Source organism: Momordica charantia (assembly GCF_013281855.1).
Source record: "Momordica charantia cultivar OHB3-1 chromosome 11 unlocalized genomic scaffold, Mcharantia_2.0 BLBB01000011.1, whole genome shotgun sequence".
NCBI classification, from domain to species: Eukaryota; Viridiplantae; Streptophyta; class Magnoliopsida; order Cucurbitales; family Cucurbitaceae; genus Momordica; species Momordica charantia.
In genome coordinates this window covers 7,156,832-7,290,475 of record NW_028275159.1, presented here as the reverse complement: position 1 = coordinate 7,290,475, position 133,644 = coordinate 7,156,832, and the positions used below count along the sequence as shown (strand labels likewise).

Genomic DNA, 133,644 nt, shown 5'->3' with positions numbered 1-133,644 from the left:
TTAAACTAACTAAATTCATAATTTCTTATTATGTTTTATGGGGAAAACAAAACTACTAAAATATCAATCTAAGTATGTTTTGATTCAATCTAAACTAACCTTAGAAAAAACTCAATTCAATTCATATGATTATTTCAACTTATTAAAATTTTCAAACGGAAATATTTGCTCACTTCTCTTTAAAAATGTGAGGTAAAAGATTCAAATTTTCAAACTCAAAAAAGATTATTAATACTTAATTCGTTATTTGAGTGATACTATAAAGTTAATTAAAAGGATTAAGTCAAAGCGAGCATAGCTCAGTAATTGACATATATCTTCAACCAAGAGATTATGAGATTATGAGTACAATCTCAATTCCGACGTATAACTAAAAATAATAATTAAAATGATTAGGCAAAATTTATACCTTCACACCCTTTTGAATTTCAAAAGCTATATGCTTAGATGGCAATAGGTATCTTCACTAATTAAAAAAAAAACATTCAATATTGCCTATGACTTAAAATAGTGTAGAACATCAATCTCCATTTTGAACCAAAAAAATTAGGAAAAATATCAGAGTATAAATACAAAATTAAATACTCTAATCTATCAACTTAATTTATAGACACCCAAAGTTAAAGTTAAAGTTTTAAGTATTAATGGAGATTACTAACTTCTACCTAAAATTATTTTTCAAGCCAACATAAATATAGCTCAACGATTGGAGATATTTGCTCATTTTTTAAGGGTCGGAGGTCCAATAACTCATCCCCATTTATTGTACTAAAAAAATCATTTATTAAAATTACCTACTAAAAAATAAACTACATAACTATAAATTTCAATAAACCATTACTCCACACAATTCAATAACATATTAGGTAAACTTAAACCAAACACCCTCTTCACCAACTTTAACCTTATATCACACTTTTTTAAATCACCAAACCAAAAAATTTAAACATGGTAACACATACTTGTGTACTTGCATGCTTTCTCAAATGTTTTCCAAGACATTTTCTCCGACCACGTTTGTTAAAATCGTTTTCTTATAAAACATGTGTGAAGGTTGCAATATAATATAATCCTATTGTGGCATCAGCAGTACTCCCATTTTGAGTTTGCTGGCTTGCTCGTGGGAGGAAGCAAGTATCACACAATTGCTCCATGAGCTTCGTCGGAGTGCAATTGTGGCAGCGATGAAGTTGTTGGTGTCAATATTCATGGGTTCCAATTAGGTCCCTTTTCTTTTTTCAATGTGGGATTCTTAACATACCCCTCAAGATCGTAGCTCTTTTGACTCATTGATCTTAGCCGAATCCCATTTTTGGACCGGATACTCGTTTGAGTATTTTAGACTCTGATACCATATCAAGATTTATAAGGTTTCATCTCAAAACTAATTTGGAGTGACTGGAGTTGTCCATGTCTATTATAAACCTTTTTTAGGTCCCTTTTCTTTTCAACGTGTAATTCTTAACATGCCCCTTCAAGATCGTGGTTCTTTTGGCTCATCGATCTTGGCCAGGTCCCATTTCTAGACCAGATATTCGTTTGAGTGTTTTAGGCTCTAATATCATATAAATATTCATAAGGTTTCATCTCAAAATCAATTGGAAGTGAGAGGTGTAACCCACGTCTATTATAAATCTTTGTTAGATCCTTTTTATTTTCAACGTGTGATTCTTAACAGTTGGGATACGCACATTGGTTAGGAAAGAGAGTGATCCATAATATATAAATAAAGACAATTATCTCTCCAAACCTTTTGGCTCTAAAAGCAAAACCGTGAGGATTATGCTGAAAACAGATACTATTTGAGGTACCATTGTCCTTAAAAAATCTACGACTTTACATTCGAATTCTAACAACAACCAAAAAAACTCTCTCCAAGCTGCATTCCCAACCTCAAAAACATGCAAGAATGATAAAAAGAACAAAAAAACCCTAAAAGGGCTGGTGAATGAAAAAAGAAACATAGAAAGATTGCACATATATTATTAAAAACAAAAGGCAAAAGACAAATAATTGAGGGGTGCAGGAGGAGGGAGGAGGTAACTTCTGAAAATAGAGAACAATTAAGTTGGTGAAGATTTAATAAATGAGGAGAGGAAGAAGACAGCCACACAGACAAAACCGTAGACAGGTAGCTTTCTAATCTCAGAAAACTTTACAGCGCCCCATAAAAATGGATTTCCACTTACAACCCAAATCAAGTTATTTCACCAAAAAAATAAATAAAGTCACAAACAAAAAAAAAAAAAAAAAGGAAAACTTTTCTGAAAACAACAGCTACAAAACACACCACCACCATGAACAGTCGCCATCAAATTTTTGATTCATACAAGAACTTGGATTTTCCAGTACTGAAAAACATTCAAGCAAACACAAGGTGTTTTAAATGGTAGAGGACATGTCATTGAAGCCAGCAAAAGCCATAAGTTTTCTTACAAAAGGGAGCATGTTTTGGAGAACAATAGAAAGAAACAGTTTAAAATTAACTTTTATAACCATTTTATTCTTAAATTTTAGCTGAAAATTGATTAGGGTTGCCATTTTTTGGTCATGAATTGGGAGATTGCAAGATGGCGTTGAATTTTGATTGATCCATGTGATTTGTCTGGATATTACAATATCTAAGCTATTTGAAAACTAAAACAATTGTTTTCAAAAATATTTTTTTTAAAAAAATTTGAATCAAGATTCAATATTTCATTAAAAAAGGTGTCTGACGTTGAAATTGTGAAGTAAACCTAATTTTTAGACCAAGAAGTTAAAAATGAAATAGTTATCCAATAAAACCAAAATAATTATCAATTGGAGTCTAAACAAGTCGTAAATTTTCTTAATATAATATTTTTCCTTTAAGAACAAAATTTAACTTTAAACCATAATATTTTTTCGTTTTTAATTTTTTTTAAGAAATCTAGTGTTTTTTTGTTTCTTTTTTTTTTTGAACAATTTCAAAATGGTATAAAATTTACAAAAACAAACTAAGTATTTGATGCTTTTTTGTTTCTTTTTTTTTTTTTGGAACATTTTCAAAATGGTATAAAATTTATAAAAACAATTCAAACCCATTCTTTTTTTCTTGTTACAATTTTCAAAATTTTTCAAAAGCATAAATAAAAAGATGATTTATATCATTCTACAATTTATGGAGGTCAATTTATTTTTATTTATTAAAAATTATAAAATAGACACAAAAAATGACGACGTTATCAAACTTGTATCGTGTATTTACATTCATTTAGATTTCAACTCCCAATTTCATCAAACTTAACCACAAACAAAAAACGAGATCAAAGAAGTTCCCAACCCGAATTTCAAAAACACTCAAACTTAATTACACAATCAAGAAAACACTAGGACAGATATTAAAATCTCTAATTAAACCATAGATTAAAACATGACAATAAAATATATATATATATATAAAACTCACGAGAAATGTACGAAAAATTAGTACTTGAAAACATACAAACAAACAAACAAGCATGGGGAAGTGATGGATTCAACATCATGATGATAAAAGATCATGGCGGATTCTAAGTCCTAACAACATTAATTTCAAATACGAAATCATAACGAAACATAACACTGCACGAAAATTCTGACGATCTAAAATTCTAGAGACAGAAAAAAAAAAGAAAACGGGTTAGCAAATTCAAACTTCAGTAGGTCCACATGCAATCAAGTTCAGTGGAGTTCATCGATCTGGGTTCGTCGGAGACGGCCCAATTCCCGGTGGCGGCGTCGGTGGAGGAGCAGATGTTGCCGTGCGGCGGCGGCGGGGGAGAGGGGACGTTCACGGGGGAGTAGAAGAACGGAAGCTGGAGATTCTCCTGCAGGCTCCGGAGACTTGGGAACGCCGAGAGGCCGATGTTTCGGGGGAATCGGGCCGACGGGTCGCCGGCGAGGAGCGGCGGCGGAGTGGAAAAATCGTAGCTTGGGATGTTGAAGCTGCTGCTGCTGCTGCCGTTGGCGGTGGAGAAACAGGACACGTGCTCTCTTGTGGTTGGGCTGTTGTACGAGCAGCTGTCACGGTCGGTTACGTTACAAGAACCCGCCGTGGCAGTCGCCGGAGCGGAGTACAGCGACGAATCGAGAAGCGGCGGGAGCGATACCGACACCGACGACGGCGAACTTGGTTCCGGGTAAACGTTAATTGACCCGGCAAGAAAACGGGGTTTCTTTGACCCGCCGTTGCCCGACCCGCCGCCGCCGGAGCCACTCTTCTGAAACACCCGCGAAATCACCCACTCATCCTAAAAAAACAAATGTCTTCTTCTCAAAATCATAATAATTAATAATCTCTATTAAAAAAAGCAAAATTTTAACTTCTTTTAATTCATTTAATCTCATTCGAATAAAAGTCATAATTTTTTTTAATTATGAGTTCAATTACATTTAAATTTGATTCGTCTTACGTTGTTCATGTACATTCTAAACTTATTATTAAATTAAAAAAAAATTCGAACTTATTTTAATCTGTTACCATAAATGCCCATCTTTAAATCCAACCCTCATGAGTTTACCAAATAAATTAGAGTTTCTTAACAAAGTTGTTGGGTTTTGCCCCCACAATCACACCGTCCTATAACGGTTTAGTTTCAAATTCCTAACTTCTTCTCAATTATTAAATGTGTTGAAAAACAAAATCACATTACAATTCGTAACCCAAATCTTATGAAAATTAAAAATCAAAACTTTACGTTTGAAGGTTCTGCCCAAAGCACAAGAAACCCTAACCTCCAAAATTAGGGTTTGAGATGATTAAAATTAGTACCTTGGAGGATCTGGAGAGGTAATGGTAAGCAAATTTGCCTTCCAAGCGATATTCATGCATGACCCAGTTGCTCTTTTCGCCTTTTGGAGCTCTCCCTCTATAGAAAACCAATGTCTTCTTCATCCCCACAAGTGAACAAGTCTTGACACTGTAAATTTCCCTGTCTTTTCCGGTGGCTTTCCAGTATCCGGCTTCCGTCGCCCGGTTCGTCCGCAGACCGGTCGGGTACTTCCGGTCCCGGAGACTGAAGAAGTACCACTCCTTCTCCCCCATCTTCGCCTTCTCTGAGTAAATAAAAAAAAAAAAAGATTTAAGTATAATTGATTTTTCAAAATCTAATACTCGGGATTTTGAAAATGGCAAAAGTGATTTTATTTTACCGGGGAGCTCCCAGGGCTCGCACTTGTTGAGGTCAACCTCGGCAATGGCACGGCCGGTGAAGGTGCTGTCGAGGACTTTCTTGAGGAGGTAGTAAGTGATGAGCTCCTCGTCGGTGGGGTGGAAGCGGAAGCCCGGCGGGAGGTTGGTGTCGACGGCGGCGGCGGCGGAGAAGGAGGTGAGATTGTAGTCCATGGAGCAAAAAGGTGAGGAATTGAAGGGAAATGGAGAAATGTAAGGCAAACCCAGAAGAGAGAATTGAAAACCCAGATGAAAAATGTATAGAAAAAGAGAGGAGGGGGGAGTTATAAGAAAAAAATTTGGTCTTTTTTGTGTGTGTCGTGTTGTGGATAGAGAGAGAGAAATGGTGATGTGTATGCGTCAGGGGGGTTCTGATTTGAGTATGCGTGCGTGCGTGAGGAAGTGTGCAGGTATTCCTCTGTCAGTGAACGAAAATGAAATGAAGGCAACAGAAAGTAGTTTCTTTTCTACACACATACATAGATGCAGCAGCACCACCACCACCAAACCAAAGTTTCTTATGCTTCAATTAACCAGTTTTTGGCTTTGGTCTCTCTCTAGTACCTTGTTTCGATCGGATCTATTGTATACTTTTTAAAGTTCGGGTTTGAGTTTAACTTAACCAATGAATTTGTAACATGTTGTTCGAATTTTATGTTTGGTGTTGTATGTGTTCTGCCCACTGTTTACTTTTAAAAGATTGGTTAATCAGTTTTTTGTTTTGGTCTCTCTCTAGTAGCTTGTTTCGATCTACTTTTTAAAGTTCGGGTTTGAGTTTAACTTAAACGATGGATTTGTAACGTGTTGTTCGAATTTTATGTTTGGTGGTGTGTGTGTTTTGTCTACTGTTTACTCTCAAGAGATTGGTTAAAGAATATTTGCAGGATTGTATTTTGGTTAAGATATCGATTTAGTCTTTAATCTGTAACTATTTAGTTTATACACTTTTTAATTGGTAACAATTTAGTCGTTGAAATTTTGTAGGTAACAATTTAATTCATATAGTTTAGAATTTGTGACAATCTAGTTCAGGACCAATAAAAATGATTTAGTATTTGTAATTTATAAATACATTATTTGGTATTTCATTGGTTTATGGATCTACGTACAAAAACTTAACAAAAATGTTCGGGGTAGAGACTACTAAATCGTTACAAATTTGAACACAGATACTAAATTGTTGCATACTATGGTGAAGAGACTAAATTGTTATTAATTTTGAAGTATAGAAACTGAATATTTACAAAATAGAGTCTATGAGCTAAATGTTACCGCTAAAAGTTTATAGAGTAAATTGTTACTTCAAAGTTGCAATTCATGATTAAGGTAATCGTCTTTTTAACTGTATTAGCTTAATAGTTCGAATGTGACCTAATAATTATGCCGGAAATCAACCCACCACATTTTTCTTAAACTTTACAAATTTTTGTTTTACTCCCACAACTCAATCATGTGTAGTTACAAGTACTATTAAACGAATCCATATAAATTAAAAGACCTATTAAAACACGAACAGAAAGTCGTTCATTAAAAACTGTTTACAGGGTCTAAATAGTTCCCCGGAAGTTCATGAACCTAAAGGTAAAAGAATTTCAATACGGTGACACCAAAACGTGTGGCTAGCTACCTTATTTCCAATCATATAATATATAATCAAAACATAATTTTTCTTTCAGTACAACATATGAGGTGAGAATTATTCGAACTCCCAATTTTTTTGTCTGACCAGCTTAATTTGTGGAAGTATACTGATCAAAATAGAGTTATTAACTCAAATATGGCTAGATCAACAAATAAACTATCTATTATCACCTTAAAAGAAAACATAAAATTCTTTTTAATCTTTTTGAGAGAGAGAGAGAGAGGAGGGGTGTTTGTGTTTGATCTTCAGCAATGTATCAATAAAGCTGTTTCCAAATCTCTCTCTGTCAGCACAGTGAAAGCATTTAATAGAAAAAAGATTTTCCAAACTTTTTTTTTCCTTCTTCTCTCTCTCTCTCTCTCATATTCTCTGTTTTTGTTTGGTTCTTAGTTTTTTCTTCCACCAAGATTTATTATTATTATATTATGTAATGGGTTTACAATATTGGCCACACCCTTTTAAGGATTCTCTTGGCAATTAATAATTCCCATACTCCTTTTGCCAATGCCTTCTTTTCCTTCTTTTTTGGTTTAATGTCTTTTGACACTAAAAACTTCATCCAAAAATGTCTCCTTTTTTTCCCATATGCTTTCCACATTTCATCATTGTATTGCCACCACCCATAACTTTTTCTCTTTTTTTTCTCTCTCTCCTCTCTTCATTAATCACCAAAATATATTTTTCAAAGAAAAAAAACCAAAATATACAATTTTTTTTATGTGATTGAAATTAGAAAAGAAATCTACCCATTAATTACAGGGTTTGACTTCTAAATCAATCTTGAGTTATACAAATTCGATTCGTGAGTCAAATATGGTTGTTTGTGATTTGTCAATGCTATGTACATTTGTGGTGAAAACGACTTTTTATTTATGATTTTAGGAATTGTGAGCCGTAAAAATTAACATATGGCTACATGTGATATTATGTTGTTTATATGATAATATGGAAAAATGAATTAAAATAAAAATGAAATGAGAGGCAGAGGCAGAGGCAGAGGGGCCATCATTTTCAATTGTCATAGCAAAAATAGGAACCTCTGTGGCCTTCACACAACTCCATCATTATCCAAAATATTCCATTTATTCCAACTCTTTCCCTTTCCTCTTTTTTTCTCTCTAAATTATATATTAAAATTATTGTTTTCTTTTATTCATAAATCCCAAACACGCATTTTTTAACTTTCAATTGTGTATCTATAAGTTCTTGAATTAAAAGAAATCTATTCGACATGAAATCAAGTTTAGAGACTTACGGATCACTTTTCAAAAAGTTAAAAAGCTTGTCAAATATTTGGAATTGATTAGATACTTTTAAAAATTCAGGTTCAAGAACATGCAAACATCTAACTAATCATAAAGTTCAATCTCAAAACTAATTAGTATCAAGATGAGTAATCGATGTATTTATAAATCTTGTTGAGTCCATCAACTCCAATTTCAAATAATAGAAAGAGGGATCAAAAGAACTTGAATATGAAAGTGAAATGAATTAATAATGTGTTGGGTAAGGTAAATTTGATATGGGATTCGGAAGAAAAACAAAGAGAATTAGGAGTGTGTGATTAGTAAAATGGGGAAAATTGTAGTCATCAATCCCATCCATCCATCCATCCAATCCATCACCATCATAAGAAGTTGGAGAGATTGATGCAATGGGATTTTGACACATCATGCTCGGATTTTGAGACCACACTACACCACAGGCTTTACATCAAATCATCCTCTTTTTTTTTTACTCTCTCTCTCTCTCATATTTATTACACAACATGCTGCCTCTCTACTCTACGCCCTCCCCACACTACAAAATTTTCTCATTTCTTCCCAATTTTTACCCAAATTGGGTCACAAAATCCCCCTCCCAATCTTCCCAAATTTCACCCCATCCCCTTCTTTTTCACTTTTTACCAAAGGGGTCCGGTCCGGTTCGGCGGTCTTGGCGGTTTTTAACTTTTACGGGTTTACCACTTCAGTTGACTTTTTTTTTTTTTTGGGTGTAAAAAAATGAAAACTATATATAACATAGGGAAACGAGAAATCCCGAGGTTTTTTATTTATTTAATTTGTTTTGTAGCGTGGAAATAATAATAATTAAGGAAAATAAAAGGAGAGGCGCGTGGATCGAGAGAGATTATCATGCATTGCGGATCGCGCGTGACGACAAGGTGAAGTCACCCGCGCCGCCCTCGGGTTACGGCTGGCAGCGTAGCAGTACGAGTCAGGAAATGGACACGGCCTTTTTCTCATTGGGCCTTCCCGAAGCCCAAGCCCAATCCACATCCACTGCTCATCGATCTCTCCATTTTGCCCCTCCCTTCTGCTCCCCGTTTTCCAACCAACTCATTAAAACTCAATGCATTTCTCATAAGTCATAATTTACTTTCTATGTCTTCAGGTTTCTTTGAAAAAAACAAATATACGTTTGTAATTCTTAGTCAAATTTTTAAAAATTATTTTCTCTTAATTTTGGCTTAGACTTTGGAGCTTAGTTTTCAAAAACATAAAACAAAAAATAAACATGGTTATCAATCATGTTTTAGAATCCAACGATGTCAAATGCAATGAAATCAAATATAGACAATTTTTGTTTTTTTTTCCCTACCTTGGAAGAACTGTACTGACTGACAAACGTAGTTGAAACAGATCAATTTCGTTGATTTTCTTTCATTTTGGCTTTTTTTTTTCAAATTTACTTGTTTACGGTGTATTAAATCAATGATATTTGTTTAACAAACATTCTACGTCATGCATTCATTTTATTAACAAAAAAAAATCATAATTTTAATTAGTATATATTAATATTCATGGAATTCAATTTCAAAACTAATTGACAATGAGAGAAGTAGTCATGTCGTCCCTTCTTTTATCAACGTGAGATCTTAACCGTATATAATATATATAATTTAGACAAAATATTTGTCAAAAGAAAAGTTATGTAATTTTTTAAATAATTAAAAGTTGATTCTAATTCCCTTATTTTACGTTAATGTATCTAACAAAATATATATATGTATATCTCTCTCTCGTTATCCTTATACAAGCTATTGGGACATTTGGAAGGGTCATGCAACTGGCCGTGTCCCTCTCGAAAGGTGTGCCCTCTCCACAACCAGAACACTGCCCGCACAACCAAAGCATGAGACCAACTCACACACTGCTGCCTTGGCAGCGCCACCCCGTACCACCACAGTCCCTTGTCCACTTTTGAGTGACAATGCATCATCGTCTCACATGCAAACTTTGTCCTCCAATTTTACTTGGAAGTGAAGTCAAAAGGACCCCTATAAATGCAAGGGGTCCTCAAAGCCAAGGGAGGTAGGAAAAATATCAAATCGAACATAACTCAATTGGTTAAGGTGCCTAACTCTAATCAAGAGGTTATGAGTTCGAACCCCCACCCCACATGTTCTGTATCAAAGCCAAAGGATGTAGGAAAAATGACACAATACCACTCCATTGCTATTAAATTGAGTTCTTTTCATTTCTCTTTCTCAATTTTCTCTTGATTTAAGCATTTGAAGTGTGCATATTTTCTATGTGCAAGTGAACTTTGATCCAGCCGTTCGAGTAAAAAATCCTCCTAGTCACAGTCAGTTAGGTCAATTTCAGACCACCGATTCAGTTGACGTCCCCAAATCACACATCACTACAAACCGCAGTAAAACATAAGGAGTATTGTTTCAAGGAATTAAAATAAGTTATTCATTACCCCTGAAAGAAAAAAATAATAAGTTATTTATTATGCAGGTCCTATAAAAAAAGAAATAACTATTGGGTCAATGGTCCCGATTTTGAATTCGAAGCACATTGTTAAATGAATTAGACACCACAAATGCTCCTCTTCTCTAAATTTAGAAAGAATTAGAGAGTCGGGGTAATAATAAAAATACAACTTTTATAAATTAAATAAATGTTAATTATTTTACTTTTTTTAAGATGAAAATGAAATTTTAGTTATAACCTAGAACACTAAAGACCATGTTAATTTACGTACTCAAAATCAAAAAAAAGAAAAGAATTGAGAATGAGGATGTTGGTTTTTTTTATTTTTTTATTGTTTACTATAAATTTTATGAAATATGAATACGAAAATGTTAGGTTACTGAAATTACCTGAAATATGGATATTAATCCGACATAGATCAATTGTTGTAGTGTTACTTTTTTTTTATTTACAGCTAATTATAAATGATTAACTAAATTGTGCACTAATATTATTTTTAATTAAAATAATAATAGATTTTAATTTGTTTTATTACCTATTTTACTGATAGTATATTTATTTTAATAATTTATTTAATATTGATAAATAATAAACAATTAAAATAAAATTAATTCAGCTAAAAATTATTAATATTATTTTTATTCAACCATCACTATTAATATAAGATATTTATTAATAAAAAAATTATATTTTAATAATTTTAATAATATTAACTAATAATTATGAAGTAAATGTAAATAATTGGTAAATTAAATAAAATTTGTAATTGTTCTTTTATAATAAGATCATGTCAACAGAAAAAAGTTAGTTGGATCTGTGAGTAGAATAAAAATTATTAGTTGTATAAATAAATAAAGAAATTGTAAATTTAATAAATAAAAAATTAGATATACGTCATTGAAGAAGTCAAAGTTGTAAAGTAATTACTAAAAACAAATGTGAGACCTGATATTTATGACATTTTTCTTTAAAAAAATTCTGGATTTTTAGAAAGTAAAACTTTTCATTTAGGTACCTTCATTGATTCTCAATCAAGGCGGTACCTTTTAGATACATATGTGTGTTCCTTGATAACACAGGTAGCTAAGGTACAAATGGCAAAACTTTAGCGATCTTTATCACAAAGTTGTTCAACCGAATTCAATTTATAAAAGATCGGTTTTAAGAATCAACATAACATTATCGAGATGAAGAATATTGTCATAACAAAATGATGAAGAAAGAGATATTATCAATATCTGAAATAAAGACGAGAGCGTGGTCATCAAGTAAGTGGGCATAAGATTAATTTCAACAATAAAATTGAAAGAAAAAAAATTGCATTTGTGTTGGATTTGTAAAAAGGTGACGACAAAGTCAGAGAGTATGATCCATGATATGTGAAAAATGACAATTATTTTTATTGGTACGAGATATTTTTAGTGAAACCAAAAGTAAGGATGTAAAAATTATGTCAAAAGCGGACAACATTTTATTATTGCGGAGATATTCGGAATGCGAGGGCCATCGTTGTCCAACAGTTTGGAAAGTAGACCACGATCCGAGTCAACACAGGAAAACCAAAGTTAGTGTTGGACGAACTTCCCACTATTGAGCTCAATAAATAATATTATAATAAAATAAAAACCTAGGAGTTTTACTAAATTGAGTCAATAACCACCGATTTCAACGAGTCGACGCGGTGTTGACTCGTGGAAATTGACTCACTATCGAAAAATGGCGGGTTAGGTAGACATGAAAAATGAAAATTTACCCCACCAATGGGACTTCCAAGATTACCGTCAAATGAAGGAGGCTCTCAAATTTCAAACTAATTTGAAAATTTTACCAAAAGTCTTAAAATATATGGTTAAATTATAAACTTGGTGGAGTGGAGTTGTTTTGGATAACTATGGAGTAGTTTGGACATTAGACTTCAATATTTAACCAAAGATCTATACATCACACGACAAAAGATGATAGTTTGAATTGAATAGTTAAATGTATAATTTTCACGACATATATATTGACATTGTGAATACAACTAAACTCTGATCTGAAAAATTTATACTTATTGGTCCAGTCCTAATTTTAGACTTTTACTTTTTAATTTGGAAAGCTAATATTCCATCATTTTAAATTGTCATTGTATTAAGCGTTAAATCATTAAAATTATTTTTTAAAATAAAATAAAATCATTTAAAGAAAACAAAATCAAAAGAAAATGCGAATGACTCGAGATTAGTGGAAAAGTTATAATATTAGAAATTCTCTTATAAATCAAATGTTTGAATCACCTCTACATTTTTAGCACTATATTCTTAAAAAGATAAAAGAAAAAGAAGTAAAGAAAGTTACATATTTTTTTTAATTGAGTTGAAATGATGAATAAATTTGGGCTTAAAATGGTTTGGAAGAAGTCTTTGTGGGGGTAAGTTTGGAAGCCTGGAAAGAAATTAATTCAAGTGACCAAGTCCTACATATATTATATAGCATGGATTGGGTCTATTTTTTGACCAATCTTGTTTCAACGTATTGATCCATTACTATATATATATATTTGACTTTCTTTTAAATATTATATAATTTTTTTATTTTAAAGAACGCGAAGCCTATTGTTGGTAATTTTATCTTGAAAAATAAAAATTTACCGCAGAGTGAAACAATTTTTACTCTAACTAAACTTAAAAAAAAGGTAGGAATGAAATAAATGGGCGTGACTCACTTCAGACTTGTCCCTAAAAAGTCTAATCTCAGACATTCTTATGCTTATTTTTTTGGACCAGCCCACATATTCTCAATAACTATTTTTTACAAATTTTTACCATTTCTGACCCATAATTTTTAATTATTTATTTTACAATTAATTAATTTATTTATTAATTTATACTATTAATAATTTTTATTAGTGATTTATTATAAACGGTTATAAATTTAAATTTAATTTAATTGTGTTATTCTTAATTAATATTAAATATAAAAAATTATACTACTTTATATTATTGGTAGTTGTTCTAATAAAAATGCACAAATTACCCGTAAACTATGATAGTTGTTACAATTGTATCTATAAACTCTCAATTGTAAAAATTAAACCCTAAAACCTTAATAAATGAAAAATTATAACTCTGAACCTTTTAAATAAATTTAACCTTTAAACTCCGGAAAGTTTATGGGCAATTTCTAACCCCTAAAAGTTTAAATGTTTAATTTTTACCATGGAAATTTTAGGATTCTAATATTTTCATTTTGTGAAAGTTTGATATTTTAATTTTTACCATTCAAAGTTTATAGCTGCTAATAACTACCATATTTTAGGGGTTTTTGGTAGTTGATGTAATTTTATTTAAATTATTTGTTATGGGTTATTATTAAATAAATTGTTAAAATAAAAATATTTACTAGCAATAAAATAAATTAAAGTTTATTATTATTTTTTAATTAAAAATAATAATATTAACACATGTTAACTTAACTGGTACTTAGCTAGAAATAAAAAATATATATACATGGATATTCTAGTAATGGTAGTATATTTGGTTCCTATTCGACAACATCGATAGATCATTTATGATTTCAATTCCAGTTAATTTATACTAAATTGATCAAATAAATAATATTCTCAAATCGATCAATTCATTCCGTTTAAATAAACGTAGGTTATCTAGATTTTAAAATAATACTTTTATCGTGGAAAAGGGGAGCAAATGGAAGAGTCCAAGTAAAAGTTATAGGTATATATTGAACTTTAATCTTATGTCTGGATATTTAACTTCATTCATTTGACTTTATACCACCAAATACAAAAATTTACTCCAAATCAATTTACAAGACAATCCCACATAATCAGGTTAAGCAACCCTTTAAAAGTACTGGAACGAGATAGATACAAAAACTTTAACAATCTATAAGAAAATTTTTAAACATATTAACTAAATGATGTATATAATCTTACAAATTTCAGACACAAACTTTTAATTTAAAGAAATAACAAGAAACAAAATACGAATATTTTTGTTTCTTTATAAAACACGAAAACGATGAAACGAGAATGTTACGAAACAAACCCGACAAATCAAATCGAGCCAAAGAGGTACCTAAGGTAGCTTCCATGAGTAAAATTCTAAATGCTTATCCAGTTAGTTTTGTTGTTATTGTGTTTTTTTTTTTTTTTTTGGTTGAATAATATATGGGAAGTCATGGGAGTTGGATAAACGTCTTGGACACTTGCTTGGGGCATACGTGACACTGAATAGGATATATTTATTTTATTACAGTTTCCCATTATTCATCAACCTTATCTATAAATAAAATTTTATTTTATCCAATGTTTTCTGATACACTATATATATGTATTTAACTTCCAAATTGTATCCATTTCACAAAGTTTGTATACCCTACACCATCATTTTGGAAAGCCCAGTTTCAGAACACAAATACAAATTTGAAGCAATTCCTCCCATTTAATTATCTATTCAACCAAATTTGGTACTGCTCTCTCTCTCTTTCTATATCTATATTTTTTATTAACCTTTTGATTATGATAAATCATATTTACATTTACAATTATTTGAAGTCATATGTAGTATCGTATCACATATGTATCGAATGTTGAAATTAATCTAAAATTTTTATTAGGTTCGGGATGAAATTTTGACCACAATTGTTAATATTTCTTTTCTCATAATTTTAAGGTTGGTAATTAATTGACAAGATTTAAATATGAAGTATTAAAATAGAATCGTTAAATTTTGAAGTACGAAAATGAATAAGTATAGATTTCATTCATAATTTGAGAATTTTATTATAATATTACTTATATATAGTTTAAAAAATTAATTTGTGCTGCATAAATTTAGTCCTTAATCAAATAAAAGTTCTTAATTTTTCCCAAAAAAAAAAAAATACAAAATATTTTGCTACAATTTAAAAAATAAGAATTAAATCGTTAGACAATTAGTTTTCAAAATTTTCATTTTTTATTCCAAAAATTTTTAATTTGTTACATTTTGGCCTCAAATTTTAGAGATTAAAAATGTATTTTGCCATTTTTTAAGAATTTAAAGACTAAAAACGAACCTTTCAAAAGTTTGGGGAACAAATTTGAAAGCTTAGGTTAAAAATGAAATTACTAATAAGAAAGGTTAAAAATGAAATTGAAACAAAATTTTTTTCTTTTTTGAAAAATAAGTCATTATTAAACGACCGTACGGCGAAACTTTGCATGGTCGCGGTCAGATGACGTGACTCACCATGTGGGCCCCATCGTTAAGATAATTTTTCCAACAGAACGACAGCGTATAGTACGGAGAGCTATGATTCCGTGCGGCAGTTAATAGCTGTACCCAAACTGTAAACCAATTAACAGCTGTCGTTCAGGATTCAATTATTGCATGCCCACCTCCGTGCATTCCGCTTGATGATCAGATATCAATGCGTGAGCTTCTGCCACGTGGCTTGCATCCCATTACTGATCGTATCCCAAAATTTGTTTTCTTTTGGTTTTTGTTTTTTTTAATTACACAAAATTGGTTTTTGTCCTTTTAATTTCTACTCACTTTATTATTTACAGGCTTTTTTTTAAGTACAGTTTGTTAAATACTTAATGTTGTGTTTTTTTTTTCAATTTTACTCTAGTTTTTAATTTTAATTTAACCATTGACATTATGATATATTTTTTTAAGTTGAATTAGTATTTTGACCTCTATATTTTAAAACTTGTTATATAATCATATACTTACACATATCTAAATTTGATCATTCTACTTTCAATAAAGCTTACCATTATTCTCTAGGTTATATTTATATAAAATTACATTTTACTACAACAAATTAGTCCCTTTTTTATTTTAAAAATTTGACCAATATATTCACATTGTGTCTTTAATAAATAAAAAGTTTTTCTTATTTTGTTTTGCTAAATAAAGAAAAAATCTTGCTTCAAATGGACTACTTTTAAGATTATTTTTAAAAATGTCATAGCGAAATTTTTAGACCTTTAAAAATACATAGAGTTTAGATATAATATAATATGATCACCAAAATGGTATTTAAAATTTTGTATTTATTAAAAATTTTCACTAAATCTAACTATTTATCAAAATAATCTATTTCTATTATATATATATATATTTAAGAATGTCAATTCTCAAATGAATGCATAAATATTAATTAATTAACAATATTCACTCTAACTATTTTCATCACCAACCTCATGAGTCTACACATTAACTTCAACATTTAATGTTTAATAATTCACTTTATTTTTCCTCCTCCAACCCAGTTCAATTAGTTTTCTTTTGTTTTTTTTTTAAAAGATCATCATGTATTCGAATTTTTGCCTCTACTACGGAAAAAAAAGAAAAAAACAAGAAAAAAAGAAATAATCACCTTTCTAAGAAAACAAAAAATGAGTGATCACATTTAAATATCCCCTTAAAAATCTATTTTTAATGATTATATCCTAATTAAATAATGAAATAATATTAACTTTTTTAAAGGACACCTCCTCATTAACTAATTTTAATTAATTAGACCTAACTCATAAATCATAATTAAGTAACCCACTTTCTATTAGTTAATAAATTTTTGTCACGTTTAAAATAAGTTCTTGGGGGAGGAGGAGATTTTTTTGCCTAAAAATGTTTAGGAATGTTTGGTACGTAATTTAGATTTAGAAGCGACAGTAAACAAACTGGGGTGAGGCTGCATGTTCAATTGATAGATTTGTTTTTTAAAAATAGCTTTTCAATACAATTCTGTTTTTCTTTTTTTTTAGTGCAATACGTAGAGGTGAGGATTGAACTTGCAACCTCTTGATTGGAGATAATACATCAATTATCGATGCTCGCTTTGGCCAACTTTGTTTTTCATTGAATCTATTGCTTTATTTTTAGATCATCAACCAAACGAACCCTCAGATATTTCTGGCTACTTATTACTTATTAGTGGATTAATTTTTTTTTCAAAAGTTATTTTAAAAACATATTTTATGAGAGAATTGAGATATATATAGAATTATGTTTCCATTGACATTAAGATTTTATTATTAATATTCTTTAAAAGGGTTGAAAATATTTTGAAAACCACTCTCAAAAGTTTCATTTAATACCAATTTTATATACGTATGGTTGTCCATATTCATCATCTTATTTTGGATTTTAGGTTTAAGGTGGAAAATAAAACAAAAAGGTATGAAAGTTGGTACAAGTAACTCATTATTTCCTTTTTGGCTGCCACCAATTTTTGACTTTTTCGATCTTAATGGATTTTACAGACAAATGACCTTGGCCAATTACCAAAAAGGGCATAATACATAAATATTCTCTCTCTTATTTTTCTTTTAATCTCTCCCTCCTTTTCCTCTGCACTTGAACAATAAAAGCTGGATTAGTAATATGAAAATGAAAACAATGGATTCAATAATAATAAAAAAAAATTATATCACAAGTCTTTACCTTTTTTTTTTTCATATCTATATCCTCCGCTGAAAAATCAAGACTAAGACAGGAGTTTCGTGGAAAATAGAGCACCTTTATCGGATTAGAACCGATGACTTACGCCTATTTTTTAGGACGTTTAAAGAGCGTGACTCTACCGCTTAGTTAAAAAAAGGACCCATTTGATTCAATTCATGAATTAGCCCACTATGAGTTTACTGCATTCATAATAAGAGATATATAAATATATCTCTTTCGAATATGTATTGATAGAAGATTTGGAAATTGTATCTTAATTTAAATATTTGTGAACGGAGGTAATTACCAACTAAATATTAATTTTAATATAAAATATTATTTATTGACTTATTAACCAGCTATATGTTATAAATTTAATATAATTATTATTTTAAAATATTATATTTTACCTGGTTTAGTTTTAACAACAAGTGTATAATATGAAATAGTATATTTAAAAAAAACATTAATATTATATATTTTAAGTACGAGACTTTTCAACTGATAGAGAAAAAATATCAATTTAACTCAAATGTTTGGTTCAACAGTAAATACATTTATTTCTTTTCTTTCAAGCCAGATGTCTAAATTTTCACATCTCACTTTTTTTTTCTTCCTTTTTTACTATAAAAAAATTATATTAAATCATGTCCATACGTTTTGTAGAAAAATAATTATTTATCTCTTTTTGACGTAATCATTCAACATTTTAGTTCATCGTGTCACGTTGTAAAAAAAGATTCTAATAAAACAAAAGAATATACTTTTTAATACTATAAATCACATGGACATGTCTTCTTTTTTTTTAACTCATACTCTTCTAATCTTTTGTACTGTCATTGTCATTCGATGTCAAGTAGATAACCTTTTTGTTATATAGTTAATTTGAAGGACAATTTACTTTCTTTTATGGAAATTTGAAAAAGAAAAAAGATATTCTCCTCCTTTTGAAACTAAACATAGATCATAAATGAGAGTGCCGTGATTTAAAAAATGCACATTTAGACCCACATTTATAACTATTTAGTTTTTTTTAATGTAATTTTTATAAATATTTTTAAAATCCTGACCAATTTTTATTTTTTTTAAGTAGTTTTAAAATTCAAAAGGGTGAAACTCCCATTTTTCGAAAATATTTTTTTAGGTCAACTTCTATATATATTATACAATAAATGTCGATATCAAAATTTGAATCTTTGACTTTAAAGAAAGTGATTAATATGTTACTTAATTTGTTGAACGTTCTAGTTTGTAATTTATTGCTAGCTATTTTTTTCATCATTTATCTATTATGTCATATTAAATCAACCGACATTTATTTAAAAGATATATATATATATATATATATAATTTAATTTAATTTAATTATAATAACAAATAATCATGCTTCGCTCAAAATAAAAAAAATTAAAATACTATAAGAAACCTAAAATTTGTTTTATTTATTTTTTGTTAGATAGATATATTTTTAAGGATATATAGATAAATTATATATTCTTTTTTTTAATAGGATGAATTATATATTCTAATGATTATGGTAGAAAACAAGTTAATTTTTTTTCCTAAGTAAATCTATTATTATTGTGACCAAACTATCCTTATTCCTCACCAACTATCTACTTCGATATGACTGGAAAAAAAAAAAGAAATCACTTGGAAAGTTCTCTCGAACAAACCAGAACAAAAATCAAAATAAATTTTATTTTACTAATAGACACACATTTTTAAATTAATAAAAAAAAGGTGAAGGAAAATGACTTTATTACCCTTCCATATGTGGTATAAATGTGTATTTAAAAAAAGTTATATTTTTCTTGTTTTTTTTCCCTTGTTCTTAATTCTTATTATCTCTTTATTCCTTTTCATATTTAGTTGTCTTTCATTATTTGAATAATTAACGTGTAATCTTCAAACTTTTAATACTTTCTAATTTTGTTAACTTATTTTTCTAATTATAGACATGTAATCTATTAACTTTTAAAACCTTAACCTATAACAACTGTATAATTATTCTTTGGTTAATTAAAAAGGTAAATTATTTAAACTTTAAAATAAAGTGCTTTGGTTAATTAAAAAAGTAAATTATTTAAATTTTAAAATAAAGTGCCGACCGGACATAACTAACATGTGGGGATGGAGATTCAAATCTTCGACCAAAAATTGAAAATATATATCTTAATTAGTTGAGTTATATTCCAGTTGACAAATACACGTTCACTTAAACATAGTTAATATAGAAAATATAGCTTAAAAAAATCATAGTTAAGTTACCACGTTGTTTTATTTTGTTAAAATTAAAATTGGACTACTCTTTTTTAATCGTTGAAACCACCCTAATAATTTAACCGACTGCATGTATAAATACATTTATTGAAGAACTTAATGGAAAAACAAGTGATGTTACAATATTTTTTCAAAATTTTAAGATAGGTCAAAATTACATCAAGAAATTTCCAAAAGAAAAAAAAGAAAAAAGGCTCAGTTAAATGCAATTGTCAATATGAACATAATAAAATATGTTACTGGATGTTTAATTAGCACACGTAGATTCGGCATCTTGAACTTACAAATGTTAAACTTGGATAGCAACATGTAGGTCGATTGTGTAACTTAAGTCTAGGTAAACTAAAGTTCGGGACAAGGTCCTGTAGTATGAGTTAAGAAAATTGTATTTAAGGTGATGAAATATTTAATCATGTTAAATCAATTGTTGTATTTTATATTTATTTTAAGTGAGTTGAATTTAGTCGTGGAACCCGCTCGACAAATATGACAACCCCCGACTCCAACTCCAAACGTGGGTTACGTTTATGATGCCGACCTCACAATCGGAGTATCATGATTCTTTTATGCGGTTTTATTTTTATTACCCAAAGATAGGGATACGAAATCTCCAACTTTTAGTGCTGCATTCAAGAGAAGGGATTATATTTATAGAATAGAATATAGTACTAGAAAATGTCCCCAACCAAAATACCCGTAAATGGAATGTCTAATTTATGATTTCATTTGAATTATGATATAGAATGGAAAAATTGAAATTTGAGTGTAACAGCACAATCCAACAATGCCCTCGATTTTGTTTCCATGCAGAAAGAAGAAGAAGAAGAAGAAGAAGAAGAGAGAACGGGCAGCTTCAAATCCAACGTGTGGTCTGTGTGCATGGAATTTCATTCCGTGAAATAATTCCAATTTTTCGCCTATAAAAGGACAACCCCAATTTCTCAATTCCTAATTCCTGTTCCAATCCAGGCCCCAAGCTAAATCCATGATGGAAATTGGAGCTGTGAACTCCGACATGGACACAGCTTCAACCATCACCATTAAAGGCATTCTCAGTCTCCTCCTGCAGAACGTTGATGAAAACGATGCCAAACGCCTCATTTCTCTCGGTATGGGCGACCCTTCTGCTTATTCTGCCTTCCACACTACCCATGTCGCGGAACAGGCCGTCGTTGATTCTCTTCAATCCGAGAAGTTTAATGGCTACGCCCCCACTGCTGGCCTCCCCCAAGCCCGAAGGTACTTCTGTTCTTTTTGCTCCCTAATTCAATTTCTGGGTTTCGTTTCTCGTCTCTATTGGGAACATTGTTGGGCTGGAGTTGAAAACGTTGATTACTGATTACTCGAGGAAATGCATGTGTGTTTTAGTTTGTAATTCTTTATTCCCTTGAATTTGGTTTTGTTCTTAATTGTTGTGAATTTGAATATTCTGGGTTTATCCGTATGATTCTGTTTTCTAATTCCGACCCTTTCTTTTGGCCATTTCCCCCATTTTTCCTCTTTTTGATTTGCCTCTCTTGGTTTGCTTTTAGTTTTAAGACTTCTCTTTCTTTTTTTCCCTTTTCTTCCACTCGAATCAGCTACAGGGTATTTCTAATTCTTTCGCAATTCAGATGTTCTACATGAATTAGTTGCTGGTTTAGGTTACTGATAAGGTGCTTCAGTACTGTTACTGTTCATCTGGGTGGTATTTTCTATGGTCAAGATGATCCATAATGAGTTTTGATATCATGATATGAGTTATGATAATGGTTATTGACCAGTACAATCACCTTTTTCTCTCCAAGTCAACACCTAACTTCTATTTTACAATCATTCCCCTTTTATAATTTACCTTTACATTTGGCAACCAAATGGGGAGTTCTTGAAGTAGTTCTTTGCCCTCTTTGTTCGAATAATTTTCTTTACTTCCTGAATTGGACGCATCCAAACTTCCCTGCAACTTTCCTATGGTTGTTCTTTGAAAGAAACAATGTAAAGCCAGAGAATGATCCGAATGCGCTATATCACATAATTTTCTTGGCTAATATGAATATATGAAGCTACTTTTGAATTCAGTTTCTTTTGTCTATATAACTTTAAAGCATTACTTTTACTTAACTGTGTTTACAGACATGTACTATCAAATTTGAATTTGCAGGTTTCGTAATTTTATTTGTTTAAATTTACCTCGAACAGATCAATTGCTGAATATTTATCTCGCGATCTTCCGTATAAGTTGACATCTGATGACGTTTTCATTACGTCTGGATGCACACAAGCAATTGATGTTGCTTTGGCGATGCTTGCTCGCCCTGGTGCAAATATACTGCTTCCAAGGCCTGGTTTCCCTATCTATGAACTTTGTTCTGCATTTCGTAATCTTGAAGTCCGGCACTTTGATCTGCTCCCTCAGAGAGCCTGGGAGGTTGATCTTGATGCTGTTGAAACCCTTGCAGATCAAAACACTGTTGCATTGGTTATTATCAACCCTGGGAATCCATGTGGAAATGTATACAGTTATCAGCATCTGAAGAAGGTTGGTGATCTAGATTATATAACCTCAAGCACCGAAATACAAATAGTATAATGTTTTCGGTTGACTGTCCTTCAGATTGCAGAAACTGCAGAAAAGCTTGGAATTCTGGTAATTGCTGATGAAGTTTATGGGCATCTTGCTTTTGGAAGTAAACCTTTCGTGCCGATGGGAGTTTTTGGGTCAACTGTTCCTGTTCTCACCCTTGGATCTCTATCAAAGAGATGGATAGTACCGGGATGGCGACTCGGGTGGTTCGTGACTAGTGATCCTTCTGGCACATTCAGAAAGCCCAAGGTTCCCCCACCCCCCTCACATACTACTTGATTGAACAATTGGAAATTTTATTACATTAGCCATTGGTCTTCATATCTTATGTTTTATAAATGAAAACAATGAGTTATAAGCCTGTTTGCCTCAGCTAATGCCTATTGAATTCTTCCTTCTTTCCATACAGGTTCTCGAGCGAATCAAGAAGTATTTCGATATATTAGGAGGCCCCGCAACATTCATCCAGGTTCAGATCTTAAGTTTTTGTGTCATTTGAGATCTCAAGTCGTATTCACTATTCAGATGAAACAACTTTCTCCCTTCATACTAGCTAGTTCATTTATAGATGTTACTCATATCAAACTGATATAAATACAAACACTAGATTCTGGTAGATGCTGATGATGCCAAGATTCTGGCTATAGTATCGACATATTAACTCACAAGACACATCCGAAACTCAAATCTAGCTTCCTATATATTACTGTTAGCAATGTTTCGAGCTGCAAGCTTCTTCTCATTCAACTTCTCCCATGGTGGTTTGATGTATCAGGCTGCAGTACCCCAGATCCTCGAGTCGACTGATGAGGTTTTCTTCAAGAAAACGATTAATCTTCTGAAGCAAACCTCTGAAATATGTTGCAGAAAGATCCAGGAAATCCCCTGTATTACATGCACGCACAAGCCAGAGGGGTCAATGGCCGTGATGGTAACAGATGAAATCTCTAAATTAAGTTAACAAATTTTAAAAAATGCCATGTCGCTTATCTGCTTACGGCACGATATTGTATAGGTGAGACTGAACATGGATCTTCTCGAAGACGTCAGTGATGATATTGATTTTTGCTTCAAGCTTGCCAAAGAGGAATCTCTCATCATTCTTCCAGGTCAGTAACGTGAAAACATAAACATAGAGATGCTTTTGATAGTGAGTTTCTCTTCTCAACTGAAATTAATGTTCAACAAATCGTGCTCCAATGTCAGGAACGGCGGTAGGGCTGAAGAACTGGCTCCGAATTACTTTTGCGGTCGACCCATCGTTTCTTGAAGAAGGTTTAGAGAGGCTTAAATGTTTCTGTCAAAGGCATACAGTTGAGCTGTGAAGAAGTTGGGATGATACTGATGCAAACGAAACAAACAGGTTGAGTTCCATAAGTTAGTGAAAAGGAATTCTTGTTCCAAGAATAACGTATAAATGGAAAAACTCATTCCATGTACTGATGTACCATATATAAATATACAAGGCACTTATTCAGATTCAAAACTGCTCTCTTCCTTGCTTTCTGTTAATCATATCAGCCAAATTCACAAAATTTAATAAAAAAAGGGGACACACTCAGCTCTTGGTCAGTCCATGAACCTAGCAGTCATAAGATTGGTATTTGCGGCACCTATTTTCGATCAAAACGTCGTAAGTTTGAATCAACACTTTGCATGTTGTACTTAACAAAAGAAAGATGGGTGCTTGCTAGTTACCTTAAATATTCTATTCTTGTGTCGAAATTGAGATAGAAGTGCTTATGCTTAAAATATGCTATCTTTTTTAGAGTAAAGTTGAATGTAGGACTTTGGAAAAGGTTATCAAATTATTAAGTCATTAACTAGATAGGTTATTGGCAACACAATACACCATCGAGGAGTGTAATGAACCGCATCAAGTCGATAAACGATTGGTGACTTTTGTGGATACCAAGACTTGGGAGAATAGAAAAAGTATGGAGATGCATGCACCGCATCGACTTAAATCGACTTATCATACCTAGATGGATAGATCAGGTCGAAATTGAAAACTAAATCATTCCAATTTTTCTTGCACCCCAACGGATTACAAAATAATAATAAATTTCTTTTAGTTCAATAATATGTGGTAGTGAGAAGCGTTTAAGAGACATTTCGATTGGTAAGAACTTGGAGTCTCTCGATTGATTGGTAAGGACTTGGAGTTTCTTGATTTTTACAAGTCTCACGTTTGAATCTTTCGGTGAACTTAATATAAAATTTTTTTTATTGTCTTTCCGTCCGAGTCTTACGTCAGACTCTCAGACTCTCAGACTCTCCATTATCAAGATAATAACAATAATAACAACATGCGGCGGTGAGATTCCAACCTCTAAGCTTGATGGATAATTCATGTGGCTTTTCTGCATAAGTTATGTATAATCATACAAATTTCAATACGAAAAGATGATTATAATAATATACAGCTGCCGGCTTCTACTGCCGGCTTCCTTGGCTCATCTGAAAGAAGCATGTATCAAAGTTCAGTCTCTGCTGCATCTGATGCGCCTTCTGATGGGCCTCATCTTCTTCATTGTTCTGCAGTTTTTACCCAAAAGACAAACAGAACATAGCAGGATTCCATCTCTCTCTACCCTCCAAAAACTTCTCGACAAATTTCAAACTGTTCAATCCCCAAAGGGGTTCTCTTCCCACAAATATCCATTCGAATACGACCCATAATCAATATATTGCAAATCGGAGTTGTTAGTTCTAACAATTCTTTATTGATTCCCACGCCCTTTATATTGGCCAATTGTCTGTGGTTTCTTTCAGTGTAGTACAGAATTTCTCTGCGTTCTGTTCGATGGAGGCCGCGAACCCTCGTTCTAATGAATCTCGAGGTGGGGTTTTTGGTTTCTTAAATGGGGTTTCTTGTCTGCCATTTTTTTTTTTTTTTTTTGTAGTTAATGTGATTTTTTCTGCTTGTTTGAAGGTGAATTGGCGATTGGAAATGAAAATGGAAGTGAAAGTGGAACTGATTTGAAGGTGCATGTGTTCTCATCATCATCCGAAGTAAGTTTTGTCCCTTGCATGTTTGAATGTTTTTAAATTGGTCTGGAAAAAGTTTTGGGATGTTTTCTGAGGCTGGAGGTTCTGAATCAATTTGCTAATAGAAAGTGTTGGATTATGGTTTGAACTTCGATGTGTCGAGGCTTAAACTAGTTACTGTAGAGGTGCAAGTTGAATTCATAAAAATCGATGAAACTGAATGAACTGAGTCAGTCTGGTTACTGATTGTTTGGTTTTCAGAGTATAAAACCAAAAATAATTTAGTGGGGCGGGTAGTTCGTATTTCAAAAGAACTGATTTCTTCAATTGATGTTGATTTATGGTCTTCAAAAGTTTCTGGATTGGTTGTTGAATGGAGGTGGTAGACTTTGTTCTATGTGATTATTTAGGAGAAATTGTTCGAGAGAGAGAGAGAGAGAGAGAGAGAGAGAGAGAGTAATTTGAGGTGGCTGAGTTTACAACTGGCTTTTATTAGGCAGCATTATTGTTGTAAATTATTTTCTCATGATCCCTAACATGCTCATCCATTCAATCAGTTGCTTGAAAAACTACATGAGAAATGGAGTTTGGTGAAGAAGAAACCATATCCAGCAATGTATTCCAGCATTTTTGGTGGAATCACAACAGACCCAGCTCTGATGGTGATTCCTATTGATGATCACATGGTTCATCGAGGCCACGGCGTGTTCGATACCGCCGTTCTTTTAAATGGGTAGGTACATGGGGATCTCTCGTCAACTTTAGTTCAGTTTCTCGAAAATTCTGAAGATGCTAAACAATTCTATTTTAACACAACTTTCCTTGGATAATGGTCGTTGTTTTGGCGTCTAACAGACATTTGTATGAATTGGATGGCCACCTCAACCGCTTCCTAAGATCAGCTTCAAAAGCAAAGATCTCCCCTCCCTTTCCTTGGTCGATTCTTCGGAGCATTCTTATCCAATTGGCAGTAGCATCACAGCTCAAGAAAGGGACTCTAAGATACTGGCTAAGTGCAGGACCTGGAAATTTTTTGCTCACTCCTGCTGGAAATGCCAATTCTACATTTTATGCGGTAGCCATCGACGAAGACTTCTCTCAATGCAAAGAAGGGGTTAAAGTGATAACATCTACCATCCCGATGAAGACGCCTCAGTTTGCAACGATGAAGAATGTGAACTACCTACCGAATGTACTAGCCAAAATGGAAGCTGAAGAGAAAGGGGCATTTGCTTCTATTTGGGTTGATGAAGAAGGCTATATTGCAGAAGGTCCAAATGTGAATGTTGCTTTCATAACCACTGAAAAGGAGCTTATCTTGCCTTCTTTTGATAAGATCCTCTCGGGCTGCACCGCCCTCCGGCTTCTAAAGCTAGCTCCAAAGTTGGTTGAGGAGGGGAAGCTGAAGAGTGTAGGAACTGCAAACGTTACGGTGAAGGAAGCCAAAGGTGCTGCTGAAATGATGTTCGTAGGAAGCACGCTTCCGATACTGCCAATCATCACCTGGGATGAAGAACCCATTGGAGATGGTAACAACTTTTTTCTGACATAAACTTTTGTTGTTAAAGTGATAGTGAATGAAATGTTCTTATAGGAGATTCCATTGATCCTCTGTAACAGGAAGGGCTGGAGAATTGACAATGGCGCTATCTGATCTGCTTTGGGATGACATGGTTTCGGGCCCCAAAACGGAGAGAGTACCGGTTCCATACATGTAGTGGAACCGAGCCCGGTAGAAAGGATGTCGAAGCCTGCTCAGGAATGTTATCAACTGAAAATAAACAGCCACCTTATTCTTATTGTTGCCTGTTTTGGCCATCTCTGCTTTCTCTGGACATGAATAGAAGAAAAATATCTATGGAACCTGTTCTAATGGCAATTGTTTTTTGGGTTTACTGTGAATAGTCACTGCGAGTGTGATTGTTTTTCCTTTCGAAACTCGATGCTTGCTTAAGTTTCGAAACTGATGTGTTCTTGCTTTCAATATGATGAAGGCGTCGAACAGTTGAAATTGTTTCCATCAAGTAGAAACTATCTCAGGCTGATAATTCATATAAACGTTATATTCAAAGAAATGAAGATGAGAGAATGGAGCCAAGTAACAGAGAAACTAAAAGCATTAAAAAGATGCGAGAATACACACGATTGAGAGAATACACACAACTAAGAGCTCATTTGATTGCATTTCTGTTTTCTCATTTCTAATAAACAAAAATTGAATTTTATGGCTCCCAACACACTTGGATTATAAAATGATAAAACAAGAGTTTCATTATGTTGGAACACATTGGAAATTAGAATAAGAAAATAATAAACTTGTTTTTGTCGTTTCTTAGCTTTCTATACCATTTTGAGAATATTTTTAGAGAAACAAAAAAGGTAAATAGCTGTCAAATAATCATGTCTTTTAATAAAATTAGAACAAACAAAAACGTTACTAAACACGTCTTAAAAAAACGAAGTCTACAAAATTTCAATTCAAAAATAAGAAAACAAAAAACAAACAATTATCAAAATACATTTATGTTTTTTTAAACATAAATTATTATTAAAAACATTGTTGTTTCTACTTCTAGAAAGGTTAGAAATAGAAACAAAAACAAAATGTTACAAAGAGGTCTTAATTTTTTATTTGATTTAAATATTATTTTGGTTATGCTGTTCATTTTGTTTTGTAATTTAGATACAAATTCTATACACATCCAAATGATAATATATTGAGTGTAATTTCATGCCGACATTTTGATTGAAAAAATGAGGCAAAAAAATCAATACACACTTTTCAATGGTACGTAACCAAAACGAAAGCTTAAATTATATAAGACAAAAATAGATAAGTAAATGGATTAAAATAAATAAAAAAAGAAAAACAAGACCAAAATAATATTTAAAACTTAATTGATGATTTGACGTGAAGTAGGAAAATTGAGCATTGGTTGCTAAGAATAAATACCCAAAATTGGTTCAAAATTAATTTGGGTTTCGAAAATGTCAGCAAAAACCAAAGAGGAAGCAAAATGAAGGAGGTATATAAACAGCCCAGCAGGAATCCCAAAGGGTTGGAGAGAGACGGGGAGAGAAGAGGAGAAGAGGAGAAGAGGAGAAGACAGATATTATCGATTAACGCGAATTGGGAATTAGGGTTTGGTGTGGGTGCTGGTGATCTTCCGCTTCGGGAACCATGGCGACGGGGAAATCACCTACGCCGGCATCGCCGGAGGTGCAGCAGAGCAATGCGGAGGCGCGGCCAGGCCTGAGGAAGCCAGTCTTCGTGAAGGTCGAGCAGCTCAAACCTGGCACAAATGGTCATACACTCACCGTCAAGGTTGTTACCTCCAATACCGTGTTGCAGAAGGGTCGATCGGTGTCCCAGCACCTCCGCCAGACTCGGATCGCTGAGTGCCTTGTTGGGGACGAAACTGGAACCATTTTGCTCACTGCGCGTAATGACCAAGGTATGGATTTTGGAATCTCTTCTTGCTGTTGGGTTTCATGAAAATTGGGGAAGACGGGAGGATGTTGATTTTTTTCTTATGTGAATTCGGAAGAGAAAATCAGTTATTGTTTGGATCGCAGCTGGGAAGGCGAAATGAGTGATTGATTATATAGCTCAGGATGTTTGAATTATTTACCCCATAGCGATTGAAATTTGACATTTTCGTGCCCTTATAAATCTGAGTTTGAATCAGTGAGATAACACGGATCGTGCGCCTGTTGCGATATGGGTTTTGGAGGATATCTTGGAAGGAGAAGTAAGAGAGTTGAAGGATTAGTGTTTCCTCACTGCTTAAATTCTTCTTCTTCTTTCGATATCTGCAGTCTGAACTGGATGGGGACATGAAAAGAAGAAAGTTTTCTCCTATATTTTAGTTGAAGACTACTCTACTTAATTTTCAGCGCTAGCTTCGGTGTTGGATTAAGAATCTGGAAAGAATTAAATCTCCGTGGTTTCTTGCTCTCGAATTATTATTTATTCATAAGCTGCAGCTTGTTTCAAGCTGACTTTGTTATAGAAGGTATGCCAATTAAAGATTTGAATTAGGACTCCAAGTTAGATTAGATGTTCATTCATTTCATTACTGATCTGTGGCCGATCAAGTCTTTTAAGCCTTGAAATGAAATTGCTGCAAACAATAACGATGATACACGTTCAACCAATTTTTTTATGGTTACCATACACAATATGTAATTTTGTTTTCTTGGTCACTGTAGCATATAAACTCCTCTATTGTTTTAACGGCATTGTCTTGTTTTCTCAGTTGATCTAGTAAAGCCCGAGACAACTATCATTATCCGGAACGCGAAGATTGACATGTTCAAAGGGTCTATGAGGCTAGCAGTTGATAAATGGGGCCGAATCGAGCTCACTGAGCCTGCAAACTTCGTCGTCAAGGAAGACAACAATCTATCTTTAGTCGAGTATGAACTTGTGAATGTTGCAGAGGAATGATAAGGGCCTATTAAAGGCCAACTTAAGCATACAATAGGTTGAGATGACTGGTCATCGAATTTCCTGGTAATCTGCTGATGTGAATATATAACAACACTACATTATAATTTTGTGTGGGTGAAGTATTTAAACGAAAGAATCCGTTTCATTTTGTCTAAACTTGTCGGTATGACTTATGTGAAGCCATGTTTTGTCGGGTATAGGTATGAATAGGTAGTAGTTTGGTTCTTCTTATGACTCTGGAAATGTAATCGGGCATCAATGATGACGAAAAATGCTTTTGGTATAGCTCTGATATTGTATATAACATGCAGAGTTGTCAATTTGCTGGGCATGTATTCTTATCGAGTTATTGCATATTCTCTCCTGGCAATTCATATATTATATGCAGGTTCTGGATAGGAAGTGTTATTATATTCAAGCTTAGAAGGTGGTTTAAGGCAACAGCAAAAATCCTGGTACCAAAATCAAAAGGTAAATTTGCATCAACTTTAAACAAGCATTAGCTAGTTGTGTAATGGATCCCTTTACTTACTGCTTGCATTCTCAAATTGTGAAACATTGGAATTTACCATTAAACCTCTCCATCACTCTGAAAGCAAGTTAAGAGTGATAATCGATCGAACTGCCCTTTAGATAGCGATGGCTCGGGCCGATCTCTCCTCTTCTTCATCTTCCGTTGTGTCGTTCCTTGCACGTCTCTACTTTTCTGCCGACTCCAACTCCATTTTTCTCTCCAGATGATGATGAGATCTTATTGTTAATGCCCAAATCTAGAGTCTTTTTGAACTTGAAGTCATTCTCAGAACAGGTAGAGCTACAATCAAATGATGTTTTGGCCAACAAAGCGAATCTGTGCTCCTTAATTTAATGTATTAAGGGAATCTGAAAAAAAAATTTCAGAAGTTCAAATGTTGTTTAACATTTAATGATTGATTTGTTATTTTTGTTTGATTTATAACTTCAATAATATTTAAGTGCCCTTCTATTATCCCTTTTACCCACTACATTTCGTTCCTCCTTCCATCTTAATTTTTGATAATTTTTAATAGGTTTATTTTTGTTTCTAAATTTTGAAAACATACCTGGGACCAAATAAAAACTATTTTCGTCACTATTATTTTAATAACATGTAATAGTGGGATCGAACTCACAACTTTAGAGATATTTGACAATTATCTTTGAGTTATGTTCATTTTGACTAACTTAGATAGTTTATTTATAATATGTGCAATTTTTTAAATTTAATTTCAACAATTGTGGAGATGGAGATCAGACCATCGATTTCTACAATGTTAATAAGTGTTTTATCTACTAAGTTGTGCTCAACACATCTACATTTGTTGGCAATTAACAACAAAATAATAAAAGGAAAAAAGGAAAAAATTAGCTTTATTTTTGTAAAAAGAATTAGAGTTAAATTGATATTTTAAAATTCACAAGATAAATATTGTTTTTAAGTATTAAAATGAATAGTAATAATAATACTTCATAGCTTATATCATAAAGATTGCTCTTACATGTTACATAACGAAAATTGAAAAATTGGATGATAAATTATATATAAAAAAAAGAATTATTATTTTTTTGTTTAGTAAAAAATGCAATATATAGGTTACGACCGAGTTCTCCAAAATTCGAACCATTTTCTTTCACCAAGTGGGTACTCTCTTTTCGCGCTTAAACTAACCATCGCCGGAGGAATTTCGGCGATTTCTTCTTCCGAGACTACTGATCCTCGTACGGCAATGGCGTCGACTTCTGATACCCGTTCAAGTGCCGTTTCGGGCAGAATCAAATCCGCTGCCACTATGATGCACTCCGAGAATCAGTCCCTGCTTGCTGTAAATTGCTTAATACTACTCGCTATTTATATGATTACTTCTAATTTGTTGCCGTTTCGGTTCTAGTTTTTTTTTTTTTTTGGGGGGGGGGGGGGGGGGGGGGGGGGGGGGTTTTTCTGATTGATAGAGAAATTTGGTTTGGGAAATGCGGCGCTGAGAAGAAAAGGAAGTTGTTGGTGCTAAATTAATGTTGTTTTCAGCTTTAAGATCTCGATTTTTTTGTATAGAGAGTCGGTTATAATGCTGTATTCCTTTAATTCTGGCGCTGTTTCTCTGGATTTCTGAAACGTCGGGGTCTTGGGCGCGAGCTGAGAAGCTACAGGAAGATATCGTATGTATTTTCTCATAGAAAATCCCACCCAATAACCTGTTTTGTTCAGTTCGTGGTCTGATAAGACAATTAAGAGATTCGTCAATTAAATTTAAAGGGAAGATAAGAGAACGTTCTTCTGATGTACTCCTCAGTCATCTCGCACTTGAGTGGGTTAATCTACTACAATCCTGTCTTGTTCAAAAGAACGATTTATTTGGATATTAGGCTAATGATGATGGGTTATCTGTTGATTTTTGTGATGTGATTCAACTTTTCTATTTTAATTTCAGGAAATACGCAAGTTGTTGATTATGATGAAGGAAATTGGGATGGATTTGGAGAGGGACAATCAGTCGACGATGGTATTATGGATAAAGAACCCTTGTTTCAATTTACTTTGGAAGAGTGTTTTCAGGATAAGATCTTGTAATAAAATGTTAGAAGCAAGAACACAAATTTCAAAGATTTTTTTTCTAGGACTCGCATCATAAGGCTTTATTTTAACATCTTTGTTGCCTTTAAAAAAAAAATTAATTGAAGAAACGACGTGGGTAAAGGAAAACAAGAAGCATGTGCAGTGTACTGTGTACAATCTGCTTTAGAACTTGCAATATAAACCAGCCACTTTGTCAAGCCGTCAAAATCAAATATTTGAAATGTTTATTTCTGTTCGGTCATTTTGCTTGTTTAGTAACCGACATATTGCTTTTTGATGGACTTTCTGTGGATGCCTCGATTTGAAGAAGATTTATTTCAACGGATACCTTGCTTAAAGATTATGGTCTTGGTTTCCCTAGGTGTACGGTTAATTAATTAGAATGCAGCACATACTTTTTGGTGGATTTTCTTCTTCTGGCTATTAAATCCGGTCTAAAGATTATTGAGAATCTTTGTTGTTTGGAAGTCTTAACCAATTATTTACTTGGTATTTGAAGGTCAAGAAGCTTGAAAATGCTGTTGTTGAGCTGTTGAGTACTTACGAAAACTGTGACAACTTTTCATCTGCGATTCAGTCGGTTGGAAATATATATGAACCAAGAGAAGAGGTATTTAAATCTCTTTCCATGTTGAATTTCCCACGATATATTCGACATTCAGTTTGTTAATTTTCATAGTGCTGGTTCCTTCGTTTCCATACCTAATGATAGTTTATGTTGATCCTGTAGTTAACAGATTTTGAGAAACTACTTGACGATGAAGTTGCAAAAGTCAGTGAAAATTCATCTTCAAATTTGCAGAACCATTCAATAATTCGGAAGTTTAGAGAAGCTATTTGGGTATGCATCTTCATCTTATTTTCTATGCTCCGGGACAGGCAATTGGCACCTTGAAAGACAGTAGATTAGAAAGCCAGTGGAAAGTATTTCCATTTTATTAACTGATTATAGGGATTGCGATACCTCTTTGGCACTGATTACGCATGGTAGCAACAAAAAAGTTGTCAAATCTGTGCAAATAATCATCCTAAAACTGTGAAAACGCAACAGAAAGTACATGATAAGTAAACAAGAGAAACTACTTTGTTTGTTTGCAATTAAAGTACATGAGAAACAATTTTATTATTCTTCCAATTGTGTAGATATTTATCTTTCCAGTGCTTTGGCTCATCTCCCGATATTCCTGCAGAATGTACATCATGCAGGGCAACCAATGCCAGGTGAAGAGCAGGAGGACATTGTGATGACCAGTACTCAGTGTAATTTATTGAATGTCACTTGCCCATTAAGTGGAAAGCCTGTCACTGAATTGGCACAACCTGTTCGCAGGTATATTGCAACGAAAGATTTTTTCATGAAGAACGAAGAATTAGATATATTTCTTTTACTGTTGAAAAATAAGTCTGCTCATCTATTCACTCTGTACTAACAGCATGGATGGTTACATGCTTGTGTTATTCTCTCTGGTTACATTTATCAAGTGGGTGCCTGAAAATGGAATGAGCTAGACTTTCACTTGTGATTTTTTTCCCTCGTAATAAATTGACAACCACCCTGAGTTAGACTTAGACTGGTGACATTGGGGATGTGAGAAAAAGTAAAGAGAATTTAGAGGAATAGTTTAAATCACATGCTGGCAAGATGACAAATTTCTTAACAACTAAATAATGTAGGATCAAACAGTTATCTTGCGAGCTTTATTAAGGTGCATGATAAATGGGTCTGGTACTCGCTATTTGAGTTGATCTAATAGATCTTGAACTTTAAAAGTGTCTAATAGAATCTGAACTTTTGATTCTATCTCTACCTTTTACAATTTGTAGTATGGAATGCAAGCATGTGTATGAAAAGGAGGCTGTGATGCAGTACCTAAGATCTAAGAATTCTCGAGCTCAATGCCCTGTAGCAGGTATCCAGGTCTTCTACATGTAATGTAGTACATACAAAATGTATAGATTGCTTTTCTAGTTTTCTCACTTGAACTCTTTGTCCTTGTAGCCTGTCCTAAGATGTTGCAGCCAGAAAAGGTCACGCCTGATCCGTTCTTACTGATTGAAATTGATGAACTGAGAAAAACGTCTAGGCACTCTGTGAGAATACAAGATTTTACAGAGCTTGATGCAGAATAGCAACTCTGAAGTAGTTTCTTTGCCTTTTTCTCTTGAAGTCATCGTCGTAGTCGTCGTTACCGTAGTCGTTAAATTGTCATCATTTCATCAAATGCTTTGTTTCGTAAGTTGAGCTGGTTGGATTTAAATGGTATCTTTTTGTCCATGTTATTGTGAACATCGTGTTGAATGGAGAAGTAGGACCTCAGCTACAAACTGTAATTGCCCTTTGTATTGGAGCTGTTCTTTTTCTCCTCTGGTATGTAAATATCATTTCTATTTACAAAAAATTTTACTCTAAAATGTTCATTTGGCAAATATTTTTGAAAATTGGTTTAAAAAATATTTAAATATTTTGTTCGTCTTTAAATTGTTGTATTCTGGTTGATAACTTTCTATGATCATAATTCCATCGAACTTTTTTTTTTCAAGGTTTAATTTACTATATCCCATATTTATAATACTTAAAAAACTAATAAAAACTTGACACAAGTAATTTTTTATATATTATATAAGATAAATTCCATATTGGTAAAAGGCTTGGACGTATCTCTATGCTACTATTTTTGGTGGTCCAAGCACCCAGTACCGTACTAGACTAGGGGGTTAGGGAGTCGGGCGATAATAGCTCCTCCACGTCCAAAAGCGTTGTCAAATTTATTCCTTTCCATTCAACGAGCATTCTCGTCTACTTTGGTTTTTGTTAAATAATTAATAAAAAAAAAATAGCAAGGACTCAAATAATTTTTACATAAAATTTAGAGACTAGCAGAATAAGTACTTAATTTTTAGATTATTATTTAAATATTGATTTAAATCTAGTGGCTAAATTTGAACCTTATTTTAATAATTTAACCCAAATGATTTTTGCCAAAATATAAATATATGCTGCTGAATTCGACCACGCCAGCGTCGGTCGTCTTCTCCGGCTCCGGTAGACCGTCGGCGTCACTTGCCACTCACGTCCAGTAGCCATTTCATTTCAATCCAATGTTTCTGAGAGCTCCGCTGCTTAAGGTTTCATCATTTTACTCGATCCCATGTTATCCTCTGGTTCCCTTATCTCTCTATTCCTCGGTTTTTTCTTCTTCTCGCACACCATTTCCTATCCGATGCCACGCATCTCTCCCCGCAGCCCACGAACCATCTTCTTCAGCTCCTCCGCCTCACTCCCCCGAGGCGGCTGATAATCGCTGGAGGCCCATGTGTTTGTATTACACGCAGGGCAAATGCACAATGGTATTTTCAATTCCGGCTTTAAGTTGCTGCTGTACTTGTGTTTCTGAATGCCATTTTGTTTTCTTTGCTTCCGTTTTCTGAATTGAGCGAGGATTCTACATGACTGTGAGTGTTAAGTACTTGGTTTTGTGTTGTACACCACGTGTTCGATGATATTCCTCATAGAACCGTTACTCGCTTATGCTGCGTGTTGAGTTGTTTACTACTTGCATTTTGATGAGGAACTCTATAATTTGAGAATTGGGTGTGTAAAATAATGATAAGGTCGTTTCAGTTCTAAAAGTGCAGGAAGAATTTGTAACCCATATGAACAAAATTATCGAACGTTAGAGTTCGAAGAAAGGGTATGAATGTACAACCTTCCTTCATTGTTAATCAGTCTGATTGTCTCATCTTATGTGGTCTTCAGATTCTGATTGGATTTCCCAGTTGACAATCGCTGAAAAATTTATATGTTCATAATTTATATTACCCGGTTGTGTAGATGGATGACCCACTCCACCTAAAGAAGTTCAATCATGATATCTCCAGGGTGCTTCAAGTAAATGCTAGGTCAAACCATACGCGAACTCAGAGTCAGGATATTGATTTTTTTCTGGTACTTGATTTGGAGGGTAAAGTTGAAATTATTGAGTTTCCAGTCATATTAGTCAGTGCCAAGACATTGGGTGTGACAGGTTTTTTCCACAGGTTCTACCTGCTTCTTTGTGATGTGTTCATTCTTGCTATTGGTTATGTATTAATTTTTCTTTCCGCTTGGCAGATTATATACTTTATGCATTGCTATATTTCCCTATTACCTGTTTTGTCTTCTTAATAGATCTCCAAAGATTTTAATCACAATGAGCATATAGAAGGCATTAGCCGAATAGATACACACAAGCATACTAATGCCTTAATTTATTGAATATAAATTAAGCATGTGGTAAAATGTTCACTTATTTTGGAACTAGTTTAGCATATATAACGTGTAGTTAGGAAAACTGACTTCTGTGTGATTGAGATATGACATTTTCCAGGATGGCTACGCTTGTAACCTAATCGTGTAAAATGGCTTAATTTACAAGTTCCAAGTTCTAATATTGTAAACGAATGTTCTTTGGGTCTTGTGAAACAATAAATTTATGGTTTTCCTTTTTTTGTTTTGTTTTTTGGTTGGTATGTTTGTTGACCACTGCCTTAAATCCTTCCACAGGTTTGTTAGGCCATCAAACATGAGTGAACGAAGGATCAATGAATACATTGAAGGAAAATATGGAAAATTTGGAGTTGATCGGTGTGCTTCTAATCTATTTATGGCAAAGGCTTGATAAATGTTTTTGGGCAGTATAGTGCCTTCCCGTTTAGAATCTAATTAATTTCTTTTTATTAGCTGATGGTATAGTTCCATATTATAATATACAGTGTCTGGCATGACACAGCCATATCATACAAGGAAGTTATTCAACAGTTCGAAGATTGGCTAGTTGAGCATCAGCTATGGAAGAAGGAACTGGGTGGGTGTCTTGATCGAGCAGCATTTGTGACATGGTAATCCTCCTTTTCTCGTTTTACATATCCTAGCTAAATAATTCATATTGTAAATGTGGTATGTGTATCCATGGTTTGCCCAACAACTACGAGGTCTTTATAATTTTCATCGAATGAAAATGTGGAGGACCATCATCGGATTCATTTTATTGCACGATGTTGAAGTATAAACTGTTGCTTAACAAGTGTGATTATCAGTATCTAACGTTGAATGTTTTTTGTCTTGTTCCAGTGGCAACTGGGATATAAAAACTCAGGTTCCACATCAATGCAGCGTGTCGAATATAGAACTTCCCAACTATTTTATGGAGTGGATCAACATTAAAGATGTCTATCTCAACTTTTACCAAAAGAAGGTATAATGTATCTTTCATCCAGTAGCATCACATATTTGCCAAAATAAGGGTTTGTAGTATCAAATATATTTACTTTTAGGAGTCGAGAGTTTCAAAACCAATCTTCTGCTCATGGTTTTGCTTCTCTTCAACTTCTGGGACAAAACACTATACATTGGCTTAAAAATTTCAAAACAAAGTTCAATGTTCATTTTCCCGCATAGGAAAAATCAATAACGGAGACGATAGAATTAGTGACTGTGATTAGTTATACGTCTCAGATACGTTGCTTTTACAGGCTCATTTGTACAAAAAAGAAAAGTACTTCAATCACGGTTCTTAAATAAATGGACCTAGATGACCAATTATCAATTATGTTCTTTACTTCTGATGGTAATTGGTAGGCGACAGGAATGACGACGATGATGAGACAACTCGAAATACCCTTGTTAGGAAGCCATCATCTTGGTATAGATGACACAAAGAACATTGTGAGAGTTCTACAGAGAATGGTTGCTGATGGTGCACGTTTGCAGATCACAGCACGTAGGAATCCTAATTCTCCTCAGCATGTTAAATTTCTTTTTGAGAACCGTATTTAATGGTTTTTTGATTAATATTTGTCTGGATGATCTATGGATTATAAACTATAGGAGATCTCATCTTTCTGTGAAATTATGAACTTGTTAAGATGTATTTTTTTAGTCAGTTATGTTTCATGTGTTAAAATTTTACCAATGTCCTCTATTTGTCTTTTATTTGAGAGTAGATTTTTTTTTATTTTTTATTTTTTTTTATATCTATTTGAGAGTAGATTTGATTCTGAAAGATCGTCTTAAATCCATAAGAAAAGAACCGTTATAAAATTGTTACGTAGTGATCATGTCTAGTATAATGTATATTGATATCTGGTAAAATTGACATGAATATAGTATTCGTATAAAAAAATGGTTATATATCAATATCATTTATGGTTTTTTTAGTACAACATGTGGGGACAGAGATTTGAACTTACGACCTCTACTACCAAACTAGTTAGGCAGATCTTATTTATTTGGGATATGCATTTGGTAAATAAATAAATTACATAGGGATAAAATTGAAATGGATGAAATTGATACAAATCTAAAATGCTAAGAATAGAAGTTACAATTTAACCAAAAATTTTCTCTGACATTGTATTTTACTCTAATCTTTGTTACTTTTTTTTTACAATAAATTAAAATATGATTCGGACTCTTCACTTATTTATCCAAATAGCAATTAAAATTAATAGGCATGTCATATTAACGAAATACAAGCACAAGTCTATAAACGAAATTATGATTTTTTAAATTTTAGAGACTATATGGATCTAATATTTTTGGATCTAATATTTAAAGCATAAGGACTAAAGCCAACATGAATATAATTACTCGTTAAGAGTTTTTTTTTCCATTTTTAGTACAACACGTGGGAGTGAGAGATCGAATTCACAAGTTGGAGATATATGTCAAATTCTTGTTTCGAGATTCACTAATAAAATAAATTCAACAAATATCTACTTGTTAGGATTATCCAACTAACCTATTATGACACTAATAATAAGAGATTAGTCAAATAATAATAATAATAATTAACATATTGTGCCCATTTAAATATAACTTAGGGAATAATTTATAAGTTAAAAGGTTGAAATTCTTACAAATATCTTTAAAATATATAATTCACAAGATAACATTTGCTTATTTATGTTTCTGTTCTTTTTCAATCTAGTCCTTTATGTTATTACATTTTTTCAATTTAATTCTTCACTGGGTAACTGTTAAAATAAGCTTGTGGTAAACTTGGGAAAATTTAGAGGAGAAAAAAGCTCATCTTCCTAATTCTTCAGTTTATCGCAATAAAATTTTAATATTAGAGACTAAATTGAAAATTGGATTAAAAATTAAAATATATATTTAGCCTTTGAAAAATTTATAAATAAATAAATTATGATTATTGATTATAAATTAGTAGTTGAAACCTCCGCCCTTCTGTTTTCCGGTTTAGGGCCGTCGCGTCGGGGAGAAGACGAAGACGGCCGAAATTCGATAGCCATTAGAATGCGACTGAAGGAGCGCTGAAATTGGAGCTTCAAGAACATGGAACCTCAGCCTCAGCTCAAGAACAGCCCTAAACCGAAGCAGATGAACCCCAATTGGGCGCTACTCCAACAAGTACTTCTACTTCCCTCCATTCCCCCTTTGCCCCTCTCTCGTTCTATCGCTTATTTTCATCTTTTGATCCTGCAGAAGCTGAAAAGCCATGCTTCGAAGCATCCCAGGTTCTCTAATGTTCCAAAATTCGATACTTCTAACTCTGTTTTGGGTAAACGCAAGGAAAGATCTGATGTGGACTCAATTCGTTCTGACAAGAATCTTCTCATTCCAGTGAACGATGACTTTAGGTACTTTTTAAGAATTAAGTATAGAAGTTGATGTTTACTTGTTTTAGGCGTGAATTTGAGGGAAACTGAAGGATTTTTAATTGTTAATCATCAACTACTGGCACTGGTGACGATCATTAGTAGCAAGTTCATATTCTTCTGTCGTTGATACCTGATGTAGTGTTTGTTTTTTACTGATTAACTGGAGAAGATAAAGTTTATACCATTCGAGTCGTGTGACTAAACTATGCAATCAAATTAAGAATGGACTTGAAACTAAACAGATCAAATTCTGTGTGTGGCTTCTAATCATGTTGTATTTGAAAATCTTAGAAATATATTACGGTACAGCTTCTTTTTATAATTCAAAGATTTAAGTTTTTCAGTTCTCCACATACAATTTTATTCAAAGCTTGAAATCACTTGATTCCCTGATTTTGCTAGCTTTGCTTTAAAAATAAAAATAAAAATAATCCACTTTTGTACTTGGAGTCACGTTTTATTAATTAAAAAAAAAAAATTCGTAATTCAACTCATTGGGGTTAAAATTTGAAGAAACATCTAGAAATAAAATATTTGGGTTCCTTTGGAAGTTTACCCTACCTTTATAAAAAGCACACGAAAATTACTATCTGGCCTAACTATCTTTGCAGTGTTACAGATGTAGTAGCCATGGATTGCGAAATGGTTGGTGTGGGTCAAGGTAACAGAAGTGCCCTTGGACGAGTTACACTGGTATTCATTGATTCATTTTCAATCACCTGTTATTCATATCCATGTAATTGGTTTCTTTCATTGTTATAAGTGGCAGCTTCTTGGAGCGCATAAGAGTTAGGTTTAACTTCTCTAGGTGATTAGTTGCTAACAGTACTGCCAATTAATGGCAGGTAAACAAATGGGGAAATGTTATATATGACGAGTTTGTGCGACCCATAGAGCGCGTTGTTGACTTTCGGACTCAAATTAGTGGCATAAGACCCTGCGACCTGAAGAAAGGTGACAATAGTTTTCTTTTTTTGAACATGAATATTTTATTGTTTACATGTATTACTACTTGAGTTTTAATGATGTTGGAGACTCTTGCTAAGTCGCTATGTACTATTATCACCGTGAGAAAAGCAATGCACTAATTTGATTTACTGAGAGGGAAGTGAAAAATTGAGTATGTAGATATTGATGAAAAGTAAATCTATTTATAGGGTATTGTGCTTTGTCTCTCTCATTGATTAAGAAGATAGTCTGGGATTTGGATTCTTTAGGTTCCTGGTATTTTACTCTTCATATTTCTGTTCTTTAGGTTACTTTAGGCTTCATAATTGCCATTGACATAGTTGATATAATGTTATCATTTTCAGCGAAGGATTTCCCAACAGTCCAGAAGAAGGTTGCAGACTTGATTAAAGGAAAGATTGTCGTTGGCCATGCCTTGTGTAATGACTTTAAGGTATCTGGATTAATGTAGTTTACACTGAAGCATAAACCTGAGAAACTAAAGCAAAATTCTCTTTTGACAGGCATTGCTCTTAAGCCATCCCAAGAAAGATTTGAGAGACACCTCCGAGTATCAATTCTTTCAGAAGTAATAATTTTGCTCCCCACTGTACTTTATAACCTCGACCTTTTTGCTTCTACTTTGAAATTTATCCATTCTCAATTGTTTGGTGGTACAGGGAAGGATGTAGAAGAGCTCTCCGCCATCTGGCAGCCGAGTTTCTTGGTGTCGAGATCCAAAATGGGGAGCATTGTCCTGTTAGTTCTCTAATCATTTGTCTTCTATATGTTTTCACTCATCTTGTTAAACTGCCAGAAAAAATTGGGTATTGATTATAATGGACAGCTTTTAAGTTCCCAAAGAGTTGGAAATGTTTACCCAAAGTAAAATAGAAGTTTTTTATGCTTCCACCAAGATTTTATGGTTGCTACAAGGGACCTACTCTACCACCATGTTACTTGATTTCATTATAAGATTCATGATCACAAAAAGCAAGGATCCCCATCTCAGTTCAAATTAACTTCTAAAGTCTGGCCCCATTTTGCATGTTTCGTGAACCATATATATCAATTCATTCTTCGTTATTGATATGCTGTCATGTGACGTTTTCGGGCTCATGAAATTTTGACTGAACTTCCATTTATAGATAGAAGATGCTCGATCTGCAATGCTGCTGTATCAGAAGAAAAGGAAAGAGTGGGAAAAGAGTCTCAAATCTGAAATGAAGCTCAAATTGAAGCAGAAGAAACGCAAGCCTAGGAAGAAATCCAAGGATGGAGGTGGTTTTTGAATGATTTGATCAAACCCCTAATGTCTTAATTTGATTCAGATCTTAAAATATGTGTAACTTGCTAGTATAGGAGTGACTAAATGAGTTCCATTCTTTTATTTTGTAAGTTAAGATAGGCCCAGAGGTTGGGAGGGAGACCGTTGGCCTGTGTTGTAGGCCAAATTTTGATTTTCAGACTCGAAAAGAATTACGGCTCACTAAATATAATCTTCAATCATGAAAACTATGTAATGGAGAAGTTGATGTAGGTTGTCTTTAAGAGCACTATTTTTAGTTAAAATTTCAAATCAAATCAAGCTTGGAAGAAATGTGTGATCCTCACGAGATAACTGTCTGATTTTAATATATCTTATTGTCAAGATAAATGATTTCGGTACTAGAAATGCATGTCATACCTCGATTACTTGAGCTCGAGTAAGTATTAGAGTTTTGTATGGATTGATTTTTCTCTCTAATTTTGGTAACTAGCTAAGCTACTATAATGGCAAAAGGGAAACATTTAGCAACACGGGAGTACCATTGCTTTTATTATTTTGTCTTCATAAATAATTCTTTAATATTGCAGGATCCCAATATTAAGATTTTTTTTAAATGTGATCATATTTTCGTAATACCAGAAATTTTCTCGATCTTCTCAATTGAACTTGTGTCACATCATATTTGGGATGAATTTTACACACTTATCTAGTTAGATGTGGACCATTCATCCTATCTACAATGCTTTTAAGAAATAAATGAGTATTTACTTTTATCCTTATGCTAATTCGATTGTATTCCTCCTACTTTATTACTTTAGATTACGGAATCTATTCAATCAAACATGGTATACTTACTCAAATTTCTCGTACTAGACATGTGAATGGACGAATGGTCTCCATTAGTCCACATGGACTCATCAATGGATGTCATTTAGACACGTAACTGTCCGAAAATTTCACCCACCATATAATTTATGCAGTTAATTTGACTCTAAGTTTGTATATGACAAAATAAGATGAAATTGTTAGCATGTGACAAAGACATCTATTAGTAACAGCCCATTTTATAAATTATAGTTGGTTTCACTCTACTCTTGTTAATTCAACCAAAAAAGAACTATCCTTACAAAAATGAACTGATAAAATTATGAATGTTAGGACATATTCTGAAGTAAATTACAATTTTTCTTTTTGGGGAAGAGAAAAAAAACGGTTGCTCGAGGCCAATCAGAAATTTAGCTCTGGAAGAGAAATGGGAAAAACGAGAGCGATGTTTTGATGTTATTCAATGAATTCTCAAACACGCCCGATCAACAAACACTCTCTCTCGCCGATCACTCACAGTTTGCAGTAAATTCCCTCTCCCATTGGATTATTTTCTCCGGTTTTAGCGATTTTTTCTTTGCTTTTTCGCTGTTGCTGCGCTTAGTTACTGATCTTCATTATCTTTGGGGTCGATCTCTAGCATATTGTTTGATTTCTGGAGACTGTCGGAGTTTGCTGCTGATTTCTTGCTAGTGGTGAAGAAGCCAAAGTTAGTGGATTTTTATTTTACACATGAACTGTATGATCGTGAGCATTGGGTATTTTTTCCCTTATTTTGTTTTTCTTTACTTTGATTTTCTAATGGGTTTTCATTGATGGGGTTAAGAAGCAAGATTGCATCCCTGAAAGAGTTATTCGTGGGATTATGAAGCTTTTGACGGTTATGGATGGAATATTATAGTTTGAGTTGCATTTTATGCCTTTTTAGTTTGCATTATATACATTTCTGAACTAAAACGTCCTTGATTTTAAGTTATTTGTGATTTTGGCGTAGACTTTTAGCGGAAGTTATATTTTTATTTCACTAACTTCATTTCTTTTAGAAGCATCTACAATACTCATAAAATTTAGGATTTGATGAAATCCCAACTTTTTTTATATTTATTGTGCTACTTACTCCTTGTATTGTAATTTGTTTGTCCTTAAAGGTACCTTTGCACTGAAGTTTAAAAAAAAAGAAAGATATATATATATATATATATATATATATATAGCCACTCCCTATTCACTACCCAATATTTCCCATAGTGATCTTAGGCGTTGACAATTAAGGATGATTTTATAGGAACATTTTGAGGGGAAAAGAAATGTACATTGTTGGTTGTTCATGGAGAAGTTGGATGAATGATACTGGATGTTGGAGTAAAAAACCAGCTGGTTGATTAGGATTACTCGCATGGATTTAGAAAATAGCTATAGATTTTGTGGTTGGAGTAATGAAAATATTCCCAAGGTGAAGTAAATTAATGATATCCTAAAGTGGTGGTGGAAACAACTTTGTCGCTTATATTTGGGTGAAAGAAAAAATCTGATAGAGTTTCATTTTTCTGTTCTGGTGATTGATAGATGCATTATAGTTTGCTTCGGGTGGTGCATTTACCTTTTATTTGTGATTTCTAAAGTAGAAGTGTTGTGCCAAATGTGCGACTTTTTCCATGATGTATAATTCATATTTCTTGGCATGTGTAGCGTCTGTGGCTTTTACCTATTCTCTCATATGAAAAGGTAAATTTAATTCATCTCAGTATTGTTCATCATGGGATGGTTCTCTTGTTTCATTAGTTTTAATAAAACATTCATCACGTCAGTTTTCTTATTTGAGATGTTTGTATTTTAAACTGCTATTTTTTGTTAATATCATTTAATAGAATGCCGATTTCCATTATAGTTTTGGTTTAAGAGCAGGGATAGTTGCACTTTCATGGACATAAGGAAAAGGACACTTGCCCCTAGCCATACGACTTCGGCAATTGATCTGGAATTAGATCAACAAGGCCAGGGAACCTTCTCACAGAGGAGTAATCATTCAATGGTTACAGGTTTTAGAAGCTCAACCAATCCTGAGGTTCAACATCAACCTGAGCATGCTAATGGTGCCATACTCTATGCAATGAGCCAATACAGTGGTTCTATGATTCAACGTGCTCAAGATATGTGGGTTGCAACTGCTGGCAATCCCTGTTCTTATCTGACCTCACCATACGGTAATGAGCAGTTCCCATCTCCAAGAAGTGGATTGATGGGAATTCCTTCAGATGCATATGCAAGGAATAGTCATTTTATTGAGGAGGTTGGATCTCCGTACAAGAGAAGATTTGCCGAACCAGTTCTTGTGAATTTCCAGGGTCCCAATAGCTCAGCAAGTTCCGAGTCTTTAAATGCACCTTTTGATCCAATGTTTTGTCATACTCGAAGCCATTTGGCTAGAGGAGAATACATGGTTCAGCACCTTCAGCCAGCTAGCAATGCTCTCTGGTTAGACCAACGTTTCAATTGTAACTTTGAAGATAGAGGTGCTTGGAACTGGAACCACGCCCCTGCAGGTTTCCCTGTTCATGGTATGTTATTCTTCGTCATTCCATTTAAAAACATTGGTTCGTCTTTAAATATTAAGCGTAACTATTTTCGTTTGTAGCAATTTCTCCAAAAAAAGAAGGGTAATCATGATATTAATTACTTTTGTTCAGAATATGCTATTTTTTCCATCTACGTTGCTAGACTTTATTGGCGAAATTTTTTTTTTTCAAACTACTTCCTTGTTATCAGTTTCTGTGCAAAAGCATACTGTTGAGTTCTGCACCCATTTTTTGCTTAACTTTGTTGAACTTTATAGCAATACACTATTTTACAGGGGACAATGCCATTAGAGGCGCTTCCGAAAATTCAAACTCGGGTCTTCATAGATATAGTGAAATTGGTGGGATGAATTGTTCGCCCAGTTTTCAGCATCCTCCTTCCACATTGATCCAGCATCCCAGTTATCGAATTCCATTACCTCAACCGCACTTGCAAGGACAAAGAGGCCAAAATATCTGTTTAAATCCTCCAGTAGCGGCAGTTACACAAAGGTTTCCTTTGAGTTCTGCTTATGGCATCATGCACCAACAGTTTTTGGAGTTAGAGCCTAGGCAGACGAGAGATCTTCCATTTAATGACCGCAGGGTGTATAACCCTCATGAGACAATGTTTCGACGCCACTTGACTTCTCGAATGAGAGTTCTGCAGGAGGGTGTAACTATTCTTTCTATATTTCTGCCACTTATTCTGAATTTTTTGGCTGTCTTATATTCTGCATTAGTCAAGAAACTTACTACATGTTATTAAGACTATATTCATGAACTAGATGAGATGATTTTGTTGTCTTATGCAGGAAGCTGGAGTGCCCGGGGCACAGGCTTCGGCTTCGGCTTCAGACTCCAATGATATAGGGGATGCATACAGAGATATGCGCCTGGATATCGAACACATGTCATATGAGGTGAAAGGAATTCTCATTTTCTAGCATGAGGAACTTCACTTTTATTAACATAACAATGTGACTAATGCCAATATAGGAGCTTCTCGCATTAGAGGAGCAAATTGGCTATGTCGGAACTGGGTTGTCCGAGGAAATAATTACAAGCCAACTGAAGACAAGGATTTCCATGCCATCTGCAAGGGATGCAAATTTGGAAGAAGCAGCATCAAGGAATGAGGAAACCAATTCCTGCACCATATGCCTGGTAACTTCATTAATATGTAATTTGAACTACATTTAATTGCTTCGTCGATATATTTATATCGATTCTGTTATCACGAAGAATGTAGTTCTTTAGCATTGTGAACTTAACCAATAGTAATATACTGTTTAACATGTGGGTGGCCACAGGACGTGATCGAGGACGGGAAGAAGATTGGAATCCTTGACTGTGGACATTATTATCATGCGGATTGCTTAAAACAATGGCTGCTTATAAAGAATGTATGCCCTGTCTGCAAATCTGAGGCATTGACTAGATGAATGAATAGTCGAGTTGGGATCGGCTTTAGCTGTTTGTTGTGATCTTACAACGATCGGTTTAAACTATGTTAGACGTTTGTAAATGTATTGCACATATGTAAGAGAGAAAGATCTAACTCTATTTTATTTTTGTGGTTTTCTTAAACTGTTGGATGTATCTTTGTATAGAGTTCTTGTTATGTTTATATTGTCAAACTGTACAGATGGAATGCTGGTTTTGGATGTGTTCAGAATGAACATTTTGTTCTGTTCCTTATATTTTTTTGTTCATTTTTTTTATTAATAATTGATAACCATTTCTTGGGTGTTTTTTCAAAAGAATTTAAGAAAGTACCCTTGCCTACAGGTCACTGTCACCATGTTTCAAAATCGTCCATTTTTTGTTCCTAAATTTTAAAAATAGGTTTAAATAGTCACTCAACTAAAGTCTTTCCTTAAGTATCTCACAAGAAATATGATTAGGTTGACGTATACCAGTTTGAAACAAAATAAAATAGGCATGCAATGATATCCTAATACGTCCATGTGGTATATAACATCTAAGCGATGCTTATATTTTAATGTGTGATGGTTATACTTATATTACTAAAATATAGCCAATTGGTAATTTGTCCAAAGATATTCATAGAAAAAAAACTTTTTTTTTTCAAAATCCATTTCAAAGTTCCAAACACACACTTGTATAACATTCTAACAATACGAATTGAACCTGGAACTTAATAATATATGAGAGAGTAAAGTTTCTAGAAATGAGTATAAAAAACTTTAGGGAGAGTGTAATTTAACCTTTGAACGCCTATATATACACAAAAATCCATACAGTTTCAGGCAGAAGCTTTTCTTTATAATAACTAGGGATAGTTTGGCTTTGGGGATAAAAGTGGATTCTGTGGAGAAACAAAACCTCCTCCTAAGCACAGCAAATTGAAGAAACTAAAAAAATTCTGCTCCCATTTAACAACTGAACATTTTACCTAAATACAACTTCAGTTTAACAGATCTCTCTATCTAGAACAATCTGATACATTTAAAACTATGGGGCATACAAAAATTAGAACAAAATAAGAGAGTGAGCTCGGATAAGAAAATACAAGGAATTGACAATAAGAAGAGGTGTCAATTTCAAAAGAACTCCAAACAGGAATCCAACCCTCCGAGAAGCTCCAGCACCATAAAAAATGACACCATAAACTAAATGTTTGTTTGTTGAGCAAATCCAGGAGTGGAAATTCAAGACATAGCATAATGAACTCATCCTTTTTTACTCCTTTGATGATTGATGATGTACCTCATATTCAAACGATGATGATCATGAAGAGCAGCAACCAACTTTCTTCACTGCTGAAACATCATCCTTGTTTCCAACGTTAATGGTTTGTCCTTTAGGCAATGCCGCGGGATCCTCCCCAATCTCGAGCGCTTTTCTGCAAACTACGCGATAGATTTGGGTTAGCACTTCGGTGAAAGCATTCTCTACATTGAGAGACTCAAGCGCAGATGTCTCCATGAAGAATGTGTTCTCCCTCTCTGCAAAGGCCTTGGCATCCTCAGTTGAAACAGCACGCAGATGTCGTAAGTCTGCCTTGTTACCGACTAGCATTATCACAATATTGGAATCAGTATGATCTCTAAGCTCTTTCAACCATCTCTCGACGTTTTCAAACGTGACATGTCGTGTGACATCATAGACAAGCAATGCACCAACCGCCCCTCGATAGTATGCACTTGTGATTGCTCGGTATCTGGCAAAAAGAAGCATATATAAGAGATGACTTCACAATAGTTTCATATATTACCCAGAAGGTAAACCAAGACAAATGGAACAAGTATCACCAAATAATAATAAAAGGCAGGTTTTTTCACTAGTCTCGTTTGAGGTTACATATCATGAAACCTCTGCAACACTTTCAAGTCTTCAGTATTACCTTTCAGGCTTTGCTACCAATGCCAAATCTACACAAAAAATAAGCCTTGCATACTAAATTTTGACACGAGCCTGATTAGTTATGGATTGCATTTCAAGTTCAACTTGTAAATGGGATCTTTCTACGACAGCAAGTAGATATAAAAATCACAACATAAATAGTCGGTGAATGCATGGCCTAAGCGAAACTCAGCATTCAACCAACCTATGATCCGTTTATTTGTTTCAACTGACTACCAATCAACCACATCTTAGATCCGTGCCTTAAATGAGCTTACACTATGCTACTAAGTTAAGTAAAGACAAAAAATAGATTCGAGACTATATCAGTTAGGTGGCTGGACTGGGGTTTTAGAAAACTCTCTACAAATTCGTTTTTGCAAGAGACACCCTAGGTGGTTTGGTGATGTCTCCGGCAGCCTTACTGAGATCAGACCTCCCGAACAAATAATTTGTATAAAAGGCTGGGATTGGTAATAAGAATCATTAGCAGTCATCACCTTGCAGAGAATAAGAAAACAAATCGACCATAGAGGCTGAATGGGAGTACAAATGCACGGAGCCAGAGCCACACTACACTGATGAAGGTAAAAAGAACCAATTGCATCATACAGAAACTGGGCCAAAATTCTAGAACTCCTTTTCTAAAGGCAAATTTCAATAACAATGGCAACAAAATTTTGTCTGGGCACGAGTATTCTTCTCTTGTCAAATCCAGATTACTATTTTAAAGAGAGGTTTCAGAGTCCACTTGAAAATGGGGGCCCACCACTTGAAGATCGATGGTGACGTCCCATTACCGATCAAAATTAACAACTCTAAAACTGGCACAAAAAATGGCGTGTGTAAAAATAAAAAAGCATTAAAATTTTTTCCTGAAACTGAAGGTACCTAAAAATGTAATTCCGAAAACTCCAATTGCATTAGATAAATAACGCAGTCACCATCTCAATTCTCAATAAGCAAGCAATTCCTTAATACCAATATCTGAAAGCCATTTAGTTCTTAGATCCTAAACAACAGAAGAACACATCTAAAAGCCCTATAAATCCAAATTCCGACGTCCCCGTCGCGGCTTCCCAACAACTCAGTTAAAAATCGAAATCTAAAGAATAGCAGGATCAGATCTCAATGAACACACAGAAAACAGAAAGATCAAGATCGAGACGAAGACAATGCGAGAATGGAACAGAATGAGGGAAGTGTAAGAACCTTTCTTGACCAGCGGTGTCCCAAATCTGAGCCTTGACGATCTTGTCATCGACCCGGATACTTCTAGTAGCGAATTCGACACCGATTGTGGATTTGGACTCGAGACTGAACTCATTGCGCGTAAACCTGGAGAGGAGATTGGATTTGCCCACACCAGAGTCCCCGATGAGAACCACTTTAAAGAGGTAATCGTAGTCGTCGTCCGCTCTATACGCAGCCATACTTAATCAGGTCGGATCCGATGCCTCTGGTTTTCCACGGAATTCGATGGGTCTGAAAACGGATCAGGAGGTGGAGCTCCAAGGCATGAGAGAGAGAAACGCAGAGAGAGAAAGGTTTTGAAATTTGTTGAAGACGATCACGCGTTACGTTTCATCGGAAACGGATTTCGCTATGCGCGTCTTGGACTGGGCTCCTTAATGGGCTTCGGCTTCCTAACAATGGGCTTAGGCTTGGGCTTGGGCTTGGGCTTTCGACTATTACCTTTATTATTAAAATTTTCGAAAATTTTAGGGTTAAATGATCTCGGTTGTTCCTGAATTTTGATATAATAACGAGTTGAGATGAGGGAATACTCGCCTCGCCCCATTCCGTTTTCTGTTTATCTATATAGTTTTAAACGAAGGCGAACTCAGCCAATTTTTAGGAATTGGTTTTTGCTTGCCTCTACTCTAATAAGATCCAATAAAGAGGAATAAGTCGGGTCGGAACCTGATAGAATCAATCAATTGCATAAGATATGCCAAAACCAGCTACTAGTAGGGTGAGTAGTTGGAAAAAATTTTCCCTCTAAGAATTTAAACATGTAAATGAAGATTTATCATGGGGATTAAGTATTTAACTAGAAATTTCTTTAGATAATTTATTCAATTGAAAAATTATTTTTTAAATATAATAATAAACGGAGAATAATTCCTTTAAGAAATCTTGCAATGATGAGGATTGAAATGGAGGGGAGACGAGGACATGAACACCCCTAACCTATATGACTCTAAGGTATACACATGATAGCAGATTAATAAACATCCTATCAAGTCATGTAATATATATATATATATATATATATATATATTTATTTATTTATTTACATTTTCATGCAATAAAAGGAAAATAACTATGAAAATTAAAATGGTATTTTAAAAAAACATTAAAATCAACATTTTGAAAATTTGGGATCGAAATGAAATGATTTTAGTACAATATTTTAATTTTTTTGGGTTTCTTAGAATATTAGATCATAAGTAAAGGGTGAGAATTCGAACTTAAACCTAGAGGTATAGGTGTCTAACCACAGTACTAAGTTGGTATGAATATGTTTTTTTCTTATGACATGAAAAAAAATTTTATAACTGAAAATATTTATAAAGAACGGGATGGTTTTGATAATGAGATTACTGTAAAATGGTATTACTGAAAATTTTTCTATGGACCATGTTAGGGTGTAGAGTTTGAAAAAACAATTTTAATGACAAGTCAACGGTTTGGACAAAATGAAGAAAAGAAAGTCATACAACTTTAGCACATGCATTCATGAATAATGAATAATGAATATCTTATGTGATTGTATCAATAATTAGTATATGCAGAATAAGAAGTATTTGTTTTAGTGGTCAAAGTAAACATCAGCGATAATTGACATATATTTCCAATCAAGAGGTGATGAGTTCGATCTACCACCTCCACATATTGTACTTTTGTTTTAATTAAGTTGAATTTCTTTTAACATAAGAATGACAATCGGATAATTTTTATCAAGGGGTTTTGTTTGTTTGTTTTTTATAATTATTTTAAATATATTGGGCTGGATTTAGGCTTTAAAGAGTTGGGCTGATTTTTCTATATTGGGCTAAACTTGGGCTTTAAAGAGTTGTGTTGATCTTTTCCAATAAAAATTTTAAAAAAACAATACACATAAAACCGAGTAGGGTTAGGGACGAGGGCTTAGGTTTTTACCCGTACCTAGAAAATTTCTAGTCCTACGATAGTAGAGAAGATTTTCATACTACTCTGATACCGATTAACTTTATCTCATGTGTAATCTCTTGTGAGATTATTTTAGAAATAAAATAAAGTGAGCCCACAAGATTTTAAAATGAAAAAAAACCCACATATCATTCTCTCTCCCCTATTCTTATTTATACTCTCATTTGATCTTACATTTTTATATGAATATTTTCATTTGTAGATTTTTCTCCTTCAAACAAATTTATATTTTTGTTAAATATCTTAAAATAACATGTCAAAAAATGGTTAACAAATAAAATAAAATTATAATATTGATTAGATGAGAAAAAATAATTATTTAATTATTTGAAAATAAATTTCTAAGTAAAAATAAAATATCAATAATGAATTTTGGATTGCAAATATTCTTTAAACGAAAAGAACAAACAAATTTTGTTCGAATGGAAAAAATTCTACAAATGAACTAGAAGTAGAGAGTAATGTGAAGTTGTAAAAATATTCAAATAAAAATGATGGAAGATGAAAAAATTAAAGAAAAAAAATAATAAGGTCATTTCTTGAAAGTATAAATAAGAAGATGGAAGAGAGAATGCAATTAGGAGGAGGAGAGAATAGTGGGTCTATTTTTTCATTGGATCCAATTTATTTTATTTCTAAAATTACCTCACGGTAGAGAGCACATAACATAAAGTTAATGGGACTAGTATGGAAATCTTTCCTAGAGGACTAGAAATTTCTTCTCGCTAACCATTTCCAATTTGATCTTCGTATCCAGTCAAACCAAAGTTGTAATTCAACCATGAACAACTTATTACACCATTCACATATGAAATTATAATTCAATCACGATATTATCCGCTTTGAGCATAGCCCTCACGACTTTGATTTTGGTTTCACCCAAAAGACCTCATACCAATGGAGATAATTGTCTTCTCTTATATACTCATATCCAAGATCATTGCCTTACAAACCCAACAATCCTCCCCTCGAACAAATTAGTACCATCGAGCCTCCCCTCAAATAGTCACTCATTCGTTTACTCTCGAAGCTGAACGAGAGCTTGCTCTTATCCGAGGCTTCTGGACGCAACTTGATAGAGCACACTTACGGATTATATCATGACCACACTTTCCGCGACTCACAACTTCTTTGTTCGGCACTTGAGGATTCACCGGCACAGCTAGGTTTAAACCATAGCTATGATACCACTTGTTAAGGACAACACCCCAAGTACCCCGAGTATCTGTATGATATTGTCCGCTTTGAACATAGCTTTCACAACTTTTATTTTGGTTTCGCTCCAAAGGCGAACGATTTTATTGAATAATGGTACTGAAGTACTTGTCTAAATTCAATGAACACCCAATTTTGTTAAGTTAATGTCTTAATGCTCTTGGTAAAAATATAACCTAAAGTTTTTTTTAGTTCTATTGTTTAAAATGAGTTTCAATTTGCTCTCTAATAATTTTAAAAGTTTTGATTGGGCCCTATAACTTTTTAATTGAAATCTCAATAAATCATCCTTAAACCATATTTTACCATCTCGAGAATCTACTAATTTTCCTCTATTTTTTTTCCTCAAATATATTTTAAACAAGTAGCAAACACAACTAGAAATTAAAATTTCCTTGCATGATTGTGTCCGCGTTATAAACTTTTCGAAATATTAAAAAACCCAATAAAATAATAAAGAAATTCTTTGTGGAAAAAAAAAGGTAGGTTTTGGGAGTTGCTTGGTTGGTGTTCCCACGTGCTAATAATGGCATCGTTCCTTTCCCGTACGGTACTTTTTATATTATTGGGATCCCCCAAATTAAATTAAACTCTAATTAATTAATTAATTAAACCAAAAACATTAATGAAAATATAAAATAAAACCAATATTTATTTGTTAGTGCCTATACTATATGGCTACTGGGTAATCTTATTTATTCTCCTGCTTTCTCATCTGCAAATGCTCTGCACATGTAACCAGCTAAAATAGAGTTGTTTTTTTTTTTAGGATAATTGCTGCTTTGGGATTAACAAAATCTTATTATTCCTAATTCTCTTCAAATAATATCACATTACCATTTCCTTTTTAGCCTTGAAATTATCATTCTCTAATGTTGGGATGTTCTTTCAATTTAATTCTTATTGTTTTAAAGTTTAAATTTAGTTTATTATGTTTTAACCTTTTTTTAATTATACTATTTCTATTGATAAGTTAGTGATAAACTTTGACAGATTTAAGAGAGGAAAAGTCTTCTTAAAAATTTAGAGGAATTGAAAAATATTTTATCTTAGGTGGTCTAATTTGTCATCTAAATTTTTATCTTCTCAATTTTGACGGAGTATAATTCAGAAACGTAAAGAAACTATGTTGAAATTTTTTTAACAATAAAGAATAAAAAGAAAAAGAAGCCTCACATTAGTGGAAAAAAACATGTATTTAACCTATAGCTTAGGAATCAATACGATTGTATTTTTCGTGGTTATTTTCTTTCTATTCATAGAACGTAAACAATAAATAGCTTTAGTTGGGTTGATTTAACACTCCTGTATAAGTTGACAATTTTTTAAATTCAATAATACGTGTGGGTAGAGATTTGAACATCCGATCATTTGGTCGAGGATATATATTTTAACCGGGTGAAGTATATACGGGTTGTCATAAATTAATTTTTTTTTATTTTCCATTGTTTCTGTTTGTATCCAACAATGGAGAAGCTATTCAAATTTACTTTTATAATTTTTTCTATATATAAAAAGTTTGGAATCTTACTTTTAAAAATATTCTTAAAATGCTCACTATTTTTTTTTTTGGTTGTTTGAAAATTTATTTAAAAAAAAATGGTTTTTGATTTTGTAATTGAATGACTTGTAAAAAGGTAATATTGTTTTTTTTAAACATAAAAAGGTAATTATGTTGTACATGGTTATATTACTATTCACATATATATAAGTAATTTTTAGAACAATAATTTCATTTTTCTTTTGTTACACAAAAGAAACTTCATTTTTTTTCTTAAAAGAGTAAGTTAAATGTAAAAGTATACTAAAAGATAACCGAAAGAAAAAACTTCTGAAAAAAATTATCTCCTTTTTTTTTTTTGAAATTTCTGTTCTTAAAAGCAAGAAAACAATTTTGAAAACCCTTTCCGAACTATCCTTTATTTTCAAATCCATTAATTTTTAAAGTGAAAAAAAAAAAAACTAATGCAAGAAATGTTGTTAATTAGTAATTAAACTTGGTCAATTTGTAAACGAAACCAAAAGAGGTTTTGTTTAATTTTTTTTAAATAACCTTTTTAATTACTTAAGCCAATTCGAATATTTTCTACTTTTTTTTAATTGCTTTAATTTATAGGGACAAATTTAGATTTTAGTTTTTATTTGCTGCATTTGAGCTTCACGTAATTTTCTTTACTTGGAATACAACAAATGAATTCTAAATAAAAATAGTAATTTTAACTAAAAATACGATGGTAGAAAAGGCAACATTTAATTCATTTAATATCTAAATGAAGTTTCGATATCAATTCAGTTTATGGATAAATATATTTCTTTAATTTTTTACATTTTTATCTTTTACTTTTAAGTAACCACATTTTTTAATTGATTTTGGATATGCTTTTCTTAAACTTATATCGAAAATTTATATTTCAATGTATATTATATATATGTTTGATTTCATATTCATTGATTCCATCCTTGTTTGATAGGTTACCTTATTAAAATAAAATATATCAATCTATTTAAATTTTAGTTTACCACCTAATCTATTCGCACTTAGTGAATGTATGAACATATTTTATAATATCTAAATTCATTGAAAAGTTAAATAGTGACATTGATGTATTAAATTTAGGAAAATATTGATTAGAAAATGAAGATAGATATTTTTAAAAAAATTATAAAATTTGTTTAAATTAATAAATAAGTTATAACTTTTTGTTTATTAGGGTTTGTATTTTTAATGTTTTTAGTACATGTGAGAGTGGAGCGACATTCAAATCCATGTCCTTTTATGATTGAGGACATATGTCTTAGTCAGTTGAAGTATGCTCAAGTTAATTTATCGGGATTTGTATTTGGAACCGTACTATTTTATTTGCATTTCTAATGTTTCTCAAGGTTTTTTTTTTATTGACACTTTTATATGGTCTCATTGGATAATAATTTTGTTTTTGGGTTTTCCGTTTTTGAAGATTAAACTTATAACCATACTTTCACCTATATTGTATTCTTTTATCTTGTTATCAAACTTTTTTTAAGTAGTTCCAAAAACTTGTCTTTCTTTTTAAAATTTGGCAAGAAATTTAAATGTGTTTTGAAAGAAGATGAAAAATATACTAAAGAAATAGTGAGAAAACAAGCATAATTTTAAAAAACAGAGAACGGAAGTGTAATTATCAAATGTGGATTACATTTTTTCATATGGTGTTGTTTACTCTCCCTTCATATCTTGTATTTTTTAGAGTACAACAACATGTGGGGATAAGATTCGAACACACGATCTTTTGTCGAAAACGCATCCTTAACCAGTTGAGTTAGACTTAAGTTGACTCCCTTTTAATCTATATTGAAATATCGTTCAATCTATGAAAATGTTGATAAAAATTTTACTTTATACATGAAATCTATATGCTTGAGATGTAGTATCAATTTGTTACCTACTTGAACAATCATTTTTATTGGTCCTGTATCAACGTAAACATAAATTCGGTGATGGTAGTAATTAATAACGTTCGTAGGCTGAATGTTGTAACTGTAAATGTCTTATCAGATTTTTGTCCAACCTACAACCTACCTATAACACCTCTTGAGAATAATATGTTTTAACCACTAAGCTATATTTTTATTTAATCTGGTTGAATTACGTTCAAGTTAACAAGATTTTAAGGCGTGTTTGAGCTGAGTGATACTAGAATGAATGATTTTGAAAAAAGAGATTTAAGTATAATTGATTTTCCAAAATCATCATCCAAGTGAAATCTTAAAAATCAATTTAAAGTGATTTTAAACTGTCCTAAAATTAATTTTTTTTAATTTGTCAAATATGGTCAATGGAAGAGAAGTGATTTTGACAATGACAAAAAAAAAATCACTTCCAATCACACCCTTATGACACGACCCAAATAAAATAAAAGTAAAATCGGAAGCCCTGAAATCATGGGAATGAACCAAACGTGGAACATGGCATGCATTATGCATATGATGATGATGATGTTCATTCTCCCTCTTCTTCTTTCTTCTTTCTTCTTTCTTCTTTCTTTCCTTTTTTTTTCTTTTTTTAATATTAGAAGTTAAGTTTGAATTAATAATGGGAATATGAAAATAAAAGACCTAGCTAGGGGCTTTTGCAGCATATATATTATATTATAATTAAAAATGTACTTAAGCATATGCCCTTTGAAACTTTTCAATAATCATGATTGGTGTCTCCTAAGTTTTCCCCCATAATTAAAAAAAAAAAAACCACCATTAATAATTAATTAATTGCCTTTCCCTTCACTCTTGTGATGTTCAAATATGGAGAGAGGCTCCCATGTGAGTGTGATTTGGGGACAAAGCAAAGGGGGGAAGGTGGGCTCTTTGAAACAGTTCACATGGGAGAAGGAGAGGACATGATTCTTACAACCTCCCCTCTCTTTAATTTCTTTTTCACAGCTCATCTCTCCCTCTTATTCTCCATTTGCAAAATATACTCCTTTCTAATAGGGAAAACAACACTATTCAATGTGACAAATACTTAATAGGATCTTTATTATTCTCGGGTTTGATGAGTTAGGTTGAATTGGACGTACGGAGAGGGTTGGTTCGAACTATTTGGTAATAGGTTCAAACTTTTGTTAAAGTTGGTTGAGAAATGTCATAGTCTTGTGTATATATTTGTCTAAATTAGTATTAGTAGCACAATGTCAAATTTCGAAAAGAACTATGGTTGGATTAAAAAACAATCTTAAGACAATTTTGTTCCTTCTATGGTATTCAAAGGGTATCACGAACAAAGTTGGTTGAGAGATGTCATAGTCTCGTGAAAAGTTGTGGTCATTAAAAAAAAATTATTCAATGAACTCCAATATATACTTTCTTCAAGGACTTTGATCAGGAATTGCTTTCTCTCGAAATAGATAGGAAATTAGTAAAAAAGAGAGATCATTTTTAATTGAGAATTCTTAGAGAACGCCTTGTGAACTAACATTAAACTTATTTGAACCAAGCCTAAAACCAAACAATTTGAGTCATTAAGTTTTTTAAACAGCCCTAACTAAAATAAGACATGTTTATGTTAGCAGCTTATTAAACAACAGTAGAATTAAGCTTCGAACTTTCAACCTTTTGAGCTATATTCAAGTTCACAGCTTATTCAAATAATTTGAGACTTTTTTAAATATAATACGTGGAGAAATCGAACTCACACCTTCTTGATTGGAGATATATGTCAATTACCACCTAGTTATGTTCGCTTTGACAATAATTTGAAACTTTCAATTCAGGAAGAATTGGCCGGAAATGAGTAGTTTATATATAGCTAGACAACATTATTTATTGTGTATAGTTTTGGGAGGAGTTGAAAGTGATATTTGGCATATGGATTGATTGATAAATCAACAGCATGATTAATGGGAGACGTACGTACCAAAGAATAATTTGGGTACCTAGTCAACATTAATTATATAAATCATCATCATTTAATTCTTATAATTATACTCTTTTTTATATCTCATATATCTTAATTATGAAACTTATATATCCATTTAATGCTGGCTAGGAATTTTAGCAACACCCTACCAGTACCCACTCTCTAAATCATACCTTACTTTCCTCATTTATTTTTATTTTTTGATTTAAATATTTTATTAATAAATATGTGGCTTAAATTAATATTTTCTATTCAATAAAACCCCAACCATTTAATTTAATTACGAAGAAAAGAAAATGTAACTTTTTTATTTTAATCCTAATTTGGTTTTCTATATCTAAACTTTAAAAAATCATGACATAATATCTTGGATGAATTATTTTGGAAACTTATTTTCACAAATGTCCAATTTTACCCTCTTGGATTCATGGATTTAAAATTTTCTAAATGTCAAATTTGTCCTTATTTATGATATTTATATTTATTATAATTAGTATTTTATTTAAATGCAAAAGATTGATGTTCCAAATTTGATTTTGTAAAACATTAAATTAAATTATTGTGGGACCTAAATCAATCATTTTCATAATCCCCTAATTTACTCCTTAATATATTCTACTAAGAAATGAAATTTATTACAAAATATTCAATTATTCTCATAGTCCCAAAATTTACTTCTTAATATATTATACTAAATAATGAAATTTATTACAAAATATTTTTCCATTTCATTCCAATTTTTTTATTATTTATATATGGCTATAAAGTATATACAACTGTATCATCCTACAATTAACAAACAAATCAAATAACCTACAAACCTTCCGGTCAGTGACTAGGCAATGGTTGGGATAAACAAAGGACTTGAATGGTCGACGGGCGGCCGACGACGAAAAAGAAACCTCGGGATAAAGAGACGAAAATAATGGACGGGCGGTCGAAGACGGAGGAGAAGCTAGACAGACTGTTCCAACGACGAAGAAGAACGGAGACAACGACTGGAGACGAAGGAACGAACGGAAACAGAACGACAGAGGATAAAAAAAAGTTGGAGGAAGGAGATTTTTGAATTTTTTCAATAATGGAGCATTTTGAATTTTAAAAATTAATTAATATTGAGATAAAGATACAAAACGATATAGTAGTAAATTGAGTGATGGATATCATCTTGAATGAGGTTGTTTCATGACAAAAGTGTATAATGTATCATCAATCCTTTTATGTAATTATAGTCTATGTAATTATAGTCCTGAATAGTCAAATCACAAAAATTATGTCTTAATTCCTAAATTTTACATTGAAAAAAAAAAACTTTGATTCTACTCTTTAATTAACCATTTAACTGTTCCAAAAAAAAAACCATTTAACAAAAACTCAATTTCATTTCGGTCAAGGAAAAAAAAAACTCAATTTCATTTAAAATCTACCACATCTCGCATCAATCTTTGAATAGTTAAGTGGGTAATGCACCTTTACCTCTTTAAAGAGAGACCCGTAAACTTGAATTTTTGCCTTATATTTATGATGTAGTATTCTTGTCAAGAAAAAAAAGTTGCAAAACACTTGTTGATATAAATTAATCAAATAAATCAACAACAGAAAATATACCTAAGTCAATCAAGATGAAACTAAAAGTTTTTGTAAGGAATGATATATAGAGAAAATTTTAAAACGTTAGTGCGTTGGATTAGTATTCCAAAAATATAAATTTAAAATAAAAGATTTAGTGAAAAACATGGTTGTATTTTGATGTTTTTAATGTTTTTGAAAACGTGCTTGATAGGAGATTAGGAAATTGAATCTTAATTTAAAAATTATTAAAAGTATGTTGAGTAATATATTTGTACTAAAATATTATCAATTAATTTATGAACATTTTTATATAATTATTATTTTACAAAATTATATAACTTATACAATATATTTTGTTTTGTATATTTTAATTTTAACAAAAGTGGAATTAATTTAGTATATATGTCAAAATTTTGATCTTTCTGTAATTCTACATTTTAAATAATATATACTATTTAGATCAAAGAATCTAAAAACAGTTTTGAAAAACAAAAGGGTCAAATAGGTGTCATTTAGAAACAAGAAACAAAATCTACATCACATACAAACACGTCTTTAACTATTTTATATAATTTTTTAAATTTAGAATGAACTGGAGAGCAATTGGCTCCTTCATTTTCGGTTCCATCCCTTCATGGAAATTTCTTATTTAATAATATACTAGATTAAATTTATTTCAGTCACTTTGGTTGGAAAAAAAATCAAAATAAATTTAATTGTAAAATTTAAAATAGAAAAAGTATAACAATTGAAATATTACTTTTTTTCAGCAAGAAGAAGAAGAAGAAATATTACTATAGTAGAATATAGATTTAAACAAGACCTTTTCTTTATAGTAAAAACTAAGGAGAGAGGGATGTGAAGGCCAAGGGGTCACATCGGGACGTGGTGTCTGATATCTTTTATATAAATATACATATATCTCTATCTCTTAATATATTTAATATAAAAGTGACAATGATTATATAAGAACGGATTAAAACTTATATTCTCGATTTAACTCAACATCTCAAATATTGTTGGACTTAAAAAAGGAAAAAAAAAAAAGCTCTATTTCTTTTAGTTTCTAAATTTTTAAGATAATCATTTTAGTCTCTTATTTGTTCATGTTTCTAGTTCTTTGAATAGACAAGTTGTTTTATTAGTCTAAGTATGTCATTTCTGATAGTGGATATAATTATCAGTGGTTCTATTTCTTTTTAATGCATCTTTGATAAAAGAAAAAATATTTTAGTTTTAGAAATTTCATGATTTCTAATTTAGTCCCTAAAAGCAAAAAAAGTAATTATCTTAATCACTACTTTAATTTTATTTTGATTTTAACAAATTAACAACACAACTTTGAGTATGTATAATAACAGATTAACGCGATCATGTATTCAAACTATACGAGTAAAAAAGACTAATATTGATTAAATAAACTTTAGATGACAAATCACTAGTACACAACAAAGACTCAAATGGTCACTTTTTTAAAGTCCAGAAACCAAAAGAAACGTTCGGAAATTAAAATAGATATTTTAAAACTTATATATATATATATATATATGTATATAAGAAATATAAGAATGGGGTTGAGTTGTTGTTCTCCTCCTCCTCCACCCCCACAGCTGTTGCTAGCTGTCCCTAATCCCACCCCCCATGTGACCCTCTCTCTCTCTCTCTCTCCCCCTATTCCTTTGGGAGTGTCTTTGAATTGAATTATGAAAGTGAAATTGAAATTGAAACACAAAACTCTTTTCTTTCTTTCTTACAAAACCCCCATCTTCTGCTCACTTCAGAATCACCAATTCTTACATTACACCAACACTTAATTGCTTACTTAATTACATTCTTTGGTTTGGGTTCGTGTGTTTGTGTCCTAATTTTATTTTCAAATCCAATTACATGGCTCAATTGCCCCCCAAAATACCCTCTTTCCCTCAAAATTGGCCTCTTTTTCCGCCGCCGCCGCCACCGCCGTCTTCTTCCTCCTCCGCCGCCCAACCCCACCACGGCTCCTCCTGGGTCGACGACTTTCTCGACTTCTCCACCGCCCGCCGCGGCCTCCACCGGCGATCCATCAGCGACTCCATTGCCTTCCTCGAAACCCCATTCTCCGACGAATGCCGCAACTCCTCCGCCGCCGCCGTCTTGCATGGTCCTCCTAATTCCTTTGACCGCCTCGACGACGACCAGCTCATGTCTATGTTCTCCGACGACATTTCCATGGCGATTCCGGCCTCCTCCAACCCCTCCTCCCCCTCCGACCAGAATAGCAACAACGACGACGACAAGACGCTCCCGTCCTCCGAACCACCGTCGTCCGCCGCCCTCCACCACCCCAAGAATGAACCCGGCGAGGTCCAAAGCTCGCATTCTCAACCTCCCACGCCGCCCTCCTCCGCCGCCGCCGACTCCACCATTGATCCAAAGCGAGTTAAAAGGTAATCCTAATTCCTAATCACATGGACATTCGACACCCATCAAATATATCCCAAAAAAAAAAAAATCCAATTTCTAAGAGAATCCAAATTTTATTGTATATCTTAGCTCAGCATTTTTAAAAATTTCTAATCAGTCACACCTTTCAATTTTGTGATCTAATAAGTTCACAGGCTGAATTTCATTAGTTTAACTCTTACTTAAGAGTATTATATAACGATTACCTCGAAAATCATATGATATAATAACAACGACAAAAAAAATGTACACACGAAATTCAACTTGGATTATAAACTTTCTAAATTGTAGGGACTAGGTGGATGAGCTCAAACTTATAATTTAAGCTAAAAATAAAAATCCTCAAAATTTATAACATTTGCATGGCTGACAATTTACATTATAATGAAGAACATAATGATGGAATTAAGACCACAATTTCCAACAATATTATTAATGATTCGTGGGTGTGGTTTTTTTTTTTTTTTTGTATCAGAATTTTGGCAAATCGACAATCAGCACAGAGATCGAGAGTCAGAAAATTACAATACATTTCTGAGCTCGAGAGAAGTGTAACGACATTACAGGTACACATAATGTAATTTAATTTCCCATCTCCTCAATTTTTTTTAATTAATATAAAGATTAGATTAATTAAATTATAATCACTTTTATTTTGAAATTTGTGATGGTAGACTGAAGTATCAGCATTGTCCCCAAGAGTTGCATTTTTGGACCACCAGAGATTGATTCTAAACGTTGATAACAGTGCTCTAAAGCAGAGGATTGCAGCTTTGGCTCAAGATAAGATTTTTAAAGACGGTAATTAGAAAAATCATAAATTAATTAAGAAGTTAATCTAATTATATAATCGTGATTATCATTTATCTATTTATTTTGCAGCTCATCAAGAGGCATTAAAGAAGGAAATAGAGAGATTAAGGCAAGTTTACCACCAGCAAAGCCTGAAGAAAATGAGTGGACTGCCGGCGCAGCCGTGTTCAGGCGAAGGTCATCCGCCGGAAGTGGGAGAATCGCCGCCGCGGGCGGCTGAGACGGCGGAGAAGGAGGAGGCTGTAAGTTAACGGTGAATTTGATAATGAATGCTAACTCTGGACTTCTTCACGTGATTTGCTTCCAATCCCCACTTGGATGTTTATGTGGTGGGCCCATTGACAGCTCGAGAATCGACGGTCACCATGCTGACACGTGGATCATTGATTTAGGAGGGTGCTGAAAAAAAAAACTACTTGTTTTTTCTTTCTTTTTAATTATTTTAATTTTTTTAACAATGAAAAAAAAAATTGTCTGGATCTGTCTGTTGGGGTAATGGGGATGGTTTTTTTTTTTTTTCTTTTTACCTGTCTTTTTACAAGGTAGCATTTCTATTAATTTTTAATAATTTTTTTGAAAAAGATTGTTGGGTTTTTTTTTTTTTTTGGAATTAATGGGAGAAGGGTGGATTTATTAATTGGATTAATTAATGTATTGAAGCAGATGTTGTCAGGGATTGGTGGTATGATTGATTGATTGAATCTTTTTATATGCTTTTCTTCTCTAGCTGCTCCAAATCATGTGAAGATGTTACTTTTTTTTTTTCATTTTATTTTCCTATTTTTTGAAAATTAGGAAAATATTTAATACCAAAATTTATGATCTACAAGTCTATCTATCCTCTAGCCTCATTTTCCCTCAGTTTTACATTTTAGGAAAGCAACTACAAGTATTTATTTATCGGATAACAAAAATGTGTTTATATATTTGCTCGCAGTAATTGGGACCTCTTTAGAGATCGATGACCATATGCACTTGTTAGTACTAGTACATCTAAAATTCCTTCTCAAAGTTGAAGGTTAAAATCTCTACTTTACGATTATTAAAAAAAACTCATGTATTAATTTCATCTTCAATATTAATTGTTCCTCAAAGAAAGTAATTGATACATGATGTAAGTGTGATGTTAACTTGTACATAATTTCTTATTACCTTTTCATTACTAATTTAAATATCACCGTCAATACCTCGGTAGGTCTAGGATAATCCCTTGTTCCAAAATCTGGATATATTTACAAGTAGCCAATTAAGAATTATATGTTACTAATTGATACATTAAGAAAAGTAGAAGAACTGAACCCATTGAATTATAAGAAAGAAAAATGTAGAGACTGAAACATGAAACAATGTAACTTGTAAGCAACACTGTGGTAAGAAAAGTACAAAAAAAGCATTTCTCAATCATCAGCATTAACTTAACTTGAAAGTCAAAATGTTAGAACATATCATTGGAATCTAAAAAGACATGTTATTTATGTTCTGTGGTTAAAAAACAAAAAAACATTTAATTTATACATTTATTCCTGTCTAAAACTTTCAGGTCCTATGTTGCTTTGTAAATGCAAATGAATCAAGTAGAGCTACCTCATCTTTTTAGTCTTCTTCTAACACTATAAACTACTGCAAACCACTTTCTTCTCCATCTCATAGGCCAATGGCATGGAAAATTCAGTAGAGTTTTCTAGACTAGAATCTGCAAGTTTGTCGCGTGCGAGAAGTTATTCGAGACAGTTTGTGGCTCTTCGCTTACCTGCCGAGAAAATCGCCTCCTGTGCTTTCCCCAGTGTTTCATTACAGCTATCATTAATCTCCAGATGGTGTTGTGTTGAAGACTACTTGAGTTATGAGCATTAAAGATGTACAAAGTGAGGGCTATTGTTGATACTCCTCCACTTAGTACAAATAGTATGAAGAAGCTGTTGGGGCTGAGGCTTGGACTTTCATCTTTTGCTTCCACACTCTCACATTTCTCATTAGCAATCATGCTATCCTCCAAATCTCTAAACTTCCCAGTTTCAGATACCTTAAGCAGCGCTTCGTTAACATCGGTTAACAGCGGAGAGCCTCTCGGGAATGCCTGCAGGACAATGGGAACTATAGATGAAAATTGAATTCTTGAAATGCAGAGAATTACATGTGATTGCAAAACAAGCGAAGTAGTATACAAACAAGATCTTACAAATCCAAATCCTCCGACTTTGGAGGTTGGCCCGGAAACCATAAATTCATTGCAAAATCTTGCCAGGAATATTTTTACAAAAGGCACTTCAAGAAAAGCAGCTGCTATCTCCTGGTTTCTGAGAGCTTCAGCATAATCATCAGGTGTCGAGTAGTTTTTAATGTTTTCAGGGCGAAAGTGTAGAACTTCCTTCAAATATCTTGCAACAAAGGACCCTCTGCCATATCCAACTAAAGCATTCGCTCTTTGGAGAGTTTCGATATTTGTTACAGTCGGTTCGAGCTTTTGAATAGTGAGCATGCTGGTAAGATTGGCTGTGTATATCTGAGTTATCACAAGTGCCACAAATAGCCAAACCACCATGGTCACCCGCGACAAGTTACTGTGCAACATACTACCTTTAGTCAAGAAAATCAACCAATATGATGTTAGATTACATGTTTTACCCCAGATGGAAACACAACAATTCATCAGCTGAGTTAATTTAGTTACCATGTAAGGAGAAGAGAGTGGTGAAGGATGAGCAAATCAAGGTTCCAGCTACATTAAACATTGAACCGTCATGTCCGGGATAGTGATTCCGTTCTATGAGCCATACAACAAATCCATTGTAGACGTTTACCACAGCAATTACAATCCACATGGTCACCGTAAAGGGCTTTGTGAACAACAATGCTCTATTACTTGTGTCTTTCGTGGCAGGAACTATCATCACAAGTCCTGATTCAGAGTAGGGCTGTGTAAATTCCGCATGTTCATAGCGTCGTGATATTATTGCTATATCGCCTACGGCTGCATCTAATTTCTTTATAGGCAAGCAGAATAAAAAAAAGGATTGTTAGAAGGAGAGATTTCAGGCTTTTATGAATCAACTAAAACACAAGAATATCTTCGAGCAGAGTTTGGATAAGATGAGATGGCAGTCCATGCTATCATGTTATGGCTGATATGAAAGAAAACTCTAATATGCAAGCAAAGAAAAGCAAGTTGTTCTTGTAGCCATATATTAAAGAAAATATGAATATTTTTCCTTACCTTCAAGTAGATTTGCTCCACTAAATCATCATACGGTCCATCGAAAGGATAGAACTGGTACAGCAGAGGGAAGCGCAGGTTGTCTAAGGTTGCTTTAAACAGATCAATTGCAAGTCCATTGAAGGATAAATTGTTTCCTGTGTGATCTTTTTCCACATGAACATACTGTTTGAACATGGAACTAGTTGGCACGCCAATCCTCAATGTGTTGCCATCTGTTGGTATGGTCCATCCCTTCGGAGTATCTGAGGATCCACCTGGCCAAAACACTTGGCCGAGATCCTTCATCGACAAGCTAGAAGACGAAAGTTCCCCCAACTCTTGTGAGAAGCCTATTTTATCAGACCAGAAGCCTAGTTCCCTATAACTCCTCCCCATCACATCGATAATCTGAAAAGTATCCGCTGGGGCTAATTTTCTGTCCTTAAACTGAATCTTTCCACCAAGTCCTTGAAAATCAGTGAGCTTGATCTTTTCCAACACGTGATGACCCTTTTCTTGGACTTCACTCATTGCCATAGCTGCCACTCTTGCAGCATCATAAGCATGGACTGCAAAACTACCAGGCTCGTGATTGTCCTCATCAGGATACTCTAATCTAAACCTTCTACTGAACCGAAGATAAAAATCATGAAATTGAGGATTGATTTCTGGGAAGTAGCTCTTGACTCCAACAACTCCTTGAAGTAAAGAGTTGATAGAAACATTGAAAGAATGTGCAAGGCTTGTGAAAGAATCAGTAGTGATCCAAACATACTCTTTTCCCATCATTCCCAACTCTTTTGCTATCTCAAACAGATGCAGTGACAAATTGGACGACATATGAACTACGAAAATTCTGCTTGACCCTCTTCTTAGCCTCTCTAGTTCTTTGGAAAATAAATCAAAATCAAACTGTGAGAGGCCAACAAATTCACTTACTTCAGCTCCTACATCTTTGAGGGAATGCACAAGGTGAGGAAATATTCCGGTGGTCGATAAATCTCTATCTTCATATATGACATTGACTAGATGCCAATCCCACGAACCAATAATAGCAGCTATAGCGCTCATTTGATTTAACTCGGAGGGAGAAGCCTGGACCAAAAATTTGAACCTCTCATTTGCCCACTTTGGTATTTCATTAGCTAATGTCAGAACTGGAATCTGATTCTCACTTCCAACCTCGGCAACTATGGATGCTGCTTCCCAGGTTTCCGGTCCTATAAGAACCTGAACTTGTTGCATACTGATCAGATCTTTAGCTGCAAGTCAAATAGCTCATTTAGATTGTGTTTTGGATATAAAATCTGTTAGATGCAGAGGAAGTAGCTGATTTAAACTAGAATTTAATGAAGAAACCAGGACTCTTTCTACATCAAAAACAGTTCATTTGACACAAATAAAGTACGCATTCGATAAAATTAAAAAGAAATAGAAACTCTTATACCTGCAAGAGCTGCCAGGCTGGGATCACTTTTGGAGTCTCTGGTGACAAGACTGAAATTTTGATTGCTGAAGGAGTTAAAATCTTCTAAAGCCATCTGCATAGCTAAAATCTCTTCCTTACCAATCCTGGAACCCTTGTCTACAATGGCCCCTATTCTGCCCTTTCCACTATCCTCCATCGTTGAGTTCGTGTTTCTTTCAGTTTCATGCTTTCCAGAAACTATCAGCGAAAACAACAAAAAGGAAAACAGAAAGAGAAACTTTCCCATTTTTCATGAGAGGTATAAGCTAAAGGCTCTGCTCTCTCCTGTCCAATATATATGCAGTATGAAACCCCTATCCTTTTCTTTATATTTTTCTTGCCAACTAAGGAAAATTCCACTCTTATAATAGAATCCAAATGACAAGGAAATTATAAGATTTCAAGTTGGTAGCATGGACCATTCCCTCTGAGAGTTTTGACTCTGCCTAGAATAATGAGTTCAAATCTTGACAATCAACATTAAATTCTAACCACCATGGAAGACAGAGATTATTTAATAGCAGTTTGAGATTGTCATTACAAGTGTTCAGACTGTAATAATATGGCCATGGGCCCCCTCCAATGCATGGTGAAGCTCAAAAGTATACCAGAAATTTCCAAATCCTTTATCAATACAAACATATATCAGAGACACCCATTTCCTATTTGTACAATCCATCTCTTTCCAACCTCCTTAAACAACTCAATGAACATGAATTACTGAGAAATACATGGAAGCAAATAGGTTTAAATCCCAACATTTTCGCCTTTGCTCAAACTTTCTTTAAAAACTTTCTGGCCCTAAACTATTACGATTGTGTCTATCTAGTCCATAAACTTTAAAGTTTCGAATAATCTACACAATCTTTGTACTTTAAAAGGTTTTTAATAGGATCTTTTAATTTGTGTCTAATAGATCCTTGCGTTAACTCCTGCATCAGTTTAAGGACTACATCACCGACTCGAAATCAGCCTACCACTCAATCCTTAAATATATGTTAGATTGCCATAAAAGCGTTAAGCCTGATAGAGTTAATAATAGAAGCCTATTAGACACAAAATCAAAAATTTAGGGAAAAAGATTTTAAAATACGGGACCAGATAGACATAAACCTAGCCGTTCATGGACCAAACTTAAAATTTAACCAACTTTTCTTGTTTTCGTAGCCATCAACATGAATCTCAGGTTACCCATTTTGAAATCCAACCTCAATTTCTGTACAAAGCTCAATCAAAATGTCTCAAGGCAATAGTGTACTTGGTTTATGAAACGCAAGACAAAAGGGAAAGTCATTGGAGTAAAGGAAGAACACATTAGAAAAATGAAGAATATTCAAAGCTGAAATACAAAAGTGAATAAAGAATTAATAAGCAGTTGACTATCCTGGTCGTGAGTCATGGAGATGGAACCTCTGAGGATTATTTTGTATATTCAAAGAGATGACTCAAATATGGAATTGAAGCTTTCAAGCTGGCTTCCATTTTTTATTTCCTGAAGCATTTTCCTAGATTTCCTGTTTCGACTCCAAGAAAGTTAGGGCAATCTTTTAGGAATTTCCTTCCATCCTTGGTAAGTTGAATCATTCATGCACACCCATGAAGACCTGGTAGTACCATTTCTAAAAAAACAAATGTATATACAAATTTGTCCTTTAATGTCTTCTCATTCTAAATATTATCAGATTATTAAAGAAAAAAAAAACATTCAGTCAACCTATTCATACATTAACCAATAAAAAAATAATAATGTTTAAGACCTAAAAACATTTAGCTCAATTGTTTAAGACATTTATTTCCAATTAAAAAGTTATGAATTCGATCTATACTCTCATATATTGTACTAAAAATGCTCAAGTAGTTAAAGGATGTATTTTCGACCAAAATATTGAGAGTTCAAATTTTCACTCCTACGTGTCATTGAATTAAAAAAAATATATCTTTAAGTAACATTTGATAAAAACACATCTTTTACTAATTTCAAATGAAATTTTTATTTCAAGGAATTAACCATTACATTTATGAAATTTTAGGAACACTACATCGTTGTAATAAAAGTACTAGGGCCACATTTGTATTGGCGCTTACTTTTTCTTAATACACCAAGTAGACTTGGAGAATACGAACTCACGACCTCTTAGTTGAAGACAGATGTCAATTACCGCGTTAAGCTCTGTTGGCGTTAAGTTGTACTTAGATTGTCACGAGTGAAACATTAGAAGAGTTTAAACATTACAAGAGTCCAAGTATAAAGACAAATGAGATATATTAACCCAGACTAATGACAATGAACCTTTTGAACTATTTCTGGACATGTAAGCACATGAAATTCAATAATTAGATTAAGGTGTAGGATTGATGAATTAGAAGTATATTTTATGTGTAAATTATTTACGAGTCAAATATTTTGACCGGTCATGTTACCTTAATCCTCATTGGTGTATGCAGCAAACAAGATACAACTGTACAATACAAAAACGACATTATGAGTAGTTGGTAATGTTAAGACTTGTTGGAACCAATCAAAGTCTCATGACATAATTTTGGAAATATTAGGATGGAAAGTCCTCATCTTTGTCTTGTCTTCTATCCACAAAATCGTTTTATTTTGTAGTTTGTACCATTTCTAACGTTGTTGTTATAAGACATATATCATCGACTGAAATGTTAAATGTTTGAATATCTACTTTTAAACGTTACTGAACTAAAAACACGGTACTTAAATTCTACAACTTAATCTTATTGTTTGAAACCACAGAGGTACAATTAAACAAAAGAAAGAAAAGTATGAACATATCATTTGAAACAAAAAGAGTTTTTTGAGTTAAACTATTAATTTCTACATATCTGTCAAAGACTTTCGATAACTGTGTTAGTTTACAAATCATCTAGTTTCCATACTTCCAACTGAAGCTACCTCATCTAAACACTCTGAACTACATCAAGCACATTTTTTTCCCTCTAATATGTCAATGGCATGGAACTTCCGTACAGTTTTCTAGACCTGAATTTGCAAGTTCGTAGCATTTTGAGAGTTGTTAGGGACGGTTTGTGGCACGTCGCTGACCCGCCGAGAAAGTCCCCTCCTGTGATTTCTCCAGTGTTTCATTACAACCAACATTAATCTCCAAATAGCGTTTTGCTGAAGACAAGATTTATGAGCATTAATAATGTACAATGTGAGTGCGATTGTTGAAACTCCTCCACTTATTACAAATAGTAAAAAGAAGCTGTTGGGGCCGAGACTTGAACTTTCATCTTTTACTTCCCCATCCACACATTTCTCATTAGCAATCATGCCGTCCTCCAACTGTCTAAACTTCCCAGTTTCAGATACCTTAAGCAATGCTTCGTTAACATGCGGTAACAGCGGCGAGCCCCTCGGGAATGCCTGCAGGACATTGCAAAGCAAGAACAAAAGTTAGTCTTTTTCAAGTGATTTCTGAAATGGAATGCGGGGAATTAAATATAATGCAAAGCAATCATAGCAGCTAACAAGATCTTACAAATCCAAATCCTCCGACTTTGTAGGCTGGCCAAGAAATCATAAACTCCTTGCAAAATCTTGCAAGGAGTAGTTTTGCAAAAGGAACTTCAAGAAAAGCAGCTGCTATCTTCTGGTTTCTGAGAGCTTCAATTAACCCATCTGGGGTAGAGCATTCTTTTATGTTTTCAGAACGGAAGTCTAAAACTTCCTCCAAATATCTTTTAACAAAGGATCCTTTGGCATATCCAACAAATGCATTTGCTCTTTGGAGGGTCTCGATATTCCATACGGTTGGTTCAAGCTTTTGAATGGTGAGCATGCTGGCAAGATTGGCTGTGTATGTCTGGGTTACCACAAGTGCCATAAATAGCCAAGCCACCATAGTAATCCGCGACAAGTTACTGTGCAGCCTATTACCTATAGTCAGTCAGCCAACATGATGGTAAATTATCAGTTTCATTTTATTTTTTCCAAACGCAGAGGCAAGAACAAAAAAAAACTCATCGGCTATGTTGGTTACCATTTAAGGAGAAGAGAGTGGTGAAGGATAGGCAAACTAAGGTTCCAGCTTGATTAAACATCGACCCTTCATGTTCGGGACAGTGATTTCGTTCGATGAACCAGACAACAAAGCCATTGTAGACAGTTACCACAGCAACTGAAATCCACATGGTCACAGTAAAGGGCTTTGTGAACAACAATGCTTTATTACTTGTGTCTTTTCTGGTAGGAACTATCATCACTAGTCCTGCTTCAGAATAGGGATGTGTAAATTCTGCGTGTTCATAGCGTCGTGTTATTATTGCTATGTCACCGACTGCTGCATCATATTTCTTCATTGGCAAGCAGAACAAAAAAAGATTGTTAAGAAGAAGAGAAACACAATAATTTGTATATAGCTGATAAATTATGTGGAAAGAAGCATTTTTCAATGAGATTTCAATGTCAGCTTTGATGACTCAACCAAAACAGAAGTATCCTCAAACAAAGTTTTGATAAGCTGCACTTGTAGCCACATATTAAATAATGACTATTTTTCCTCACCTTCAAGTAGATTTCCTTTACTAAATCATCATACGTTCCATTGAAAGCATAGAATTTGTGCGGCAGATGGAAATGCAGATCATCTAAGGTTGCTGTAAACAGATCTATTGCAAGTCCAGTGAAGGATAAATTGTTTCCTGTCTGATCTCCTTCCACATTTACATACTGTTTGAACATGCAATTAGTTGGCACGCCAATTCTCAATGAGTTGGAATCTGTTGGTATGGCCCATCCTCTTGGAGTAGCCGTAGATCCACCTGGCCAAAACACTGGGCCAAGATTCTTCACCAACAAGCTAGCAGACGAAATTTGCCCCAACACCCGTGACTGTGAGAAGCCTAATTTTTCAGACCAAAAGCCCAGTTCCCTATAACTCCTCCCCATCACATTAATGATCTGAAAAATATCGGCTGGGGTTAGTCTTCTGTCCTTAAACTGAATCTTTCCACTCAGTCCTTGAAAATCAGTGAGCTTGATTTTTTCCAACAAGTGATTACTCCTTTCTTGGGTTTCACTCATTGCCATAGCTGCTGTTTTTGCAGCATCATAAGCCTGTACCGCAAAAATACTAGGCTCATGGTTGTCCTCATCAGAATACTCTGATCTAAACCTTCCAGAGAACTGCCGATAAAAATCATGAAACCGAGGATTATTTGGGAAGTAGCTCTTCACTCCAACGACTCCTTGTAGTAAAGAGTTGATGGAAACATTGAAAGAATGTGCAAGGTTTGTGAAAGAATCAGTAGTGATCCAAACATAGTCCTTTCCCATCATTCCCAATTCCTTTGCTATCTCAAATAGATGCAGAGACAAATTTAAAGACATATGAACTACAAAAATTCTACTTGACCCTCTTCTTAGCCTCTCTAGTTCTTCGGACAATGAATCAGAGTCAAAATGTGGGAGACCAACAAATTCACTTATTTCAGCCCCTACATCTTTGAGCGCATGCACAAGGTGAGGAAAAATTCCACTGGTCGATGAATCTCTATCTTCATATATAACATTGACCAGATGCCAATTCCACGAACCTATAATAGCAGCTATGGCCTTCATTTGATTAAGCTGGGAGGGAGAAGCTTGGACCAAAAATTTGAACCTCTCATTTGCCCACTTTGGTATTTCATTAGCTAACGCCAGAACTGGAATTTGATTCTCGCTTCCAACCCCAGCAACTACAGATGCCGCTTCCCAGGTTTGTGGTCCTATAAGAACCTCAACTTGTTGAATGCTGATGAGATCCTTAGCTGCAAATTATAAAAAGTTCATTTAGAACATGTATAGGATATAAACTCTGTCTGATGCATATAAAGTAGCTGGTTTAAACTAGAATGTAATGAAGAAACCAGGACTCTTTCTACTTCGAGACATTTCATTGGATATGAACAGGAATGCGGTCATTAGATTTAAAGAAGAAATAGAAGCTATTACCTGCAAGAGCTGCCTGATTGGGATCACTTTTGAAGTCTCTAATGACAAGACTGAAACTTCGATTGCTGATGGAGTTAATGTCGTCTATTGCCATCTGCATAGCTAAAATCTCTTCCTTGCCAATCCTGGAACTCTTATCTACCATGGCCCCTATTCTGCCCTTTCCACTATGCCCCATTGTTGACCTCGTGCTTCTTTCGGTTTCATGCTTTCCAGAAACTACTAGAGCAAAAAAGAAAGCAAACAGAAAGGGAAGCTTTCCCATCTTTTCTGAGAATGAGAGGCACATGCCAAAGGCTTTGCTCTCTCCTCTTCAATACATATATATAGTAATCAACCCCTATCATTTTCTTTTTACTTCTCTTTCCAACTAAGAAAAGTCATTTCTTTTCTCACACGTATCTAGAATGACACCGAAATAAGATTTTGACGGCATGAAACATTTGAAGATTTTAGGCCTCTGAGAGGTTTGACTCTGTCAAGAAGAATGATTGAGAGATTATTGACAACCAACTTTAAGTTCTCACCACCATGCATGGAAGATAGTGATTATTTCATAGCAGCTTTAGATTATCATTACAAGTATTCAGACTGTAATTAAGCATTCCAGAAATTTCCAAATCCTTTATGAACACAAGCATATATCAGAGACATCCATTCCCTAGCTATTTGTGCAATTCATTTCCTTCCAATCTCCCCAAACAACCGACTCCCACCCCACATTGGTTGAACTCAAAATCAGAAACTCAATGAACATGGAGAACTTAGAAAATATGGTAACAGAGCAAATGGGTTTAAAATCCCAACTCAAATTTTTAATTTTAATCCCTAAATTCTTTCTTTAGAACCTCTTTAATTATCTCTTCCCCATTATAGTATAAAGTATGGCTTGCAGTTAACACGAATCTGTCTGAGTCCTCAGGTTTACCAATTTCCAAATCCAATCTCAGATTCATTCAATACACATCGACTTGGAAGCATAGTGGGATTCGTGAAATGCAAAACGAAAGGAAATATTGAAAATGAATAATATTCAAAGTTAAAGAACATAAGACTTTCCTTTCCTGGTCAAGAGTCATGGAGGTGGAATCACTGAATCGCTGTTTGGATTCCGAGAAAGTTAGGGTAAATTTTCGGGAATTTTCTTCCATTCTCGTAGGTTGAATCGTTCATGCAAGTCCTCGTAGACTTTGCTACGTACCATTTTTCTCTCTCTATCTCATAATAAAAAAATAAAATTATAAGGTTAGATATATATTTTTTATTCTTATATTCAGGAGTACCCGCTTTCACCTAAAGGTTAGTATCCAAGATTAGATACCTTCAAAAATTATAATTTAATCCCAAAAAAATCATTTCTTAATAAATATTAAATTTAAATTTAAATCTCATTTTGTTGAAAATTATATATTGGAAAATTGGTGGATAGAAAAAATCTTTATATCAATATTTCATACTCATCTCAGTGCATATCACATACATATATCAGTAGTCAAACAGATAGATAGATAGATAGATATATATATTACAAAATTGAGTATCCGTTTTTTTATAAAAAAAAAGTACTATATTTGATAAAACTGGGTGGGGATGTTATTTTTCCAATTTTACTTTTTTTTGCAACTGCCCCTCGTATATTTTATGTTAGTTTTTAGATTTTCAAAAAATCTATTTTTTTAAATGTATATAAACTAGTAATAATTAATGAGGTTCATATTTGTCGTGATTTTACTAATTTAACATGCGACCTGGTTTTTTAATATTGTTATGTTTAACGTGGAATATATTGAAGTCATATAGCAGAGCTAAAATAGGTACTAGGTGTAACAGATATTAATAACAAAATAACAATGAGAGTTAAAATACTATTTTTAAAATTTTAAATATTATAATTGATATTCCGAAAGTTCAGGAATCAAAATTATTTTTAAATCTAGATATTATCAAACTAATAAAAAAAGAAATTTTCATACTATAATTAATAAATATAATAATTAAAATACATTTTTCATCCCTATATTTTCAACCTCATAATATTTTGGCCCTCGGCTCATATATTTTCTTATAATATTTAAATTTTTTTAGTCTATTTTCTTTTCTTTTTTTAGTACATCAAATATAAGTAGGGATTCGAACCGTCGACTTCAAAAATAGAAGGTAAATATTTTTTTAGTCAAACAATTGCAGGGGTAAGAGATCAAAACATCAACCTTTATTATGGCGATATGTGCCTTATCTACTGAATAATATGCTCAAATAGAATTAATGAAAGTGTAGATATCTAAACTGTTGAACTATACTCATGTTTGCTTCTTTGTAGTCACGTAAGCATAACTTACCCAATTAACATATTAATAACCTCTATTAAAGATTTTTGAATCGTGATCCTCCCCTTGTTTAAATTATAATGTTTTAAAAAATAATTTAGTCTTTGTAATTTAAAAAATATAACAACTGTTGTAATCAATTCATGCAATTGAGATGAAGTTTGTTGAGTCCATTAAATTTTTTTCCAATCAAAATTTTAATGAAATTTTTAACTTAGGAATTAAACTATTATATTTCTAATAGTATAATTAGTATAAAGACCTTCAACTTTGAGTTACGGTAAGGTATGCTTATGTTGATAGGTTAAAATTTGTAATTTATCAATATTATTTAGTCTGATATTCTGACCGTTAATGATACATTACTATGATATAATAATCATACTGAGTCTTACAGAACAGTAAAAATTTGGCATAGAAAAGGGGAAAAATTGTACTCAAAAAGAGAAGAAAAGGGGGGAAAATCCACAAGGTACAAAGTCCTCGGCTATGCCACTTCTTGTTCTTGTCCACTCCACACAAATGACAAGACTATTATTTTGCTTTGTTTGGTCTTCAGTCCATAATTGCAACTCTAGCTAGCCGTGTACCAAAGCAAACTAACGAAACCAGGTGATTGGGTCCAAAGGAAAAAAAAAAAAAAAAAAAAGACTAATTCAGTGTACCTTCTATTAGTAACAATTTAGTCTTTGAACTTAAATGGGTAACAACTTAGTCCTTATCGTGAAAAATTTTTGTTAAGTTTCTTATATATATAGATTGATAAACTAAAGAGAAGCTAAATATGTTTATAAATTAGAAATATTAAATTGTTATATGATAAAATTTAACACTTGATTTTAATAAATTTTGTTACAGTAGGGACTAAATTATTACAAATTTTAAACTACAAGGACTAAATCATTACAAGCTAAAGTTCAGGAACTAAATTGTAACTTTAGTGAAAGTACAAGGACTAAAGTAAAAGTACAGGACCAAATGTATTTTTTAATCTAAATTTTACGATTTAATCTTATCATTTAAGATCATTTTAATGCTAAGTCACAATGATTTCAATCTTTATTAATCAAAACTCTATTTACATCACACTCCTATACACCTAGTGATTTTTTCAAGAGAAGATAATTTGGTCGTTTTTTCATATGTATCTAGCCTAGCTTGATATGAGAAGTGCTAATTCGGTTTATCTTGACTTCACTCCAGAACACTACCATCCCTAGAATCCATAAGAAGAGATGTTTCTCGCTTAGTGCCTAAACTGCATTATGCTCCCCACAAATTAGATGCGTAGTACAAAAAGCTCGTAGTACCAGCTAAAAGGAAAGAGTCTAAATCGACCCTCCTTTCTTTCTTTCTCGCTTGCCAGACACTTATAAAAGTTCACCTTTAGGCGCCTTTACCTAACTCAATCGCGTGAGTATTGTCTTGCCTCACTATTTACCTGGAAGCACTCACTATGATTAGCTCACCAGCCATGTATCATGTCAAGACTTTTCCCAAACATCTGCCCATTTGGGCCTTAGATATTAATCTGCCTGAATATAGTGTTGGGAAAAGCATAAAGAAAGCATTATTGAGCAATCACTTGACTTGAATGAATGTCCAAGTCTTGAATCACATATCATTTAAATCTAAAAGAAACGTTTTATGGATTAAACAGTTAATTTCTGCATATTTATCTACAGCTTTACAAAACAACTTGTTTTGTAAATCATCTGATTTTCTATGCTTCCAACTAGAGCTTCCCTCATCTGTCTAATGGAGTTTATTCTTCTTCTAGTCTCCATTGTAGAGATGAGGGAGCTCTAGAACTCTATGAAGACCTTGAACTATTATTATACAGCACTTTGGCATGGAGATTAAGTACAGTTTTCTAGACTTGAATTTGCATGTTTGTAACATTTGAGAAGTTATTTGGGATGGTTTGTGGCTGATCGCTTACCCGTCGAGAAAATCGCCTCCTGTTTTTTCCCCAGTGTCTCATCACAGCTATCATTAATCTCCAGATGGTGTTTTGTTGAAGACTAGATTCATGAGCTTTAAAGATGTACAATGCAAGTGCTATTGTTGATACTCCTGAACTTAATACAAAAAGTATAAAGAAGCTGTTGGGGCTGAGACTTGGATTTCCATCTTTTGCTTCCCCATCCTCGCATTTCTCATTAGCGATCATGCTGTCTTCCAACTGTCTGAACTTCCCAGTTTCGGATACCTTAAGCAATGCTTTGTTGACATATTGTAACAGCGGAGAGCCTCTCGGAAACGCCTGCAGAACATCACGAAGCAAGGACAAAATTTAATCTTTTAGAAGTTATCTCTAGAATGCGTAGAATTAAATGTAATGCAAAGCAAACATAGCAGCAACAAGATCTTACAAATCCAAATCCTCCAACTTTGTAGGTTGGCCCAGAAATCATGAATTCCTGGCAAAATCTTGCAAGGAATAATTTTGCAAAAGGGACTTCAAGAAAAGCAGCTGCTATCTCCTGGTTTCTGAGAGCTTCAGCTAAACCATCAGGTGTAGAGTAGTTTTTTATGTTTTCTCCGCGAAAGCGTAAAACGTCCTCCAAATAACTTGCAACAAAGGACCCTCTGCCATATCCCACAAATGCATTCATTCTTTGGAGAGTCTCGATATTCGATATAGTTGGTTCAAGCTTTTGAATAGTGAGCATGCTGGTAAGATTGGCAGTGTATATCTGAGTTATCACAAGTGCCACAAATAGCCAAACCACCATGGTCATCCGTGACAAGTTACTGTGTAGCCTATTACCTTTAGTCAAGCAAATCAGCCAATATGATGTTAAAATTTCTTCCTTTTTTTTATTTCCAAATGCAAGAATGGCAAAACAATAATTCATCGGCTGCTTTGGTTACCATGCAAGGAGAAGAGAGTGGTGAAGGATGAGCAAAGCATGGTTCCAGCTTGATTAAACATCGAACCTTCATCTTCGGGACCATGACTTCGTTCTATGAACCAAACAACAAAGCCATTGTAGACATTTACCACAGCAATTACAATCCACATGGTCACCGTAAAGGGCTTTGTGAACAACAATGCTCTATTACTTCTGTCTTTTGTGGTAGGAACTATCATCACAAGTCCTGCTTCAGTGTAAGGCTGTGTAAATTCTGCGTGTTCATAACGTGTTGATACTATTGCTATGTCACCTACGGCAGCATCAAAAGTCTTCATAGGCAGGCAGAAGAAAAAAAGATTGTTAAAAGGAGAAAAGGTACGTGATAATTTGCATATAGCTGATAAATTGTGTGAGAAGAAGCTCCTTCCATGAGATTTTTTAGTGTTAGCTTTGATGATCAACTGAAAAATAAGCACCTTCAAAAAAGTTTTGATCAGATAAGATTGCAGTATATGCTATAAGTTATGCTTATGACTAATTCAAGAGGAAACGTAAGCAGAAAAAGGTGAGATGTTCCTTCAGCGATATATTAAAGAATTATATGAATATTTTTCCTTACCTTCGAATCGATGTTCTTCACTAGATCATCATATGTTCCATTGTAAGCAGAGAAGTTGTACGGCAGAGGGAAGGGCAGATTGTCTATGGTTGCTTTAAACAGACCGATTGCAAGTCCATTGAAGGATAAATTATTTCCCATTTGGTCTCCTTCCACATCTACATACTGTTTGAACATGGGACTAGTTGGCACACCAATTCTCAACGAGTTGGCATTTGTTGGTATGGCCCATCCCCTTGGAGCATCTGTGGATCCACCTGGCCAAAACACTTTGCCAAGATCCTTCATTGACAAACTCGAAGACAATCTTTTCCCCAACTTTTGTGAGAAGTGTAATTCATTAGACCAGAAGCCTAGTTCCCTATAACTCCTTCCCACCACATTGATGATCTGAAAAGTATCGGCTGGGGTTAATTTTCTGTCCTTAAACTGAATCTTTCCACTTAATCCTTGAAAATCAGTGAGCTTGATTTTTTCCAATAAGTGATGACCCTTTTCTTGGGTTTCACTCATTGCCATAGCTGCTGTTCTTGCAGCATCATAAGCCTGTACTGCAAAAATACTAGGCTCGTGGTTGTACTCATCTGAATGCTCTAACCTAAACCTTCTACAGAACCGAAGATAAAAATCAGGGTTGCTTTGCGGGAAGTAACTCTTGACTCCAATAACTCCTTGCAGTAAAGAGATTATTGAAACATTGAAAGAATGTGCAAGACTTGTGAAAGAATCAGTAGTGATCCAAACATAGTCCCTTCCCATCATTTCCATCTCTTTTGCCATCTCAAATAGATGCAATGTCAACTTTGAAGACATATGAACTACGAAAACTCTACTTGGCCCTCTTCTAAGCCTCTCTAGTTCACTGGACAATAAATTAGAATCAAAATCAGGGAGGCCAACAAATTCACTTATTTCAGCTCCAAAATCTTTGAGGGCATGCACAAAGTGAGGAAATATTTCAGTGGTCGAGAAATCTCCATCTTCATATATGACATTAACCAGATGCCAATCCCACGAACCAATAATAGCAGCTATGGCCTTAATCTGATTAAACTGGGAGGGAGAAGCTTGGACCAAAAAGTCCAACCTCTCAGTTGCCCACTTTGGCATGTCATTAGCCAATGACAGAACTGGAATCTGATTCTTACTTCCGATCTCAGCAACTACGGAAACCGCTTCCCAGGTTTGTGGTCCTATAAGAACCTGAACTTGTTCCATATTGATGAGATCTTTGGCTGCAAATTCAATAGTTCATTTCTATTGTGTTTAGGGAATAAACTCTTAGCTAGTTTAAACTAGAATGTAATAATGAAAACATGACTCTTTCTACCTTAGAGCAGTTCCTTTGATATGAACAGAATGCATTCAATTAAATTAAAACGAAATAGAAAAGAAACTCTCACCTGCAAGAGCTGCCTGATTGGGATCACTTTTGGAGTCCCGGATGTCAAGACTGAAATTTGAATTGCTTAAGGAGTTAAAATCCTCTACAGCCATCAGCATAGCTAAACTCTCTTCCTTACCAATCCTAGAACTCTTGTCTACAATGGCCCCTATTCTTCCCTTTCCACCGTCGTCCATCTTTGAGCTCGCATTTGTTTCAGTTTCGTGCTTACCAGAAACTAACAGAGCAAACAACAAGAAAGAAAACAGAAAGGGAAACTGTCCCATTTTTTCGGAGAGGCAAAAGCCGCCTTTGCTCTCTCCAATATATATGCACAAGAAACCCTTCTTCTTTATATTTTTCTTGTTGACTAAGAAATGACATTTCTTTTTTCGCTCTCATTTTCTATCCAAATCACTAAGAAATTTTAAGATTTCAAGTGGGTGACATGAACTACCATGCGCTTGTGAGAGTTTTGACTTTGCCTAGGTTGGAATAAGGAATTGAGGAACTTGACCACTCTAAAATTCCAACCATGAACCACCATGGACAGACATTGATTATCTAATAGAAGTTTGCGGCTGTGTTTACAAGTGTCAGACCGTAATTAGTTATATCGACCCCCCCCCCCCCCCCCCCCCAAGTCCTATGTATAATGAAAAATGAAGCTTATAAGTATTCCAGAAATTTCCAAATTTTTTACAAATTCAAACAGATATCAGCTACAGCCATATCGTTCCCAACCCCCTCAAACAATCAATCAACATGAAGAACTCTGAAAAATATGGAACCAAATAGGTTCAAATCCTAATGTCAAACGTTTATTTTTGTCACTGAACTTTTTCATTCTTTGCCATTAAAGTTTCGTATTGCACTGGCCTCAAGTAACACATTTTGGAATCCCCAATTACAGATTCAATGCCACGTTGAACTTAAGCTAGAACACATCAGAACAATCCGAAGCAAACGTCAACGGGGGAAACGAAAGAAACATTAAAAATGAATAATATTCAAAGTTGAAAGGTAAAACTGAGTAAAGAATTAATTAACAGATGACTTCCCTGATGATGAGTCATGGAGGTGGAATCTGGAAGGGTTTTTTTGTACATTGATTCTATTCAAACCTGCACAAGCCGCCAGAAATGAGACGACTGGGTCTGTGATTGAAGAGCTCAAGCCGGCCGTCTTCTTAATTTCTTGAAATTGCACAAGCATTTTCGCAGATTCTTGTTTGGATTCCGAGAAAGTTGGGGCAATCTCTCGGGAAATTCCCTCCATTCTTGGAACGTTGAATCATTCATCCACGCCCACGTAGACCGGAAACAATAACAAAATCAAAATGTATAAATTTTTTATTTACTTGAATTGTAGGTTTTGATTTATTTTGGTATTCTACTTTCTTAACTATCGTTTCAGCGGTTGTGGTTTCGATTTTTGTTTATTTTGATTATTCTGCATCAATTATAATTCATTTATATTTTTATCTCATGTGGTCTAACATTTTACCACTAAATTTCTTAAAATATTTCTAATATATTTATATTGAGGTTAAAATTTTACAAATAGAAACAAAACCATAATTTTGGATTCTAATTTTATTTAATCATTGCCCTTAATATTATTTAACACGAGCACATTTCTATTATCAAAAAATAATAGTGGTAAATAAGTAAGTCAGCATGAACATAGTTCAAAAAATATGATTCAACGATAATTGATATGTACATTTTTCTTCGAGGTTGAAGATTCAAAAAAAAGCATGAGCACATTTCAATGGATAACATTACCAACCTACCTAAACATTGGAGGTTTAAATCCTTTAACTCGTTATATATATTAATTGAACTAGCATGATAACAAAATGTCAATCGACCATATTATTAATATTAACGATAGTGGCAAACAATTGAATAAAAGCATAATATAAAATCTAAACGCGCGATTAAAACTTTTTAAAGTTAAACTAAATATCAATCAAATTATAACTTGGTAGATAAAATATCTATTATCGTCAGATACCAATAATTGAATCTCACGTCAGTCAAATTTTTGGAAACTAAATTTATAATTTAATAAATATATATATAAAGCAACTATTAGAGCAAAGAAAGATATTGTCCCTCTCCATTTGTCGTACCTCAAAAAGTATTTAAGATTATGTAATTTTCATCAAATTCTCTCTAAATTTTTTGAATTAAAAAAATTATATATACAAAAAGTTGGCGGGTAAACTTTTGCCTCTCTCTTAAGAAAAGCCTCAATATACGTCAAAATAATTAATATATGAAAACTCGTCGCAAAACTACTCTCAACTAATTAACTAAATATAGCTTAATTATTAATACATGAGTAACCTTAATCTTCCCCCCACGTTTATAATACTATAAAATAATTGAATAACATTGATTTGGAGTTTTTTTTTAATATTGTTAAAAAAGAAACTAATTCCAAAAATATTGCAAAATTTAAATTAATTCCAGAAATAATGTTCATTTTATTATTTTGATTAGCTGGCCGAGCAAGTGGGTCCCACGATAATTTTTTTTAATTTTACAGCCACTGCCACGCAAACAATTTTATTATCTTGATTAGCTGGCCGAGCAAGTGGGTCCCACGATAATTTTTTTTAATTTTACAGCCACTGCCACGCAAACATCTTCTCCTTCACAAGAACCCATTTCCCTCCCCCTCCGCCATCAAATCCCTTTAATTCCGATGATGAGCGGCACATGACCCCGACTTCTTCCTAGAATTCCGGCGGCGATTTTGATATCAACAAGTTTCGGGTGAGATTCTTCAACGGAGATGGAGGCTCTGTGGAGGATTATTCCGAGCTTAAATCGCTGCATTACCAGCACTATTCCGAGCTTAAATCGTCAGCTCAAGTTAGTTGGGAGCTTGGAGAAGACGAAATTCGAAATAGAAATATCCCAAATTTGATGAAAACCTGGAAATTGAAAAATCTACAAGTTTAATTTGTTTTTCTGCAGTCATGTATATTTAGTTTTTATTTGAAAAAATCGGTGTGGAATCAATGGCAACCAACCTCCGAGAAGGATGTGCGCGGTAGAGATCCCGACGATGCAGGCGGAAGCAATCAGGCAGCCATATCCGATACCACATAAGGCCGTAAAAAGTATGGCCGGAACCGGTGGAGGTGCTGGAAATGGGGAGGATTGACGCGGGCGGAGAAGAAGACGATGGTGGGGTCGAAGCAAGGGATTGAGAGGGGAGGAGAATGGGTTCTCTGTGAAGGAGAAGATGTTTGCGTGGCAGCGACTGAAAAATTAAAAAAAAAAAAAAATTTATTGTGGGACCCACTTACTGTGCGAGCTAATATTATTTCTAGAATTAGTTTCTTTTTTAACCATACTAAAAAAAATTCCCCCATTGATTTGACATTAAAGTGTCGAAAGTTACCTTAATAATATAAAATAATATGCAAAGTCATAAGTTACAACAACGACATTCTGTGTAATTTGGCATGCAAGTACATATTTCGTAGGACCAATTCAATGTTTTCTATTAAAACATTTGGATTTATTAAGGTATAAAGTCCAATCTCTTAGTTTTGTCTAGGCTTTGCTACTCACACAAATGTCTAAACCATTTCTTACGTTATTTGGTTTTGGTCTTCTATCTACGGTATCGACTAATTTGCTTCGATTTAGAATAAATTTTACGATTTAATAATGTGTTTATTTTAGGTCAATGTATATATTTTGAATATTGAATTACAACTAACCTTTACTAACTACGACTTGTGTACAACCTAAACCAATAGTGTGAAACTTATGCTTTTGAGAAGTTCATCCCGGCCTAGTTCATGATATATGATCAAAGTGTTGTCTCACTCAACGGTTGAGCTAAAACATTTTGTAAAATGTGCAAAATTTATAAATTCTTACTTTTTATAAATCTGCATTTTTGCAACTCATTAGGTTACTTGTTTCTCTTTTTTTTAACATTTTCAAAATTATTAGAAATTTAGGAAACAATCAAAACAAGTTTTTTACTTCTTATTTCCATTTCCAATTTATTACATAACATAAATATAAATATTATTTGATTCCTAAAGTCATAAGTGTATTAAAAATAAAAAACAGAAACGTTACCAATGGCAGGAGCGCTTCATTTCCAATGTTATCTTATTTATTTTGATTTTAGCTTTAGCATGACATTTCACTTACCAAATTTTTTGAAATGTAGCCATAAATTTCTATTAAAAAGTTTCTTCAGCGTATAAAATTTGTGAAAATTTTGTAAATATGAACCAATCGGTCACTTTTTTAAATTACAGTAGCCAAAACATGTTTTGAGATGTAAATAGGCTAAAAGATATCAGACTCAATGAAGTGCAGCTACCCAGTTATTACAAAATACTTACATTGACTTTACCTCTTTATTTTATAGGACAATTGAGGAGCTGAGCCAGGATGAGCTAGAAGTCTTTTATCATCACTTTATGGGCTATGTGGAATAAACAGAATAATTTAGTCTTCAATAAACACTAGAGTTTGATTGATGAGCTTATGGAACATACCATTAACTATGATGAAGAATGGAAAGCTAAATACTGCAGAATTATAGTTCCAACCCAACAATCTGTAGGACATTGGAGCATACTTTAGGTTCAAAAAAGTGGGTGCCTCCCGATTTATCAAATTACAATACAAGCTAAACTCAGATGCAGTGCTACCAGATGGAAGTGCAGGTTTTTGGATAATCTTTCATGGCGCAAACGGACAAATACTGGCGGCTGAAAGAGCTATAAATCTTAGAATGCATGATGAGCTTGTGGAAGCAATGACTCCAAAGGAGGGAATAACTGTTGCAACCTAGGTTGGAATCCAACCTCTTTAGGCAGAAATCGATTCTAAAATGGTGTGAAAATTTATTAATAGAGAATATAGATTTGATAATGGCATTGATAATAGATGATATAAGAAAAAAATACAGAAATGGGGTAGAAAGAATCACTCTTACGGTACGCAAGATGAATGAAGTTGCTAATACTTTATATCGATTCATGCAAGAAGACAACAACACTCAAGAATCTTGATTGAATAGTACCCAATATGGGTAGAAAGAGTTATTAATATTGAACTTCCCAACTTAGGTTGATTTACTTTTTTCATGAACTTCTTTGAACTGACAATAATTTAAAACATTAAAATGAATAAAAATTGAAAATATAAAGATTAAAATGAATATTTTGAAAGTAAATTCACAAAAGTTAACCAAAGTCAAAAGTACATACTTTTTAATACAACATAAGATGATTTGGATTCGAATCTACGGGAATATATGTCTTAATCAATTGCAAATTAGTAAGCCACCAAAATAGTATTTAAATCAAATTGAAATTTAAAAAAAAAAAAAACCGAAGAAATAAAAGGAGGAAATGGTGGAGGAGAATGAAAACTGCCCTGTGAAACCCTGGGTTGGGTCGATGGGTCTGCCCGTGCCGGCCCGTCAATGCTAATTTCCATCTGGTTCTATTTTTCTATTTTTCTTTGGAAACTCCTTTTCTTTTCTTTTTTTTCTTTTTGGGACAACTTTGGAACTCTGTTAATGGTTACCTTTTTAGTATATAATATTTTAATTTTTCTTTTTAGTACCATTGTTGGGAATTCATGACCTTTTGATCGAAGATAAGATATTTTAACAAGTTGAATTACGCTCAGATTGACAATATAATATTTTACTTCAAAATTTAAAATTGTGATCCATTTTAATCCGTACATAAGTCAATGAATCATATTAAATGATTTAATAATATGTCATTTCTTTTTTAGTACAACAAATGGGATAGAGAGATTCAAACTCTATGCTCATGTTACGAATACATCATTTCTTTAATTAGCGATGTAGAAGCATACTATAGACAATAACACTCCACAATCCTTTTTGTCCACTTGTTGATTCTATCTAAGGTACCTTTTTTAATTATTAGCTCGAAAATTAAAATTCTTGATTACTAAAAAAAATTATCATTTTTTTAAAATAAAATGTATATGGTTTAAATTTTTTATTTTTTTATGTGATTTTATAACTATATATATATATATATATATTTTAAATAAAACGATAATCAGTAAACTTGGTTTTTATAAAAGCAAAATAGTAATGGCATAGAATAGAATATTTTTCTTTCTAGGGTTCCTAACTTTTTCCTTCTTCTAATCGTTTGTGTTATAAGCTAGAAAAGAAAATAAAACTGATCATTCTACTTTAATATTTATTCTTCTTTATGATGTTTGGAATAAAAATATTATTGTATTTATTTTGTTTTGTTTTAATAAATATTTTATTTTGAGCACAACAAATAGAGGTACGAAGATTTGAATATCTAACCTAAAAAGAATTATGACATTTATGATTGTCCTATACGGAAGTTATTTATTTTTTTCTATGCTTGTTTTTATATGTAAGGCATATTTATGTATTGATTGATGGGAGAATCTGTTTATTCCTTGAAAAAAAGTTTGGAGAATTTATTGAAAAGCAATATTCACTAGAATGTAGCTGTCGTGTAACTACTTTTATGCCCATTGGTTACATGGTAAAAAAAAATCAATTTTATTTTTTCATTTCAACCTCTTTTTTAGACATATAGCATATAAAAGTGACATATAAATAAAATAATTTAAAGTAAAATATACTTTTTGGCCTTCAAAATCTAAACTTAGTAAAATATAAATAAAATAATACTTTTGGTTCTTGGAGTTTAAAATATGGTTCTTGAGTTAATTGATGGTTAATCGACTAATTTGACTATGATTATGTGGCAAATATTTTATTGTAATTTTATATTTTTTTTATTGACATGTGAGGTAGTAAGCCGAAATGGAATTATTATTACATATTTTCAAAACAGGTTTGAAACATAGATATAAATGATATATGAATGAAATATCAAAAGAGAAATAGTAATAAAATAACACCAAAAAAAAATAATAATAATAAAAACGGAAAAGGAAAAGAAGGAAAAATAAATTCAAACCAAATCCATTGGATTGATTCAAAGATTCATTTATATTTCATGAATAGTAATAGGTGGCAGGTTGGCATTGATGTTCATAACTATAGCTACCCACAATAATGTCAATGCCATTTATCCGCATTTTCCTTCCTTTTTTTTATTTATGAAATAGACATTTATTAATATTTCAAAATCTCCTTTTTTTTTAGATACATATTTCAAAATCTTCTTATAAAAGATATTCAATTTGATTTTTTGCCATGTTCATCGGTTCTGTTAACGTTGGTGATAGTGTGGCTCGTGAGGTTTTACGATCGAGATCTTCGACATTTTGAAATAAAAACTTTCCTTTGTGATTATGTGACATTGTGTCTGAACATCAGTCTTCTTGTAGTCCATGTGGCATCTGGTTTTCTTTAGTTAATAAAAGTGTTTGTTTAACAAAAATATATTTTTATACTTTGAACCAAAAGTTTGGTTGGGTAACACAATACCTCCTGCTCTGATATCATATTGAGGATGAATAAACTACCACTTAACTTAAAAACTTAAATTGATTGGTAAATTCAATTCATACATGGATATCTCAAAATCTCTAAAGTTCTATCCTACATTTCTCGAACATGAGGAGAGAAAATATCCAATATTGTTTTTTCAATCATTATTTATAATTCTATTAGGAAAAAAAGGAAAAAAATAAAAAGTTGTCAAGGGGCGTTGAAAAGATATATTTGATTTTGGATAAACAACCCCAAACCCCCCCCCCCCCCCCCCCCCCCCCCCCCCCCCCCCCCCCCCCAAAAAGCGACGTCTCATTTTGACCTTCCGCCTGTTATCCTTATCTTTCTCTAGAGCCGTCCACGTGTCCGATCATTTCCGGATTGCTTCCGCGTACGTTGCCGACATCCCCGGTTTATATTGTCTGACGTGTCCACCGGTAAGGACAAAAGCAAGGCATATTTATTATGTATTTGCAATTTAATTTTGACGTGGACTAATTTAAATATATTTGTTTATCTGACGTGGAATCCTTACGGATCCCCTTCCATTTATTTTTCATGTTTAAATATTTGAATAAATGTTAATAAATTTTACATACCATATTCTCGCAAAAATATGCCACATCTTTATAAAAATATCCAAATACAACATATCATGGTTTTAAATAGACATATCCATATTTTAATGGGTTCGACATCGACATAAGGGATAAGTCGACATTTCCATGACAAAATATGAAAAATATCAACAAAATGTCACCAATATATACATAATATTAATATGAATTATTTTCAATTAATTTAGAAATAGGAAAATGTTTATTTGTTAATTCAAATATTTTTTATGTTTTTTTTAATTTTTCTAACTTTTATAGAAATATCAATCGACATCGACATTTATCGATATTTCCATCAATATTTCTATCAAATTGAGACTTCAACATTTTCGTCGATATTGACATTTAAAACCTTGGAACATACAAAGTGCCTACAACTCATAATTTGTTTTTCCAACAAAAAAAACTACAGTCAATTTGAACATAATTCAATCTATTAATATATATCTAGGATGAAAATATCAAAGATTTGAAGCCTTAAACTTATTGAATTCAAAAGAGAGAAAAAAACTTCTAATTTATCTTAAATTTCCCGATTTTTGTTCACAACATTATACAAAATAAATTAGATGCTATTTATAGTTTATAATAGGGTATTGTACACGGTACAAAAGAAGATATTTGTTTTCACGATCGAATATAATTAACTCCACATTGCAACATGTATTAGCTCCATAGTTTAAAATGTCCAACAACGTGTTGATATGTCGCTTGACATATTTGCATGTCGAGAGGTCTGACATGTCTATATCGGAGTAATTTTGATTTTTCCACTATATCAACGACATGTCGACAAAATCTCGATCTTTCGCGACACATTAGACAGGATAACTTCTACTCATCTACTCATTTTGAAACCTACGTGGAAATGCAAAGATATGTTCTATTTTAGGGCTCATCCTATTTGAATTGTTCTACTATTCTACCTTCCATATTTGAAATCAGGGTGCCCAAAATATTTTCAATTAATTAATTTTTAGCTTTGTTTGGACTGTTTTTGAATTATTTGATCATTGGGTCCCACCATCCTAATAATTTTAGCTTTTGAATTACATAAAATTTGAAAATCAAACTTCAAAAAACAAAAAGGGTAGTGTGGTTGGAACACCAATTGAAAAAGCTAAGGTTGTGTTGTATTTTTCAAATAATTGAATTTAAGCGCTAGGAAATTAATTTCACCATAAATGTAGATAATTTCTTTGCAACGGTTTTGAAAAACCTTAAAATTTTGATTAATTCACTATTTGTTAATAAATTACTAAAAATAACTAAAATCAATTCGACCAAACTAATTTAAAGTTGGTAAGTTAGATGTATTATCTTAGCCAAATAGTTTGAGTTGAATAATACCCTTACAATCAAGTTGAATTAACTTTTTTTTTAAACCCAATTAAATCCTTAAACCCCTATGTTCAATTGGTTTAAAATAAAAAAATCGATCGAGATGGTTTCCACTTCCAACCACCCTTCGAATATTTTATTGTGGCAGCTGCAATTTGTATGGTGGAGTACATGTAGATTATTATGGCCTTATCAAAAATATATAATAATAATAATAATAATAATAATAATACGGGCCACTGACTACATGAGCCATGCCCCCTCGCACCCTATACTTTGAGGCCATATTTACTTGGACAGGAATCAAGAAATGAGAATATTTTTTTCATTATTTTAATGATGTTTACCAAATTGTAGGAATGAAATTAAACGTTGGAATCCATCTCAAATTTTGTAATCTCATCCTCTAAAAATGTGCATAATACCTTATCAATCTCATTTTCATTCCTTCTAAATGATAAGATTGATTGGAGAAATGAACCTTGTGTTCTTGTTGACGATATTAGAGCCACACTGAACCAGTGTATCAAAGATTGATGTTATGCCCTTTGTGCATGTTGAAAGAGTCTGAACTCTTTTATTGATAATTTAGCTTCTTATTATAGGTCTTTTAATTGCTCTCTGTAGAAGAGAGATTTCATTCGTTTAAACGTTTGAGACGAGTGGTGGTTTATTTATCTTTTAACATTATATATGATCTATGATTTGTTTTTGTGATTAATTTTCAACCATATCATTATCTACTTTTTTTCTTAATATATACCTACCCTTTTCTTCTATTATTTAAATTACTTTTACTTCCAATAAAAAATTTATTAATATGATATATTTTAGATGCAGTCAAATTTTCTATTCTTCTTTTATTCTTAAGCTTTTCATATCCACATTCATAATTTCTTATAGACATAGATAAAGTAAACAAACTTAAACAAATGTCTAATATTAACGTATCAAACTAGATGAAATAAATTTTTAATGACATCAAAAGAAATAGAATAAAAAGAATTAGAGCTTTGATATGAACCGATAATAAACAGAAATTTTAATTTATACTCTAGCAATTAATAACGAGTTGAAAAACTACGAAGAACATAAAAAGTTAAGAGAGAGATGAATAGAGAAATTAAGTTAAGATTATTATAACATACCCAATATATTTATGGTATATTTTCTTTAAGAGAATTTGAATTAAAGATTTTAATTGCGAGAAAAAAAGGAAAAAAAAAGTACGAGAGCCAAGATTTATAAAAATATTTGCATTGGAATACTGAATTTTTTTTCAAGAGAATATATTGTTATGAAAAATATAAAGCTTAAAAAGAAAAAAAAACCTTTGGATTTCGTCGACAAAGAAGATTAAGAAGAAAAAAGAGAGGGGAAAATAGCGACGGGAAAACGACAAATTGGCCCACCAAGCACTGAATCGTCTGATCACTCTTTAAAATAATTTCCAATTTCATAAATAACTTTTTTTTTTGGTCAAATTCATATCACTGTCACATCGCGTATCTAAATATTAAACCATATATTATATAAATTTCTAAGCTTTCCCCAGAGGGCCCCACGTAAGATCTTTTCAGACCCATGCTTCTTCTTACCTTTTTTTTCGCTCTAAAAGATAGTTTATTTAATTTTTATTTTAATTCTTAAAACTCAACTAAAATTTCAAACACAGTTTTAGATTGTGAAAAACTAATAAAATAAACGTAACTTTTAAAACCATCACGTATTTTAAACTTTATGAAATTATATTTTTGTTTTTATCAAAAATTTAAATTATCATTATTTTTAAATTTAGGATTATAATAGATAGTTTGAATTTTTTTTTACATCATGGTTTATTTACTTTTAATCTGAATGGATAAATAATGTAAAATTTAACAACTATTTGTGCATAATATTTTAAATCAAACTAGGAAATTTATTTAAGGGGGTAAATACTAATTTGTCAGTTTTTATACTTTTACACTTTCAAACGTCTATTTAGATACTTTGTTTTTTTAAGGATAAGTTTCTTATGCTGTTGGAATGTGACTATTTTTGTCTATTCATTTTCATTTTTATCACATTTTTTAATCACAATTTTAACATTATACTTATCTCACTAAATCTCTTCAAACATAATACTAAATTTGCACCCGAAAAATTTTCATTATGGAAAAAAAATTGTGTTAAAATTAAAAAAAAATATAAGTCCTCTGTTTAAAAAAGTATATTTTTCATCTTTGTTACACTTGCTCACGTTCTAAGGAAATTTATTTTATTTTGCCTTTTCAGGCCATAACACAATTATTGCATAAAAGAATCTCCAATTCAGGCAACTCAAAATTCATCTCTAGATATTTTGCATATTTGTAATTCAATTTTTATCGATTCTACCGAATATATTTTAGAGTCATATGCATTGATACAAAAGTGTAATTTTAAAATAGATTTTCTGTACTATTTTTGTCTTAAATAGATTTGTCTTTAGAAGAATTTAATAATAGATTTGAGGTTTTGTTAAATGGCCGGCGAAAATATTAATACTAGTTATTAAATACTTTTTTTTAACGAATTTATAGACCAAATCAAAATGTTTGAAAATTTTTAAATTAAAAAGCCAAAGAAAAAAAAACTAAGCAGGTTAGAGACTGAAACAATATTAAAATAGAATAGCTGAGCAGTAATTATTTTTTTAATATACAAATTCAAACTCATGACCTCACACAATTAAATTACGAACGTGCAATTATCAAATTGGTTATTAATCTTTCATAGTCACTCAATGTACCTTTAATGTACTAAAATCTCTCAATCACTCCAACAAACAAAAAGGGTTAAATTTTGTTAACAGAAAAGCCAACCTGTCGTTAAATTATTCTTTTATCAAAATATATTAACAGAAACAACACTTTCACATCCATAATCTTTCTTTTTTCAAGTTCAACACGTCTGGACGAGATACAAATCTTCCATCTCTTGATAGATATATATAACTTAATCAATTAAACTATACTGAAATTGATCCTACATAAATTTTGTATTAACATATTTCAACCAATTTTACTACAAAATAATTTAACTGAAATTTTTTAATAACAATCACTAAAAACAATGAATGAGACCAAAAATAAGCATGGCAGAGTAACTGACATTTATCTTTGACAAAAAAAAAAGTTAGTGTTATGTTATTGCACATTTATTTATTTTCGTTTTTGACAATACATTTAATTTATTTCTTTATGAGAAAAAAAAAGGAGAATTTTGAATTAATGTTAAGGGTTAAATTATTACAATTTCCCTCCCAACAGGCAAAAACAATATGAAATGGAATGGCAGAGAATTTACTTTTTTTCTCTTTTTTTTTTTGTTTGTTTGTTCGTTCGTTCATCATCATCCCCACTGGACTGGGGAATCGTCCTCTGAGTTCTCACACGGCGACACGTTTCGAACGCTGAGCCCAAAAGTTTTGAGTCTCCATTTCTGTGTTCTTCTGATCCTTCTTTTGAGCTACACCCACCATTCTCTTCCCTACACCCACTTCCCCTCTTCGCAATTTCTTCCGGAGCCATGTCCAGAGCTCTTCTTCTTCTTCTTCTTCTCATCTTCTTCCTCGTCCTCTGCGGCCAATCCCACGCCAGCCGCTTCGCTTCCCTTGCTTCCGTCTCCTCCTCCGATCTGGTTTCCGATGGCGTCCATCAATTTCAGGAACCCCCTTATCTTCGCCTCAATCCCTTCGATTCAGTCTCAGTCTCCGCGCAGGAGGGGGCCTGCGAGCAGTCCTATGGGTTTCTTCCCTGTACCACCACTGCTTTGGGGAATCTGTTCTTGATTATCGTTTATGGGTATCTCATGTTCTTGGCCGCCAAGTACTTGTCCTCTGGAAGCGAGCTCTTATTGGAGATCTTGGGACCGGGGATTGTTGGGGGCTTATTCCTTCCCGCGCTTGGTGCTCTTCCTGATGCTATGCTCATTCTGGGTAATTGTTTATCTCGATTTATGTTTTACTATTACATTGAGCTGGGTTTTGTCCGGTGGGCGAAATGCACCGCGGCAATCAAATGGTATGCACATATGGTTTGTTTAGAACTTGATCGTTCTGGGATTTAATTTGTGAATTTGAGATATGCTTTTCTTTTATGATCCACGCGAAGATAATGAAAAACTGGGTACGGTTGCTAGATCGCTGGGATTCGTGGAAACAAAATGTCTTGGAAGTGGAGAATAAACGATAGATCTAATCTCTCTGTCTCTCTGTCTCTCTTTTTTTTTTTTTTTTTTTTTCTTGACCACTTTTGAAAATGAAGTTTTGGTACCCCGAAAAAGGTATGTAAATGAATCGAATATTTTTCTTTTCAAAACAGTGGCATGGTTTGTTGCTTTTTTCTTTTGCTGCTACATTTCTACTTTGTTGGCTGTGAACTTGCCTCGAAGCTCTCTGCTTTTTCTGGAGCTCAATTTTTGGCTATTTTTCGATATCATCGACCTTATCATACTTCAATTTTTGCTAATTTGATAGAAACCTTGTCCGTCAGACCTCAACACAAAGAACCTGAAAGATCCCCACCTCGTTTACTCTGGATTGGCATCTTTTCAAAAGTTCAGCTATTAGTTCCCACAATGGGCACGATTTATTCCAAAATTTCATTCTCGCCATTTCCCTATGTTTTCAAAATTATGGACCATCATCTACTAACTGTTGGCTGGTTCCCCTTTTTGAATTATGGGTTGTGTCGTTCTAAGCCTCGGTTATTTTCTTTTTTATTTTTGATGTTCTGTGACTTTCACCATTTGTAGTGTGATAAACGAATTTTCATCAACCACTTAGAAGTTTAGAATATGGAGGCTGATATAGAGCGCTGGCTTTCAAGTTTGAATAGGCCACTCTCATTGGAATGCCCATATTTTGATCTCTTAATATGACACATTGATGCTACTTACATAGACAGATATTTCTGTCTCTCCCCAAAAGGAAAAATGAAATTATATAATGTTCATGTACTCATGGTTTCTGATAACCCTCTAATCTACTATTTTCTTCTATAGTTTCTGGTCTTGCAGGAAGCGCTGACGTAGCACAAAGCCAAGTTTCCGTTGGGATGGGCCTGCTAGCTGGTTCAACTGTCATGCTTCTTACACTCATCTGGGGCACATGTGTGATTGTTGGGAAGTGTGATCTTCAAGATTCTGTTGCTATAGATTCACAGGATACAAAAGGGTTTAGCTTGACTGGTGCGTCCTTTTGTCTTTGACTCTGAGTTGTCTTCAACTGCTTTGGTATATATACCTTTCCCATATGTTAATATTCTTGCACCCGATGAAATTCCAAGATATCTGTTTCTGTTCTTGTATGGCTCGTGTTTAGAGGGGGGAGTTGGGGAGGGAATCTTATATGCAGAGTGTGAAGTTTTCCTATGTTGTTGAAACATGGCTGAAATGGTATTCGTAATGGGTAGTCAAGGAAAAGGATATATTTTGAATACTAATAAAGGCTTTATGTGAGTTCTGTCATTGACCACAGGCATCTTCATGTTGGGAAGATACCCTTTTCTTCTCAATCTCATCAACATACCTAAAGCTGTTTATACATGGTTACATCTTACGCCTCATTACACTTCCAAATTCCAATTGATTTCGTTCTGAGGGTCAATTAGTCTCAGTCACCGGCACTGATTTGGTCGTGAATTTCTGAATTTTGTTAATGGATTTGTTGATATCTTTTTTTTCTGTCATGTTCTTCATGTACGTATAATTGATGCATAAATTTATATTGGAATGTCTTCTTTGGCAGAATCTGGAGTTAGCACTGACATTTGGACCAGCTATGCTGCCAGAATTATGGTTATATCTGTCATACCATTCATAATAGTTCAATTGCCACAATTGCTCAATTCAACATCAGGAAGGCACGTGGCAGTGTTGATTGCTCTTGTGGTCTCTGTTTCAATGTTCATTATATATTGCCTTTATCAGGTGCTTTTTCTATTTCTTAACACATGTTCTTTTACAGTTTACTCAAATTTTTATTTTCATCTTTTGAAATATTATATCCGTACAATAGTGGGAAGTTTAATTCCTCTACACCTCTACTTAGTCGTGATTTAAGCACGGATTCGGTATTTTATATGCATTTGCAATCTTTGTGTTAAAACCATCCTATTTTGTAGCACATACAAATTATGTGCTAAATTAAGGCTGGTGTGTGACACATTACATAAATGAAATTGTTTCCTGCAAAGGAAAACAAGGCTCTGCTCCGTGATTTTATTCTAACAATAGAACTTTAATTCCTATTACAATCTGTGGCTCATCTTTATGCATAAGTTCTGCCGTAACATAACCTTTGACTCTATTTTTCTTGATTGGAGCCCCATTTTATTTTGCTCTTGACTCCTTTTTGGGGTTGGTTTTTTTTAATGCCCCTTTTATTCTTTAATTTTTTCTTAATGAAAGCATGGCTTCTTTAAAAAGAAAAAGAAAAGAAAATGATGTCCTACTTTATCACTTGTGAAACTTTGTGCAGGTTTTCCAGCCATGGATACAAAGGAGGAAACTTGCCTATGTCAAGCACAAACATGTTATATTTGGGCTTTTAAGACATTTCAAACAGCAAGCACTTGGAAGACTCCTGACAGAAAATGGGGAGCCAGATAGAGAAATAATACAAAAGTTCGTTGGATCAAGAAGTTATTTTATTCATTTTTATCATCGTCTTCTTTCTGATTTTATCAGATTTTGATAGTTGTTCAACAAACATAATGACAGGCTATTTTTAAGAATTGATGAGAACAAGGATGGACTTCTTTCAGCTTCTGAACTGAGAGCACTAATTCTCGGCATTCAGTTTGAGGAGATCGACTTAGATCATGATGATGCTGTCAACAAAATACTAACTGAGTTTGATACTTCTCGTGATTTCCATGTCGATGTTGAAGAGTTTGTCAATGGGGTCATTAAGTGGCTTTCTCAAGCACAAGCTACAAGGCCTGGCAGAGGTGATGATGGTCCTCACTCAATGAGGTTTCTGCATAACTTTCACCTAGTAAGCTGAAACCTGCTCGCCTTAATTTTTCTTTTAATTGTTAGTGTTGCATCATTTTTCTGAAGCGTGCCATAATTTATCTAAAGGAAACAAAGAGAGAGCACGATTTGCTGGATGTCGGGGATCAGAGCGATGAGGTCGTGGAGGGTGTCGAGGAGAGCAAGGGAGTGTTGATCAAAGCTATACTCTTCTTGATGCTTGGAACTGCCATTGCTGCTGCCTTTGCTGACCCTTTGGTTGACGTCGTACACAACTTCTCTAGTGCAACTAACATCCCTGCGTTCTTTATTTCGTTTATCGCTCTGCCATTAGCAACCAACTCCAGTGAAGCAGTCTCTGCTATAATCTTTGCAAGTCGTGACAAACGCAAAACCGCCTCCTTAACATTTTCAGAGGTTTGTTCTCTCTTTTATACTTAACACTGCATTTTTTTACCCATAGTTCATCTGTGCTCGTGGGGACTGATAGAAAAACTTCAAAGAATGATCGAGTAATCTAATCTCTCTAAGTAAGCCTTTTCTTGGTGCAGCTATATGGGGCAGTGACAATGAACAATGTGCTTTGTCTATCAGTCTTCTTGGCTCTTGTTTACATGAGAGGACTGGTTTGGAACTTTTCATCCGAAGTACTGGTTATTCTCGTTGTCACGGTTGTGATGGGACTCCTCGGTAGCTTCCGAACTGCGTTCCCGCTATGGACGTCTCTGGTGGCTCTCCTACTCTACCCCCTCTCTCTTGTGCTGGTTTATGTTCTTGATTATGTATTTGGTTGGTCATAGATCAGTTGGTGGTTTGGAGTTTATCGAGGGGGTTTGATTTGTTAACTTAAATTTGGGGTTTGTTTTTTAAAACATAATATTCTGAGGCAATGTTATAAAAACTACTGTTCTGCTCTCTCTTTTATTTGCTTCATTGTTGGGACTTTCAAAAGAGTAGTGGTTTGAACGTGAGGTGATGACGGATGAGAACCCAACTCCCCAACATTTTTTTTTTCTTTTTCAATACTTTTGAGAAATGCATTATTTTTAAGTTCAATTATTGAACTTTGGATATTGTAAAAAAATTTCAATTATATTTCAGACTTGCTTAATCCGCTGACAACTAATGTTGATATGGCATGAATGACTTAAATTAAATTAAGTCATAGTTTGTACTTTCAATTTTTGTTCATTATAAGTTTATATACTTTCAAAACATTCATTTTTTACTAGTACCTTTAAAAGATGAACATTTTAGTCTCTTTGTTTTCATTTTTATCTCATTTATTTCTATCGTAATTTTAGTATGACACTCTACCAATTGAATGTCTTGAAATGTAATTATTCAAAAGTTTTAATTATATATAAAATTTATGTCAAAATTGTACAAACAGGACCAGTAATGAGAACAGAAATTTTGAATGTACCAGGATTAAAATGAACAAAAATTAAAAGTATATAAACCAAAATGAAACTAACTTTAAATAAAGTGAACAAAATAGTATTTTACCTTTAATTTTTTTTAATTTAAGTTTTTTCTATACATAAATTTTTGAAATGTACAGTGATTGTTGTTATCAATATTATTTAAACCTATGGTAATATTTGTTGAAAAAATAAAATTCTCTAAGAATTCAATCCAAAAATGAAGTGTTCGTGAACTTCTCATATATACAAATATGATTTTGGGATTCTCATATATATTTGAGGCAAATGAAATCTTCTAAAAAATACATTATTTGTCAAAAAGGAAAGATCGTAATTATCTCTTACGAAATTTTCATTCTTGATTTGTAAAATCGAAATTTCAACTTAATGACAGAATAGCTTCAAGCAGAAATTCTTGGAGGGGAAAAAAAATCACCACTTAAAAATCTCGTTAAAAACTATTTAGATTTTTTTTAATTAAATAAAATTAGAGAGGTATGTGAAAAGAGGGGGGAAAAAGATATGGAAGAATAAAGAGAAATCATAGAAAGATATTTTTGAGAGGGAAATAAATTTGAGGGATAAATTTTTGTTACAAAAAACAAAATTCAAATTTAATAGAGAAACTTGGAAAGTTGAAAAAGTTGGAAATAAAAAGATACTTTTGAGAGACAAAAGGCAAGTTGGGGAAAGAGTCAAAAGAATACCTTAAAAGAAGGAAATAATTTTTTTTTTTTTAAATTAACTTACAATTTCAAAGCATTTTTTCAGAATCAAAAAGTTGAAAATTGAATGGGTTATGAAACCCAAATACAAAATGATTATCCAACAGAACCTAACAAAACAACTTTGAAGGTAAGATTTTGAGTTTCTTACACAAAATTTCATAATTTAAAACCTACATATATTTGAACCCAAAAGACAGAACATTTAAAAGAGTAACATACAGGTTTCTACAACTTCTACAACTTCAAATCTAAATCAACTCTTTCTCCTACTTCGCCACCCTTGAATTTGTTCACAGAAGTGGCAGTTTCTTGTCCAGTTTTTGCCTCTGCAGCTGGAAGGAAGCTGTAGAATGGCTGCTTTTCGGCCAATCCAACAGGTTTCGTTCCTCCCTTCGACATATCAATCCGAAGAAAATGAAATTCAGTCAAACACACAACTAAAGGGATGCAAATTCACTATGCTTTCTCTCTCTTTTCTCACCTGAAAATGAAACGGTTCTGAATCGGGGTGATGCACAAGGTTCTGCAGAAGAGGATAAGTTGGAGGGGACTTAACATTGTTAGAGCTTGGACATGATGTCCAACGAGTAGCAAGAGAAGCCAGGGTGAGGAAGTTTCCACCAAAGTCGTCCTCGGAGCTCGGTGTTAAGCTCGGCGTATGATCCTCTCTGTATATCGAAAAAATACATCTTTTAGCATCCATGGTATATCTAGAGCATAGAGGGTATATGATCAAATCAGAATTCGACTTACGGAAAACTTGGCAGGCTTCCATTGCCATGTGAAGGTGAATCATCAGATCTATTTGGAACAGTGAAGGAAGAGCGGTCGTAATCGAAAGTCGGTCCACTTGGGTTGTTTGGAGTTAAGAGAGACAATCTCTTCATGCCAACCATCTGTGACTACATTTACACCAAATCATTTACAGCAGCAGCTTATATTAGTTTTCTTAATCCAAAATCATTTTGAGTTAAAATATGTACTTCAATTCGATCAACAAATACAGCACTTTTCAAAGATGGTTAAATTCTTTACAGAATCATACTGAGAAAATGCATGAAGGTAGTAAGAGTAGAGTAATTGAAGTCACCTTCTCTTCCTTGTCTGCCCAGATGGTTGAGTAGTTGCCACAATAATAGCTTTGGTTTGAAGGGGGCTCTATCTGGACATTAAGACCAGAAGACAATGAAGTTGTTGATGAGACATTATTCACCTGCAAGTCATTAAATCAAAATTGGTCTCTTATTCAACAGCAAGAGATTTTAAGAAGTAATAAATAGTCATACAAAGGAAAAGAGAAACTTCATGTGTTACCATTGGAGAAGGTGATTGGTATTGCTGTGCTCTTTGGAGCAGTTCTGGGGAAGGCCAGGCAGGGTTAACTTCATATGGGAGATTGAAATTTGAGCGAAAAGCCTGTCCCGGGTCGACCCCGTAATTCTCCTTCTCGAGATAGTATTCACAAGAGCTCTGCCATTTGAGAGCATTTCCTTGCTCCATGATTGTAACTGCAGACAACCCAGTTTCAGATCCACCACTCTTTGCCTGATCCACCAATGGAACAGTGAAAGAATCTCTAACGTCCATGTTCAGAACAGGCAGAGGTGGCCCAAACATTGAGCTGGAAGAGGAGAGGTTCACCAGAGGAGGCGAAGGGAATGAAGACGAGGACGATGACTGATTCGACTGGCGAAAACTGGGAACGGGCAACGACAGATAAGAGGAGGATTTGGTAGGTGACAATGGAGAAGGGGATGAGAAAATTGCAGCAGCTGCATCATTCTTCTGCTGTTCCTCTAATCTGATCTTCTCAAGCTGCGCAACACCAAGCCCTCTCTGTGGAACTTTCTTAGTCTTTGGCTTTGGTTTTTTAGAAGAAGATCTACCACCAACACCACCAATTGTCCCAAAACTCCCAAATCTATTACTATAACACCTCTGTTTTTGCTCTTCTTCTGCCATTCCTATTATCTTCCATCTATACTTCAAAACAAAAACTAAGATTCCTCAAGCAAGCAACAACCCAGATAAGATTCCAATACCCTAATTTCTAAACAAGTCTGTTGCAGTACTAAAACCTCTATTCCAGTTCACAAAGCTCAATCAGGGAAAAAAACAAGCAACGGACAAAAACAAAAATCTATACGAAGTTTCAGAGAGAACCTGTAAAACTGAGAAATCTGAGGACGAGATATAGAAGGGGAGCGGAACTATCGAAGCAAAATGAAGTTACCGGAAATCTCGCGGAGGACGAACAACCCCAAGAACCAACAAAAGATTGGAGAGAGAGAGGGGGGGGGGGGGGGGGGGGGGGGGGGTCCGATAAGGGTTAGATTCTTCTCAAATCCAGTGCATGTCTGAGAATGGAAGAAAAAATCAAAGCAGTTGGAAGAAGAAAAAATGCATTACAAATTTTACATACTGTGAGGATTTTGAGAATCGATAGTGTCGCCAAAATCGTCGCTCCACTCCTCGTTTTCTTTTTGACTGTGGAGAAAATCACTCACTCTCCTCCCTCTCTCATCCACTACTACAATGTGGGTTTTGTTTCCATGTAATCTAAAACCAAAACCCATCTCTCAGAATTCCTCTTTCTCTCTCTAAAATTATGGAATTTTAGTTCCAAAAAGAGCTCGAGGCCAACCCAACTTTACAACCCAATTCTTCACTTTTAGGGTTGGTTTGTTTTTGGGGTTTTCTTTCAAATGGGGATATGATGATCCTTTGCAATCCAAAATGTGGGCTCCATTCAAGAACTTCCTTCCAACTTATATGTAATGCAAATGCAAATTGCAATTTCATTTCACCTTTCTTCTTTCACATCCTTGCATTTCAAGCATAGCCTTTTTCTACACAGAAGATGGAGAGAAAAAGAAGCAACTTTGTGCTTTCTAATTTCATCTTAATACAAATTAAAGATTTATTTATCTATTTAGATGTTTTTTTGAAGTGAGGCTTATTAAATATAATCATCAAAGTTTTGGATCTCAAACTTACAATTTAATGGTCAATCTGAGTAGCGTTAAGATACCTATCTCCGTTGAATTCCTACACCTAAATGTTTTATTAAAATAATTTAATGTAATAATAATAATAACTTCAAATCTTCAATCTTTTGACCGTTAATAATTTAGATGAGTTTAACTACACTCAAATCAAGTCTACAATTTCATATAATAAAAATGTAAGGATATTAAATATTTGTAAAATTGTTTTTTTTTTTTTTGCTAAACCAATATGTCTCATTTTTAGGTGTTTTTTTGCTCCAAGAATATCAAATGTCTCATGGTTGAAAAATAAATAAATAACTTAGAAGAAAAGTATATTGTTTTAAAATATTTTGGAGTCCCAACTTTCATGAAACCGTTCCTTCTACTAACTTTATCATTTCCTGACAAATTGTATATTATAAACTTGAGAAGCTTGAATATATGAAAGAGAATAAAATAAATTATTTCATAAAATATGATAATATTTCCATTTCATCGATTAATTTTTTTTTATTTTAACGATATATAATGGTTAAAACATTTATATATCTTACCTATTTTGATTATCTATCCGTGATACAAAATAGTGAGAACTTTTTTTAAGGATTAATATTTTTATTTATTTTATTGTAATTGTTTACTTTGCCTGCAGTGTAATAATAATAATTATTATTATTATAAAAATAAATTGATGATTCCATGAAAATGCAAGAATATTATATATACCACTTTAGTGACGTGCAAATATTTTTGAATTTTTTACTTAAGTTTTCATTTTGAGAAAGCTCACATCTTGATTCATTTTCATATTTTATCTAATTAAGCAATGATTTGTCACAAATATTAAATTAGTGAAAATATTTAAACTTTAAACTTTTATTGATATTAAAACTCTTTGATTATTATAATTTTTTTTGGTAGGGTGAGTTAATCACTATTCCTATATTCATGTTGGCAAAACTCTTTGATTACTGATTACATAATATTCATCAATATCCTTTTTTTTTCTTCGAGAAATGAATGGATTAAATATAAATAAATAAAAAAATTGAATTTTCTTTTCAAGTACAACGCAAGTTTTGGAATCTTTAACTTTAAATAAATTCGAACATGCAATTACTAAATGCTATAAATAAATCTTTTAAGTGATTCATGCTATTGAATAAGTTCACCAATTTTCATTTACTTGGAGCTTGTTAATGAGACTTATCTTCTAACATAGTCCACGTACCTTAAATCGTGATTTTATATTCGATTTTTAATCTGAAAATATCAACTACTACTTAAATAAACGAGCATTAAAAGCTTAATAATATTGAATATATAATTAATTGGTTGAATAACTGATCCTAATATTCTTATCAGATTTAAGGTATATCACCCATAAAAAAGTAGTGGATTTGAATATTCTTACTTAATTACATGCAAAGTGACAAGATTTGAAATTAAATTAACATTTAATTTTTCTAAAACACTTCCCTTGTTGAATAGAGTTAGACCCACTAACAATCTTACAATTAATTGGTTGAATAATTGATCCTAATATTCTTATCAAATTTTTTTATTTTTATTATTTTGAGTGGGATAATCTCGACTAAAAAGTAAGTGAAATTTTTTTTAAAGAAAAAAAGGTTTTGTCATCTTTTTGCCGCTTTCAGGATTTGAGACCAGTCTTCAATTTGATTCTCTCTCTAACGAGGTTTGAACTTCGCACGACCAGTGCTCGTGAAGTGATAAATCACGAGAAGCAGACTTCTTATTCCCTTATTCCCACAGTTGAGTGTGAAAACAAGAACTTTCTTTCTCTCATGCACTTTACATTGAGAAGCATTATATCAAAAAAAAAAAAAATTGTATGCCCAATCAATCTTATGTCTTCCGAGTCGCATGACGTTTTATCGAAAGAACTTCTTGTACAATTCATGCCTTTTTATTTTTATGACCAGAAATTATTGTTTGATTCCATGAACTTTTTCCTTCCCCTTATTGAATAGGTTTAGATCGGCGAACAATATTACAATTAATGTTTTTAAATAAATTTCACCACATTAACAAAATCAATTTTCTCAATTTTAACTTTTAATTTTTCTTAAACAACAACTTCATTAATAAGAAGTTTCCTAATGAAGAAGAGCCTTAGTAAGTAAGATCAACAAGTATAATAGATATTATCTAGTCAAAAAATAGTAACCTTGTTATGCATACGTGCACAAACTTGCTTGACGAGAAAGAAGGGACCAAATCTCTAATGTCTTCAATCCTCATTTGATCAAATCTGTAACGTAAAAATTGTGCGATTTTAAATTTCATTCAATTTCACTTAGAAAATCATATGAATTGAATAGAATAATGCTCTCTAAAAATATAGTCTAGTCCAGACCAGTCTATTTGTTGTTTCTACTTACTACTTCCCATGAAGCTGTCTTATTGTCCCTATTTACTATCCATTATTTGATTGACTAATCCTTTATATTGCAATGATTGAAGAATCAAATGTGTTTGGAGAAAAGAATACCCAGGACACGTGGAGGATCCCTATTGGTGCTCCAAGATGACTTATGAGTCATGCCCAGCTCAGACCGCCGAGATCACCACTACTAGCGTTGACAGATGCTAAGTATGAGGGCCGAGGTGAACCTGGCCGAGGTCCGACCTACCGGGAAGCTCGGTAGGGGCCGATGTGAGCTACTGTCAGCAGCGTGATTATCGGGTGTAACCGTCGGTCCCGAGATTACCGGGTGTAACCGTCGCGAGATTAGCGGGACTACCACTCATAAGTAGAGGACCTCACTCCACGATCAGGTACGATGATTTCTGACCTCGAACTAAACTGGGAATCCGACCTATACTGACTTGATCGTCGGAGTGCTCACCTTTTTGTGCAGGTCCGCCCAAGTTTTCAGATCGGTCCGGAGGCCGAGTTCGAGCTGCAATCTGAAATACACTATTGTGCATATCCTTGCATAAACATTTGGCGCCGTCTGTGGGGAAGAAGAAAAAAATCGACAATCTAAGTCATCCCAATTCTTTTAAACCAACACGCGAGCGAAAATGGTTCAACCAGCAAACTCGACCAATACGGCAGATCGAAGGACTCTAGCCGCCAGCGATGCCCACCAGAGGGAGGTCGGAGCAGCAGTGGTAGAGGGGCAAGGTCACGCGGCCTAGCAACGGAACCCCTCCGCAGGTCGGCACGAATCTCTGCGCCTGTCTTACCACCTGCGCACCCAAGGACATCCAAGGCCACCCGTGGCGGAGGTGGGACCTCTAAGAAGGACGCCCGGGGTCCAGCCCCGGCTCCAACAAGTGAGAACTTCGACGCACTCCAGAGAGAAATGGAGGCAATGCGCACGAAAATGCGATCCATGGAGGAAATGTATAACGAAATGATATTAGCTACAGGCGCAGGGTCCCGATCTGAAAATCGAGTGACGCATGTTGACGTACGCAAGCAAAGGGGTTCCCACCTCGGCCCAGCCGAGGAGGAACGTCCCGAAGACAACGAGAGCGAGGGACACACTCGCCAGAGGGGAGACCTCCGTGAGCATCTCAATAGAAAGAGAGGCTCATCTCTCCAAAAAGGACAGTCACCATCCCGCTCACACCGGAGCTCCAACCAGCAGGCTGAATCCTCTCACAACCCAGCAACTCCCGCGGGGGTGATTACAAGGGCGGAGTTCGACCAGCTGAGGGGCAAGCTCGATGCTCAGGTTGAGTCCTTAAAGGCCAAATGTGAGCAGAAAGAAGGTCCACTGAACGATGGCGACTTGGGAGAATCGCCCTTCACCTCGGACGTTTTGGAAGCACCAATCCCTCCGAAGTTTAAAGCTCCTACCGTGAAGCCTTATAATGGGTCGTAGGACCCCAAGGATTATGTTGAGGTCTTTGAGGGCCTCATGGATTTCCAAGCGGCATCAGACGCAATCAAATGTCGCGCCTTTCAGATCGCGCTTACTGGCAGCGCGCGATTGTGGTATCGGAGACTGCCAGCCAGGTCGATCTCGACCTACTCTCAGCTGAGAAGGGAGTTCCTCGCCCAGTTCTCTTCTCGGCATTATGACAAAAAGACAGCGACCCATCTCGCCACCATCAGACAGAGGGAGGGTGAGACGCTGCGAGAATATGTCACCAGATTCCAGGAGGAGCAATTGAAGGTCACACATTGCTCCGATGACTCGGCCATGTGCTATTTTCTCATCGGTGTAGCCGACGAAGCCCTCACGGTGAAACTTGGAGAGGAGTCCCCGGCCACCTTCGCCAAGGTGCTACAGAAGGCGAAGAAAGTCATCGATGGACAGGAGCTCTTCCGAACCAAAACTGGCCGACCAGAACGAAGAATCGGCCGGGGCAAAAATGGAAAAGATATAGAAAAGGCAGATCCCAAGTCCAAGGACAAGAGATCCTTTTCCAGCGGCCGAGCTGAGTATCGAAGGGCGGAGAACGGACCTACCAGGAGCCGACCTTACGAACGTTTCACCCCGACCACGATTCCAATTTTCGAGATCCTAACGACCATCGAGGAGTCTGGAATGGAAAAACTACTCAAGCGTCCTGAGAAGCTTCGGGGAGCCCCGGAAAGGCGCAGCAAGGACAAATATTGCCGCTTCCATCGGGAGCACGGCCATAACACGTCGGACTGCTGGGAGTTGAAGCGCCAAATTGAGGATCTAATTCAAGATGGCTACTTCAAGAAATTTGTGGGAAAGCCCAGGACCAGCTCGGCAAAGAAAAAGGAAGAGCGGAAGCGTTCGAGGACGCCGCCCCGGTGCACTGACCGACCTGCGGTCATCAATACCATTTTCGGAGGGCCAAGCGGGGGTCAGTCCGGACATAAAAGAAAGAAGTTAGCTCGTGCAGCCAGGCGCGAGGTGTGCATCATCAGGGAGCAAAGGCCGACCTGCCCAATCACCTTTGACGATGCAGACTTGGATGAGGTCCACCTGCCCCACAATGATGCACTTGTGATCGCTCCCTTGATTGATCATGTGGTGGTCAGGAGGGTGCTGGTAGACGGAGGCGCATCTGCTAAAATCATGTCCTTACCGACCTACCTCGCCCTGGGATGGACGAGGTCGCAACTGAAGAAAAGTCTGACACCGCTGGTTGGGTTCTCTGGAGAATCGGTCATCCCAGAGGGTTGCATCGACTTGCCGGTCACGCTTGGGCAGGACCAAACTCAGGTCACCCAAATGGCCGAGTTCGTAGTAATTGACGGTAGATCGACCTATAACGCCATCTTTGGGAGACCCATCATCCACTCATTTCGGGCCATTCCCTCAACACTTCATCAAGTTTTGAAGTATTCCACCCCCAATGGCGAGGGCACGGTCCGAGGAGAACAGACCGCTTCGAGGGAGTGTTATGCCTCCGCGCTCAAAGGCTCATCGGTCTACGCCCTTGAAACTCTCGTCGGTGGGGGTGGGACGCTCGAATTCGAGGCCGACCTGCCGAGGAGGGAGTTTGCCGCACCCACTGAGGAGCTCGAGCTCGTTCCTCTGCTTAGTACCGAGAAACAAGTAAGCATAGGAACCAAGCTGGGGGCCACCGACAGAGAGGAGCTGATCCACTTCCTCAGATCCAACTCGGATGTCTTTGCGTGGTCTCACGAGGACATGCCTGGCATTGACCCAAAGATTATGACGCATCGCCTCAGCATAGATCCATCATTCCGACCTGTAAAGCAAAAAAGAAGACCTATAAACAAGGAGAGGAGTGATGTAATTGTTGAGGAAGTTTGCAAACTTTTGAAAGCTGAATACATAAGAGAAATTTCGTATCCCGAGTGGCTCTCCAATGTTGTATTAGTTAAAAAATCTAACGGAAAATGGAGAATGTGCGTAGACTTTACGAACTTAAATTAGGCATGCCCGAAAGATTGCTTTCCACTGCCGAGGATTGATCAGCTCGTGGACGCCACAGCCGGGCACGAACTGCTCACTTTCATGGATGCCTACTCTAGGTACAACCAAATCAAGATGCATGTCCCGGATCAAGATCATACCGCATTCATAACAGACCAAGTTCTGTACTGTTACAAGGTCATGCCCTTCGGTTTAAAGAACGCATGAGCGACCTACCAGAGAATGGTGAACAAAATGTTCGCCAAGCAGATCGGCCGGAATATGAAAGTGTATGTGGACGACATGCTCGTCAAGAGAAAATTCTAATGCCGACCCCTTGTCCAAGTTAGCATCAGCGTACGAGATCTTAGATAATCCCTCGATCTCGGAGCCAGGTCTGATGGAGATCGACGCTCTAGAGCCCTCATGGATGGACCCGATTGTGGACTTCATTAGGGGCAATTCACCACAAGACCCTAAGGAGCGCACAAAGATGACAAGGCAAGCAGCTCGGTTCGTAGTCCGAGGTGGAGCATTGTATCGACGCGGCTTTTCCCTGCCTTTTTTGAGATGCCTAAACCCTGAAGAGGGTCTATACGTCCTCAGAGAAATCCACGAGGGAGTGTGCGGCAATCACTCAGGCGCCCGGTCGCTGTCAGCCAAAGTGATCCGACAAGGATACTATTGGCCGACTCTCAGCTAGGACGCCAAGAAATTCGTCAGAACTTGCGACAATTGCCAACGCTACGGAAACATAATCCACCAACCTCTCGAGCTGCTCACCCCATCTCGGCCCCGTGGCCATTCGCGCAGTGGGGGGTAGATATCATTGGTCCTTTCCCTTTGGGCAAAGGCCAGACCAAGTTCGCTGTGGTTGCTGTGGACTACTTCACAAAGTGGGCCGAGGCCGAGGCACTCTCCCGCATAACGGAATCCAGAGTCACGTCCTTCGTATGGACAAATATCATATGTCGCTTTGGTATACCGCAGGCCATTGTGATAGACAATGGGAAGCAGTTTGACAACGCCAAGTTCAAAGACTTTTGCAGCAAGCTTGGCATAAGTCACCTTAGCTCGTCCCCCGCACATCCGCAAGCAAATGGGCAGGTGGAGGCGGTCAACAAGATCATCAAGCGAGGCATCAAACTTAGACTGGACTCCAAGAAAGGCAGGTGGGCCGAGGAGCTACCAGAGGTTCTATGGTCGTACCGAACTACCCAAAGAGAATCGACGGGTGATACCCCGTTCTCCCTGGCCTTCGGCTCCGAAGCTGTAGTCTCGATTGAGATCGGCATGCCATCTGACAGAGTAGAGCATTACCAGCGTACAGCAAATGAGGAAGAGCTACTCCTCAACCTCGACTTGTTGGAAGAAAGAAGAGCAATGGCCCAGCTACGCCTGGCGGAATATCAGGGCAGAATGGCCAGACACTACAACGCCCGCGTTCGACCTCGAACCTTCCAAGTCGGACATCTGGTCTTAAGGAAAGTCCAAACCCATGTGGGTGCCCTTGACCCGACCTGGGAGGGGCCGTTTGAAGTCAAGGGAATAGTCCGACCTGGGACGTACATGTTGGCCGATCTGAAAGGAGACGTCCTCGCGCACCCATGGAACGCGGAGCACCTGAAGCGTTATTATCCTTGAAATGCAGAAATGGTTTTCAATGGATCTGTAAAAACTGTTTCAATCGAAAATGTGATGATTTAATTTCATGATTCCGAGTTCGACCAGAAATTAAATGGGGGCCACCCACACGGTCACATTCCAGCAGTCAGTTAAAATCCAATCCTCCAAAACCTAAGGGTACGAGGTGCGATGCCAAAACCACTGACGAGCTTAAAATTCAAACTTTCAAGGTAGAGGGGCGATGTAATGATCAAGCCTTTGAACTTGAGGGTACGAGGTGCGATATGAAGAACAACTACGGACTTAGGATTTTAGTCTTTTAATGTTTTTTAAGTTAAGGGTGCGATGTTAAAAAATCCAGAGTTGGTGCAATGTATTGAATACTAGACAGAGATTCGAATTCAAAATTTCAAGTATTTTTGAAGGCGCGACCTCAAAAGTACAATGTGCGAGGTGACGTTGGGTTTAGCTTAAAGAAAAAGCAAAGAAAGGAAGGCAACAAAGTAAAAACAAATGGGAGCTTCTTTATTGAATGGGGAGCAGAGCCAAGGCTTATAGACCTTGCAGCTCTGCCCTGACACTTACAAACAAAGGATGACCGCCTAAGAGCCTGCCTGAGGAACGCCCTCCTGAGCGGTGCCGACCTGGTCCTCTTCGAGATCGGAGTAGTCAGAGTCCAGATCTCTGACATACTTATCCACCAACGTTTGGGGGCCAGGGGTGCCGCCAGGCCCAGACGCCCACTGCTCGGCATACCTCTTCTTCAGACCACTGAGATCGATCTGAAGGTCAGGCATGTCGGAAGCAATGCCCTTCATGAGGAACTTGAAACCCGCGTCAGAGAAGTCTTTGGCAAATCCGTCGAAGTCTGGATGTTGCCTAAACGATTCCTCCAATAGGACCCCATTGCTGAGACGCCCCTTCGCCGTCTCCAGCTCGGCAGTCGCACGCTTCAGCTCCTCATCCTTCGCTTCAAGCGCCTGAAGCATGTCGTCCTTTTTCCTTCAGAAGTTGGAACTTCTCCTTCTCCAAGCCCCTGGTGATAGCATGGGCAGCTCGGAGCTGGGCCTTGCGTCTGTCCTCTTCTTTCTTCAGCAGCTCGGCCTTGGCCTCCACCTCGGCCTTCAAAATTTCCACCTCAGAGTGAGCTTTTAGCAGCTCATCCTTCATGGTGGAAGAAGCAGCCTTCAAGGCAGCAGAGAACTCCTCTTTCTCCCTCGCTGCCAGAGCTTCCCTCCCATTTAGCTCGGCCTTCACGGCCAGAGCCGATTGAATGGAAGCAACAAACGCCTAAGAAAAGGTACAAAGAAGAAAGTTAGACCGAGCTACCTGTTAGGTAAATTGAGCAAAAACACCAATTTTACCTCAGCGGCGTAATCGATGGTCCTCTGCAGGACGGATCCCGGGTCACTTACAAATTTGAACGCTCTTCTGAGGCAGCGGTTCAAACTTGCAGCCGAGATGCGGGACACCTGGTCCCTCACCCAGAACTTGACGGCTCAACTCTGAACCGAGCCGTCACGTCGGACGTCCCGCCCATCCTGGCTTCAGGATCATCCACCCGATCTGCGAAGCTCGCAGGCAAGACCCCACAAGCTCCGACCTCCAAGGTGGAGGTGGTCTTCTTCTTCTTCCTCCTTCGCTTCAGAGGGACTTCCTCCCTCACCTCCTCGCCCGAGGGCGAAACGTCCACCGCCTCGGTCTGATCCCTGGGGCGCTTCTCCCTCGAAGGACCCCCAGAAGACTCCAGCTCGATCACTGGGGCTGGATCTTCCGAGGCTGACCCTACCACAGCAGGAGTGGCAGGTTTCGAACTCTGGGCAGCCTCAATAGCATGGGCTCGGCCCTTGGACTTGCGCTTCACGTTGCTTGCAAACCCGCAAACCATGGCTGCAAAACAAAAACAGGAGTCAACACAAAGTTAGAGGAAAAAGGGGGGGAGCAAGCTCGGCATACCAAGTTCGGAGTTCGGCCTTGAGGAAAAAGGGACGAACTACAGGGTTGTAATCTAACAGCCCGGACTCAAGCAGCAGCTTGTCGGTCACCAAGGTTCCGACCTTCCTACCCCTCGGAAAATGCTCCTTGTAATATTTCAGCGTGTCGTAGGAGGCTTGCGTAAGCTCGGGGACTGGTCGGATTGATACTGCGCAAAGACGAAGTCCGAGTTAGACCTGAATGACAGGAAAGAAAATCACAAAAAGTAAAAACTACTTCGTACCTAGGTTCCCAAACCTAGTGGGAACGTCAAAGAAGGAACGACCTGACTCGTCCTTTGCGAGCCATTCCCCAAAAGGGTAGAACCTTTTCCTCACCCATCCCTTGATGGAGGTCGGCCCCTTAACTATACCGTCTGCGCCTTTCCTTGCGCACATATAGAACTGACCGGGCTTCTTAGCTATCCTTTTCGCTTCGAAGCACGCGAGGAGCTGGTCTACGTCCAGCAGCTTGGCCTCTTCACTATCCCGAGCTCGTAGCCAAAAAAGGATGGCCAAAGCGAAAATGACACCCCACCCATTGGGCGCCACTTGAGCCGGAGCCAACCCAGTTCGGAAGAGAAATTCTTGGACAAAAGGGTGAAGGGGAAGTCTGAGGCCGTACTCAAACATTTTGAAGTAGAGAGTGACCCATCCCTCTGAAGGATTGTCAGCTCTCTCCCCCTCCTCCGGAATCCTAAGGAGGATGTTCTTAGGGATAGCGAACCCCCTACGAAGGGATCCGAGGTAGTGCTCAGGTATCCTAGAAGGGTATTCCAAACCCTGACCCGAGGTGGAGGCATCACTATCCTCCCCGTCATCGAAGAACCTAAAGTTTTCTATCTCCTCGAGCTCGGACTCTAACCTACGAGCTAAATCCTCATCGGATCCTAAGTCGCTGCTAAAAGAGGACGACATGGCAACTACGTTCGAAAGAGAAAGTGAGGGAAGAGACCGACCTACCAGGGGTTCGAGCTGCCTTCAGATCGAACTCCGAGAATTCAGGAAACGTAAGGTATGACCTGAAGGATTGGGGGTACTTATAGCTCGTCGGAGAAATTTCCCTACCGTACACGTGTAATCAACGAGCGGCTAGGATCCTCCCGAAGATCCGAAGCGTCTGAATATTTGAATATTCCGACAACGGTTGTGTTTTCCCACGAATAGGAAGTCGCCACACGTCCAAAACAAGTCGAATGAACTTCTCTGCCGGGTCGAAATCGGACCAGACAGAGAGGGGGCCAATGTTTGGGGAAAAGAATACCCAGGACACGTGGAGGACCCCTACTGGTGCTCCAAGATGACTTATGAGTCATGCCCAGCTCGGACCGCCGAGATCACCACTTCTAGCGTTGATAGATGCTAAGTATTAGGGCCGAGGTGAACCTGGCCGAGGTCCGACCTACCGGGAAGCTCGTTAGGGGCCGATGTGAGCTACTGTCAGCAGCGTGATTATCGGGTGTAACCGTCGGTCCCGAGATTACCGGGTGTAACCGTCGCGAGATTAGCGGGACTACCACCCATAAGTAGAGGACCTCACTCCACGATCAGGTACGATGATTTCTGACCTCGAACTAAACTGGGAATCCGACCTATACTGACTTGATCGTCGGAGTGCTCTCATTTTTGTGCAGGTCCGCCCAAGTATTCAGATCGGTCCAGAGGCCGAGTTCGAGCTGCAATCCGAAATACACTGTTGTGCATATTCTTGCATAAACAAATATCTTGAGGTTTGCAATGATTACTTGGTATATCCACCATAGAACCATTAACTAAAACTGTCAGTTCCGCATATTATTGTTGCTTCTATTTTGTTGATTTTCCAACATTTATGAATATTTCTTAAACTAACCTAACTATTAATCTCTCTCACATTGACATGTTTTTTCTAATCTCATTAGTAAAAGTCTGTCTCATTTCAACTTATTTTCAGAAATTTTTTTTTTTTTTTACTCAGTTTTGCATTTGTAGCAAATTGAGAGGTAGATAGTCTTCTTAACAAGTGGGATTGTATAATACTAATTTCGAACTTAGCTTTGTAGAATGTGGTTTTTGCGAGTTCAAGCCAACTTTGGTGGCAAATAAAGAAATCAAAATTATATTTTGGAATATAATTTCTAGTAAATAGTGAAATGTTTTCATGACTCAATCAGCTTAGTATCTCTTTGTAATTTTGTTCTATTGGTTGATTGATTATTTCAAATTATGGATTTTAATAAGTACTTTCCTATTTATAAGTATCCAAGGTCCTGTAGCTCAGTTGGTTAGAGCGTTGGTCTTATGAGCCGAAGGTCGCGGGTTCGAGCCCCGCCGGGACCAAATAAGCAGCAATGCATCCAGTTATTGTTTAACACATTACTGAATCTAAGTTCTAATCCTGTTTGTGTAACACTGCCTTTAGAATCATTGTCAAAGTTTTTCTTTCCACTATCTTAGAAATGATTTTGACTAAACATAACATGTTTCAATTAGATAGCAAGTGTTCTTCAAGTTTTCAAAAAAAAGAAAACATCAAAGTTCTCTACTTGTGGTCCTGTAGGAAAGCTTTGAAGGAGCAGTTGGGTTTCTTCAAGAACCCTTCTATGTCATCCAAAGCTCTTTACCTAACATCGGTGTTTCATATTCCAGTTTTATATAATATAACCAACAGTTCAGCTGGCGTCACCAAATAGGCTACTAATGACAGAAACTAGCAGAGACTTCCCAGTTTGAAAAGCATTGAAGAAGATTGAAATCTGGATACTCTCGAAGCAAAAAAAAAAAAAAATATATCATCAAGAGAGTTATGCAAGAACTTTATTCTTATCGTTCATCCAATGATCATGGGAATGACAGCAAGATTAGAGATTAGATAAGACATCGACCATGTTAAACAGTCACTGAATCTAAATGCTTAAGTTAATAAGTTAGGTATATTTAAAACTTTTATACATTCGTAACATTGTCACAAAACTCCACATTTGAACTATAAAACACGAGACTTTCTACTTTAATCTCGTAGTCATTAGTCATTCTTCTCTCTAAAATGGGAAAGAACAAAATAGCACAAATCAAGGATACATTTGAGAAAAGTGATCCAAGCTATTGCAGGGGGTAACAATTTCTCCCTTTTTGTGGACATTGGGTTTCCATTATTACCATGAAAACAAGGGGAAAAGATGCCAGAAAGAAGACTAGAATGTTGTGTAGGAATGGAAAAGGCAAATGTCTCCGCCATTAAAATACACCATAAATTAAGACACAGGACCATACAGATACACTACATGACATAGAAAGTTCTGGAATGGAAAGATATAGGGGCAAGCTTTTCAAACAGGAAACGAAAAGCCATAAATAACTAATTAACTGATAGAACAGAAGATAAGATAATTCAGGAGTGAAGAGACCTGAAGATGCTTTCAGAATTCGTCTTCTTCCCACTGTGTAAGCCATTGAGAAAGTGACCCAAATTCTGCTCCCTGCAAACAAGCTTCCGAATTAGCAGCAATGGCGTGGCAGCTTGAACTCTGACTTTATTAGTTGACGATGGAGAAGTCCTGCAAAAAACTCCCAGTTTAATCAAAGATGTTCATCCCTAAATTTGGAAATGAATGAACTCGGTAGTGATGTAGCGTCATACAGCTTAGAGAGAGAGAGATTTGAGGTGTTGAGCTGATTCAATGGCGGGAGTTGGAGGAAGCAGAGGATGGCTTTTCGGAAATACCATCATGTTCCTCTTCACCCGGGATTCGCGCCGGAATGAGAAACCTGGAGAATCCGCCGGAGGCGAATCCGAGACCCGGAAACGAAGATTGGTAGATCGCCGGTGGAATTATATGTTGCTGATTATCAGGGAAGGCGACTGACGGGTCTATCCAAGCGCGAATCGAGGGCGTGTAACTGGACTGAAGGGGTCCCCTCTGAGAAAACAACTGGTTTTCTCCGAACAGCGGTTGCAGAATCGGTGACCGCGGCGGCGGCGGCGGCGGAGGCGGAAAACTCGAGGTTGATGTTGGCTGGGAGTTGTATACGTATTCTTCGTTCACACCTCTGGCTCCGCCGTCTCCGCCATCTCTGCCACCGCTATCATCTGCACTCACCGTGTTCCATGTTAAAATCCTCTGTAGCCGGCTGATTTCCATAGCCGATTGGAGTTGCTGCTCCGGCCATGCGGCGGAAGCGGCGTCGAAGCCACCCAATACTGTTGCCCCAGAGAAAAAGGGATGGTGAATTTGATGATCCTGAGCAATCGGCTGCTGATTTCGTTCATGCTTCGGATTTGAGCCTTGAAGAGACTGCAAGGAGAGGCGTAGATCTTGCGTTCGGCTATTGGTTCTGGAGAGTAAATCCGGCGGGAACGCGTCGAACTCGAAAATCGACGACGGCGTCTCTGCCGCGGCCGTCGTAATCGTCGGGAGGAACGATTTGAAAGTATCGGTAATCGAATCCGAATCAAAAGACGGTGGAAGAAAATTGGAGTTATCGCTGTTAGGGTAATCCTCTACGGAAGTGTTCTGCAAATTCTGCATAGTACATTCGGAAACTCCACCGTCGCCGGCCATCAAATTTCCTCTCCGATTACTGATTCTACTTATACTCCCCTCCGGCGGGTGAATACCCAACGGAATTTCATTTTCTCTATTCTTCTCCTTCAGCGTTGCTGATTTACCGGTGCTCATACCCGAAACATTTGGGTTCCACGCAGGAAGCTCTCGAAGCTTGTCAATGGCGGGTTTGGCCTTCTTGATGAGCCAATCGACGGCCTTGCTCGGGCGGTCGTAGCCAAGGCGGTCCTGCACATCGTAGAATTCAATGGCGGTGTGGGCGGAGAGTCTAACGCGGCGGTCTCTCGGGCCTTTCGCCGTGAAAACTTTGCTGTGACGATCTTTCCTTCCGATGGAGCGAACAATGCGGCCTCCTCCTTGGACCTCCACGATTTCAACGCCGCCCCCACCGCCGCCGGTTCTCAATCCCGGCCTCGATGATTTCGCCGGCCGTTGATTGATGAACTCCCCCATTCTTCCTTCATCTTGGAAGCTCCACGCAACCGGAGTACTTGAAGCCGACGCCGCAGAAAAGGCCGACCGCTTCTTCCCCACCTGAGGAGGCTTAATCTGTGAGTTCAAATTCGCATATAGAAACTGGAGATTCCGTTCGTCTTCTCCTTCTCCGGCATGACTGAAGTTTATAACCCGACTCCGGCACGGCCGATGATGACGACGATGATTCGTCTGAGGATCCAGGCTCAGCCCCTTGAGATTCCCCTCTTCCAGCTTTAAACAGAGCAACACTTCTCCTCCTAATCGACGGCTGATTCCGATTCCCCTTCACTCTCCGGTAACCACCATTGTTGCGACCTCTGCAAAAGGGCTCCGCCATTCAATCCTCCCACGCACCATTAAGCCCTCCAAATCGAAAACCCCAGAAATCCCAAATCAAACCAGTTCTAAACCCATCGTAATCCGATCCCAAATCCCCTAACCCATCTCTCACTCCGTGCTCCACAGCTTTTACAGATAATCAATGGAAACACCTGGTGGGGAAAGAAAAATGGTTGCAAATTCCAATGGAGAAGGTGTGATTGGGAACTTCAAATTACTAGAAATGGTGAAAAGTGTTTATGGGAAAAGTGGGAAATTTGGATGGGCCTATTGGAAGCGTTGATTGTGGCAGTTGCAGCTTTTTTCTTCTGCGGCAGCTTTGCTATTAAAAAAGGATCTCTGCGATACAATCACTGCGTCTTCTGACGCTCTCTTCCCCTTACCATTTGGAAACTTGTGGACTTCGTTATGCTCACCACAAAAATAACCACTTTATACTTTCAAAACGCTTGAGATTATAAATGTGTTCAATCAATTTTACAACTTATACATCGAATCGTTTCCAACTCTTTAGTTCGATCGAAAGTTAGTGAGTTCGAATAATCTCATCTCACATTTTGTACTCAAAAGTATAAAATAAAAAGAATCGTCAATTTGTTTAACTTTTTTTATGTTTTGTCTAGTGACTTATGAGGATATCAAATTTGAAAAAGGTATATTAGATTCTTGAATTTTTAATTTTATAGTTAAGGATTGTTTCAAACTTTCTAATTAATGAGATACTTCTACGAGGATGGATATTGACTCATGACTTCTAAAATGGTAATAAGTGTCTTATTTATTGAGTTAATTTAGTACCTCTTTTGATACTTTTTAAAATTGTAGGATTTATGGGACACAACTCTTAACGTTTATGGACTAAATTTGTAATTAACCAAATTCAAACTCTTTTCTTCTTCCTTTCTTGTTCGATGGGTTTATAGTGAGTTATGCAGCATTAGATTAATACCTTTGTTTTGGTTTGAATCGAGTAAGAAATTGATGCATGTTTAATAACATGTGAAGTGAGGATTATAACCTCGAACTTTTTATCATATATATATATATATATATATATATATCTTAACTAGTTGAGCTAAATCTATTCTCGAATTATTGAGGGAAGACAGGAGACGAGGAAGAAGATGGAGGATATATATATATATATATATATATCTTAACTAGTTGAGCTAAATCTATTCTCGAATTATTGAGGGAAGAGAGGAGACGAGGAAGAAGATGGAGGCAAGGAAAAATAATTTAGGGGTTGGATTTGGGAGAGGAGTGTAAACAAAGTCTTTATTTGGCTGGAAAGTAGAATGATCCATAATATATAGATGAGGAAAATTAGCAAAACCGGGAGGGCTATGCCCAAACGGTACCCATTGTTTAGGATTTTTAATTTTAATATTATTTTAAAATAATTTCATGTTAATTGAGTTTACTAAGTGAAAATTGGTTTCATTATTGTTTTTTCACCCTACCAGTAATAAAAAGAAATAGTAATCTTAGGTCCAAGCAAACATAGCACCGATGATTGACATATATCTCCAATCAAAAGATTGTAAATTCGATCTCCCGCTATCACTCCCACATGTTGTAATTTACATCGGGGGTTCTTACTCATGCTTTTTACAAAATATATATATCTTTTCACTAATCAATAAAATGTCAAATTCATAACAAATAAATATGAAAATTACTGGTCTGGTAATATCTTTTCACTGGTGGTAGTTATATAAATAGTCAAGGTATGGTGGGTCAATACTTGTGAAGAATTAATTTCTTTTGAATTATTATTGAAGACATGATTTGATTATGGTTGGGTAAATTATTGAGAACTATTAAATGATTTTTTGTTATTTTGTAGTTACCAAATATATAATTGCGGTGTATAAAAAGATAATATCTAAATTTTGTCCTTTTAGATATTGGTTCATAAATGGCATCAAATTTTTCAATCCTAATGCTATAATGCTTGGTTGCATTAAATGCCTGTGGTATGGTCTGAGACTATAGTTTTTTCTTTATATATATAAATAATTTGTGGAAGCTTTGGGTTTGAAAATAATAATAATAATAATAATAATAATAATAAGTAGTGTATCTACACTTCTAATTATTAATTTATTCAGTTCAACCGGGAAGGACGGATTCATTAGGACCATCACGAGGTTTGAATTCATTCCCTCTTAATTACCCTAGTCCATTTGGATCAATGAACCACCTAAATCAAATTTCTGGATTTGTCACTAGAAGTGAGACTCAAACATTCGACCTTTTGGTAGAAGATATGCTTTAACATAATGCTCGGATTGTCGATAATTTTTTTAATTATTACTCCAATCACTAAGTGGTTAAAGAACAACCATACATAAAAAGATAGTAATTTTAATGAACTTGTCAATTATTAGTATGTTAACATTTTAATTAGATGATTTTCTATACATAACAGGTAATTTTGGTCAAAATATAAGTATTGATATGAAATTTTATTAAATTAAAGTCATATATTACTTTCAGCCAATAATTAATGAAGTGTATTTTTTTGAAGCAAAATTAATGAAGTGTATTTTAACCTTACATCATTATTTTACCAATTAAATATTTTGTTACAACACGAATTTGACCGAAAAATATTCAATACATGGACAGTGAAAATTGAAACTCTTAAAATATTCGAAACTAAATTGAAAAAAAATTCCAAACTACTCATATATTGTTTGAATTTTGGCCAATATGTATTATTTTACCTAATCTTATTTTTATATATGATTTTTCCAATAAATATTCATTTCTTAAATGGAAAAAATAGTTAATGCGATGCCATTATCCATTTAATTAATGTTTTTATTTTTTGTCACACGCATGCATGAGTTTTGCAAACTTTGTTTTATTCAAAAAATTAAAAGGGAAACAACAAAATTTTGTAGAATATTTTATGTGTCGATAATATTTATATGAGTATCTTTGGGGAGTTAGTTTCTTCGTATGTGACATTAACATAAAAAACAAATATGGGAAAAAAAGATCAGTGTCTTGTCTAATGTGTGCTGACCAAAACGACCAAGTGTCTATAAATGATTAATCACCATTTTAATAGAGCATTAATGTAATTATTGCTTTATTTGTGTGATTAAAATATTCAAAAAACACACACACATTAGTGACCCGATAGATGTTTAATTCTTCTTTTAAGATATCATTTGTATAATTAAATTGATTAAGATAATGTACATAAACATCAGATGTTCGAATATTCATCTTCACGTTAGTAACCATTACGTTATAAAATAAAAGAGAGTCTTGAACTATAATTTATACGGAGAAATATTAATGTTTATATATATAACCATTACAATTATCAGGAATGAGGACTCGAAAATTAAAACATATGAAAAAAAAGTAAAAAAGATGTCTCAACAGCTTTTTTTTCTTATTTCTTGAATACAGCATCAGATTCCAACACCAAAATAAAATGTTTTAATTTTAAAGCTGACAAGTGTAAAAACAATTAATGATGATAATAAACCAAATTTGTTAGAGTTCATGTATAATTTGTATAGGAAAAAAAAAAGAAGGAAAATATCATTTTTTAGCGGTGGAGTCACAAATTGATTTTTTTCTTAGGGAGTAGCAAAATTTGTGTCGCAACTTTTATATATATAATCTTTTAATTTTAATTTTTTTTAAGGAAAGCATATCAAAAGGATATATATATATATATATATATATTAAATCTTGTATACCTAGCCATCATAATTTTGAACTCATTTCTTATAAATTTTTTAGAATTGATCTTGTTCTATTTAGATTAATGGACTGACTTTATGATGATTGGTTGAAGGAATATATTAAAAATTTAATTTTTTTTTTTTTTGTATATATAGACTAACTAATGAACAGCTGCATGGTGTTTACTTCAGACAAACATCTTGTTATTATTAATTACATAGAATAGGATAATTATAATAACTTTATCTTTATTTCGAAAAAAAATCTAAATTATTAATATATACACCCTGTTGTCGGATTAATAATAATTCAAATAATTCATGAATAAGTTTCTTCCACTGCTTCAATGAATAGGAATGGTGCGTCATCCATGACAACTGAAATACATTCATAAATTATTTAATTTTGAAATGGATAAAAAGTAAAAAATAAGAGAAAGGAAAATGGATATATTATCAAGGCAAGTGTTGACCGGTTACGACCCATTCGAGCTTAGGATTGCCGGTCAATTTAGTAATATTTTATTAGTTTAAATTCTATTTTAATCTCCAAATTTTATGTTTATTTTACATACGTCAAATTTTAAATATTTTATTTTAATCTATAATTTTATATTGAGAACTATTGAGCCATTGTTGTTGTTTATTCTTTTAAAAAATTATTTTACACATGGTTAACGTGGATATTTTTTTTCATTTGATTATGGAGTAAAATACAGACGTGGATTGAGATAAATATTTCAAACTTACATGAATTTTTAAACCAATTAAGATTTTTAAAAATTAATGAAAATTTTAAAGACTAAGAAAGAACATTAAAATATTGGAGCACTAATGCTTCCTCTAATTAAAATATGATTTAAATAAACTTGTACCAAAATTTCACATTATACCTATATTATTTAATTTCTGCAATATTATTTAGAAGATAAGGCCCAAGCTCATAAAATAATAGAGGGTTTAAAAAAAATTAGTGCACATTTGAAGGGCCAGCCAACTAATATTTTTTCAATAAATATGTAACCTTATCTTACCTAGTAAAAGATCTCTGATTTTGTTTTGTTTTGTTTTGTTTTTTGTTTTTTGGGTTGAGTTTCCCTCAATTTTGTTTATTGAGTATAAAACATGGAGCCCATTGCTTAAAATTATTATTTATTTGTATAATCATTGGACAAAACTTCGAAATAAATAAAAATAATTAGTAATATTACAAAATTGTATGAATACAAATTTAAAAATAAATGGCTGGATATTGGCAGGTAAGTTCAATAAATGAGAATCTGATTTTCATTAAAAAAAGAAAAAGAGAGAATATAATTCGGAGCAATGATTTTGGACTATTAGAGTACGAAAAAACAATAATAAAATTATAAATAAATATTATAGTTCCGTCAAATCCAGCCAAACGAACTTGTTTTATATTTTTCTGTACTGGTGTATTAGTTGGGAGGATTTATTTATTGAAGAATTATGAAAAATAAAGTCTGTTTTGATTACGACAATTTCTGAACATTGTGTGATTTTTTGTTGCTATCATCCAAAGTAATAATCGTATATTGTAGATAGATGCTTGATTTATTTATTTTGTGCCTATATTTTTTTCTCGAATGAATGGATTATTCTAAACATCAATCTTTTCGAATTAAGTATTAATTAAATGGTCCTACTATGTCTTTATTATGTCATAATAAGGTTATATAAGACTGTGTTAGGCAATAAAAATCAACGTGACACGTGGACCAATAAGAAGAACTAACCAAAAGATGAGGTATGGAGTCTCTGACATATTTTTTGAAGACTAATAACCTCAGCCTTAAAAGATAACTTGGCCCCACGAAGTACCTCGGCCAAGGATGAGCATCTATAGATCACAAAATCCCCATATATTGTATCCGTTTTAGGCATAACCCTCACGACGTTGTTTTTGCATAAAAAGTCTCATACCAATGGAGATAATTGTCATCATCTATATACCATAGATCATGCTTTTCCTTAGTTCCTTAGTCAATATCGGACTTTGTTTGCATTCTCCTTACAAACCCAACAATAAACCGCTCCTCAACCGCTGTAGAAAGCTCAACTTCTATAAATAAAGAGTCCCGCCCTATTTTCAGGTACACGCGAGACTATTATCTCTCGCGCAATAGAGATTGGACTGATACAAACTTAGGTGTTGGAGCTTTATTACTCACTCTATATGCAGGTTCCTTCGTTCGTCAACTTCATCCAAGTCTAAGCTCCGGGGAGTTTGTTAGACTATTTAAAAATTATCACGAGTTTTTATCTATTTTATATACAAGAATGAAAGATTTGCGACTGCTGACCAAACTCAATCAAAATCATGCAACAAACAAATACATTTGATCATTATTTGAGTAGTCAATCTTATGAATAAAATATGATAGTTTTAGGTGGAAATCATATTTTGATTTTGTTATATGGTCCTCTAAAAATTCAAATATTTATTTATTTCATATGCTATTTGTTATAATAAAAATAGGTTGTTACTCGTTACCCATTTTTTTAGAGGGCAGACTTTGTTTGCATTCATCTTACAAACTCAAGAAATATCTATAATTTAGTACAAAATATGGGGATGGAGGATCAAACTCACAACCTCATGATTGGAGGTACATGTCAATTATCGCTGAGCTATGCTCGCTTTGACAATTAAATGAAAATTATTAAAATATAGAAAAGTAAATTAAGATTTTTAACAGTGTCAACTAAATTGAAAAGAGGATCAAACGTTAGAGTATAAATTATAAAACATATATTTAGCTTAATATTATGTTGAAACAAAAACGTGTAAAAATACGTAGTAGTCTGTTCAAGTTTCCCAACTCACAGTTCTTAAAAGTTAAAATCATTGGGAAGCGTTCCCACGTGTCACGTCATTATCTCAGAGTCAGACACACGTGCGCCGCGTACAGCAATAAAGTTGATGAGTTTCTCGCATTGATTTTCTTACGTGGAATTAAATATTCTGTCTCTACTGAGAAAATTTCTGGTCCCATAGTATAGATTTTTTTCTCTCTCTTTTTTGGAACCACCAGAGTATAGTATAGATAATATTTGCCTGCTAAGTGGTAAGTAGTACCGTATTAAGAATAATATAAGGTTCATCGATATTAAAAAATTATTTATGAAAGTAAAATCATAATATTAACAAACTATGATATTTTCGTACCACTTAAATTACGTTTGATAATTATTTTTATTTTTTATTTTTGATTTTTATGTTTTGTGTTTTGTGTTTTTAATTTTATTTTTTAGAAAAAAAAAACATAGATGTTTCACAACTATTTTTTATTTTTTGTTTTAAAAATAGAAAACTATTTAATTTTATGTTTCTAAAAAGTGAGAAATTTGAAAATATATATTAGAAAAAAAATTTATGTAAAGTAGAGATGACAATGATGTGAAGCGGGAGTCGATGCGATCTCCCATCCTCTTCCTCTCAAAGATTCTTAGTCCTTATATCCACTTCGTTCTTCGATTTAGGGAATCGAAGTTCAGGGTGGACAATCCTCATCAAATCAAGATCTTCACTGGAAAAACTATCAATTTAATAATTATTTTTCATTATTTTTAGAATTTATAAAATAAAAAACTAACAAATATATATAGTTTGTTTCTATTTTACTGAAAAACTATTATTTATTAGTATAAATAATAAATTTCAAAAAATATTTGATATTTTATTCATAATTTAGGAAAACTGTTAGTAAAATACATGCTAATTATTTAAAAAAATGAAATTGAGGATGAGGTTGGAATATGGTGGGAAAAAAATTTCTTGTTCTCAGAGTAGGAATCCAACTTTGTGAGAATTTTTGTCACCCAAAAGTGTATGCATGTAAATAAAAGTTGAGAGATAAAAATAAAACTTTTGAAATAAAAGTTATAAAAAAAGTTTAGTGAGATAAAAGTTAAAAAAATAAAAAGTTTAGATAGAGTAAAGTTGAGAACAAACTACATGTCAGAAAAAGAAAAAAAAATAAGAAAGAAAAAAATGTAATGAGAAAAAAATTTAGACAAAAGAAGTTAGAAATATTTATTACAGAAAATAAATAAATAAAAAGGAAAAGAAATATTATAGTGAAATAAAAGTGAGAAAACAATTTGTAAAAAAGAACTTTGAAATATTTGTTAGAGAAAATAAATAAATAAAAAGAAATAAATATTATAGTGAAATAAAATGGAACAAGAAAAAATGTAGATAGATAAAAGTTAAATATATATTTTGTAAAGAAATAATACATTGGAAATAGAAAAAAAAGTTATAAAAAGCCAAATTTAAGAGTGAAAAAGATAGAGTAACGTGTTAGAAAAAAAGATAAAGTAATAAAAATATACCCAGATGAAAATTTTGGAGAAGGATAAATAAATGAAAGTATTGAAAATTTTAGAAAGAGAGACTTTTTTTAGAGAATGAAATTAAAAAAATAGAATGAGAAATACTATTTTTTTAGAGAGAAATATCTAAAAAAGAAAACAAGTTGAACAAAACGAGAATCGGAAAACATAAATCTATTTATAAAAACTACTTTGGTCTTATTCATATGGTAGTGGTTTGGACATGTTAGTTTTATGAGCTTTAATCATATCAAATGTTTGTATGATAATAAATATTATCTTTTAATAATTTTAGTGTTCTAAAGTGTCAATAAGGTAGAGTTTGAATAGACGAATTTAACGCATTTTGAATAACTCGAATTGGAGTCCAAATGAATAAGTTATGACTAAAACAAGTTTATGAAGAAAAAAGCATATGTGACATATGACATTGACAGTCCGATCAATTAGAAGCTAACACGTGACGGACGACATGACACTTTGCTGATGTGGTAGATGATGTTAGAGATGACATGACATCTAATAGTCAAATTTCCACAATCGCCTTATTTCCACCATGCATTTTTTAATCTTTGCTCTTAATTTCATTGCTCATGTAGAAAGTGGTTTGATCTTGAACCAATGAAAAAGATTGGTATAGTTCGATCATGAACCTACAAAATAATCGATAGAGGATTTAATCTTGAGCACATAAAAAGAGTGGTCGATTGATTTGATTATCAATGATTTTTTTTCTTAACACATCATCTAATTTAAAGTTTGAGAGTTTAAATATTTTATCATGATAAAATTATAGGGTTTTTTTTTTTGTTTGGAGGATGAGACTCGTAATATTTCTATAATAAGATAATATTTGTCTACTTTACACTTAAATATATTTCATTCAACTAATATTGTACCTTGAATCAATCAATGTTGTCCTTTACCATTTTGACAAATTCATATTATGATTAGACCACTACGATACAGCTAAGTGTATAGCATATGATATCGACTTATCTTTTGTTAGGACCATATATAGATTTCTCATATAAATGACCTTGTTTTCATTTCAGCTCAAACATCTCACACCAATGCAAATATTGTCATTTATTTATAGGTAATGAATTTCATATATCATTCATAGTTGATGCGAGATTATGTTATTTATGTTGAAATTTTTGAATAAAATATTTTTTGTTTAAAATAAAGAATCACAACTTTTTATGAATTGGTGCGTCTTTTGTAAAGGTTGTCATCTTATCAAAAGACATAACTTTACATGAAAATATATTACTATTTGAATGACCATAAATACTTTTAGTTCGTCGAGTCCTGTGTGTGGACTGTTGCATTTATAGGTTGGTATATTTGTCCTATCTTGAAAGACAATTGTTCATGAAACCTAAAACACCGTAAAGTGAATAAAATTATTTTAAGGAAACAACGCCCGATAAGTTCTTTTAATATCTTAAAAATCACATTCTCGATTGAAATATGCAAAAATTACTACTACAGTACTAACAAATCAATATTTGTTTTATCTTCCAACAAAACTTCGATTTCCTCCAACAGTATCAATTTTTGAGTTTGATTTAACATAACTCAATTGGTTGGGAGGAAAACTTTATTTTATTTATTTATAATGTCCTTTACTTACAAACTTACAATTACAACTCCAAAAAATAAAGCACTGATTTGGAGTGCAAAAATGTATTTTGTTCCTTTTAACCGATTTTTTTTTAATGAGTATAAAATACAAGTACAATATATTTATTTATTAAATATATATATATATATATAATACAACTAGATAATTTATATTAAAAAAATGCCAACCATTATTTACGAATTTGCTGGCAATTTTGTCTGTACTAACTTTTCTTACGCTGAGATTGAGAATCAGATTGCGATCTCTTTTGTATTATATTTATAATTAGGCCATTCCTCTACCCATTTCATCTCTATGCATATTTGAGGTTATTGATATTAAAGAGAAAAAAAATTCAAACCCAATATTTTATTCCTAAAATTTCAAAGATTTAAATACTATTTTGTTCAATGTATTTTTGTTGTGTGATTCATTTTATTTGTTTTAGTTTATATACTTTCAAAATTTATATTTTCATCCTTGTACTAAAAAGTGACCATTTTGATTCATTCAATTTAATTTATATCTTATTGTATTTCCATCTCAGCATGTCACTTATTAAATTTCTTGAAATACGCCTATAAATTTGTATTAGTTGGTTTTCATTGGATATAAAAGTTGTGCTAAAATTTTGTATATGGAAACAAAAAATGCCACTTTTTTAAAAGTACAAAGACCAAAATTAATTTTTTGAAACTATAGAGACAAATATGAATAAAAATTGAAAGTACAGGGATCAAGTATTTAAACCAGTTTCAAAATATCTATTTCTATATGAGCTTTTAGATTTATTAGCTTAAACGAATTTTAAACTTATACCTTTTATGGCTTTTTTAAAAATAATTTTTTATTGTCATTATTTTAACATAAATTATTCAAAAAATTGATAACATGCCTCGAATATGTATATTAACATGTTGATGTGGCTATGTAAACCATATAAATTAGTTGAAGTAAGTATTGACCAACAAGTAATATATCACATGATAATATCAATCAATCGTAATAATTATTGTTGTTTAAAGTTTATAAACTAAAAACACATTTTAAAATTTAGATAAAGGACATAAATTTTTTATAAGTTAATGATTATGATAGAAAAATTGAAAGTAGATATATTTAAATGGAATAAACTTGAAATTAAAAAAAAAACTACGTAGTTTTAAATATGAAATGAACAAATTATAATTAAAAAGTCAATATATATTTACATATTTTAGGAAAAATAACACACAACATACTAGTAGGACAAAAGGAAAAAGTATTTTTGTTGTATTCTAATTTTTGGGTATTGTAATTTCTTAGAAAATTGTAAGTGAATTTAAATCGTGAAAAAAGGTGAAATTGATTGATTGATTGATATTTTTTTTCTCTTTTTTGGGAAATGAAATTGATTGAAAGTTGAATTTAATTAGCATGCTTGACACATGGGATAAATATCCATCCAAATGTCGTTCTCCAATTTGACCTAAGTTTTTGGCCTCAACTTAATAAATTAAATTAAATTAAATATTTATACGTGTATCACACAAAATACATACACATCCCAGTCATTGTCTATATAAATGATTAGCCAAATTTGACAAATTTAACTTCAACTTTACAGATCAAAGTAAACCTAACTCAGCGGCAATTGACATATACCTCCAATCATGAAGTTGTGAGTTCGATCCTCACTCCACATAGTGTATTAAAAAAAAAATTTCAACTTTATAAATAAACAAAATTAATTTATTTCTCATTCTTTTAATTTTGTTGTTTTTTGTTTTTTGTTTACATTTTTATATGCCTTTTTTGTGTGATTATGACTCAAAACAGAGCTTATGATTTTTAAATGATAATTAGGTGGAGGAAGTAACTTATTTTTATTATTATTTTTTAATGGTAAAATACATGTCACGAATAAAACGGTTCATAGTGATTAGAAAGAGAGAGATCCAAACTATTAGTAAGTGTTGTAGCAACATTCCTTGTGATATAATCATAATGGGTTAAGATATTTGCATCTCTCCATATATGAGCGAAAGAAATCCCGTCCACAGAAGTAGCTATTCCAGGACGGCGATTAAGAGGCGAGGCTTCATTTTTTTGGGGGTGGGAAGAGATGATCTAGTGTAAAATTCATAAAATTGGATTTTTTTTTTTTAAAAAAAAAGGAAAATTTTAAAATTAATTATATTCTAAACTTTAAACTTTTTGGAAGTGAAATTGGGCCTGCCTGGCTGCCTCTTCAGTTTGACTGGGCTCAATTGAGGCCCAATCAGGTGGGAGAAAAGGTTGCCCGATCAAGTTGCCAACTTTCCTATCTCTCTCTTTCTCGAAGCAGTTTGACCCCCCTTCCTGCAGGATTGGATTGTCCATGACAAATTTGACATTTGCGACCCCAGGTAAGATCGGGCTGGGGCTTGATTTTGATAATATTAGAAAGTCTTCGAGAATCTTTCTAGGTAGATAGAACGACTCCGGCAGGTGAATCAAGTGCCCCTCGAACCGCACGAAATGGTTGAAAACTAAAGCGCTAACGAGCAAGAAAAGGCCCTTCCTATATTGAAAGATAGGCTAAGGCGCCATAGAACTTGCTATCTTTTTTATTTCTTTTTTCAAAGTCAGCGAGATGTCATACATAGCTTTTGGCCCATAACAACACTCAAAATTAAAAAAGAGCCCGTGCCACTCATCGTTGGCCGTTGAGCGATAAGAACAAGCAAGAGTTGTCCAAAGTTGAGGAGGTTTTCGGTTTCGCCTCCTCCACTTCTGGAATTAATAAAGGAAACCTTTCCAAGCCCGAACAAGATCAGAAGGTTCATCGTGTTACTTGTCCAAGCGTGTTGCTGTCTTGTCGAAAGCACTGCGTAGGTTTCTTAAAGCAAGGATGCTTATGGAGCTAAAAGGAAAAAAAAAAAAGAGAATTGATTTCACAACTCCTTTTGGCGTGTATCACAGGCACTTCAAAGAAGCAGCCTCGACTTGAGAATCAAGAAGATTGATGTGTATGAAAGAGATTGCAGTCAATTTGATATGATCGAGTGACCTTGCTTCTTCGGCCCCCTTAAAAAACTCCCAATGTATAAAGGAACGTTCGGGCCCCCCAGTCGTCACAAGGGTCCCTCACTTGGGTATCAGGATGAGATCTAGGCGAGCCGCTTCATCTTTTTCCCTTGCCCTTAAACTAACGTCGACTTACCTTATTGTCGTTTAAACTAAGACAACGCTGCCTTAAATTGAAAATGACTTTATAATATTTGATTATGGTAACTAAACTCATAATTTTAAGGCAGATGACTACTACAAATTTAAATTTATGGTTAAATTATAAGTTAGGAAATGAATACTTAGAGTTGTAAAATATTATCCATGATAATATGTGTCTTAATCATTTCAACTTTTTAAAGTACAATAAATATGAGACTCGAGATTTGAACATCCCACCACAGGTTGGTTGACCTTTAATTCTTTTCAAGATTTTAGACGTCGATGACTTAATTTCATGAAAATATCGATCAAATTGTGTCGGATAGCATTTCTATAAGAATTAGATAAATTAAAAATCGTAAAAAATATTTAAATTAATAAATAAATATATTTCTATTTCGAAACAAGTTTAAAATGATTAATATTTTTTTTATAGACAAAAATGATTGATATTAATATTATATTATATATATATATATTAGTAACATTTTGTTAATATTTTTCATATTTTTATCGATTTTTTTGAATTATGGTGAAAATATTGATTTATCCATCGTGTCCAACCACGAATATGTGGACATGTCTAACAAATATTTAATACAATTTTATTTTATTTGTTGATTTCTGTTATTCTGGGGGTATTCTTTGGAGCCATAGATATTTTTTTTTTTTTGAAAGGAAAGCGTAGAAACTAAAATGCGAATAATCGAGAGAGAGAGTTTTCTTCCATGTTTGTGGCCAGAAAGAAACGAATTCTATTGATCAGTGAAGACAGAATCGAAATTTATGATAAAGGAAAGCTAGAAAGGAAACCCATTTATGATTTATCGTTCTTCCATTATCGGAATGACAGTTTGAACTTTGAACAACTATTGGATACATTTCGAGGGAAAGTTGAAATCCAGAATAAGGTTTCAACTTTTCCCGCCATTAACAGATGCTCGAGCTCGGGTTTACACAGCTTAGCCCCCTTCTTCGTACAACAACCCAACTCAGATGCCAATCTCTTCTTCCCAAATTCCAACGCCAATCCCACTTCTCCCTTCAACTATTTTCCCGACGATCGTTGATTTCTCAGTTTCTCGCAAATCGCGCATTTGGGAATCGAAAATTCTGCTTGTATTCTTCGACTTCACCGGGATTTTCTTCGCCCGATGACGAATTCGATGGCGAATTGGACCGATTGCTGGTGCTATTGCCTGAAGAAATGAGGCGCAGAATAAGGGAGCATGAGGAGTGTCACCAACTGATCGAAGTGGTCTTGGATTTGGGTCGGAAACCATTGGCTCGGTTTCCTACTGGAGATTTCGTGCTGTCGGATTCTCAGATAACTGTTGATGATCTACGGCATGCTACTTCCAAGGTAAGTTTGGCTCTTCCTTCACGTTATTTTATTTACTTTTTCGATAAGATTGTCCACATACTGTTTGATTGTTTGACTTGGAAGTTATAAGTTCAATACAATTGTAATATCCCATCCTATATTGCTTTTACCTCTTCCATTTTTATATCTAAAGCTGGTGGTTAGTGGCGATCACATGGTTTAGCTTTAAGGGGCATATCTAACTTGGGGGCTAAAAACGCCCGGCTAGAATTCTCTTGCTGTGATTGGGAAATTAGGAGTTCTTTCCATTTATGTATGTAGTGTGTTGAGACTCGAGGAGATGAAGGCCTTGGGATAATGGAATTTGCAAATTTCTAACTGTAAAATCAACGAATGAATTGGTGGACTGCCAGTTGGTATGGTAGGATGGTTGGTTCCCTTGATTGATGCTAGAAAACCGTTGGAGCCAGAGGCTTTACTTTAACATATAAAAGATAATATCAAGAAACCTTTGTCCCTATAACAAAATGAACATATAAGGATTTTGTTGTCTCTAGTTTATGACTTGGTTTGGCTCTTCTATCAATTCGATGTGAAAAATGCATTTTGCATATTGCACTGTGACTAAGAAAGTGACCCAAATTAAACCACTGCCTAGATTTGAAGAAAAGATGGAATCAACAAGGTATATCAGTTGAAAAAAATCATGTATACCAACGTATAAATTGTTCTTAGTAGAATCTGTTGAATATGATTGCAATACATATGGAACCTTTTACTTGCTAAATATATGGTATATGAGTATAAATGTGGACCTGTGGTTATGTATATCCTTCACCATTGTACTATTTGGGCAACACGTGTTGTGCTGTATCAAAATTTCTCTTTTCATTGAGTAAAGAATTGTCTGAGTTGAAACCTAAGAACAGAATTGACATAATAGATTCTTATCTTTGCCTATAAACGCAGTAAAGTGGACCACACTGTATTCTTAGAACATGGGAAAAGGTAACAACTTATCTGAACAAGATGAATAGTATAAAAACTTCTTTAGGGTTCGAATCCCCTACCCCTCTCTCCTGTAAAAGGATAAAAAAGTTCAATTCATG

At 34.2% G+C, this 133,644-nt stretch overlaps 16 protein-coding genes, 1 non-coding gene and 1 pseudogene across 36 annotated transcripts in view; 11 read left to right on the top strand and 7 right to left on the bottom strand.

The window, feature by feature from the left end:
• Positions 1–3,409: 3,409 nt before the first annotated feature.
• LOC111010562 (protein CUP-SHAPED COTYLEDON 2-like) lies at positions 3,410–5,475 on the bottom strand. The gene is made up of 3 exons (XM_022284020.2): positions 5,155–5,475; positions 4,775–5,058; positions 3,410–4,253 (listed from the first exon to the last, which is right to left on the bottom strand). Exons 1-3 carry the CDS (start codon positions 5,345–5,347, stop codon positions 3,660–3,662), a joined length of 1,071 nt encoding a protein of 356 aa, XP_022139712.1. The 5' UTR covers positions 5,348–5,475; the 3' UTR covers positions 3,410–3,659.
• A 15,547-nt stretch (positions 5,476–21,022) lies between these two features.
• TAT7 (Tyrosine transaminase family protein) lies at positions 21,023–24,305 on the top strand. The gene is made up of 7 exons (XM_022284054.2): positions 21,023–21,495; positions 22,435–22,774; positions 22,850–23,068; positions 23,229–23,288; positions 23,595–23,750; positions 23,835–23,928; positions 24,026–24,305. Exons 1-7 carry the CDS (start codon positions 21,242–21,244, stop codon positions 24,142–24,144), a joined length of 1,242 nt encoding a protein of 413 aa, XP_022139746.1. The 5' UTR covers positions 21,023–21,241; the 3' UTR covers positions 24,145–24,305.
• Positions 24,306–25,147: 842 nt separating this feature from the next.
• On the top strand, positions 25,148–27,705 carry LOC111010583 (D-amino-acid transaminase, chloroplastic). The gene is made up of 5 exons (XM_088120301.1): positions 25,148–25,662; positions 25,755–25,834; positions 26,368–26,543; positions 26,666–27,339; positions 27,431–27,705. Exons 1-5 carry the CDS (start codon positions 25,626–25,628, stop codon positions 27,526–27,528), a joined length of 1,065 nt encoding a protein of 354 aa, XP_087976427.1. The 5' UTR covers positions 25,148–25,625; the 3' UTR covers positions 27,529–27,705.
• Positions 27,706–28,801: 1,096 nt separating this feature from the next.
• Positions 28,802–30,583, top strand: LOC111010472 (uncharacterized protein At4g28440). The gene is made up of 2 exons (XM_022283921.2): positions 28,802–29,265; positions 30,070–30,583. Exons 1-2 carry the CDS (start codon positions 28,992–28,994, stop codon positions 30,258–30,260), a joined length of 465 nt encoding a protein of 154 aa, XP_022139613.1. The 5' UTR covers positions 28,802–28,991; the 3' UTR covers positions 30,261–30,583.
• Positions 30,584–30,596: 13 nt separating this feature from the next.
• Positions 30,597–35,194, top strand: HPY2 (RING/U-box superfamily protein). 3 transcript variants are annotated; one of them, XM_022283920.2, is made up of 7 exons: positions 30,597–30,734; positions 32,708–32,779; positions 33,353–33,463; positions 33,584–33,694; positions 34,044–34,183; positions 34,678–34,763; positions 34,853–35,194. In XM_022283920.2, the coding sequence occupies exons 2-7, from the start codon at positions 32,729–32,731 to the stop codon at positions 34,981–34,983; spliced, it is 630 nt and encodes a 209-aa protein (XP_022139612.1). In that variant the 5' UTR covers positions 30,597–30,734; positions 32,708–32,728; the 3' UTR covers positions 34,984–35,194. The 3 variants fall into 3 exon arrangements, with proteins under 3 accessions (XP_022139612.1, XP_022139610.1, XP_022139611.1); XM_022283918.2 differs by lacking the exon at positions 30,597–30,734 and adding an exon at positions 31,893–32,104; XM_022283919.2 differs by lacking the exon at positions 30,597–30,734 and adding an exon at positions 32,235–32,435.
• A 468-nt stretch (positions 35,195–35,662) lies between these two features.
• LOC111010332 (Polynucleotidyl transferase, ribonuclease H-like superfamily protein) lies at positions 35,663–38,778 on the top strand. Its single transcript, XM_022283699.2, has 6 exons — positions 35,663–36,201; positions 36,686–36,891; positions 37,397–37,477; positions 37,606–37,731; positions 37,964–38,087; positions 38,471–38,778. The coding sequence occupies exons 1-6, from the start codon at positions 35,953–35,955 to the stop codon at positions 38,666–38,668; spliced, it is 984 nt and encodes a 327-aa protein (XP_022139391.1). The 5' UTR covers positions 35,663–35,952; the 3' UTR covers positions 38,669–38,778.
• A 1,285-nt stretch (positions 38,779–40,063) lies between these two features.
• Positions 40,064–43,014, top strand: LOC111010297 (Polynucleotidyl transferase, ribonuclease H-like superfamily protein). The gene is made up of 8 exons (XM_022283655.2): positions 40,064–40,264; positions 40,340–40,494; positions 41,127–41,208; positions 41,361–41,469; positions 41,829–41,917; positions 41,988–42,052; positions 42,144–42,222; positions 42,612–43,014. Exons 1-8 carry the CDS (start codon positions 40,190–40,192, stop codon positions 42,753–42,755), a joined length of 798 nt encoding a protein of 265 aa, XP_022139347.1. The 5' UTR covers positions 40,064–40,189; the 3' UTR covers positions 42,756–43,014.
• An 839-nt stretch (positions 43,015–43,853) lies between these two features.
• LOC111010433 (putative E3 ubiquitin-protein ligase ZFP1) lies at positions 43,854–47,814 on the top strand. Of its 12 annotated transcripts, none has more exons than XM_022283858.2 (7): positions 43,862–44,083; positions 44,199–44,316; positions 45,447–46,116; positions 46,410–46,787; positions 46,933–47,036; positions 47,113–47,280; positions 47,427–47,814. In XM_022283858.2, the coding sequence occupies exons 1-7, from the start codon at positions 44,022–44,024 to the stop codon at positions 47,556–47,558; spliced, it is 1,632 nt and encodes a 543-aa protein (XP_022139550.1). In that variant the 5' UTR covers positions 43,862–44,021; the 3' UTR covers positions 47,559–47,814. The 12 variants fall into 12 exon arrangements, 11 of the variants coding, with proteins under 11 accessions (XP_022139556.1, XP_022139555.1, XP_022139550.1 ...); XM_022283860.2 differs by having other exon boundaries at positions 43,867–44,083; positions 44,199–44,267; positions 45,464–46,116; positions 46,410–46,789; positions 46,929–47,036; XM_022283857.2 differs by having other exon boundaries at positions 43,867–44,083; positions 46,410–46,789; positions 46,929–47,036.
• A 668-nt stretch (positions 47,815–48,482) lies between these two features.
• On the bottom strand, positions 48,483–51,061 carry LOC111010513 (ras-related protein RABA1f). The gene is made up of 2 exons (XM_022283971.2): positions 50,695–51,061; positions 48,483–49,300 (listed from the first exon to the last, which is right to left on the bottom strand). Exons 1-2 carry the CDS (start codon positions 50,913–50,915, stop codon positions 48,868–48,870), a joined length of 654 nt encoding a protein of 217 aa, XP_022139663.1. The 5' UTR covers positions 50,916–51,061; the 3' UTR covers positions 48,483–48,867.
• An 11,375-nt stretch (positions 51,062–62,436) lies between these two features.
• LOC111010346 (basic leucine zipper 6) lies at positions 62,437–64,840 on the top strand. The gene is made up of 4 exons (XM_022283716.2): positions 62,437–63,285; positions 63,777–63,867; positions 63,976–64,102; positions 64,184–64,840. Exons 1-4 carry the CDS (start codon positions 62,747–62,749, stop codon positions 64,363–64,365), a joined length of 939 nt encoding a protein of 312 aa, XP_022139408.1. The 5' UTR covers positions 62,437–62,746; the 3' UTR covers positions 64,366–64,840.
• A 654-nt stretch (positions 64,841–65,494) lies between these two features.
• LOC111010574 (glutamate receptor 2.8) lies at positions 65,495–70,393 on the bottom strand. The gene is made up of 5 exons (XM_022284036.2): positions 68,758–70,393; positions 67,329–68,572; positions 66,786–67,098; positions 66,294–66,691; positions 65,495–66,191 (listed from the first exon to the last, which is right to left on the bottom strand). Exons 1-5 carry the CDS (start codon positions 69,023–69,025, stop codon positions 65,796–65,798), a joined length of 2,619 nt encoding a protein of 872 aa, XP_022139728.2. The 5' UTR covers positions 69,026–70,393; the 3' UTR covers positions 65,495–65,795.
• Positions 70,394–71,541: 1,148 nt separating this feature from the next.
• Positions 71,542–75,952, bottom strand: LOC111010573 (glutamate receptor 2.8). The gene is made up of 5 exons (XM_022284035.2): positions 74,738–75,952; positions 73,307–74,553; positions 72,783–73,095; positions 72,282–72,679; positions 71,542–72,166 (listed from the first exon to the last, which is right to left on the bottom strand). The coding sequence occupies exons 1-5, from the start codon at positions 75,024–75,026 to the stop codon at positions 71,774–71,776; spliced, it is 2,640 nt and encodes an 879-aa protein (XP_022139727.2). The 5' UTR covers positions 75,027–75,952; the 3' UTR covers positions 71,542–71,773.
• A 2,702-nt stretch (positions 75,953–78,654) lies between these two features.
• Positions 78,655–83,292, bottom strand: LOC111010575 (glutamate receptor 2.8). Its single transcript, XM_022284037.2, has 5 exons — positions 81,948–83,292; positions 80,545–81,779; positions 79,942–80,254; positions 79,440–79,837; positions 78,655–79,330 (listed from the first exon to the last, which is right to left on the bottom strand). Exons 1-5 carry the CDS (start codon positions 82,213–82,215, stop codon positions 78,938–78,940), a joined length of 2,607 nt encoding a protein of 868 aa, XP_022139729.2. The 5' UTR covers positions 82,216–83,292; the 3' UTR covers positions 78,655–78,937.
• An 11,442-nt stretch (positions 83,293–94,734) lies between these two features.
• LOC111010474 (sodium/calcium exchanger family protein / calcium-binding EF hand family protein) lies at positions 94,735–99,288 on the top strand. The gene is made up of 7 exons (XM_088119875.1): positions 94,735–95,332; positions 96,400–96,585; positions 97,145–97,326; positions 97,877–98,022; positions 98,119–98,395; positions 98,482–98,790; positions 98,925–99,288. Exons 1-7 carry the CDS (start codon positions 94,924–94,926, stop codon positions 99,171–99,173), a joined length of 1,758 nt encoding a protein of 585 aa, XP_087976001.1. The 5' UTR covers positions 94,735–94,923; the 3' UTR covers positions 99,174–99,288.
• A 1,333-nt stretch (positions 99,289–100,621) lies between these two features.
• Positions 100,622–103,209, bottom strand: LOC111010534 (uncharacterized). Of its 6 annotated transcripts, none has more exons than XM_022283994.2 (6): positions 102,692–103,206; positions 101,843–102,506; positions 101,619–101,741; positions 101,282–101,430; positions 101,010–101,196; positions 100,622–100,918 (listed from the first exon to the last, which is right to left on the bottom strand). In XM_022283994.2, exons 2-6 carry the CDS (start codon positions 102,488–102,490, stop codon positions 100,763–100,765), a joined length of 1,263 nt encoding a protein of 420 aa, XP_022139686.1. In that variant the 5' UTR covers positions 102,491–102,506; positions 102,692–103,206; the 3' UTR covers positions 100,622–100,762. The 6 variants fall into 6 exon arrangements, with proteins under 6 accessions (XP_022139686.1, XP_087975428.1, XP_087975430.1 ...); XM_088119302.1 differs by having other exon boundaries at positions 101,843–102,768; positions 102,951–103,206; XM_088119304.1 differs by having other exon boundaries at positions 101,282–101,424; positions 101,619–101,690; positions 101,843–103,209.
• An 11,993-nt stretch (positions 103,210–115,202) lies between these two features.
• Positions 115,203–115,276, top strand: TRNAI-UAU (transfer RNA isoleucine (anticodon UAU)). The gene has a single exon. It is a non-coding gene; the product is annotated as a tRNA-Ile (tRNA).
• A 722-nt stretch (positions 115,277–115,998) lies between these two features.
• Positions 115,999–118,800, bottom strand: LOC111018030 (transcription factor TCP4 pseudogene; annotated as a pseudogene). Its single transcript, XR_002602362.2, has 2 exons — positions 116,577–118,800; positions 115,999–116,493 (listed from the first exon to the last, which is right to left on the bottom strand). The product of XR_002602362.2 is annotated as a transcription factor TCP4 pseudogene (transcript).
• A 13,089-nt stretch (positions 118,801–131,889) lies between these two features.
• Positions 131,890–133,644, top strand: part of LOC111011541 (protein SEEDLING PLASTID DEVELOPMENT 1) — a 6,187-nt gene continuing 4,432 nt past the window's right edge. Inside the window, exon 1 of the mRNA XM_022285354.2 lies at positions 131,890–132,574. Within this exon, the coding sequence (XP_022141046.1) occupies positions 132,149–132,574 (426 nt within the window). The 5' untranslated portion in view covers positions 131,890–132,148. The remainder of the gene's footprint in view (positions 132,575–133,644) is intronic.

Excerpts from the sequence above, each read along its gene's own strand:
- LOC111010562 (XM_022284020.2), bottom strand. The coding sequence starts at position 5,347 with ATGGACTACAATCTCACCTCCTTCTCCGCCGCCGCCGCCGTCGACACC. Across the intron at positions 5,059-5,154 it reads CGAGCCCTGGGAGCTCCCCG|AGAAGGCGAAGATGGGGGAG; the intron begins GTAAAATAAAAT and ends TTATTTACTCAG. Across the intron at positions 4,254-4,774 it reads ACCTCTCCAGATCCTCCAAG|GATGAGTGGGTGATTTCGCG; the intron begins GTACTAATTTTA and ends TTGTTTTTTTAG.
- TAT7 (XM_022284054.2), top strand. The coding sequence starts at position 21,242 with ATGATGGAAATTGGAGCTGTGAACTCCGACATGGACACAGCTTCAACC. Across the intron at positions 21,496-22,434 it reads GGCCTCCCCCAAGCCCGAAG|ATCAATTGCTGAATATTTAT; the intron begins GTACTTCTGTTC and ends TACCTCGAACAG. Across the intron at positions 22,775-22,849 it reads GTTATCAGCATCTGAAGAAG|ATTGCAGAAACTGCAGAAAA; the intron begins GTTGGTGATCTA and ends ACTGTCCTTCAG.
- LOC111010583 (XM_088120301.1), top strand. The coding sequence starts at position 25,626 with ATGGAGGCCGCGAACCCTCGTTCTAATGAATCTCGAG. Across the intron at positions 25,835-26,367 it reads TGTTCTCATCATCATCCGAA|TTGCTTGAAAAACTACATGA; the intron begins GTAAGTTTTGTC and ends CCATTCAATCAG. Across the intron at positions 27,340-27,430 it reads TGAAGAACCCATTGGAGATG|GAAGGGCTGGAGAATTGACA; the intron begins GTAACAACTTTT and ends CCTCTGTAACAG.
- LOC111010472 (XM_022283921.2), top strand. The coding sequence starts at position 28,992 with ATGGCGACGGGGAAATCACCTACGCCGGCATCGCCGGAGGTGCAGCAG. Across the intron at positions 29,266-30,069 it reads CACTGCGCGTAATGACCAAG|TTGATCTAGTAAAGCCCGAG; the intron begins GTATGGATTTTG and ends TTGTTTTCTCAG.
- HPY2 (XM_022283918.2), top strand. The coding sequence starts at position 32,009 with ATGGCGTCGACTTCTGATACCCGTTCAAGTGCCGTTTCGGGCAGAATC. Across the intron at positions 34,184-34,677 it reads TTGGCACAACCTGTTCGCAG|TATGGAATGCAAGCATGTGT; the intron begins GTATATTGCAAC and ends TACAATTTGTAG. Across the intron at positions 34,764-34,852 it reads AGCTCAATGCCCTGTAGCAG|CCTGTCCTAAGATGTTGCAG; the intron begins GTATCCAGGTCT and ends TTGTCCTTGTAG.
- LOC111010332 (XM_022283699.2), top strand. The coding sequence starts at position 35,953 with ATGTTTCTGAGAGCTCCGCTGCTTAAGGTTTCATCATTTTACTCGATC. Across the intron at positions 36,892-37,396 it reads GTGACAGGTTTTTTCCACAG|GTTTGTTAGGCCATCAAACA; the intron begins GTTCTACCTGCT and ends ATCCTTCCACAG. Across the intron at positions 38,088-38,470 it reads TCAACTTTTACCAAAAGAAG|GCGACAGGAATGACGACGAT; the intron begins GTATAATGTATC and ends GGTAATTGGTAG.
- LOC111010297 (XM_022283655.2), top strand. The coding sequence starts at position 40,190 with ATGGAACCTCAGCCTCAGCTCAAGAACAGCCCTAAACCGAAGCAGATG. Across the intron at positions 41,470-41,828 it reads ACCCTGCGACCTGAAGAAAG|CGAAGGATTTCCCAACAGTC; the intron begins GTGACAATAGTT and ends TATCATTTTCAG. Across the intron at positions 42,053-42,143 it reads GAGTATCAATTCTTTCAGAA|GGAAGGATGTAGAAGAGCTC; the intron begins GTAATAATTTTG and ends TTGGTGGTACAG.
- LOC111010433 (XM_022283857.2), top strand. The coding sequence starts at position 44,022 with ATGAATTCTCAAACACGCCCGATCAACAAACACTCTCTCTCGCCGATC. Across the intron at positions 44,317-45,446 it reads TGTATGATCGTGAGCATTGG|TTTTGGTTTAAGAGCAGGGA; the intron begins GTATTTTTTCCC and ends TTTCCATTATAG. Across the intron at positions 46,790-46,928 it reads TGAGAGTTCTGCAGGAGGGT|GAAGCTGGAGTGCCCGGGGC; the intron begins GTAACTATTCTT and ends TGTCTTATGCAG.
- LOC111010513 (XM_022283971.2), bottom strand. The coding sequence starts at position 50,915 with ATGGCTGCGTATAGAGCGGACGACGACTACGATTACCTCTTTAAAGTG. Across the intron at positions 49,301-50,694 it reads GACACCGCTGGTCAAGAAAG|ATACCGAGCAATCACAAGTG; the intron begins GTTCTTACACTT and ends TCTTTTTGCCAG.
- LOC111010346 (XM_022283716.2), top strand. The coding sequence starts at position 62,747 with ATGGCTCAATTGCCCCCCAAAATACCCTCTTTCCCTCAAAATTGGCCT. Across the intron at positions 63,286-63,776 it reads GATCCAAAGCGAGTTAAAAG|AATTTTGGCAAATCGACAAT; the intron begins GTAATCCTAATT and ends TTTTTGTATCAG. Across the intron at positions 64,103-64,183 it reads AGATAAGATTTTTAAAGACG|CTCATCAAGAGGCATTAAAG; the intron begins GTAATTAGAAAA and ends TTTATTTTGCAG.
- LOC111010574 (XM_022284036.2), bottom strand. The coding sequence starts at position 69,025 with ATGGGAAAGTTTCTCTTTCTGTTTTCCTTTTTGTTGTTTTCGCTGATA. Across the intron at positions 67,099-67,328 it reads TGGAGCAAATCTACTTGAAG|AAATTAGATGCAGCCGTAGG; the intron begins GTAAGGAAAAAT and ends TTGCCTATAAAG. Across the intron at positions 66,692-66,785 it reads CACTCTCTTCTCCTTACATG|GTAGTATGTTGCACAGTAAC; the intron begins GTAACTAAATTA and ends TCTTGACTAAAG.
- LOC111010573 (XM_022284035.2), bottom strand. The coding sequence starts at position 75,026 with ATGTGCCTCTCATTCTCAGAAAAGATGGGAAAGCTTCCCTTTCTGTTT. Across the intron at positions 72,680-72,782 it reads CACTCTCTTCTCCTTAAATG|GTAATAGGCTGCACAGTAAC; the intron begins GTAACCAACATA and ends GACTGACTATAG. Across the intron at positions 72,167-72,281 it reads AAGTCGGAGGATTTGGATTT|GCATTCCCGAGGGGCTCGCC; the intron begins GTAAGATCTTGT and ends AATGTCCTGCAG.
- LOC111010575 (XM_022284037.2), bottom strand. The coding sequence starts at position 82,215 with ATGGGACAGTTTCCCTTTCTGTTTTCTTTCTTGTTGTTTGCTCTGTTA. Across the intron at positions 80,255-80,544 it reads TGAAGAACATCGATTCGAAG|ACTTTTGATGCTGCCGTAGG; the intron begins GTAAGGAAAAAT and ends CTGCCTATGAAG. Across the intron at positions 79,331-79,439 it reads AAGTTGGAGGATTTGGATTT|GCGTTTCCGAGAGGCTCTCC; the intron begins GTAAGATCTTGT and ends GATGTTCTGCAG.
- LOC111010474 (XM_088119875.1), top strand. The coding sequence starts at position 94,924 with ATGTCCAGAGCTCTTCTTCTTCTTCTTCTTCTCATCTTCTTCCTCGTC. Across the intron at positions 98,396-98,481 it reads TTCTGCATAACTTTCACCTA|GAAACAAAGAGAGAGCACGA; the intron begins GTAAGCTGAAAC and ends ATTTATCTAAAG. Across the intron at positions 98,791-98,924 it reads CCTCCTTAACATTTTCAGAG|CTATATGGGGCAGTGACAAT; the intron begins GTTTGTTCTCTC and ends TTCTTGGTGCAG.
- LOC111010534 (XM_088119301.1), bottom strand. The coding sequence starts at position 102,490 with ATGGCAGAAGAAGAGCAAAAACAGAGGTGTTATAGTAATAGATTTGGG. Across the intron at positions 101,431-101,618 it reads GGGCAGACAAGGAAGAGAAG|TCACAGATGGTTGGCATGAA; the intron begins GTGACTTCAATT and ends GTGTAAATGTAG. Across the intron at positions 101,197-101,281 it reads GGAAGCCTGCCAAGTTTTCC|AGAGGATCATACGCCGAGCT; the intron begins GTAAGTCGAATT and ends TTCGATATACAG.